The 144,179-nt window shown below is 35.7% G+C and overlaps 4 protein-coding genes, 1 long non-coding RNA gene and 1 pseudogene across 5 annotated transcripts; 2 read left to right on the forward strand and 4 right to left on the reverse strand.

The window, feature by feature from the left end:
- Positions 1 to 14,060: 14,060 nt before the first annotated feature.
- LOC148959066 (uncharacterized) lies at positions 14,061 to 19,986 on the forward strand. The gene is made up of 3 exons (XR_016144324.1): positions 14,061 to 16,105; positions 18,767 to 18,823; positions 19,847 to 19,986. It is a non-coding gene; the product is annotated as an uncharacterized LOC148959066 (long non-coding RNA).
- LOC135693823 (tubulin delta chain) lies at positions 19,977 to 25,071 on the reverse strand. Its single transcript, XM_065212405.2, has 4 exons — positions 23,728 to 25,071; positions 21,984 to 22,661; positions 21,536 to 21,686; positions 19,977 to 21,175 (listed from the first exon to the last, which is right to left on the reverse strand). Exons 1-4 carry the CDS (start codon positions 23,993 to 23,995, stop codon positions 20,911 to 20,913), a joined length of 1,362 nt encoding a protein of 453 aa, XP_065068477.2. The 5' UTR covers positions 23,996 to 25,071; the 3' UTR covers positions 19,977 to 20,910.
- Positions 24,235 to 33,072, forward strand: LOC135694208 (uncharacterized). The gene is made up of 9 exons (XM_065212906.2): positions 24,235 to 24,336; positions 26,061 to 26,168; positions 26,964 to 27,161; positions 27,737 to 27,842; positions 28,480 to 28,532; positions 28,999 to 29,109; positions 29,224 to 29,424; positions 31,313 to 31,384; positions 31,838 to 33,072. The coding sequence occupies exons 1-9, from the start codon at positions 24,334 to 24,336 to the stop codon at positions 31,982 to 31,984; spliced, it is 999 nt and encodes a 332-aa protein (XP_065068978.2). The 5' UTR covers positions 24,235 to 24,333; the 3' UTR covers positions 31,985 to 33,072.
- A 6-nt stretch (positions 33,073 to 33,078) lies between these two features.
- On the reverse strand, positions 33,079 to 42,424 carry LOC148959067 (uncharacterized; annotated as a pseudogene).
- Positions 42,425 to 45,963: 3,539 nt separating this feature from the next.
- LOC135694205 (uncharacterized) lies at positions 45,964 to 102,407 on the reverse strand. The gene is made up of 13 exons (XM_065212903.2): positions 102,248 to 102,407; positions 89,676 to 89,816; positions 76,644 to 76,759; positions 74,876 to 74,971; positions 74,256 to 74,378; positions 72,663 to 72,724; positions 72,233 to 72,289; positions 71,154 to 71,210; positions 70,844 to 70,876; positions 69,771 to 69,932; positions 68,834 to 68,905; positions 48,428 to 48,497; positions 45,964 to 47,481 (listed from the first exon to the last, which is right to left on the reverse strand). The coding sequence occupies exons 1-13, from the start codon at positions 102,358 to 102,360 to the stop codon at positions 47,159 to 47,161; spliced, it is 1,425 nt and encodes a 474-aa protein (XP_065068975.2). The 5' UTR covers positions 102,361 to 102,407; the 3' UTR covers positions 45,964 to 47,158.
- Positions 48,504 to 60,549, reverse strand: LOC135694204 (uncharacterized). The gene is made up of 2 exons (XM_065212902.2): positions 57,208 to 60,549; positions 48,504 to 55,734 (listed from the first exon to the last, which is right to left on the reverse strand). Exon 2 carries the CDS (start codon positions 55,488 to 55,490, stop codon positions 53,841 to 53,843), a length of 1,650 nt encoding a protein of 549 aa, XP_065068974.2. The 5' UTR covers positions 55,491 to 55,734; positions 57,208 to 60,549; the 3' UTR covers positions 48,504 to 53,840.
- Positions 102,408 to 144,179: the final 41,772 nt, after the last annotated feature.

The following is a 144,179-nucleotide window of genomic DNA, read 5'->3' on the forward strand; positions in this document are numbered from 1 at the left end:
TGCAAATGTTTTCCTTACCTTGCTGCTTCTTTGGATGGAATTGTGAAATTTAAAGAAAATTCTTGGGGACTTGAGATCAAATGTCCCTTCTCTAAGTACAATTCAACACTTGCTGAAGCTTTGGATGACAATAAATTTTTTTTAATAAAAAAGAAAGTTATTCAGTTGAAGAGAAGCCATCCTTATTATTATCAAATTCAAACCCAAATGTTCTGTTCAGGATTGAAGAAAACGGACCTTGTTGTTTGGTTTGGAGATATAAAGATCTTATCCAAGGGGCAAGGAGAAGCAGAAGACTTCATTCAGCGAATCATTGTTGTAATTTGCTGATATGAAGGAGGCTTCGACGGAAAAAGGGTGATCAGGCTCTTGAAAAGTGATGAGAATGTGAGACAATTGCACATGTTTTGACAGAATGCAAACAACTTGCTCGAAATGAATACAAAAAGTGAGGCATGACTCTGCAGCAATACACTTGCACCTGTGCAAGAAGCACGGTTTCCAGTGTGGGGGAAAGAGCTACCAGCATTTTGTTAGTAAAGATAGTAGTGTCCTTGAGAATGATGAAGTGAAAATTTTGTAGGACTTCAGCATCCAAACGGAACAGAAAATTGAGCACAACAGGCCTGACATAACTGTCTTTGACAAAAAAGAAAAGCTGAGCTATGTAATAGCGGTTGCGTGTCCATTTGAATCGAGAATACAGGAAAAGGAAAGGAAAAAGTTGATGCCTACACAGATCTCAAATACGAAATTGTAAAAGTTTGAAGAGAGGAAATGAAGAAAGTCGTTATATTGCCAGTTATAATTAGTGCATTAGGCTTGGTGGCAGGAAGACCCCAGAAGGAACTGGAAAAACATGATTACAGAAATGGACTTGAAATCATCCAGAAAGCATGTTTACTTGGGTCTGCAAAGTCAGGAAAGTGTTGAACACTCCAGGAAAGACTGAAAAGAAGCAAGGAAGAAACTCAGATGGAGCAGTTACTATCTCAGGATCTGAGACAGAACTTGATAGTGTTTTTATCCGGTATTTAATGCTGTGTACAATTACAATAATAATAATAAATTCTTTGTTAAAGGTTGGCGTAGCTGATGGCAAAAGACTAGTCAAGGCCAACCATAATTTATACAACAGCATGAATAACTAACATGAATTAATATCATAGAATTGATGTTAACTCTGCCACCGCCCTAGCGTGCCGAGAGCCCCCTCCTCACAAAAGCCACCACCCAGCCCGCCGAAAAGCGGCAACTTAATATCCTTTTTAAAACTTTTTATAGATAGTGACTCCTTTATATGAAATGGTAAATGTCTCCAAAGATTTTGTCCTAGGAAGCTTACATTTCCTAATCCATAGGCTGTAGCCCTAGTTTTACGTGCATATATGTTGTTCGTAACTCTTAAGTTATAATGCATTTCTCTCTGCACGAAAAGGGGGATTTAGATTCCTCATTGTTCAGTGAATTTCGGTGACAAGCAACTGCAGATTTCGTTGATGAGTGGAGACTGAATTATTTGTAATTAACAATTCTTCAAAACTGGAGGTCTGATCTTGATACGCTATTCGTAGTGCTCTTTCGTGAATGTGGTTGATTATTGCGTTAACACGTCTATCGTGAAACAACCATATCAACGGACAGTTGCTAAACTGAGACATCATAAAGGCTCTCATGACCATCTAGTTTTTTCTTTGGGCATATACAGTGAGGCCCTTGCAAGAGCATGTAGTTTCTGGCTTGCCGTCATATAAACCATGTTTAAATGTTGCTTAAATTTGAGCTTTTGGTCGATTACAACGCCTAACAATTTTTCTTCTTTGCTTTCTTTAATCACGGAGGGGCCAAAATTAATCGAGATTTCATGTTATTTTCACCAAATGCTAGAAGATGGCATTTTTCTTCATTAAATTTCATTCAATTTTCTGCAAACCAATTGCTTAGTTTAACAGTGTCATTTTCTAGCCTTAAGGTAACCTCCTGTAACGAGTAAAAATAGTAATTGTGAAACGAGTCACTATTTCGAAAAAGCGCGCTAACATCGCCGTCTTACATTTCATCCGGGAAAAAGTTTCCATCCACACTTTTATTGAAGAGGTGTAGCAGTTGGGAGGCAACTATCTCAACATTATCTTTAATAATCTTAGCGGGAATACTACCAATAGGTGAGGCCTCCTTAGTAACGAGGACAAAAACCTCTAAAACTGAGGCCTCCCTGAAGTTGCAAACCTCAACATGTTTATAATGGCTTTTTATCAAAACTATACTAGGATGAGAGCGGTATTTTTTGATGGCAGCAGTAACTGGATTTGAAATCTCATCACCAGATGATACATTTTCATTATTGTCTGCAATATTCAAAGATTTTGTGCTATTACTGAAATATTCATTCAATATATCAACAACAGCTCGGTCTTCCGAAACAATCTCATCGTTTTCCACCTACCTTGATACCTAGCAAAAAGTTTATTTGGTTGATGAGTCAAGAAGATACGGATTGTCTGATATCGATAGCCAATTTTATATCGCTGGCTTTTGAGTCACGGGAATCTTTTGGGAAGTCCTCTACGTGCATATCCTCGTAACGTAAACTTTCCAGCTCGTCATCATTTTTTATCTGTTTATCTTTGTATTAGCTGTTTGCTGTTTTCTGAGATTTATTGTTAATTTGTACTTATGTTCTGAGATTTATTATTAATTTGTAATTATGTCAACTTGTATGTATGGTAATTGTGTTGGCGATGGGCCATTTCGGCCTACAAGCCTTATATAAAAAAAAAAAGTAATACATATTCCTAAGTCGGGTTCTATTTATAATTGCCTTACTGGGTGCTTTGGTTATAAATGGGCCATCATCCGCTCTAACAGATTTTTTCGTTATCAGTGCATGAATATCCAGCACACCCGTAACTATAACGCTGAAAGCTTTCTCACAGCGAGAGCTATTCTTAACTATTTCTTCTTTAAGATCCTCTTTAATTTTTAGCGGTCAAATTTGCTGTAGTCACGATAGGAAAATATTCTAGGGCCTCTCCTAATGAAACCACTTTTAACTACAGTCATGGAGTGGAAATAAAACAGTCCAGTCTCGATTGTTCTTGTCTTCATAAAATTTCCGGTTGTATCGCCCAACACGTTGTTAGACAAAATATTGGGTGAAATGTTGAATCGTTTGACAGGGGCTTTTAAAGGCCATGTACAAGATCGTAATTTTTGGCAGCCATGACACAGTAGAGCTCAAAGTTGCGAAGCCATTACAATAAATCTAGCGTACTGTTGTCGATACATTTCTCAAACATGAATAAAACAATGTTGAGTGCGAAGATTTTATGGTGGATATATAAATTATGCAGTTATTTAAAGGGGATAACACATGTGAACACTTTCAAATGTGTTTGGTCTCTTATCTTATGCAACTTTTCGTACTTCAGCCTATCAAATTGGATTGCTTTAGTTTTACCAAGGTATTCGAATCGCATTTCGAGTGTTTAACGGATGCAAAGTTTTGGATAATTCACCGCTAATTCATTTTCATTTCATTCCTTTCATTAACAGTATCTATACAGCTCAAATTTCATCAATATGTTTTTTAAACTGACCCTTGTTTTAACAAAAAATAATAACGTGCTTCAATAAATGCCCAATTCACAATCAAATATGATATTAGGCCTATGAAAAGTCAAAATGGAATTAAGGTTGCACCCAGTCCGAATTGTTCTTTAAAACTTTTTCAGGAAGAGTGCCAAGTTTGTTCTACCTTTCCAGACCGTTCAAGACTTTCGCACCACGATGAAAAACGGCTTTTTGGTCATTGGCCGTTTTTCAGAAAAAACTTCTGTCTCTGCAGAATCAAAAGGGTGGTCGGTATAAAGCCCGTTTTCCAGTAAACAAGAAAAGATATTCAACTGATTTTGTTGTAAATAGTAGCTACTAGTATGGTACTATCTGTAATAGGAATGATATTTTTTCAGTTAAATTTGAGATGGGGTTGAGCGTCGATCAGTTTTTCCATTTTACACAGAGCGTTAAGCGGTCGGTATATATAGGGCCGGGAAAACGTATTTGAAAGTGGAGGAGCCAAAAAATTAAGGTTATGAAAGGTTAAAGGAAAGGCCACCATGGTTGGTGGCAAGAACAATTATAGAAATATGATAATAATTTCTACATGTAATACATGTAATAAGAAAGTTTTTGCAAATTTTTGGAATAACCTTCTGATTGTAGCTCGTAATCAAGCTTTTTAGATTTAAAAAGGAGCCAAAATGAAATGGAGGGGAAAATAAATGAATCCAGCTTTAACAAATCCATAAACATTGAAATATCAAAAGAATCACTGTCAACTCAAAATGAAAGATTATGCGACAAAAATTCTTCATTTCTCATATTTTAAAAATTTTCTTTCCAGCAGTTTCTTTACCTTCAACAGTTTTTAAGAAACTTCCCGTCAAGAAATAGACCTTGGGAGCGAAGTTTAGGCTATAGAAAAAACAAGACTTCATCATTTGGTGCAGGCAACAAAGTCTTTCTGAATCAGTTTTCTCGATCTATTCCCTGTTACTCGTTGAACCACTTGGACAATGACCGACTTTTTTGACCAAGTTCCCATTTTCAGTTTGTCTTCTTTGGTAAATACATAGCTACCAAGCTTAATCTAAGGTCATTTTTGAAATATTACTAAGTACACTTACTTACAGAATGGTAGACTAGATTTCTTTCCACTTTGCCAAAAAAATTATTTTGCTCTGCAGAAAAGTGGAGGGGCCACGGCCCACCGCCCCCCCCCCCCCTCCCTGTTTCGCCGGCCCTGATAAACCCCACTTTTCCAGAAAAACGATAAGAGATATTCAACCGACTTTTCTTGCATATGGTAGCTACTAGTATGGTAATGTCTGTAATTGGAATGATATTCTGTTTTCAGTTATATTTGAGACGACTGAGCAGTTTCTTGAATTTCGGTTTACTCGCGAACCCGAACCCGTATCTGAATCTGATTTTGATTCTGCAGAAACAGAAATTTCAGAATCTGCATCCTGTGCTTTGTCGCTGATATGCACAGAAACAGTTCTTTATCACATTTTATGAATACTTTTCCGAAGATATCTGCAGCAAGGTTATGATTTACAGGTTGGCGTGGCTGTCTTTATTCTTATGAAATCACCAAGATTCTGAATATGTCGACTAACCAATATTCTTCGAAGGCTGAGTGTCGTATGGGCTTCTTGATCGCGGCTTTGTCGTTGCTTGGTCACTGCTTGGCCGCTGCTTCTTGGTCTCTGCATGGGCGCTGCTTGGCCGCTGCTTGGGTGCTGCTTGATCGCTGCATGATCGCTGCATGATCGCTGCTTTGTCGCTGCTTGGTCATTGCTTGTTGCAAACCTTGATTTTCGATGATCTACCACAGCTCTAAACGGAGCAAATTTTGGTTTTAGGTACGAAGAGATAACTGACAATGGATCTGAAATTTTAATTGTGAATTAAACTAAACATGCTAATCTTATCCTAATATGTACAGCTGGTGTTGGGGTTGAGGGGTTGAGGTAAGAAACCATTTTGTTTTTCATTGGCAACCAAACCTTACTGTCGTTTATCAAACAAATGATTGTCTAAGGTCGGACCCTTGTGGAGCCAAAAAAGGACACATAGGTCGCACTTTGAAAGTAAATTTTAGCAAAAATTGCCTTGTGATAAAGTGCATTGTCGTGCTAGCAAAGGAATTAATCCGCCGTTTCTCCAAGCCTTGACTGAGCTCCATCGAAAAGACTGTCTTGCAGTGTTTTGTAATACTCATCTGCATTATAATCGATCATAAATAAACAGTGTACGGAACCTTGAATCCAAAAATTACCATAAGGTGAAGTTTAAGCTCCATCATTTCCCTATCATTTTAAAAAAGATTCAAGATTTCTTTCGAAGAAAAATATTTCTATTTTATTTTATCACAACTTGAAAATATTTCCTAGCGTACAGTTTTCGGTCTATGTTCTGACGTTTAAAACTCTGAAGAGTGTCAAATGAAGAGCCTAAGGCCCCGTTTACACGGGAACGGATCCGCATAGATCCGTACCCAAACTGGCTACGATAGGCCTTGCGTTTACACGGGCACGGTAGGATCCGTATCTTTTCTGGGAGAGATCCGTATCTTTTTGGGTACGATTCGAAAGCGAATCCATTTGGATCCGTACCTTCGTCGGCGCCATGTAAACGGGAAGATACGGATCCGCAAAGGCACGGCAGTAAAACGAGACTGTTGCTGGGGTCAATGGAGGCTATTTCAATTGTACGCAGCACTCATCATACAACAAAGAAACTACTTTCCCACCCCCACTCTTTTTTACACAGTCGACAGCCTTTCTGAACCCTTTCTTCATCTTGTTTATTTTCTTTTTACTTTTTTTTAATTTTTTCTTTATCCTAGCTATTTGGAAAGTCCTCTGTTGTTGTTTCTGGATAGGTCTCGATAAATTTAAGTAGAATGTCTTCGTATTTCGACAAAACAGTCCCCCAGTCTTCTCCATTTCGCATTTTGGCAGCATTGTAATCCATAACTATTTTCATCAACAAAGCTGTCTTCTCGTTTGTCAATGTAAAAATGAACGCTTATCGTTGCTTGCAAATGACGCCATCTTAGATACTCTCCCGCCAAAATTAACAATTACCTTGTCATTGCGCATGCAAAAAAAGGGATTCGATTTTGGTCCGTTCCCGTGTAAACGCTTTATAATTTAGGATCCGATCTCGTGTAAACGCTTGTGGATCGTACCCATATCGTACTCAAAAGGTTCGGATCTTTTGGATCCGTTCCTTTTTCTCTCGTGTAAACAGGGCCTTAGTTTACTCGAATGTTTGCTATTTTCAAAGCCATATTCAAGTTTTTTACCACCAAAATATTGTTTATCACAACTGCATGCTTTTCGTCCCGTGATGATCTTGTACTTTTGTATTGTCGCTGCCATTGTTTTTTTGACGGCATCACTTCTAACGCTAACTTGATGTTTTAGCAATGGAATCTTTCTTCATACTCCAAACTCTTGTTTTTAGCCAAGGGGCTGCTCTCTCCTCGATTAGCTTACCTATGGAGAGAGCTCCTCCTTTAAGAAATTCCCTGCATATAAAGTTGCCTGATACTTTGTTATTTTTCTTGTTTTCATCTACCTATTGCATTTTAATTTTAGGGTATTTTCCACATCTTTCTCATTTCATTGTTAACATTAATGTTTATGTTTAAATTGCTTGTATGTAGTGGAATTTCAAAATAATAACTGAACTGAACTGAAATGAACTTATTGTTTTTAACTTTTAAAAGTACCTAGTAAGTTTCAGGAGTTTTATTATGAATACATTACTTTTAGGGAGTATTGTGTCGTTAAGTTGTAAGCTTCTTAAACTTCAGACCTTTCGCAAGACATTACAATTAGGTTATTGCAATACTTTTCTCCTGGTATTCAAATACAGCAGATGTGACTTTTAAAGCATTTGAAAGGGGTTCAAGACCCGTTAGCTGAATACATAAAAGATGCGTTGTTTGACACTGTCCTTATTGGGTTCAGATTTTTGCATAATGATGCGTCAAAATGGCTGCAACAACTGCAACAAAAATTGTTTGATCTACCAGCACGAAAGGTGTTTATTATAGCCGTAAAAGCCTCATGTGTTCACACGAATCTTTTTAATATTTTATAGATTTTTGGATGTCACTTCTTCTTTTGCAAGCAGATTGCTGAAACAAGTCAGACATCGATTACAACGGCGCAAGTGCATAAAAAGCAAACTTTGAAAGCCAACGGATCTTCGGAAAAATGCTAGTTGGTCTCGCCAACAAAGGTCAAAGATAAAAATAGGTCAAAGATAAAAATAGGTCAAAGGTCGAACTATTGCAAGTGATTTTATTCCAGTAACTTGTAAATTTGATATAGTAATATTTTTACACCAATAACCTTTAGGTATCCGCACCATCACTTTTTCGAGAATTATCTCTTGATACATAATCTTTGGTTTAGCTTTTGAAACATGCTCAGGGTACCTCATATCATTCTTAATAGCTATTTTTTCAAAAAAGTTAATTATTTTATTTTTGGATGGGAACTTAAAAAAATATTTGCTGATCACGCCCATTATTTAAACTATTGATGTGTGCAATTCAACTATCCGCTAGAACGCAGTAGAAGGAAATTTCACTTTTCATGATATCACAGTTGACGTGTCAACTGGGTCAAATGGTGACACGGGAGATCATTCATTGAAAAGTCATTCAAAATATCAACAAATATTTCTAAAAATCATAGCTAACTATAAAGCATTGTACGAACTTTGAAATGCGTGCTTCGCTTAAGATAAATTTGGAGAAACCTCATCCAGAATAACTACCCAAGACAAAGGATAGGGCTTCTGTTTATGGTTTAAAACCTCGTTTGCAAGGCCTATTTTTAAGCGACAACCTATAACGTTACACAAAGACGTATATCAGCTATTGAGCGAATGGAAGCCGCTAGGTAGAAAATTTTTGAGAAAATGAGAAACCAAGAATGGGCAGATTTGTTCTTGAAAGTATCGTCAAGAAAACTTAAAGTCTGAATATATCAAAGATCGTGTAATATAAGGAAGAAGAAGAAGAACTAGGTGAAACTGCAAACTAATATCTTGTTGTAGAAAGAGATTAAAGTCATAATATCTTACCTCGTCAAAAGAACACTATCAAGCTATCTATTATAAAATACTAGATGTAAAGATTAATTCTATCAAAAATCTTCTCGGCCAGCCCGGTTTGAAAATCTTCTAATCCAAAGTCATTTTTCAAAAGACCCTTGATTTCAGATACTTTTACAATCACATCTTCAGAAATTATACCTTAACTTTAAAAACATTGCACTATATTTAAATTTTATTGCTAAACTGTCTTTGGATTTTTTCTTTCTCCATCTAATTTTTGCTCCTTAGTAAATGTTAAAAAATGATTACCCGTTGCTCCAAAAAGGTTGTTTTTAAACTTTGCAAACCTTTCTTTCTTCATGTCAACATAAGAATGGAAAAACTCTGGCACATAATGATAAAAAAGCTTGAACATATAGCCTAGAATACTTATTTGGTCAAATTCTACTTTAGATGCATTTTCCGACCAAACGTAGAATACCATATTTCTAAAATTATTCTTGCCGCCAACCGTTGAGGCGGCCTTTACTAACCCAACAGACAAATTGAAAAAGCACGAAGAAAGATCACAACAGTGGCCAAATGAAGGAAACTTGTCAGATCTTTAGAGGGGGAGGAGGCAAACGCCCCCCCCCCTATGCACCCCGTGCGCCGGCTTCCCTGAGTATACTTTTTCACACTAGGTCCTGTCTCAAGATCATTTTAAAATATCATCGCAGGCAAGAATTGCAGAGAGAGTAGCCGCACTCAGCAAGATTTAGCTTCAATGCCTTACAGATGTTTTTGTAATCTTCTTTTTTGTAATCTTCTTTTCACCGCTTACACACAACCATTTCTTCACGCATACACCCTTTAAAATCTCCTACTGTGATTATCTTCTTCGTGACCTCAAAATCACAAGTAAGATTACTGTTGCAAAAGCTACTGCTGTTTCTTAGATAGTTTCATCATCGGTGTTGTGTTAATGTAATAAATAATATGAAAACATTCACATACAGTCTCATGTACAGAAGCGGACTGGCCCACCGGGGCACCGGGATATTTCCTGATGCGCCCTCTGCCCCAAGTTATTTTTTTCAAAAACTTGAAAACTTTCAAAAGGCAAATAATCTTCGCACAGAGCTAAAATTGATTACAATCATCAATTGACCTTCTATCCAAAGTACGTTTGCATAAAAAGTTTAGCTTTACCTTTAAGTTGAGCAATATTAAGGTCAATTGCAAAGTTTCCTAATCTTTGCTATTGTTAATTAATATTGAAAAGACAAAATGGTGGTCAGCAAATTCTGCAAGATTTTCTGAAAACCTTGTAAAAACATGTAAAAAAACATTTTGTTATGAAAATTACTTTGAAAAAATGAAGCATTTTAAACATACAGCTTTGTTGTCTGAAGCTCTTCAGAGTGTAAAATGTCAAAAAATGTTCCAAAAGAACAAGATGAAAAATTCAATCCACAAATGGGTATTCATTCTCCATCTTGTTCTTTCAGACCCTAATTCTGACATTCTATACTCTGAAGAGGTTCAGAAGTTTTTAGCATAGTCATATTGTTTGATTTTTTCAAAGCAATTTTCAAATGTGGTAGCGCCAAAAAATTGTTCATATCTTGTTTTATTGACAGCAGTAAATGTTTTAGCAGTCTAAGCCTACTTTCACAACAAACCTGATTAACTAACTGAGCAAGTACGCCATACATTAATTCGGTATCTGTTGAGGGGGTAGTAAGGGATTTCACTAGCTAACTAGCAGACTGTTTGCCAACTGACTAATGACTAATAATTTTGTGAAATCAATGACTTATGACCATATTTTTTTCGACTTATGACTAATGCAAATTATTCCTAGTGCCTGATATCCAATAACCGAGGGCTCAAAATTTGGAAAAATTAACTGAGCACTACCCTGTGCTCCTTCCAATCACAAAGGTTGTAACTGGATAAAATTATCGATGTGTTGGGTATGGGAAGAATATTGGGTATGGGAACGTTGATATATTACGTTATCAAAGATGAGGAGAAGAAGGGGGACTTACATAAATGTTATGGCTATTACGATCATTATGGCTCTTTGTTGAAGTTTGTTAAAATAGCTGTTTAGGGAGAAGGGGATTTTTCAAATATTGTTGATTTTTGATTGCGTAGTTTGTGCACATTCCTTGTGTTGTCTCTCTTGAATAATAGTCCTTTTTCTTTGGGCCATCATCTATCCCTTGATAGTGAAAACTGCTCTAGGTATGATAGAGACTAATACTTTCTGTACAAGATTTCGGTGGCAAGCTATTTCATTTCCATTCTCTTTTATTCAACCAACAACTCATAGTCATCTTGCTTGTGTACGTTAAAACCAGGAGTTTCGTGCCAAAAAGAAATTATGACTAGCTGAAAAAAAATTTTGTACAATTTTTAAAAAACTCTATACAGAATTTGTTGAGGATTGATGTCCTCTTGTAAGAAATTTCTGAAAAATTTAAATGAAAATCAAACCGGCTGTTTGGAAAAAACTGGTTTCAAATTTACAACTAGCTATTAAAGTATTCAATTATTTCTTCGAATTTAAAAAATTTCTGTCCCGGAATAAAGACTGTAATTTTTCTTAAGAAAATTCTTTATCCTTTTGACCATGTCTACGCACAATTTCTCATACAGAAAGAGCCTATCAATGTACAAAATCATCAATTTGCACGAAACGGATGGCACAGTTTTAAGCACATGTTCAATACCTTATCATAATTCTGGACGCTGATGTCTATCATTTGCAAATGATTTGTAACTGCAGCGTAGAGCAACACAGTCATAGGCGTAAACTTAGGGGGGGGGGGCTCTGGGGCTTCAGCCCCTCCTGACGAAAAGCGAGGGTCCTGGAAAATAAGTAAGTGCTTTACCAAGTAAGTGCTATTTGTTGCATTAGATAATTGCGTTGACAGCAAATTAAAGTATGAAATTATGGTGGACATTAGGTCAGATCCAACTCGAGGCAAATCCTTCAGAGAGGCTGGAAGCATCAGAGGAAAGCAACGTGTGATCTTTGCTGACGTGATAATAGCTATGGACAAATTTGTGATAAGATCTGTCAAAATGGTAAAATTTTTCAAAGATATGCTGCAAAACTTTGTATATAACTGTTTGATGAGCTAAGGCAAAGTTTTTCCTGGCCCGTTTTACAAGCCCAAAAGTTAATAAACTTTAGCACCTATTGGCGCTCTTTTTGCTTGCTTTTCCCGGTAGGTCAAATGGTAGCCAGTCCGTCACTGCTCATGTACACATGGGAAAAGAGTCATTCGTAAACAAGTACTAAACAAACCGGAAACAACCTGTTTATAAAAGGGGCTCAGTGGAGCTTAAACCTGTAAGTAGCGCGTTTTATACCATTATTTCTTCAAATGATTTGCGTTAACCGAAGAAATTGACAAACATCTTTGGGTGCTGTAGAAAAAGACCTCTTCGTTTGCACGAAATGTCATGTATCCAGCTGTGCAGATAACGAGACAGGTTGGTCACTTGCTGTTCAAAATGCGTGGGTTCTTCTTTCAAGCTGAAAGGTTTTAACGTGAAGAGATTCTGGAGTGTGCATTTTGCAATGAGAAGATTCTAAAGGTAAGGGACACAATCAGCTTGGTCGCAAAGTTAGCAGTTCTGATAGCAAAGGAGCCATAATATTAAAGGCTCTTGAGCAACCGGCATGCTTTGCAACTATATATTCAAAACCGGCCTAATATCGTACTGCAAGAAAATACAAAACACAATCAATTTCTCAAGACAGCTACCGCTAAGCGAACTTTTTGCAATAACATTGAAAATATTCGAAGATGATTTCCAAATTGGTGATGATAGCGGAATAGCCCCCTCCTCAAACAATAGATAAAGCCATGAAGAAGCAAGAAGGAGAAAAACATTTTATTAGCATACATTTATCTAGTTTCATTGAAATTAGTTTAGATGCTGCAACAGAACTAGATGAAAGTAGAAAAAGGTGTAGTATTAACTGAAAATATATACAAGTAGGCTGTTTTCACTTTAAGCGGATAATTTCATGACAATCGTAGACAAGTGTGTATCACAAGTCCAAAGTTTTGCATTAAAGGAAATATAAATGAATTTGAAATTGGCTTTGAGAAAAGTAAACATTTTGCAACTTATTGGCTAAAAGCTTTCTCGTCTGACACTCCTCGGAGCATAAAACGTCAGAATAAATGTCCGAAAGAACACGATGAAAAAAATATACACAGTTTTAACATTGGTAGGAACGCAATCCTTTCGATTGGATGGAAGGGCTCTCCTAGTGCTGTAAACAATACAAGGATTGACAGCAAAGAAACATCTTGTTATGGCTTGCCTAATCTGGCTCTCGAATCGCAATGAAGTGTTACCAATCCGCGGTAGTTTCAAATAAACTGGACACTTTTGCGGACCGAACTTTAGAACAGCCGATATTTCTTCTTAGTATAAGACAAAATAACATCTTCTGGATAGCCGTTGTCGTGAAAAATCGTTTTAAGTTTGTACTGGGTATATATTTTTCATCGTGTTCTTTTGGACCCTTATTCTGAATTTTTATGCTCGAAGGAGTGTCAGACGGAAAAGCTTTTCGCCAATATGTTGTAAAATGTTTACTTTTTTTCAAAGCCATTTTTAAGTTCTGTACCGCCAAAAAATTGTTCACATTAATGAATTTCTTCCAAGTATAAATCCAATTTCAAGCGACAAGTAGTACTTAAAAAAAGCTAGAAAGTTGTTTTTTTGTGGCTGAAAGATCCACAGTGAGGAAAATCAGTGAGGAAATTGAGTCTAAAGTTACTTAAAAAAACAGAAGTAAAGCAGTTTTTTGAAAAAAACAGCTCAATATGAGTACTGGTTAAATTAGAAACCGTATGTCACTCACTGACCTTAGATAAAAAAGAGTAGAAAGACAGCAAATTTGACAAAAATGCTGTTCATTGTGGCTCTGTTGGATATCCAAGCAGTGAAGGATGCTCGTTGTTTTGTCCTGAAACAAGCTGCACAAGAAGTGCGCCAAGAAGCTAATGAATGATCAAGTTAATTTGTTGCTGACTAAAATTTCATTTGATCTGCGCTACTAAATGCAAACAAATTTGGAATTGAAGTACATCAAATGGACGTGACCTCCTCGCTCGTGTCATCCCGGTAGCTATTGCACTCATTTGGATTTGCGAACGTTTCAAATCCTGTCCTTTTATAGATTCTTTTTACGGTTACAAAAAATTGCCATATAAAGTAAAAAAATTCATTCTGAAACCTACTATTTTAAGAACGGAACGCTTTGAATGATAATATTACTATTTTTATTAAATATTCCTAAATCTTGTGCTTACTCACTTATTTGTAAATTTCTATATAGATACTTCTTTCCCTTTTTTTGTTAACATTTATTATGTGTACGTGTAGCGTTCGTATTTATTTGTCTAGTTGCATGTAATAGCCATGAGGTTGTCACTATCCTTTGCTCCCCATGGTATCGTACCTGTAGTATCGTAGAGTAATTAGCAAGTATAGTAGAACGTAGTTTGCATCGTAATATTTCATCTGGATATAAAAAAATGGATGCGAGGAAGGCATTTCTTAATAGCAGTATGGATAATGGAATTTACGTAAAACAAATGGTTAGGACGATGTTAGGCGCTAGACAAAATTTGTAAGACTAACACAGCGTATTTTGCAAGCAGATCCGTGAATTTTCAGTAGAATTGAATATGAACATGGAAAGAACTGGTGGATCATTGTTGCAGTCTATGTGACAGATAATTTCTGAGCTTCAAACAGCTTAGAAATGCTAAAGGCAAACGTGACCAAGATGATTGGAAGATTAGAAACTGCCCATGCTGGATTGCAGTTAATGAAAATATCACAATGCACAACAGTTATGTTGGTTTCTGTATATTTTATGTTGATATTAAATCTAGTCATGATAAATATCTCCCATCTTTGTGCCTTCCTGTTCATCATTCTTCGAAGTGTTAAAAAGTTCATCTTTGTTCTTAAAAAAAGGTTCATCTTTGTGTAATGAAGACAATCGCAAAAGCCTTGCCACCTATTGTTCTATAATCAGTGATCAACCTGACTTTTGGAGACTTCAGGACTTGAACAGCACAAAAAAGACTTGTTTTCAAAATGGTAACAATAACTGATTTCTGACAACTATACAGGTCTTTTGCTTGCACTTTTCTGATTGGCCTATTTCGATCCACAACATCGAATATATTTTTCATCGTGTTCTTTCGGGCCCTTATTCTGAAGTTTTATGCTCTGAGGGATGTCAGAGGAAAAAGCTCTTATACCAATATGTTATAAAAGGTTTTCTTTCTTCAAAGCCATTTTTAAGTTCTGTACCGCCTAAAATACGTTCATAACTAATTTCAGTGTCTTCCGGTAATTATACTAACGGGCTATTTTGGAAAGTTGCTAATTAATGATTATTTATAAAAAATTAATTAATTTAGGCAAGCAACTGAAATGCCAGCGATGCTGCTGGAATACAATGAACAAATTAGCAGAAGGTGCACAGAAAAATCAGGATGAAAGACAGAAGCCCCATATTGTTAAGTAAATGATTTTTGTAAAAATGATTCAGAAAATTCGCGATCATTAAATGCAAGACAAAGGGAAGTAATTAAAAGAAAAGCACCACCAGCAGGTCATACTGTCTGTGGGACTATGACAATCAATTGCATTATTGGCATTACATTGGTATTATTGGTATCAACATCATATTCAGATCACTTTGCGTAGTTTTACATGTAAAGCAGCAAGATACCTGAAAGAAGATCCTGTACAAAGCGGTTTGTATGCCCATCAAAGTAGCAATAAAAGCCGATGGCGAGTACATTAAAGGGTAAATGTTTTTGTTGAACCCTTTAACAAAAAAGCCTCTTGTCTGTTGAGATTACCTCGAACCAAGAGGGTGTTACAAAATAAGAAAAGTTAAGAAGGCTAACTTTTAACAAATACGAAAGTACAACGTATTTTTTTTAATGATCTAGAAGATTCTTAAGTCTAGAAGTGCGTTGCAAAGTTTCTAGGGTTATACAGATTCTTTTATGGTCATATTTTCAAAATTAAGAAAATATAAGACTAATCAAGGAAATTTTTAGATTACGAGCGGGTAGTACTTTATGAATCAATACTGTTTTATATACGCATTAGTTGATATAAACAAAAGCCAAGGCAATGGCTGCATAAAAAGGGTGAGTGATTGATTTATTATTCGAAGAGAAGAATTCACGAAAGGATGAACTGACAGCATAACTGAACATAACTGAGCAATGGATGGATGGGTGAAGTGGCGTATATCGAAAGTTGTGGTGGTAGAATGTTCTACTCTTCGTTCTGTTTGAAGCTTAAGCTTGATCCAGTCAACGAAGATTGGATAGCTCTTGGAAAAGACAGGATCGCCAGAGAAACAATTAAGGCAGTAGAGGATGATAACATGTCAATCTTAACATGGGTATGTATTCTTATAAGTATACACAATAATGTCACACTAAGATATGAAGCTGATTATATTTGCTAAGGAAAAAAAAATGAAAAAATAAAATGCCTGTTCATCGGAAAGGTTTTCACCTAGCCTATCGGTGTAGTGAGTTTAGCCGAGGTCTTGTTCGATCCCCTATTGCGTATAACTTTCTTCAATACACACGAGTAGAAGACCTGACCGGCCAACTTGGTTCCCGTTTAGCCAAATGAGTGCCTAGCCAAATCACGGCTGAATCAGATGAGATCTTGGTAGCTAGGATTAAAATTTTCTACGTAAGACGTTATCCCACATAATGGGAAGGGTAACAGAGCAGTCAGAAACAAGACATTTAAGATGGGAATCACTGCTCCGACCAAAGTCAGTACTGGACCTGCTTAAATTTGATCTGGTTTAGTTCTGTTTAGGACCAATTTGTTCCCGTGTCGAAATTGCTTTTCGGTACAAATAGAAGCCAGAGTCCAATCGATGTTGATATTTTCGGTAACACTGTGCTAGATCTGATTTGCGCTTTGATTCAAGTCTGATTAAACTTGTCTTGCAATGTAATATTTTCAATATCAGTTACACATAATTTGCAAACGTTTTGCTTGGCTAATATTGATGATAACTTTCTTGAAAAGCCAATAAAGTTTATCGTACGTTGTCAGTGCCGTCGGAATTAAATACATATTTTGGGGCTGCCCATTGTATTCCTCCTCATTCAATGCACTGTTATAAAGGAAATATACTACAGTTTTACAATTATTCCGACGGGCCTGTTTGTAAATGCAAAAAACAACGGAGTTTACTGTCAATAATCAGCGTGTAGCCTTTGTGAGGATGTACGTAATGAGGGACTGGAACGAGAGTAATTGTTGTTGTAGTTAGTGAGTGAGACAGAGAGTGTTGAGCCGGGGATATAGGTTGGGTAGATAACAGATACAAAGTTGAATGGGGAAAAATCGGAGTTGAAAAGAAACTGAATCATCGTTTTTTTTGTTTTCGCTCTTGCATGCTTCATTACACCTTCACAAATCAAATACCAAAAGACGACTTTGTCAAACGTGGACAATTTCTGTACATTAAGGACTTTAAAATCACATCATTAAAAATCGCTTCCTATAAGAAAGTTGATTTAAGAAGGTACAAGATCATGAAAATGTTTTCCTAGCTTTCTGCTTATTGCTTCGTGTTTATCCCACAGCTCAGTTCTTCCTTCAGACGGCGAAACACGCGGTCTTTGCATTATGGAATGTAAATGCATGCGAATAAACGAGAATTTCATCTCATCTTTGAGCCAGTTCAGTGTTCATACGGGAGAACCGCACCACAAAAGGAATGTTGAAAATGGATTTCCCTTGTTTCAGATTAATCTTTGCCTCATATAAACACAAGATGGAAATTACAAAGCTTCGTAAAGGAAGATGGAATCCCACCGCTCGTCCCTTGGCCAGGAAGAGGGGATAATCTTTTTTGGTATATAAATAGGCCCTATAGAAGGTGATAATAGTTAAAGAAGAGATAATTTATGGGTGAAACATGGTGGAAAGACAAAAAAATGCAAATGTCGAAAACAGTTTTAGAAAAAAAGATGTCCAGTTTAAGTGGAAGTTGTACCTGGTTTGGGAAAATTAGACGAGTTATCGTGATAATGTGTTATATTACAAATGAAAATATTACTGCTAGAATTTGACAAAGAATAAACAATATTGAACAAAAGACCTATCTAGGAATCAGAGCTGTTGAAAAATATCTCATCTGTGGGCAAACCTTCTCGTTCTTTGATGCTTTTATCAAATACATTCAAACATACCTACCTGGTTACATTGTAACAAGGTCAAATGAATTAGGAAATGAGGGAACGGTTCATTCACAGAAAACACAAAGTTTTTCAAGCTTAAATAGAACTTACATAACCTGTAATTACAATTGAAGTCATCGCCAATTACAACTAGGTTGAATATATGAGGTTTCTAATGAGGCTGAAATTTTAACTAAAGCATACAATCCTTACCCTGGTATTCTATACAACCGGCTTTTGCGTTCAATTATGATTATGATTATGTCTGAATGTTCAGCGATTTATCTGCCTCAAAAACAAGCGAAATATGCCAATATTGTTAGGTGGACAAGAAATCCTTACAAAATGAAACCCGCTTGTGAAAACTTTGACCTTCAAATGCAAATAACTTTTCTTGTTGTGCAAAACTTTTACAAAAGAAATCAACAAAGCAAAATACCGGGAAAGGGCAATACACCTGCTATCTAAGAAAGTGATTTTTCTGTGTTTACGGTGCAAATAAAGCATTCGATGGTTTCAATGAGATATTCGTCTTAAACAGGTATTATCTTCTCGTTGAATTACGTTGAATTCGATGAAATTATTGAAAGGTTGTTGTAAAATTTCTAGAATTTAACAGTATATTCTTGCGTAGTATTTGTGTTTACTTTTGTTTTATAATGAAGGCCTAAAGCCAGGTTTGCCGAAGCCGTGCAATGATGCTGAATGTGTTTATAAAGCTTTACAGTATGACAAAAACTTTTATGAAGTCTATAACAGAAATATGAAATAAAATGGCCTGATGCAAAAATGAGCAAGTTAATATGCTTAATTTCCTTGGCGGCGATCCATAAAACCAATTTTTATCATAGGTTATCGAGTTGATGATGCAGCGAAACTACTCCAGTATAATCGAATAGTGAATCAAGGTATTCTTCTAACCTTTCCTCTTTTACAATTTTCTAACCCTGTTGGACACACTTTAAAATACTAAAAGATATCTATAGATGCTTCATTATGACATAATTTTCTGGCGCAAAGGCTGTGGAAAACAAATTCTTACCGCTAAAGGAAACAAAAATCTTCCTTTACGAATTTTCTGCGAGAATTCGATTTTTTAAAGCATAAACAAAAGTAAATACTCTTTAGATACTCGAATACTGTGTCATTTGTGTTGGTTAATTTCTTCAATGTATAAATTGTTTACTGCCAGAGGAGCAATTAATTTTGTAGAAAAGTGTACAAGAAGGAAGAAACGCAGGATAGGCTGTCCGCCGGATTCTGTGAATCTTGCAATGAGTAATAATATGGAGGTAATAGTCAGTCAGGAAAACAATCCAAACTAACAAACATTAAATTTAATTAATGTTTCAATCATATTAGAACAACATTGGATTCTCGTCGTCGTTTTATTTGGTTCCTGACTATTACCTTTGTAGAAAGAAGAGCATGTTTACGGGTATCAGCCAGTCGTACCAGGAATAGCTAAGAAATACTCAATTGCAGCAAAAATGCTATTCAATTCGTCGAGCCCCTTTCTCAAACGCTTTTGATACGAAATTTTGTTCACCTGACAAACAAAGATGCTTTTCTAATAACGATGTACATAACTATATAATCATACATGCTGGACGCCAAGACTGGCCTAATTTGACGTACTGAATTGGTACTTGTCGCCTTTGGGTCACTATTATTAATAACAACAACAGTATTTATCAGGTATAACTAGTACAGAAAACTACGTTCTAACTATCTCGCTAATCGTTATAAACAACGGGATTCACTTCAAACCATTTCAGATTTTGTTCTTTTATGGATGTACAGAAAAAAATAAGACTGTGTTGGTACTCGTGCAACAGCATGGTGTTCCACATAGACAGGGAAGTCCTAATTAATTTGGTCAAAATACATATAATATCTTTGTAAGAATTTTCTCTTTTTTCTTTTTGTAGAGACCATTCCATCTCAATTTATATACACGATTTGAGACCATTCCATCACATGCAATGGAACCAAACGAATTCTCTAATACTCTTCACGGTAATTACAAACAGAATCATGAAAAGCAGGAAAACTCCAATGCAAAGCTCATATATCTAAAACGAAGTCCACACTGGGAAATTGTACCAAAAGACAACTTCAACGACAATGCAACATCTTGCTTAAAAAGTGAATTGCTGGTATCTTTAAAGAAACCAGGGCACTTTCAGCAAAATATCGAATCTAAAAATACAAAGACAACATACAATGAAAAGCCCCAACAGGAATTTCCATCCGATCAAATCGCTGAGATAGCCAACGAAATATTGAAAAATCGACTCCAAAATGTTGAATACGACGAGATGAAGTGCAAGGAGATATCAAAAGATCTTTGCAATGAAATTCAGAACAAAATCAGAAAGTTAAATTTACCACAATATAAGCTACTATGTTATGTCCACCTTGCTGAGGTGCGTGGACAGGAAATGACAGCAGCAAGCAGGTGCATGTGGGATACAAATACTGGCGATTTTGCAATAGCAAAATACGAAAGCAAGTCTCTTTCTGCAACTGCATCTATATTTGGTTCGTTAGCCTAGTAAATATTTGCAATGTTTGTTTAGGCCACAAGCAACAAACTATCAACAAACTATCAAACAGAATTTAATGTTTTTAAAATACGTCTAATCAGATAATGGTATTATTGATACAGTGGAGAAAAAAGAACTGAGCGATAAAAGAGGAGGGGATAATATTATTTAGTTTCTGAAATATTCGTGATTTGCATTGCCTTTTCTTACCAAAGGGTAATGTATTATATCTCGAAACAATTTAGAACTGCCATGTCCTATTAACTAAAAGTATGAGATAATGCCAAGTAATTTTTGAAAAATAATGTTGAACAATAATAGCCATTTAAGCCTTGCTTGGCCCATATAAGGACTTCAAATTGGAGGACCCCTTGAACAACAGACAATTTAATTAAATAAATATTTTTAAACAAGCAATAAAATAAATAAAAAAATAGACATAAAAATCAAAGATTTTGATAGTCTGATACAATTTGCTCAAGGCAACCAAAACTATCAATAAAATCATCATCAGTTAAACCATATTTTTCATATTGGTGTACATATGCGTGTGAAGCAAACATATCCCATGCCTTCTGTATTACTGAATTAATTGGCTTTACAAACCCCTGGCTGTTGCTGATTAAGGTAGCAGACTTTTCATACTTGCTGAATGCTTTCTCTTGATACCAGACTGATGATGCCTCATCCTTTGGTATCCAGGAAGCATATCTAAATGAACAAATACATAGTATATATACACATTTTCTGATTTTCATTTCTTAAAAATAGATCTATTTAACCAAAAAGAGGCAAGAAAAATATCAAAAATATAGTAGCTTTATCAACTTGAATTTAAGTGCAATAAAGTACACAAATGTGGCATGGGTCTCAACCAGCCAAGATTAGAAAGTACAATAAAAAGAGTAGAAATAATCAAGTAGAACAATAGATCTTGTGCTTTGAGGATATAAACTTAGATATTTTCCATTGACAATCTCTTGCACCACAGTTTATAGCGTTTACTGGTGAAATGATAAAAGTAGGGAAAACATAATAATAAATATACAGGTATTCCTGCATTGAACTCACAAACTCTTGTGTTGAAAATCTTCTACTCTTGCATCACTGCAATCTTTTCCTCTTAGAATCAATGCATTTGCCAAAGATTGATTGAAAAGAAGCCTATCAATTTTCTGTTTTACCTTTGTAAATGATGGAACTCTTACATTCCAATCAATTCCTGCAATTTAAGATGTAAATTCTGAATATGGCATGACAGTTTTAAAAAAAGATAATTTACCAGTTTGATATATTTTGATTGCAAAATTGTATCTAAAGAAGCAATCTCTAAACCATTCCCCTAGATACAGTTATCAAAATGTTCTACAGATGTTTAAAATTGCCTGAGATTAACAATGTGATTAACAGAGCTGCCTCACAATTAAGCTGAATGACTAATAGCATTAGGTTAGAATTAGGGCAAACAAATTCAAAATGCTTGAGAAACATAAACTAAAATAAATTCTTAAAAACATACCTTCTTCCATTGCTGCATCTGCAACTAGCATTTGCCTTAAGTGTTTCAGCATGGCTGGCCAAACAAATGTTGTGTATTCAATTGACTTTTCACTAATTTGTGGTATGTTCTTTAATGATAAAAGTTTACACCCTGGAAAGGGGCATAATCCACTTATTAGGTCTTGTAAAATATTTGATCTACGTAAGCTGGTTCCAGAAAATGCTGGCTGTAAAGCACTTGCAATTTTGTGACTAATTACTTTGTTAATGTCATCAAAAGAAACATTTTTCAAATTCATAAGTTTTGTACAGATTTTATTCAAGTTGTCATTTTGCATGACAATTATGGCATCTGAGCTTTCATACAGATGTGCAAGTGAGAGAACAGTGTTGTAATTTTGCAAAATAACTTCCCCTGAAGAGTAAGGCCATATGACGTTATTAACAACACAGGAATCTTCAAATTCATCTTTTAAACAATGTGTAAAATATGTGCCCAATCCTGAACCTGTTCCTCCTGCCAAGCTCATGATCACTAGAAAACCACCAAGTAGATCACACTTTTCGACTTCTTTTCTTGTCAAATCGATGATTTCATGAGCCACCTCCTTTCCATATCTTTCATATCCTTGCGCCCAGTTGTTTCCTGACCCCTGTTTTTTGTGGAATGTATTGTTTCTTGAGAAACTCCATCCACCTAGCACAAAATGCAACAAAAGAGGAAAATTCTAAAAGATGATCAATATTTCAATCAAATCTAGAAAAATTATGATATGTTAAAACCATCAATACCAAACCGTCATGAAACATTTAGTGAATTTGATTTATTGTTTCTGGACAGTATGCAAAGTTGACCCACTCAATATGCATTCATGTTATTATGAGAGCCACACATGAAAGCTAGATGTATTAAATTTAAATCTGGAAAATTTGATATTGTTCTGGCACACTTCGCATTCTGGGCCATTTTCGTGCACCTGCTCATGCAATGTGGCACACCACAAATGTTGTCAAAAATGGCCATACTCTGCTAACTTGGCTTCTAGTAAATTTGATTAAATAAAATAACGACTTTGTACAAGAAATGAATTTTGTACAACGTTTCAAGCATAACTCTTCATATTTTGTTCATTTCCGACATACAACATGCAAAACTTCATTGGTTTCTAGTAGATCTAATATCTGTAAAATTATTCTGTGCTAATCATAATGTCAACCATGCCATATAACCCTAGGTTTAAAACAACATGTTATAAATCATGTTGCTGTAAGCATTGGCTCACAGAAGAGTGATGTTGCAAAATACATATGATTTTGCGTGAAGACATGAAACTGCAAGGACTTTGATACTTGGTTGTATGCTGAGGTGATCAACATAGGCTGCTGGCAGAGTGCAATAGAGCCTGACTGCTGGAAAACCTGACAACGAAAAAAGCCAATTTGATATATTTACTGATATTCCTATGGTCACAGTATGATTGTTCATGTCTGGTCTTTTTTGCTTGTTCTTGGCGACCCCAAACTTAATTTACAATGGTAAAGGGATCACACAGAAATTATGCTTCAGATCCACCATTTACCTCAGACAAATTGTTTCAAAAAGTTGGGAGGGGGCTATAGTCCGTGCTAGCCCAAGGGCTTCGCGGTGCCTGTTGGGTGCATCATTCTTCTACTCAAGTCAGAGTAGCGGTAGACATTGAGACCTTTTTCTTAGCTAGTCGAATTTCGATACGGTTTAAAGAATGGAAAAGAAAATATCATACCATATTTCTCAGATCCTAATATACACTGATTTATAACTTTCGGTTCAGTGTCGACAAGGACTGCCCTAGCGGTCAAATCTGCCTTCTGGTTTTTATTATCCGACTCTTCAAAAAACCGTTCGACGACTTCGTCTTGGTAGTCATCGTTACTAGTCACCAAAAGACCTGACTTCCTAGATGTTAAAGAAGCATCAAATGCAATCAATTTGAACAAATCGAACCCAATTTGATTTCCACACTGTCCAAGTTGAATTGTAACAACTGACATTTCACCAAATAAATCAATCTTTTGTTGACCAGGCCAACAACTATTTCAAAATGTGGTGCTCCAACAATTCCAAGAAGTCTGTGCTCAAACGAGGCTGTTTAAAGAGTAGGGAGGGATATTGGCGTTTTAGACTGAAAAAAGGTGAAATGAGAAGTACACAAAGTTCAACTTGGTTGGTAGTGACTGCCCAATTCGTATAAAGTAGTTACACAACTGAAGTTAAAGATAAATTGTAGAATTTTAGTCCATGTTTTATATGCTGTGATTTGCTTTTCCTTGTTAGATGCATCCCGTCACTGGTTAGACCTGAAAGTTCAACGCCTCCCTGGTTCATCAAAATGGTTTGACTTTCTTTGTTTTAATGCCAATATTAAGCATTTCTTTGCATTTTGCTCAATGAAAAGATAAGTAAATGATACAAAATTAATTAACGCGAAACTAATTTGGCGATTGCAAACTGGGAGGAAAAGGAAAGGAAACAATGGTCTCATATGGAAACATAAAAATTCTATCGTTTGGTATATAGTTTACCTGTGTAGGACCTATAGATCCTGAGAGGTACATTACTGCATTAGCGCCCATAGACACTAAAATTTACCAAAAATCTTCAAAACAGTAAAAGCTCTATAAGCCCTACAGGAGGAGGGGGCTTCTTTGATCAGTCCTATCCTAGTAGGTGGGTTAAAAATAGAGGAGCCTTATCAAAGAAGGGGGGGCGGGGGGGCTTATAAATTATTCAAGGAGTAAAAGTTTTTTAAATGTTCTTATGCATCTTTTGCTATAAAAATTTCCTAAAAATGTTCTCAAAACACTTTGCTTACAGCGTCAAAAGTTTATAAAAATTAATCAATTACAATGTCCCCATCTTCATCAGAATCACCAGGATCAATTGATCACTCTATGACATCTTCAAAGAAAATTTTGTCCTCTGGGACTCCATCGAAAGGATCAACATCAATATCCTCTTGACTTTCAAAGCACACAAGTAAAATCTACATGGGCCGTATTTTATGCACACAATTTTAAAATGATCACACCCATCAAGATACCCACTCAACGTGCATGTTTTTTTTGCCACCAGGGGCTAAATAAGGGGAGTTAATAAAAAGGGAGCTTATTTTTAATTTTCACTTAGTTGGGGGGGGGAGGTTTAAATAGAGAGGGGACTACAAAGAGAAAGGGTGCTTACTAGAAATTTTATGACAACTCCAGATGGCTTGAAGCATTCAAATATTGAGTTTGTTCTTCAATGGATTCAGTTTGTCAGCAAACAGTTAAAAAACCTGCTGAGGAATATGAATATTTCACAATAATCACGAGCAGTTAGGGGTTATTGATGGGAGATCACTGTTGGTTACCCAATTACCATGTTATTATGCAGTTCGTGCTTGGAACCTATTCATCCAGGTGCTAGGATTTGCACAAACATCTGTGGCACATGCGACTCTCACCCAAATAGTGACCTGTCAAGCAATCATCCACTTGAAACAAAAAGTCTGCCCTTGTTCATCAAACTTGATGATTTTAACTTCTATTCTGTTCTGTTCTGTTCGTCTTCTGTTCGGATATTTAAGATTCCATTGAAAATATGAGCCTCATATCAGCAAAGATATATGTTGCTTCTAAATCTTGTCAGTTATTGTAACTTCAAAAAGTGAAGTTGATAATAGGGTAAAAGCAATAGAAGGATATTTAATTGCCTTTAGCCATCTGTTAATAAGCCTGGCCAGTCAATAATTTTTATTCTACCCAGGTGCTTGTTGATTGGCCAATAATTTGCAGATTGACAAATTTGGAATTTGACCTCTTTGGATCCATCAATTGTCTTTAAGTCTGCCAATAATTTACCCTTCATATGGCATACCCAGAAGTATGGCTGGATCTGTGATGCAACACTGGTCATTTATGTTTTGCTTTCTGTTTGGCTTTTCAAAAGCAAACATTTCTTAGCATACTTAAGTATGTTTCAAAATTTTTCTTTGATATTTTTAATTTTTGTACCACCAAAAAATTGTTTGAAATAAACTTTTTGTCTGCATTAAGTCTGGAAAACATTTTGTTACAGGGAACCCCTGTTAAAGATATAAAGATACCAGATGATGCCCCAACAGAATTCTTGGCTGAGAAGCACTCTGCTTTTATTCACAGCTATGAATCAGAGAAGAATCAATATGTAAGGGAATTTGTGATCTACATATGATTTGATATACATGTTTTAATTGGACAATTTGTGTGCATACTCTAATCTTTTAAATCTTAATAAAACATTGGCCCTACTTCTTACTTACACAATTTTCAAAGTATTAGCAGTTCTTTAAGTAGTATTTATATTGTTTCTTCCTTATATCCACTATCCACTATATATTGATGTTCCTACTTTCCATATAACCAAAGATGTACCAACTTGGCCAAACTGCAATTATTCCTATGCCTTTTGTTCAAAAAAGGAAATAAAGTGAATGAAATCATTTTCCTTCAAGCTCTACATAGGTTATAATCATCTAAAATTGGTCAAGTAACTGGATGCCCAGGTTATGACTATTTCTTTTATCAAAGGCTCTCACTAGATCAAAGACCTGGCTTTCAGGCCACCTGCAATGAAACATCAATCCTTAGAAGCAATATTTCTGTAAGAAGATATTGTAGTCTAGTAGTCTAGTCTAGTCTACTGTAGTCTGTAAGAAGATATTTTAACTATCTTTGAGATTTATGTTAAATAGTAATTTTATAATTGCAAAAAACAGTACCATACAAGTCATAAATAAAGGTTTTGCTGTTAAACAAAAAACCTTTATTAGCATTTTGTCTTTGAAAATTTAATATGAGCGTTTTTTTCTACTATTTTTATTTCATTATTTCAATTCATTTTTCTTTTTTTGTGCACCTTCTTTTCGCCATATGAATCTTTTTCATTCTCGCTAATGTTTTGAAACTTCGTTTCTAAGTGTTCTCATTTATGTTTGTGCAGGAGTATGTCATGACAGAGTATTTGCGCATGGGTGGTGTTTACTGGTGTCTCACCTCAATGGCCTTGCTTCAGAAGCTAGACGAAATGGCAAAGGAAGAAATCCTTGATTTTGTAAAATCTTGTCAACATTCATGTGGTGGATTTGGAGCAAGTATCAATCATGACCCCCATCTTCTTTATACGCTGAGTGCTGTGCAGGTTATCTCAGTATTTGCTTTTTAATTGATGTTTCGCTGATGCTTGAGTTTGTATTTCCAAATCGTTATGCCTAGATCGTGATGGTTTGGTTTAGCGAGATTAAAAAAGACATGTTTATAAATGACGTTGTGTCTTTACCGTTTTTGGTTTTGAATATAATTATCTAAAGGTATTTTTGAAAAGTAATAAGCTAAGGAAAATTGGTGAATCCTGTAATGGAAGCAAGCTGAAGTTTTTTCTCTTCCTTTTCGATATTGAGAAAACTTCATCAGTTATTTTAGTTGTTCGTTGCCAACGACGATGTAGCGTCTTAAACCAAGAGCCCACGTTTCGCCTTATATCTCACCTCTATCTTTATCTGAAGTTATAAAGTAATTGAATCATACAAGGATGCTTCCTTATGAATTCTTGTACAATAAAGACGATGTTATTGCACTGTGAATTTCAGACTTGTTTGATTAACGCTCAGAATCATTTTCTCTTGTGATATTGAGTCAAAGATACATTCCTGTTCTAATATTCAGCGTTTACTTTATATAGGCCGTTCTCGTATAAATTTGATGCCTTCATTTTAGATATTGGCTTTGTATGAAGAAATAGAAACAATTGATATTTCTAAAACTGTTTCTTTTATTGGAGAATTGCAGCAAGAAGACGGCTCTTTTGTCGGAGACAAGTGGGGTCAGTGCAGCGCGTACTATGCCAAACAATATTTTCTTTCATAGTGCTTCATTAGCGATATTTTTGCTTCTCAGGCTTTCTACTATAAATATCTTGGATATTATTTTTTGATTAAAACAAGTGGAAGGAATGCTATGATTATTTATTTGTGGATTTGAAATACCGCTCTTTGTAAATGCCGTCAAAGTGTAATTACCGGCAAAGGAAAAGCGGAAGATTGTTCCTTTGGTTAGAAAGCAAATCCAACGTTGTTGAGTGGAAAGATTTTGTGGCAATATATTGCTGTTTTGATTTTTTGCACTCATAATCATTAGGCCATACGTATCTTTATTTAGATCAATATCAAATTTTGTTTATCGTTGTCAAACTCAAACTACTCTTCCATATCGCTTCACCCTTCTTAGTCCTCTGCTTCTCCATAGCTATAAAAAGGTGAATTTTTCAAGATATAGAATTAAGATAACATAATTGATTCACCGAGAATAAATTTGTGAATATAATGTGTATTTTGTAACGGAAAATTTAGAGGTCGCACACAAAGATGGAAACATGGTTAATGCTTAATGCCCGAAAAGTTTTAAAAAGTGACGGTTTAAAGATTGACTGCCAATATAATGTGATCTTTGTTCATTCTTAGGTGAAAAGGATTCTCGGTTTTCATTTTGTGCCTTAGCTTGCCTGGCCTTGCTTGTACGTACTTTATGCCTCTATTATCAAATATTTAGCTGAAAATTATCGCCAATCTTTTTTAATCAGGGAAGCTCCATTGATACTATAATTAATCATATTTCAGCATGTTACCATTAGTTAAACACCACTACTTTTTATACAAAGCGTTAAAGCTGCAAACCACTTATTTCATAAACTAACCACGAGCTCTCACATACACAAAACTGCAGTTTTTGTAATTATCTTTTTTTACTGACAGCACCATCCTGCTCACAGTAACTCTCATAAAGTACTGTGTGAGATGCACGGATTCATTGTTTATGACTTTACCCCAAAATTTTTGTAAGGTTTAGCTCTGAAATTGTTATGAATGAGATTCAATATAATTATGTGGTAAACAAAATTTCACGAACATTTGAGTTGACTACATTGCATATCTCTGAATCTTGCCAGTCTTTTGTAGTTTTGATCATGTTTTGACTTCTAGGGAAGGCTTGATGCTATAAATTTGGAGAAAGCTGTTGATTTTGTTGTTTCGTGTATGAATTTCGATGGTGGCTTTGGTTGTGTTCCTGGTTCTGAATCACATGCCGGTCAGGTGACGTTCATTAAAGATTTCATATTACCAAATTCTTCACCTAACACTTTGATATATACTTGAAATTCTATTCATTGAAACGTAGTATCTATGTTCTTACTTATCGCGTTGTAGGTTTACTGTTGTGTTGGTGCACTAGCTATAGCCAATTGTTTACATCACGTTAATGCAGACCTCCTCGGTTGGTGGCTTTGTGAACGTCAGCTGCCTTCAGGGGGCCTGAATGGAAGGCCTGAGAAACTTCCAGATGTTTGTTACTCTTGGTGGGTGTTGTCTGCTCTCAAAGTGATCGGAAAACTTCACTGGATTGACAAGGTAATGTCTTCTAATTGTTCCTTAACCTTTGCACTAGCAATTTTTCTACCCAAAATCCAACTTAATCATTCCCCACGCTCGTGCATCCGGCAGGGATTGTGCAGCAGCTGTGCTGTTGGAACCTTGAGAATTGATGGATTTGCCAAGAATTGATCTCCTTGCTGTCCATGTCGTTAGTCAATTTTTGTAGAAAAGCTAATCTGTATTGTTGACTTCTTGGGTCTTGTGTTGTTGAGATAATTTATAATAAAAGATACATGTTACAATCTATGAAATTATTTTGTTTAGAAATAGGATTTTTAAACCATCACACCAGTTTAAAAACTGTTAACGGCTGTAGATTTGTTTTTCTATGAGTTTTTTTGTTTTTCTTTTTTTTTAGTAAGAGAATAGTTTTTTGTTTCAGTACTTCAAATCATTGTTTTCTGGTCACTTTGATATCATTTCTCGAGAAAAGACAGGAACATAGTGCCGTTTTTCGCAATCATAATCAAACAGAACATCAAGATATAGATGAGTAAGAAGTTTTTCGTAAAAATGATTTAAATCGAGTTCTGGTCACGAGCTAAAAAACGTAAATGTCATGGGTCTTTGCAGGACGAGAATTTTCCTGCTGTCTTTAAATGATTTGTTGTTAGCATACATTGCTAGCCATACATATACCTTATCTGTAAGAGGGTTTCTCCTTCCATCTGCTGTTGTGTTGAGAATCTCTTAGTTAGGGTGCAAATACGACATGGCAGGTGCACGGGTCAGTATTTCTAGCAGGACCCTTTTTTCTGCTTAAGCACGTCAAAGGCATTCCGATTTTCCTGAATTTCTGGTAAAATGAGTATTTTCTGTCAGTGCACACAAGGGTTCCCAACCCATGGCGTCATTCGGAATATAGTAACCTCCCTTGCTAAGAAAAACCTAACTCTTTGCGTACCTTTAAAGGAATCAAGGCATTTTGTAAATCTTCAACACGTTCAGTGTCTAACCTTATTCCTGTTCTCAAGGCCTTAAAAGTTGTTCTGCATTGAGTGTAAGGCCGTCCTTGGAGAGGCAATTGAAACATGTTAGGATTCATCCATCAAATTGGTATTATCAATTTCGCAAAAGATTACCACCAAAAGCCCCAATTGAATGGTACTTTATGAATAGAAAGTGTTTAAATAGACAGGACTATGCAAAATATACTGCAAAATGATTTCATGATGTAATTTGGAAAGAGGTGCATTACATAACCACCTTATTACTTTCAGATCAGATTGGTTGACCTAGTTATAGATATATCTGCATGATATTTGGAAAAAATGAAGAAAAAATATCTTCTTCCGTGAAATTTGTGTTTATCTAATATACCGATCGATATGGTTTAATATTGTCATTAATATCGATGATATCCTTCAGAAGTGCTGTAATATAAGCGCTATCAGAATTTAAGCTTCCTTTACTACTGTAATGTCTAACATACCGCCCTACAATCGAGTAGAAAAATCGATCACTTCATGAAATCACTTTAGATTTGTTCGTTTGACCTCACAGCCTAAGAAAGTATCGTATTTTTTTCTTAAAAATCAGTTATGCATGTGACAAAGCGACTGATATATGGCCAGTAAACAATATCTTTTACGTGGTTAAATCAAATGTAAGATAGATTAAACTGTTCTATATGCTAGGGTATTTCATGATATTTACTTAAGACTATATGGTCCAATCTAAAAAACGAACGGATTTTAATAATGGTTTTCGTCCTCTCAGTGTTCAGTCTAAGAGATTTTGCTAAATTTGATAGCCTATTCGTTAAAGATATTTTATTTTTTAACGTCAATGCAGTAAAAAGCTATGTTTTTTTCTTTCTTCTTGTTTTCTCTACAAAAACAGCAATATTTTTTTCTACACCTAGAAAAAGCTTTGCCGCTTTATTTTGGCATCACAAGACGAAGATGGAGGCATTGCTGATAGACCCGGTGATATGGTGAATAGTTTACTCAATCTTTAAATTTTGTCACTTTCTTTAATTGTTATTTCCCTCCAATTTACAAAAAATTGGTGTTATGTTTATAACCTTCAAGTTGTTGGCATAACATTGATTGCATATGTGAAAATCCACGATGAAGATGTTGTATTGCGCTTAGAGTTAAGTTAAAAACCTGTCTGTTGAGTTAAAAGCAGTATCATCCTAATTTACCCATAGATTCGGAGGTAAGACAAAGATTCTGAATTCTATTGTATGTCAACAAGTGTTGTTTATAATTCTTCCAAAATGAATTTTTAGATAAAAAAAAATGAAAATGAATCTGCGAGTGCGTCATGTGATTTTAAAACTTCCAATGCTTAATAAAGGTTTTGAGCAACGAAATTGGGCTTTTTGTGTTTTAACAATAATTTTTCTTGTCAATAACTTGAGTAATGTGCTCTTTTTTTGCAGGTCGACCCATTTCATACACTTTTTGGTATCAGCGGACTTTCGTTGCTAGGGTATGATAAGAACAAAATTCTCGATGTAGACCCTGTTTTCTGTCTTCCAGTCCAAACTGTTCGGAAACTAGGAATAAATTTGCAGATTTTATTTTAAGTTAATCCTTAATGAATATTTACATAAACTTCAATAATGAATATATATAATGGATATATTTTTTAAATTTTTGTCTTTTCTTTGACATGTTTCAATCTTATGTATGTTGGCAGTTAACCATTGAAAATGCAACTGGACTAATTATATTGTTTAAAAGGTCAGGAGCTGTTGGTATTCATCTGAACGGCTCACTCCAACTTTTACATTACTGAGACATTTTCCAAGCCAATCACCATTGCCTTTAGTTGGTGTCGTATTTCATTGGAGGAATTTGGATTTATCGACGCAAATAGGGGAACGACCGATTTATGATATCACGACATATGTTTAACATTTTATATGGCAGAAGCAATTTAAAAGATTTTGTGAGAACTCGGTAGGTGGAAAAGGGTCTGCTGTGAAGATTTTTTGTCAATCTAAGACGTGTTAGTAGAGATGGTGTTGGTTTCAAAAAATCAATTTTTTGTCATCCTGAAAGATTTCTTTTTCTTACATTTTCATAGAAGCTCTCAATGGTGGACAGGTAGAAAATGTAACAATATATTATAACGTTCAATATGTTCTGAAATCTTCTCTAAAACCCTCATAAAATACATTCCATAGAAGGAAGAAAATATTTGTGTTACTGTTGAAAGAAAAATACCAAGTAAACTAATTAATAACTAGTTGAAATTAGATATAATGATGTCTCAAATGTCTTTCATCGATGTACTTTTTCCGAAACAGAGGTATCCTGTACTGTAGAATGTGGCATTCCTTTGCCACCCTTTGATTCACTTATCTTTCGTCAGGTGACCGAAAAACACTGCTTTGATAGGCTGATCATCAAATGTTCTCGAGCAATCTTGTTTCTTTAGGATCGTGTGATTGCAAGCATTCCCGTGAAGAAAGGTTTTTAAAGTCTCGATTTAAGTAGACTGTTGTTTTGCTCCACCAATATGAATTATTCATTTTGGAAATTTGGTTCCTTTTCCAACGTGTCCGCCTGTTTTGGTACCATGTTTTCACTTGTTCTGAACTTAAGCAAATTTCTTTTGCTAATTTGTTTCTTTGCTTAACACTCAGATACTTTTGAGTTTTGAATGACTCTTCGAGTGAGATTCTTTGTAGGTTAGTAAACTTTTTCCGCCAAACCTTCGAAGTCTTTTGACAAATTGTGCTATCACTTGTCTCTTCGGGTGTCTGTTTAATCGAAGATATGTCTTCATGTTCTGTTCAAAAGATAACTTTCTGTAAAATGCTCTTCAAAACGAGAAATTTTTTTATCGCAGAAAATTAAGGTAGAGGTTTTTGCTCTACGGAACAAGCCCTGTTTTTTTTATTTTATTAAATATCCTGTGAAAATTATGTTTTTTTTAAAAACAATTCGTACCTTGTAACGGTAAAAATTTCTTGGAATATATGTGTATGTTGGTCCGTCAACTTCAGATTGCGCAGAAACAAGATATTTAAAACTCATCCCTTTACAATGCTACAAAGATGTATTTAGCAAATGAAGATAAATCCTTAATTTGCTAAAAGGGCCAAACAACAGCCAGTTCAAATGAAATAAATGGAGAGGCTGTATCAAAATTATTAATGATTTTTAGAATTTTGACATATTTGATTGTATGATGTTTTATTTCTGTTGCTTCATTGCATCTTTAAGTGTTCTGGCTGCAAATAAACCTTATTTCATTATGTTCCTGCTTATCTCATATACGATTTCCTTCAAAGTGCCTCTAAAACGTAGCATTCAAACCAGTCTGTTACATGGGATAATTCCACTTTTAAGATCCTTTTGCTACTGCTCCATTGCAGCTGGATCTTGTCAGATGTCATGCTTGTTAGTGCGTTTATTTCCGTAAAGGGTGGCCAGTCAACATTAGTTTTTATATCATTTCAAAATTGTTACTTACCAATAGTTAAATCAAGCTTTTGCTGCACACATGCTTTTTCCTGTCTTTCAGAATCAGAAATTTCCTTTGAGTTAAGATCTAAAATGTCTTTAATCAAGAATGATTTCATTCTGCTCAAGTCTTGATTCGCAACGCTCAAAGCAGGCGACTGTTCCTTTCAACAGACATTTAGGCTTCCAGGTCATACCTACCATGAGAAGTTGATGATAATTTGATATCCCGCCGATGGACCTTATATCATATAGAATTGCAAGCTTGACCCAAACAATCCACCTTAAATTTTGAAGCGCAAAATGCGCTGCACTATTGAGTTGTAGCCTCACTTTGAACAAAAGGCTCCGATCTTAGTCAGTAAACATGTGAAGACTTTGCATGTGATAATCTGAAATATTTTGCTGGCTGTTGTGTTTCATTAGCTGGAAATCTTTGATACTTTGGTAACTTGCCTGTCGACTTCCATGTTTTTGTGCAGTTTATTTCGTTATGTTCTTGCAATGACTAGCATTCTTCAGATCCTGCACATGCTGTCTTTCTGTTCAAAATGAAATAATGGATTACTTTTATTCATTGTAGATTTATAAAGATTCTGTCTAACTAAGAAAAAATGGTTTTTTCGCTTTTGACAGATTTCAATAAAATACGACTGAGGACAATCTATTGTTACCGTATTGTAAGTTTAAACAATTTTATGATACACATCTTAATCGAAATTTTACATTTCTAGTTCTAAATATGGTGAAAATTAATTATAAGAAAGATCATAGCTATATGCAACTCGTTCAGAATTTTTTTCAGTCTTGTATTTGTAATAAGTTTGTGGAAAAAAAGCGGTATGCAGAATTGGCTTTTCAAATGCTTGAACATGCTTTTGCACAAAAGCCAAATTTACAAAGATGGTAATCATGTCAAGTTTCAAATTTTTCATGGAAAATGAAACGTTTTCTATACAGTTAGCCATGCAGAAACTATACTTGTATCAACTTTTTATGCACTCATTGATAGAAAATATTTCACTTTCTCATTTTGTTTCGCAAATCATTATTAACTAAGACAAGCAGTTGTTACAAAAAGTTCTTTCGCCCTTTTCACTGCGTTTTTTCTGATAATCAATGTGCAAGAAACTGCAACCAAGTTATTTATGTATTTGCCAAGCATATCTCAGTTTTATAACAAAAGTAATATTTGTAATGCAAAATAAAGCAAGTAATGTTTAGTACTGCATTATTTGTATACCTGTACAAGTTTGCTACAGACAAATTCATTACTTAAAAATATGTAAATATAGGACCATTAGAATGGTTCCTGCCCATGAAAGACTTTTTCCAAATAGGTGTCAGGAAGGTCAGCCATCTTCAAGTGCCATCCCAATTTTTTTGTCTATGCTTGTAAAACATTCATTACCCATTCCTTTGATAACAGAAACTATTATCAATAATGGCACGAAACACCTTTACATTTGAGTAAATTAATGATTTGAATCAATACTAACATATATTGTCCCGATAGCAACAGTCTCTGTGTCTAATATAAGCGTCGATCTAATTTGTGTTGAAGTTGTGATAGGGTGTACACTGAATATGATACGTAATGCTCAATGCCCATATTTCAGACTTGCAAATTCAGGGCGTGTTTTAAAATGTAGGTTTGCTGTTGTCAATATGATGGAATGGTCGTCAGTTAGGGCCATGTCACGCCTGTGTTAAAAACGACTTAATACGTGGTTTGAATCTTGACGTTCTAAATCTTTTCTGGGTTAATATCCATTATCAAATGCTTACGGCACTGAAAGATATTAACGACATATGATCGGTATCCTAGAATACGATAACATCCTTCTACATATATGTCTATGCCAATCTTGACCATACGATTGGTCTTTTCAAGTATCAGTCCTCTGACCTGGTATCTCTTGTCGCCAAAAGCCGAGGCTTCTCTTAAGTGCTATCTGTGAATATAATCATGTATTTTGGTTTCAGATTTGGGTTGTGTTACACCCACGTTTCGATATTTTAAGAATCAATTCGCATGACAATCCACCAATGAAACATGAAACAAAACCTCTTGAATAACGCTAAATTTTTAACAGTTAAATGAAGATTTGTAGAAAATTCACGTGCTGTGGCTCAATATCTATTTAGTCGAAAAGAATACTATCTTCTCTATTTCATATCAAGTCGAAAAAGATTAATTTTTACAAAATTCCATTTTTTCAAGCCTATTAGTAATTTTGTTAATTAGTTTAGTTTAGTTTAGTTTAGTGTAGTTAGTTAAGTACCATTTTCTCCCAATTTTTCTTACCGTGGTTTTCTGTTTGTTTGTCTGCAAGCTTTCTATCAAAGCCAAGATGCATCTTTAACTTTAATTTGAATTATTAGTCAAACAGAGAGAGCGCTAATCGGATCAACCTGCCAATTTGGAAAAAACCCAAAATACCGTTCTTTATTTTTATGTGCACAACACAAGCTTTCCACTACGATAAGCTGTGAAAATATTGTTGCTGCCAAAATATGGTTGCAAGCAGATGTTCTCATATAGTTTCAAAGCAGATTTCATTTTCGTGTAAGTTCCATTCAGTTAGGTAAATGTACATAAAAAGTACAGTAAAGTATTGCCATTTTACATCGGACTTCAGTTCAGTACTACCGTTGAAAATTTGGTGTTCTTTGATTTGAAAGCACCAACTTAGAGTGGTCCAATTATGTCAGGGTCTAGCTGGCTCTACAGATTATATTGCGACAAGAGAAAGATTATTAGGTGTCTCAAGGACCGATGATGAAATATTTTTATTGAGATTTGTATTGTAGCGAGATTTGCAGAATAAATCTTGAAGCTAAATTGGTGCTGGGTAGAAATGTGTTCAGATTCAGAAGGTTGAAGATTCGAAAAACTGCCTAGTCATCTCAGGTATGACTGGAAACAGAATCTAATCTCCATTACAAATATCACCATATTAGTAGCTACAATTTATGACAAAAGTCAGTTGAAATCTTTTCTCGTTTTACTGGAAAAACGGTGTTTATACCGACCGTTAGCTGCTTTGCGTAAAGAGGGAAAACAGATCGGTGCTCTTCCACGTCCAAAATTTGAAAATAGATCTAATATTTTGCCCCAAATCATCAGCTGCTTATTATGATATTGATATATATTTAGAACAATACAAAATTACATTGCATGTGGCCTGAGCAAAATAAAATAAGAACAGTAATAATGTATAAATACAACAAAATGATGTTTTTGTGGTGGTTTATGACAACATACTCGGTCTTGACGTGTTTTCACGGGCAGACATCTTGGGTATCATACTTATCATACAGTGTTTTTGTTCTGAGTTCAGCTGCTTGTTGCAAGAATTTTGCAAATTTTTTCTGCTTGCTAATGTCTTGGCAGGACAATAGCTTGATTAAATGAAATTTAATCACGTTTACTATGTGACAGGGTACGCATTTTAGGCGACCCTGCCCACCCAACCCATGTCTAGATATCTTTAGGGGTTCTTCCTTACATGCATGTTGACTTTCTACTTCTTTTTTTTCGTGCATTAGTTAATGGCCGTATGGCTTGTGACTTTTTTGCATGAACAAGGTGCTGCTAGTCGGCGGAAGAAGGCCATTGTTCTTCTTCTCAACCCCCTCAAAAACGGTTGGGGTTTTATTTATGGCCGTCTTTGCGATTGGCGCACCGACAGCCCAAAAATAAATGGTTCAAATGATGAGAGAACACCACCTCCAGTCTTATGATTGACAATGGTAAAACCTTCTGAGGACCATCTTACCCTTATTGCTAATGGTTTATGTTTAGTAACCTGGAACAAATACTGAATGTCAATATATGTGTGTTCAATAGGCTTCGGCGTTAGTACACTATTAGGTTAACTCAAGTGGGATCCGTGCTTTCTATACATTCCTTTGTTCTCTGTATTTGTGTTTACATGGCGAGTGGGCCAGCCCGCTCAGGTGAGATCCGTAGCTCAGGTGATTGCAGCGCATGCGTAGCAATAGTCATCTTTTGAAGGCTGATCCATACTAGAATATATGGTTGGGTTACGAACATGAGGATGAGATTTTCAAAAATAGTCTCCTCGATGGGAGGGCAAGTAATCTCTTGCTGCTGTGACATGGAGGTAAAATTCCCATCAAACATCACCTACAGGTGATCGTTAAATGATTGAATTCTACCTCAAGGTCGCATCTTTGAGATCACGTGAGATTTCAAAGTAAAGATATCATGCAAAGAGAAAATGGATCAGCAAAGAGATCACTGAAGGAGAATTGTATTTGAGAAAAATTTAGCTAACCAAAAAAGGACACCAAATATAACTTTTATCAAGAAAAAAACAAATAATTTCAAAAAGAATTAATGTTGAAAGCAATGAAAATGCAAATTGCAAACGTTGATTGTTCATCCAGAAACTCCTTTTTATAATATTTGGCAAAAGTATTTCCGAGGACTAGCCAGCAGTTTGTAAAATGACATCTATGTTAACTCCATTATTTAGTGCAGCTGAGGTTGATGCAGCTCTGGTGCTACGAGCCTTACACAATTCAATATCAATCCCTGCTTCTTACATGACTGTTCTTATCCACCTAAATATAGTACTGGTCTGTACTGGCTGGTATTGATATGCAAAACTGATAAAAAGTTGTCGAATCGAAAGGAATGTGCCCTTTGTAAATATACCTCCGTGTATGGTCATTTGGAAATGATGGGAAATTAGGTAATTGTTGCTTTACCCCAGGTCTTGACTGCTTAATTAGATCATTTAAGGTAATCTGAAACTTGTGTTTGTTCTCATCATATAGTCTAGATTTAGCATTTCATTGTCTGGCATCGCTGTCTAGTGACTAAAACACAGAGCATGACTAAGTTCAAAGTCAGCTTTCTTAAATCTATTAAATTTGGTGGGCTCCACTCCTTCAAATATGACGAAACATCTGATACATTCCGTGTGGATGAATAACGAGGCCTTTGTGGTCTCGTTTGGTATACTGCTTTAAGCATTCTCCTAACCAGGGGATCCTCCCCAACAGGGACAGTATGGTCATTCAAGGTAAAAACAGCTGATAAAGCAGACCTTGCAGTGTTGATTGTTGAATAACTGCTGCCTGAAAAATGTAAACTTGTTAGAAAATCAAGAACATCTTTGACACAAGGGTTTATGAAGTTGATATTATTGCATATTGCAAACTTGATCCATTTCTTGATATAAACCATATATTATTTTCACGAAATCTTTCACCATGACTGCATTATTAGCTCAGATACTTGGTGTGATACGTTGAGGTTATTACGTCTTTCCCTGATAAGAGGCATGCCATCATCTTTAGTTTTGGCCACAAGGTGTGTACTTTGTCCTGTTGGTGAGGCAGTAAAAGCAAATCTTTTCTATTAGAAAAATAGATTAAAGTACTAATTAGCATATCATTAAGGACTGGATACCACACTTGTGAGGTCCAACATGGAGCAATCAGAATTGCTTTGCAGGTATCTGTTTTCACCTTTTGCAATACTTAGAAATCATAGAAAATGGCAAAAAAGATAGACAAATTTATGTTCCCAACTAAAAGATATTACATCGACTGAAAATGCCTCTGGGTCTAGATACCATGACACAAAAGGCTTAAGTTGATGATTATGCCTAGAAGCAAACAAATCAATATCTGGTTTGCCCCATGTTTTACAGATCATGTGGTCTTTTTGTAGACAACTGAGTTTGCTGACTTCTATCAAGTCTTTGACAGATTGCTGCCCAAACTCAGTACCAAATAATAAGCCCTCGATAGGAGTCTGCTCACTGCACAAGGATGCATAATCATCTTTGATATATGGCTTGAAAGGGGCACTTCTCCTGAGGTCAATTTTATGCGAAGTACTAGTTAGCAAAGAAATGGCATCTTTGAGTGAAGCTACAATCTCCTGCTTAGAGACCTCCTGTGCATCTTCCTCATTCATGAGAGAACTCAATAATGAAGACACAGCAATCATGCCTTTGAGGAGTGGTTTTTGGATATTTTGAGAATGCACATCTTCCAGCTTAGCCTCCTTCTTTACTTTGTTAAATATCTTGGATTGACACTTGACTCTTACCACTTCTAGCCTGGGGTAATTTTTTGGTGTCAAATAATTATTCAATATTTTATCGTCAGCATCTTTATCCATACCATAACATAACTGTTTTGTGATAATTTCTGATAAATCAGAATGCAATTCTGGCCCCATTTCATTAGCCTTTTTAATTGATCTTGCCATATCAGCAATTAACTCTGAGACTCCAATTGGATTTGTCCCATTTTCCTTGAGTCTCTTATTTGGGGGCTTTGATGCCTATTGAGACTGATAAGAGATATCTATTTCTGATTGATGTTGATGTTCAAGCATTTCTGCCTGATGCTCGTCAAAAACAGATTTCATTTCAACGATCACTGGCAAAATCTGTTTCATTGAATTTGCCAAGAAGATTAGCTGCTCCTTTATATCTGATTATTCCTGAGATTGCTCAGAATTATCATTAAATGTTTGGGATTGCTCATTCAGTGTTGGGATTGCCCAATTATTTCCAGCCATTGGGATTGCCGAGAGCTGAGATTCTATGTAGATTTTTGCTTGCCTTTCTTAGACATATCCTTTGAAAGTTTTGGCTTTGTTATCCTTTCTTTCCGTCATTTTCCTTGCTGTCCTTGGCTAGTCTTTTCTGCGAGGTCGCTACATTCCACTTCATTTGTTTCGCCATGCGGTCGGCCTAAACTGGAAATCGGCTGTGACTGTTGAGTGAAATTTCCATCGATGTCACTCATATTTTCCATGGTGGCAACTGAGATGTAGATTTTTCCAGGTTTATACCAATGATGCGCTTGTTTTACTCCTTATTCCTTCAGTTTAAAACAAAAAGCATGCAACGATGACAGTTTGCAACGAAATAACGCTATGAATGACTATTGCTACGCATGCGCAGCTTCTCGTGTGATCTCGAAGATTCGACATGGAGGTAGAATTTAACGGTCAGAAAAGGAATCCAATTGTTATTCCCCATTGCTATGGAAAATTGATATTCAATACTGTAGCGCCCTAAACTAAAAAGCCTCATTTACAATATTCAAATAAGAGGCCATCTCACATAAGTGGGATAAAACGCATCACTTGGGAATACGATCTCACCTGCAGAAACTAGCCCACCCAAGTGGGCTAGCCCACTTCATGTATACAATCCCTAAGAAGTCATTTACATGAAAAGCTATTCATAATGTTTGATATGAGTGTTAATTGATATGATTCTGGCATACTTTCAGTTCAAACTTTGATGATCAAGGATCGCAACCTTTCCATTTCCCCCTTTTCCGGCATGGACTTTACAGCTCATCAACTTTGTTTTATATTACAATCTCCCTTCTAATTTGCCTTCTTTCTCCAAAATGGTGAACAAGTCTGACCTAGCCAACAGTTGTTCGATCCCGTTCAATTTCATTCACTTCACCAAATAGGATCTTACCTTCCTTGAAACCAAATATTTTCTCTTGATAACTTGTATGGTTTTCAACAAGAGAGACCTGGCGGGATCGTTTAGCTTATGTTGTTTATTTTTGTTCAATACTGTAAACTTTGTTTATTTTTGTTCTTTTGCGCTCAAATCCTTTGATAAGAGCAAAGTGATCTATCTCCATACCTCCAGGGTCCTTTATCGTTTTTGGCCCAAATGATTTTATTTCTGAACTTCCATACTGTCGGCACCACACTCTCATCAAGATTATTGATAGACTTCTCCCTAATAGGTCCTCTGGAGCTCATAGCTTCATGCCAAGTCTTTACTCAATTAATTCTGCTGCTCCACAGGGTTTGTTGTATTTCATTTTTCATTAATCCTTGATTCTCTTTCTTCCATTTCTATAAGCATTCATTTTATTCGCTGATGACACTCAATGTTTTTCTTGGTCCTTTTCCTAGCATTAACCCCAAAGTCTTCTTCTATAAATCGATCGCGCGCGAGTTAAGGGCTTACAGTCTGCCTCGCGTATAAGTAGCATATGGAAGCTTCAGTTCATGTTGTCAGCACTTTGTCAGCAGATTTTGTCACTTTTCTGCTGCCATGACAACTGTCAATCAATTTCATTGTCAATCAATCGGCTTTGTCGAGGAGGTCGTTCTAGCTCGCTGATCACCTCTTTGTGCGTAAAGCAATTATCTTCGGAGCGTTGCTCTGCCAAGACTCTGCTAAAGGCCTTCGGTTTTTTGGCACGAAAACGGTGCTGCATCACAGCTCGGTTCTCCGCAATGAATGGAAATTTTGATTTAAAGTTTTGGGAATCAAAACCAGTCGAATGCCACACCTTTCTCCCAAAAACTCGAGACCGTACGAGCAAAAGTTATGATTGTCATGATTATCGTCTGTACATTGCTGTACGAATCCTTTATCGCAATCGATTTCAGCTGTACCCGTTCTATCACGTGTCCATTTTCATACGTCTTTGTTTACTTCACGAAAATGGAAAATAAATGTCAAACCCTCGAAAAACTTCATTATTTTCAAAAGGGCGTTGGACATAAATCAAAAGCAAACTGAACACCAGAAATTCTTTATAAAATAAATAGTTTAGCATCAACTAGAGCAGCTGTTTTTATAGAATTGTGAAAACCCAAGATGGTGTCTTCTTCGAATGTCTTCTTCAAATTAAATTTTCAAAACAATCATTATCAAGGAACTTATTGTTTGCGGGCAGTACTAGCAAGAGCTATTTCTAGTTATATATATATATGATATTAAAAGAAATTACAATACAATAACCTGAGCCAATCATAGCGGGAAAAGACACATGGTCATCTAGTCCCCACTATGAATGGCTCTTACATTGAATTTTGACATTAATCTCTAGATCAACTAACAAAAGAAGGAACATAACACTAGACCACGCCTTACCGATAAGAATTTCTTATCCCCTCGTTCCGGTTGGCGATCATAAGCAGGGCCGCGGAGAGGATTTATGGGCCCCGGGTCAGGACGAAAGATAAATAGAAAGTCACACTAGACACTGAATTCACACTAGACGCGTCGCGGCGCGGCGCATTGCGGCATGTAGCGTTTCGATGAAAAACGCATTGATGTGTTCACATCTGATGCGTCACATTGCTCTGCGTTTTCATGACAGAATTAAAATGGCGTCCAGCCAGAATGACGTGCTGCTTGCTTTAGCATTACAGACTCAAGCTATTGCCGCAACTTTGCTGAAAAGAAAGGAAAAGAAAACGCGCTCAGTTTGGGTAAGAAAACTATGGAAAAATCGAGAGCAGCAAGGTCATTACAACAATCTGATAGCTGAGATGAGACTGCAGGACCACAGTATGCACTTTGATTATTTCCGAATGCTGCCGTCTACATTTGACGATCTTCTACACCTTGCGGGGCCTTCGTTGGTAAGACAAAGGACCCGTTTTCGAGAGCCATTGCCCCCTGCTTTGAGGCTAGCTGTTGCTGTAAGATACCTGGCAACTGGTGAGTCACAGGCATCTCTTTCGTACAACTATAGGATTGGGAGGTCTACAGTATGTGACATTTTAAACGAAGTGCCAGAGAAATATGGTGTGCATTGAGCCCCATTGCAGTGGCTGCACCAAGATCTCAAGATGACTGGAGAAAACTTGCAAATGATTTTTGGAATTTATGGGGGTTTCCTTTGTGTCTTGGAGCCATCGATGGAAAGCACTGTGTCATCAATTGCCCCCCAAATTCAGGCAGCTCCTTTTACAATTATAAAGGAACTTTCAGCATCGTTTTGATGGCAGTATCTGATGCCAGCTACATGTTTACTTACGTTGATATTGGAGACTACGGGAGGCAAAACGACTCTAGTGTTTTTAATAATTCTTCGTTTGGTGATGCACTGAATATTTGGCGATGCTCTCCAGGAATTTTTGAAATTGGCTAATGATAAAATTGCTCTGGTGGCTAGTTTGGTTGCTAAAATTGCTATGGTGTCTAAACTGCCCTAGTGGCAGTGGTGTAGATAGAGGGAGGTCAGAGGGGACAATCCCCCTCTGTAGAGCTAAACTGCTATTTTGTCGGAAAGCGTCTGGACTTGTCGGAAATTTAACACAGTTGTCTATGTTTTTCTTATTGCCATGGTTTGATAGGAATGACTTTAAAGCTACATAAACACAAAAATATCTGAATAAATCAAAAGATTTATTGATTTCAGCTCTGATGTCATTATGTTATGTTAAAATTTATGAAAAAATATTTGATAGATTTTTGTCGAAAAATTTCTCACCCTTCCTATGAATGTTCCTATCTAGGCCATTGTCTGGTGGCTATTTCTTTCTGTTTGCTAATTGGTATAATTTAAACACAACTGATATCTTGACACCATAATGCATAAAAATGAAAATTTCTTAGAAATTAGAAAAGTCTTAGAAAATGGAAAACGTTTAATTTGTTAACCAAATTCGATCACAACCAATTCACTGTTGCAAACAGATACACATGCCATGGTGTAAATCTGTATGATTTACATATTGTTGTATGTTGCCTTGTTGCAATCACATTTTTTGTTAATATTCAGAAGCTTTTCAACTTCTTTAGCCCAAGCCCACAAAGATGAGAAATTTTTAACAAAAATATCTTTAACATTCAGACAGTCAAAGACTCAAACTGCTTCTACCTTACTTCACTTATAGACCTTAGTCATTATTGCCTCTATTAATGACAGTTTGTGATAATGCAGAGGCTGGATTATTACTAAGAAAGTTTTTATAACTGAGTTATTATTTATGGGCCCCTATAGCCAAGGGCCCCCGGGTCAGTGACCCCCCCTGACCCCCATCTCCTCAGCACTGATCATAAGTATTGCAATCTATTAGCACTTTCAATTATTCTTTCTCCATGTGATACAAAAAAGGAAATAAATATGACTTAATAAGAGTTTATGAAATTCTTGCCTACTCTTCAGGTCCATTCATTGCTGACATCAAATTATAATATTTTTATAACTTTCATGACTGAGTTCCAGACCACTTTTTGTTGAAGATAGAAATGACTTACAGACAAGGTTTCATTTCTTTCCTCACTGAAATTTCGTTTTTCTAGGAAATGTTCACCCAACGTTTTCACCGAAATTTACACCGAAACTTCAAAAATATGACCGAAATTCTTCCACAGAAATTTATTCACCGAAATTTTTGACACCGGAATTGTTGGTATTTATCGTCATAAAATATGTCTTTCTTTAAATAAATTATTAAGAATTAAAATAAATGCTTCAATTTCAGTGAAAAATCTTTTTTCCACTTGACGTCGTGAAGTCTCAAGCACCTGTTCTCCAAATAACTTCCTTCCTTAAATGAGATTGTGTAACAAAACAAACATGAAGTGGCATCAGTTTCGCAGACAATCAATTTATTCGTTTTTTCGTTTTCAACAACCAAAGTTGAAGTTGAAGTTTTCATCAAAAGAGCTGTTTGTGTCTATGCATGTAGATCGATTTAGTATTATCTTCTTGCTCGATTTAGTTTAATTTTTTTTTGTATAATTGTATCTTCTTGAATGTCAACTTAAAAACAAAGGAAAGAGACCAAATATTAGCATTCAAATACTCAAAATTTCTTTGGTTTCAATTTGGTCGATTAGCCAATAAGATAAAGATTGCAGTTTCAGTTTTTGTTGAAGTTCAGTTGCAAAAAAAAAATCCATTAACCAGTAAAAGAAATGCAGTCTTCTTGTCTCCTCTGGCACTTGAGTAACTAGGCTTTTGATCATAGAGAGATTTATAATGCTCTGAAAATGTGAGTCAGAGACTCGATTAAAATTCCGGAGCATAATCGAAAAAGAAAAGTAGAAGCGATTTGAACACCTTCTTGTCTCTACACTTCTCTTCTTTCTCATAATGGGTCTGCTTTTTTCTCTGTTATGATTAAGATAAATCTCACACATATGGTAAATAGCAGAAGTAGTCTGCTAGTCGTCTGCTCTCTCCCAACATTGCGTCTGTATCTTTTGGTCATATTTCCCTTGATCAAAGGCAGGAAACATTTGAAATGCAAGAACACTTTTAATCAAAACATCACAAACATAGAGGGAAAATACGCAGAAAATTGTAAAACTTTGATCAAAACACAATTCTCTCAGCAGCAAACATTCCTACAATTACAAGAATAGCATTAGAGTAACAACAACAACTATAATTGTTAAAAAATAACAGACGAAAGATGTCTATAGACACAGTATGTGACGTAAGCTTTAAGTAATGAAATATACAAAATCCACAACGGAAAATAAATATTAAGGATGAAATATATGAATTGGAGAAAGACGTCAAACACGACTTAAAAATTTCCAAATACAGGAACTAGTCAAACTTTATTCGTACAATAGGAAATAAAATGGAATGCCATACAAAAGGTCTTAATTCCGAGAGTCTAAACATACAAATGGCACTGAATGCTTTCTTCCTGAATAAATGCATTTTTACTGCATGGAATTTCTTTTTTCCAATCTTTAAACATATCTTCTTTTGCAACAACAAAAGCGGTTACTGGCAATCTCGACTAACTTTTTATTTAAAGCAATGTTCAAAATTTCTGTAAATTAGACGATAGGTTCATGCTTCATTTAAACATTGCATTTGATGTTCCAAAGCCGTTAGTCGTGGAACTAATACAATGTTACACCTCTTGTACACAGCATTCAAAATCATGTATTTAAACAAATTTAGCTCTAAAAACTAGCAATTAAAATATTTTAATTTTCAGTTATACAACTACTTAGAAAAATTTTTCTACACAACTATGATATAAAACGCTGTATGCTTTGAAAACGAAAACCTATTACGGAATTTCAAAAACAAATACTTTATTCTTTCTTATAGTTTCTCTAGCTTAAGTAATCGTAAGGACTTTCCATATGATTTATGTAAAAATTGGAAAGCTAACAATTGGAAAGTTTATATAGCATCTATCTGTGGGATGGAAACGATGAAAAGAAATAATGCAAAGAGCATAATTAAAGAGCAAAATGCCACAAAAAATTTCGAATGGAAAATGAAAATTCAGAATAAGAAAAACACCTTCAAAACAAGTCTTTCAAATTAGCTATCATTAACAAACAAAACGAAGGCCTCCAACTTTGCTAGGAAAGTATTGTATTGTAGGAGCATAAAAGGTCTAAGTTTTCAGATGTTTCTTTATGAAAAGTATCTTTCAAAAAAGCATAATGCAGTTAACAAAACTGTCTAAATAAATATGCCTTCCAAACTATCTTAATGTCAACTAAACTAAGTGGTTTTCCATGCAACAGAATCTAGTTATCCACTTTAGAATCTGCCTTCTGTCCTTTAAAATGGTCAATGGTATTACTTTCAGTGCTCATAGGTATTTCGACGTTTTTAGTGGTTACCATTTTTCCAATTTTCCTGGTTGGACGCGCAGTAATTGTTCCTTTTATAGCTGGAACGTCAGTTTTAATACTCTTCATTTCATCAACAATTTGTTGCTCGCCCTTTAGTTTTTTCTTTGACATCACATTCTTATTTATTTTGGTTGAGACATTCACAGTTTTTGTAGCTCCTTTGTTCTTTAAACTTTTTAAGAATATACTGTCAGCTGTCATAGACTCGCATCCACCTAAAAATTGGTCAGAAAATTTCGATTAGTACACAGAAAATAATCGCAAATTTTTTAAAACACTACCAACTATCGTGTGGCACTCGTAAAAGTGCCGCAGACTCCGTGGTTGCTAATTCGTGTATGATTCACTAATTTCAGAAGAATGAAATCTGCCAACTTGTCCGCTCTTCATTGAGTAAAAATCATTTTTGCAAAATTTATAGCCATCGGTGCGTCGATGCTAGCCAGAGCTTGTCCAAAGAAAAGTAACAGGAAATATGTGGTATTCTGGTCATTTGCTTTCTTCTCTAACCCTAAATTTTTACAGTGACATAATCAAATTTATGACATCATAGCTAAAATAGAAATCACAAAATGCCATTTTTGAAGATACTTTGATTTTGATATTTTTTTCTAGAAGGTTTGATCTAAATTGTGATTTTTGTCCTAAGAGTGTCGAAAATTATTAAAGGTATTGTTTCCTAGTACTGTTTTACTCTCAGTTTTACTTGTGCAGTAGATGTGCTGTTTGCAAAAAAAATTGTAAATGATGTATTGGCCCTAAATCAATGCTTTAGAACGAAAAATGACGTAAATGTGCTTACAAACAGAAAAAACGTGCCCCGGTACACAATGTGCCTCCCCCCGTACAAAAGACTAACAAACCCGCTATAAGCAGGAAAGCCTGCACTCAAAGAGGGCAACGGGGGCAAAGCGCCAAGAAAAGGGCAAAGAAATAGGAACACGAAAATAAATACTCAATTTCGCGAGAACAAGGGGACCACTACCCTTGCTGTCCCCTGATGGATAGCGCAAAAAAATTGCGGAAGTAATTCTAATTTGAATTTTGCCTTTTACCATGATTTGCTAATGTATTAAATTGTGAAATGAAACATAGCTATTCCAACTTAAGAAATTGAAATAATCTAAATTATATTTCTTTTAAATAAAATGTGCAACTTACAGCGTAACAATGATGCTTCCAGCAGCGCAACTCTTTCCACTAATGTTTTCATTGCAACTTTGGATAATCCCTACAATAGAAAAGTAATGAAATTATGTTCCTTGTTAGACATCATCTCAGAAATAAACGAAATAAAAAACCCGATCTAAAGACCCAGGTACCATTGGGCCAATGTTGCTCTTTGCCTTTGAAACTTAGATTTACTCCAGGTGTATATCTTAGGTTCAACTAATTCAGAAGATATGAGATGTGAAAGAACGATGCCAGATGAAAACAAAATTTGGGAAGAAAATTTCGAAAACAAAAACAGGGAAATTTTCGGTAAATTGGCAAATAAACTAAAACTAAGAGGAAAAGTTAGGATAACAGGAGAAGGAGAAGTGAAATTGCTTGAAATTTGAAAAGAAACACGGAAGATTGCCACAGGGAAACTTTTTGCGGGAAGAGGTGCCTTTTGTTGCATGATACAATCATCACTGTAATTCTTCAGCAAATTTTCATTAAAGTGCACGTCATACATTCTTGTTTTTGAGTTGTGTACAAAAATGCATCGAAAATGCCGAAGGTTAATGCCGGAGCAAACAAAATAATTACAAGCAATTTAAAAAAAATCTATGGAGAAAACCAAAGAAAATTGCAGTGATGTACACCGCAAACTTGAATTCTTTCAATTTGAAATAGCAATCTAAATTCTTTTGGCATGCTTCATTATCAGACAAATCATTAAGGAAATTGATCGCATGTGGGTGCGTAATTGCTTTTGATTCAAAGAAAGGTTTCGAAGGGGCAGGACCTTGGTCTCTGTTCTGAAAGGAATCGAAAACAAATTCAAGAACGTGCAAGCAGAAAACCTTGAAAGAAAAACTTAATCGATATCGTCATTCGTCACAGTTTGCAAGAAATTAATTGCAAAGATATACAAGGATGGGTGATGCTATATTTAGCTGTTTAGATTCCTGATTAATTAGAGGCAAAACATTATTTTTCTGATTGCTTAACGAGACATGAAATTACAATTTTTCATAAGTGTAATGGCAATGATGGCGAAGAATGAGCCAAGTTACAAATTGACCACGTTACCAATGAACCGGCTTGCAAATTGCAAATGGGACTAGGTCATGTGGTTCTAGGCCACTGGATTCTTTAGCGCTGCCGTTGTAGAATCAAAATTCGCAATTTTAAGAAGACATGAAATCGATGTCTTTTCATCATGAATATCTACCCAAAATGTAAAACTGTCCGTGTAAATTTATCGGTAAAGTTGCAAAACAGCAACGACTGAGCGTCAATTATTTGAGGATATTTAAGGGGAGGAACGTCTGCCGAGAGCATTTTTGTTGCTTTACCTCACTGGTGGCATTTTGTTAGGTTTTGGAATTTGGATAGCGCTACCATCTTCCTGTGTTAAACAGGTAAGCAAAAGGACTGGGATTAGAAGGATCCAGGAACAAGAACTGAAAACAGTGCTGCTAAGCGCGAACGCAATACCAAAATTTTAGAATCAGTATGACACATTTTGACATATTAATAGTAGGCAGTTTTGTAGTGTAGATGGTTTACAGCCAAGCTTTGCTACTCGTTCTATGCTATTTGGAGCGGACAATGTGCTAATATTATCAGGTTAAATTTTAGGGAACTATAAATTTAAATTTCTATTATGAGTAAGACTTTGTAGATCATACAAGGTCCGTAATGGATATAAACCACCATTAAGAGCCATGATAGGGGCCACCCACAAAAGCCCGCTAGAAAGGATTGCCACCCCCTTTACTTGTGACTTGTCTAAGGTTGGGGCCAGAGATGCTAAAAGATAAGAGGGGTCATATTAAAGTAAAGATTTAATCAATAGGAAAATTTCCATTAAAGGGGAGGACAACCTTTTCTGAAGCAAATTAGGTTAGAAGCGAATGTAAGGAAATTTTGAATTCAATTTCTAGTCGAAAATTTTCACCTATAGAAACGGGGGTTGGAAAAAGGAGATTTTTTCGATAATCTCGAAGAAATAAATGGGGGTAGGGGGTTGTCTGGTTCTGTCCTTAGGGGATCTAAAACAAGAACGATGACCTACTGTCACAATTATCCGAAAAGGCTTCAGGTTGAAGTTCCAATATAAAGTTAAACAAAAAGACAGCAACCAAATATTTTTTCAAAGAAAATGCAATCCAGTCAATTTGAATAAAAAAACAAAACAACCATCTCATCACTTGGCTTTTAATTACTTGGAGAGATAAACATCAAACATTGATTCGCAAAAAAAGAAACAAACAATTATAATAATTTAAGCCAGGATGTAATTAGGTAAATTAAATATTTTGGGAAGGGCCATCTATCAGATAAATTGCAAAAAGATAAAGACTGAACGATTAGCTCAAGAGAGTTTATTTGCCCATATAAGTGTTAAAAAGATTGCGCTAAAAGGTGTAATAAAGTCAAATATTTTCAAAGCTCGCAAATCAAAGCTTCCGCCTACAAAATATTCTTCTTTTTAAAATTTTTCACCTTTATAAACTCTTCAAGATGATGGAACAGCCTTTGGCTAGAGTAAGCTGGATTTGCAATTTTCATGCTTTTAGTCAAATGGTGCTGCCCTTATTGGAAGGGGCAATACGTAGTTTGTTTGTGTTATCAAGAGCAACTATATGCACAAATGATATCGCTCGCATCCCCTTATACCGTTTTCAAAATGGTAACTTTTGCTTGACTAGGACAAAATTCAATAGATAATGGAGTTGAGAGAGTACAGACACATCCACTGTTTCGCCATTTATTGGAGCACTTCAGCTCCAAGCCTCACCCTTCCACATCCCTGCGTTTGATGATACAGTGAGAAAATGGCCGTATAAAACACCCCCTTTTGATTTCTCTAATTAGTCTTTCTTTTATTTTTTTGTTATCGTTAGTCACTGTTTTTGTCGTTTTATTGTTGGCTGCAGGAGAGATGCGCTTGATCACACCTCTTGTTGTATCGTCTTGTAAATTGTCTTGTAAATTGCCTAGTTCCATGTGTAAACGTATTGCTAACGCAATTCTTACCGCCAATGATTTGGCAGAAAAAGCGAAAATATGACTGAAGAGTCAGCAGTACCTTGTCTAAACAGTTGTCAAGACATTCCGACGACCCTGTTTGATAATTCACTTCTTATTTGACCTCCATTCTCTTCTGGAGTTCCCTAATTTTTTGGAGAAGGTCTCTAAAGTCTTTTACCTGCTTGTTTTTTTAAAGAATTAGTTTAGTTTTCGTTTAATGCTTAAAGTAGGTATAAAAAAGCTCCTGACACAACCGGTTAGCAACCAAAAACGCTTAAAGTAGGGAGAGCAAAAACCCGACACCTCTCTCGATGACATTCATGTCAGTTTTGGAAACGCATTTATTTACACAACAGACTTTTACATCAGAGCAAACCAAATTAAATTTTTTATCGACCACATCAAACGACCCTAAAATCTCTTCAATTTACCGAAAATTTAAAACATTCACCAGTGGCATGCCGATTTCGTTTTTCCCGCCCAAGTATTATCAATTAAGGATGTGATGACCAGTTGCCTTTTCCTGTCAATCTTTTTTATCAGCTTAGTCATAAATAAATTATATTATGATGGTTTTCAGCATTTTCATACTTCGATAAATGTGGTATGAGAAATAAGGGGTACTCCACTCAAGATCGCCATTTATAGTAAAAAAATATCGAAATTCCGTCTAGAAATTAGCTAGGCTGAAAATGAAAAACTTTTATAAATGTGGTATGAGAAATAAGGGATACTCCACTCAAGATCATCATTTATAGTAAAAAAATATCGAAATTCCGTCTAGAAATTAGCTAGGCTGAAAATGAAAAACTTTTATAAATGTGGTATGAGAAATAAGGGATACTCCACTCAAGATCATCATTTATAGTAAAAAATAACGAAATTCCGTCTAGAAATTAGCTAGGCTGAAAATGAAAAACTTTTAACGAAATCATGCAGCAATCACCCTAAACGAGACAGCTTTATGAATTTTCAAGCTAAGTTTCTTATTTTGGTCCTCACGCTTAACACGAGTGTTAATACGGAAAGGAACCTAGATGTAGAAGAAAGAAAAAAAATCAGAGAACCGTTAGTACTATTGAAAAAATTCTTAAGGAACTTGTTAATTTTTAATATTTCTATAATTGCAAACAATCATGAAGTGGAAAGCCGGTTTAATACATTTGGAATTTAAATTCCCACAGATTGTGTGTTACGAAGATAGCTATTGAGTGTTTCAGTGTTTTATTTTCTATGTTGAGTGAATTTCCACTTTTGCATATACCAAATGTCTTTCTAGTCTTCTTTCTGTTTTCATCTTGTTTTTTAGCTACAGTTAAGAATCTAGCGACATCTATAGAGACTTTTAATTTACTATATTCAATTTCCATGGAATCAAATGTCCAGTTGAATTAAGAAACTTTTAAAGAACCTCTAGTACTTTGAATTTATCAAAACAGGTCCAAAAATAAGGAACTTGAAGAACTAGGCAACACGCTAGGTTCCTGATAAAAAAGCGTGTATCAGTTCAGTTTAACAGACCCCAGCCATTGAACTTTGGTCCGTTGACTATTGCTGAATTGAAGTGCAAAATGTCTTACTTGATGGCTTCAGATGATATAATTTATTGTGCTTTGGTATACTTGAGGACTGTGGTCATATACGTGCTGGCTTTAGCCATTCATTCAAAAAGTTGTTTTATAAGAAGAGTTTTTACAAAGAGCCTCGAATCATGATAATTGATAAAATTCATGTATCTACAAACAATTTGTACAATGATTTGCTTGCTTAAAAACAAACAAACAGAGTTACTTGGTCCTATTATTAAAGACCTCAACGAGTATGCAACTTGCGTGGATGAAAAGACCACACTGATGCTATCGGATTGCAAAAAGTAGAACATCTTTCTTGCTGGGTATGATTCTTAACAACATCCAAGTAACGTTTAACAACATTAACAACTTTGGAGTATCTCTCCCAAAGATTGTGTTCTAGGGAAACCGATTATGCATTGTATTATATGGTTTTTCAACTATAGTCTTCATTTATTTTATCTATATTTTTCAATAAATGAGTCGATGATTTTAGAAACAGATCCTTCATCAAATCGAGCACCTTATCCAGTTATTTGGAATATACAGCTTACATAATTTTCATTTCTTCGATACATGTTTATGAATAAAGTGACTGTGATTACGTTGAGTTTAAATTCAAAACAAATGCTAAATGCTAAGATTCAAATTAATGCTAAATTTATTCAAAAGTGAAGCACACTTCTTAACAAATCTAATCTATGACTAAACTAGATAAGAAGTCGAATAAACAAGATTCGACCAATGTTCATAAATGTAAGATAGTTCAATTGTAAATAGATGAATCGAAATAGAATCGATATTGGTCAATAAAATCAGTTTATTCCAGCAATTGCTTTGATTTCTCTCATTATTCTTCCGATAGAATTCTTGCCCATTGGAACCTTGTTGAACCAAATGTTTCCTTTCGGATTCTGCTTGGGTGTCAGATAAAATGAGCCAATGGAAGGTGGGCGGTGTGCCTTGTAAGTCTCAAATGCTCTTACTGGATCTCGTTCGCTGCCATCAGTCTCAAAAATCCTTCCTTTGCCACGTCTCTTGCCTCTTGATGCCTCTGTTTTTGGACTGTTTAACCGATCGATCCCTTTTATGTACTCCACGCACAGCTTTCCATCGGGACTCCTTGTCAATCTGAAATCCTCTATGGAAAGGTCGTGATGTGCCATTCTCCCTCTGATCCCATGGAAAACCGTATTTAGCCACCACTGAAGTCGAAGCAGTGGCCTAGGTGCGTGAATTCCGATGGCTCCAGAAGCCCACATTTTGTCAAGTTGCTCTGGTGTTATGCTCTCTATTGCATTGGGATGGTTACCTTTACCTTTTCGTTTTAGATCATCTCGCTTAGTCATGAGCCGTCTGTTGACGATATCGAAGGTTTTGTCCGTTAGATCGAAGTTGTCTGGTGCAGGCGGTACTTTTCGGTACAAAAAATATCGCCTCAGTCCGTTACGATATGTCGTAAGCGTCACAGGCTCATAATCATTACCAACTCGTCCTGGCCGTGTATCCCTAATTTCAGTGAAGAAATCTTTCAGAAGCTCTGGGGCAGTAAACTTGTTTATGGTATTCATATCGATATTTTTCCCATACTTTTCACGATACCATTTCTTGAACCTTCGGACAGAAGTCTTTGTTCCTTCAATCGTGTTCTTGCATTTATGCGTCTCGTCGACTTGTTCCACGTCTGAATCCTTTGACAGTGTTCCAGTTGGTGTAATTGAGTTTCTAGAGAGTACATTGCCTTGTAACTTTGACGAAATTCCAAGAGAAGAACTATGTTGCAACCCCGTTGGCAACGAAGTATTTATGTTGTTCACTGTACTATGTGTGTTTGTTATCGTAGAATCTGACGATGCATAATAGCTGTTAGAATTGTAGCCATTTGAAGGACCGAATCTATGTGAATGAAAAGACGAAGCATGTCCATAAGGGCCAAATTTCCCAAAATCATGAGCGAGTTGGTTTGCTATTGTCTCTGGGTTGAATTTGATGTCTGGTGGGTACATGGGTGCAGTAGATGAACGAATCGAATGAGGAAAATGCTCAATACTTCCATTCATCATTGAACCAAAAGAATCAATGCCTCCAGTTTGTTGGTACATATCTCCAGATTGCTGGATGAACCTTGAGTCTTGCGTCGATATTCTCAAGTAACCATGTCCGTTGTGGCCGGTAAAGTCGGTGTTATTGTTTGCATGTAGATAATGTTCCCCAGAGTAGTGACACTTCTCTTCAGAAGTAGATTCACCGTGTCCAAATGAAAAATTTCCTTCAGACAGATCGTGGGGCTGTTCGTTTGTTAGCGTTGCTTTTCCAAATGTAACCGGAGAACTGTATCCCTTCGTATGGTTGTACGGAATACTGCGATAATAACTGCCTGCATTTGACGAGTACTTTGAAGACAGATCACTGTAAACTCCTTCGTTCGTATCATAAGGAAATACCGTACTTCTTGTGCAATCCATTCTGTAACTTGCTTCGTATAAGTGTATCGATATTCTGTACTAATTTCCGTTGCAGAATTGCAGCTGTTTCATCTAAAGATTATGCCGAGAAATTCAAGGATCGTAGATCAAAACCAGAGCCTCTAACAAAATGTGTCCGATGCTCAGTCAACTTTCTCTTCCAATTCTTCCGCTGCGCAGTTTATCGTTGCCCAGCCTGAATACTGAAGATCCAATATTCCACAAATGATAAGATGTATTAACCCTACGATTAAAGCATTAAGATTTATTGAATTGATATGTCTTATAATTGTCTCATCCTATTTGTTTTGCTAAAGGAGGCGGAATCATCTTATCAACGATACAGCTGATCTGATGAAGTCAATTCGGAACGTCCTATGACACAAGTCTAGTTCGCCTCTAACCTATGTCCTCTCCTTTCCTCGCTTTAGTAGCCTATGAAAGAATGAATTAGAGCAATTCGGCTATTAACAAAATTAAGTCTTGGCTTCCAGAGCCTGACCTTAATGCCCAAGCAAACAATAGGCAAATGCATTTATCATCTCGGTGTTGTATTTTCTATCAAAAATATTGACAGCAAAAACAAAAGAAAAAACGATTAAAGGCGGGGCAGCCAGCCTAATGGTGGCTGCACATGACAGGAAGACAAAGGACAAAGGACAATCCTTTCTTACGAGATCTTTAGGAAGCATTTGGACACTGAGTTTTAGCGCATTCTGAAATACAACACATTTTTTGTTTTAAAGAAAACAAATTTTAATAGGCAAAAACAGAATAAGTCTTATATCCCTACACTGTCATTAGATTTGGTAAGTGCAAAGTTAATTTACACTTTGCTGCTAAGTAAATGCGTTGAAAATCACATTAGAAGCCCAAATCGGGGTTGCATACTGTAAACACACCACTTTGAGATACGGAGATTTATTTTACAAAAATAATAGCGAGTCTGCTGGGAAATTCATGTTTGCAGCAATGTTTGTTAATAGCCAGACAGGTTGACTTGCAAAAATGTATATATTTGTCTCATTTGTCAACAACTCCTAGATATGCTATGCTAGGAAATGCATTTGCAGGAAACTCAACACTGAGATTGTTGGATTGGGATATTTTAAATGTAGGTTTGTTTAGCAAAAGGGGCTCTATAAAGACTGCACTTCTCAGGAAAAGTTTACTGTATAAAGGAACACTGTGCTGATGCCGCTGCAATTTTAAATGTAAGTCAATATTGGGCCTTTTAGTGGTGTTTCATTTATTTGCGAGGTCGCTTCGTAAGTCAGCATTCTGTGTTTTGGACTTTTAAGTGAACATTCTGTGTCGGGGCAAAATTGATACATTTGCAAAGCGAAAAAAGATATGGTCGGGTGACACAGCGGCCAAATATAGTAGGGATCTCCTCAAAGCCAGGATTACAAAATTACAAAATTTTTAAGAGGGCAACCTGATCCTAAGATTCCTAATCCTATACCAAAGGTTTAGATCCGGGTATTTACAGAACTGCAATATATAAGAAGCATAACTGAGCAATATCTGCCTGGAATATTGTCAAATCAACTTCGAATTTGATTTATAGCATCTGTTTAATACTTATTAAAGGACCTATCTATCCATATCGTTAAAACTCTGGGAAAAATACACGACCGATACCCATATTTATAGTGAAAAATTAGAAACATATTAATTATCTGAAAACGTGAATATCTGGAAATGAAATACTCACCTTGAAGGGAATTCTTTACTAATCAACTCAGGTGAAGGCAGTTTTCAAAAACTTGTGTGATGCACTTTGACGCTTGCCTCCTGACATGACCTTTGCTACTATCACGGCTCGATGATAAATATTTATTGCTTGCAGCTGAAACACCGGTTACAATTGCCGCAGAGCTGCGCTGGAAAAACTGCAGTCGTTGTATCATTCACCGCACTTCAAAAAATGTTGCAAGTTAACCCGCAGGACTATTTCGAAAAATCTGTAAACGCCGTGAAAGGAAAACATCACAATAAGAATAATCTTTCCGCCTACTTCACGCTTGTTGAAAGTTCTGGGCAGGGATTATTAGACAGAGTCACCTCAATGTGTCATTGACGAAAGATTTTTGATGATATCGCACAGATGAGTGAGAGCCCCACCAGAGAATGGGACAGTAGAAGGAGGATTCCAAGTATCCAGCGCAACCTCGTTAAAGGAAATGCTTCTCTTGTTCGCATAATAAGTGCGGATGTTTAGGTCCCTCCCATATTATTAAATGACTAATGGTGCAATTTAACAACGTTTCAAAACACAACATTTGACTTTGAGTAGCCAAGAAAAGGAAATTGCGAAAAATTGAATAATAGTATTAAGTTAGCTGTTAAACAAGGAACGTTTGATGATATAACCAAACTATAAACTTCCTCGATTGACATGTGAACAAATAGTTCCCAGTTTAGAAGGTGCCATTAGTAAAATCTTGTTAACAGGAAATGTGATTCAAACAAGAGACGTGGGAGTTTGCACCTTTTAACAAACCAATCCTGGCCATAGTTGCAAAGTCTCAAGTTAAACAATTGTCCCTAATCGCTCTGCTTGTCAATTAGGATTCGATGTATAGGTGTGAACAAGGAATGATTTGGCAATGGCTGAAAACGTGTCATTTTTCAATTCTACTGTGCTAAAGTTACTTATAAGATGGGTTCTGAAATTCTTGCAGTTGAAAAATCAATGACGCCAACGGATGTCGAAACATAAACATTGGCATGGATGTCTGTATCTAAATTTGAGCTGAAGCAGAGCCTTTGCGACTGAATTTCACTAGAGGGTTTAAAAGTTTAGAAGGCAAGATGAACGTGTTTTCTCAAGGCCAGTGGCGGTTTAAAGAGGGGTTCAGGGGGCCATGGCCCCAGGCCCCGCGCTTATGGTAGCCAAAAGGGGCTCCACATCTAAGAAAAAAGACAGGAATTGTAAAGGACAAGGGCCCCCTGGTGTTTTTGGCCCCACAGTCCCGCTGCTGCTCAGGGCAGACCCTTTTCTGAGAGGTGATACCCAAAGGAGAGGGAGGTTGGGGGGGGGGGGATTAATAGACCATTTTTGAGTTCTCGCCGTGATGGAATTCTATTTTTAGCTAGTTCCAATCCCTTGGGTGGGGCAAACCAGCAAAAAATTTATGGTGGATAGAGGCTGTTCTATATTTCTTTCGGTGACATAGGCCGACATTGTATTTATTGCGATTTTGCACCAACTTTTGCACCAACTTGTATTTATTGCGATTTTGCACCACCTTTTTCATGGCATCGCAAAATCTAAGTTGGTCTATACATGCGATGCAATTGCATTTCAGGTTTCCTGCAATCGTTACTACATCTGATTAATCACATTTTTAAGCATGGAATTCATTACTTTATGAGGCCCCCTAGACCTCGAGGCCCTTGGGCAATTTGCCCCCCTCTCGGCAGCCCTGTACCATTGCTATAACATATGTTCTCTGATGTAGGTCTATATGGTATTTGAGGGCCAGGAAATTATCGACCTTTTTATATACGAAACTATGAAAGTGTCGTATGTCTTTATGCGTGCAGAGCTGTTGGGTGAAGTTTCGATGGTATGAGATTATCAATTAATATGCAATTTAATACAGTCTTCCTTGCAACGATATTCATATAAGAACAGGGGCCTCAAAATTGGCCAGAAAAAAACAAACTGAGGCTGAGGTACTATTAAATTTGAGAATGCCATATCAAAGAAATATCTTTGATGACAGGGTATGGTTTTGGAGCCTAAACTTTATGGTCTCTGTGTAAAAAGAGTTTATATGGAAATGATTTTTGTAACTTTTGAAAAGATATCGGATAATTCTTGTATTTGGTTCTTCTTAGTTATGGTATTTTTGAAAATAACTTAGACACAAAAAATGGCAGGTGGTCTACGTACTTTAAAAAGTGTATCTATGTATATTCCGTATTTTATAGTTTTACAGTGGAACCGCAACATTAGGGCAGAAATGCAATTTCAATAAGAACGAATTGGAATATTTTCATCTAAAAACAGAAGTTCAAAAAATTTGCGCTGCTAGCAAAATTTCTTTGGGGACCCTTGTGTCAGGTCGATATCTTAATTTATGCAGACCACAAGGTTAGCAAAGTTTGAATTTACGTAAACTGAATCTGCCTTGTAAAAAGCCAATTCTTCCTTCTTTGGGGGTGTCACACCCCCAAAAATTCCACGTAGCACCGCCCCTTTTAAGAAGTTGAAGAGAACGGCATTCAGTTGCCAGGTGCATGGCTCCTTTCCAAAACATGGGCCCAAAAACGATAATTGAAAATCACATAATTGCTCTAAATACAGCGTCAATTGTTGGGCTTATAATGTTATCAGCATCAAATGTCTAATCAAATGCTATTACCCTTATTAACTTTGAAGATGGAAAGTTCTTTGATGCCCATGTTATTATGCCTGTTTGCAGAGTGTTGAGGCCCGTCTGTAAGTCTTCAGATGTGTTTGTCGTGTTGTAAAAAATTGGCGAGGTAGAGCAGGGAAATGGAGGAGTGTATAGTATTAAGAATGTTACTCTATAAAAGGACAGCGTCTAGATGTTGAGGGGCCATATACTAGAAAGTGGTTTTAAAAATATATCTACCCGAAACGTATGCCCCCATTCCCGAAGCAACTTAAGTAAAAAACAACTAAGAAGGTACTCTCTAGTGTCTCTAATAGAAGGGGGAGGTAATAGAAGGGGGTGCTCATTCCGGCCAATTTTCAATAGAAGGGGGTGTTCATGTCGACCAGTTTTCATAAGAAGGGGGTGCTAATAGAAGGGGTGTTCATGTCAGCAATCCTTTTTTGAAATCGAAGTACCTTTTAGAATATACTTTCAAAATTTGATTTCATTTTTTGCATAGTTTTAGAGAGAATTGCAATCATACAAAGATAAATCAAATTTGCAGCTTTTAACTTCCAAGTCAAAAATCATTGGTTTCCTTTGTACGCTTGAGATTTTACAATAAACTATGAAAAACAAGGAATAATGAAAATCAAACGACTTGACTTGTTAAATTTAATAGAATGGGAGTGCTAATAAGCGACGGGGGAGGGCAAATTCTTCTGAAATTTATACACGGGGGGGGGGGGGGACCGTCTATTAGAGACACTAGAGTAAGAAAAAGCTTTCGACAAATCTTTTTGGATGACTAAAGGGAAAACTTGAAACCCATTTTTTTTTTACAATTAAAAACTTTAACATATTAGAAAACACAAAAAGGGCTGTATGACTTGGCGCGAAAACTTTCCGTAAACTGGTTATGAATGAAACATGAAAATCAAACAAACTATTTTGGAAAATGCTTAAAAAGAAAGGAAATTCAAAAGAATTTTGCGAGAGTTTTGGTGTTCAACCTGCCACTTGTCTCTCGTGTCAGAATACACATGCGAAATCCACACGTTTTCGATTAAAGTGCCTTTTAGCATGCCAGTTAATATCTTTGTAATGACCTGTACAGTGAACGAGAACACCGCTGCAGCTGGCAAGATTCCTTATTCAAAAGATAGAATTCTTCGCATAAAAGCAATTACATGGAAGACAATTCACTTTACACGACTTAATGGGTATCCAAGAAATAGGAAAGAGGTAATTTCCTTACACATACTGAAACAAACAAAGAGAGAAGAACGCACATTAATTGAGTTCAATTTGAGATCGTTAATTCTTGTATCAAATTAGTTTCGCGACATTAGGGCCCTAATTGCCGCACATTGAATATTTCTCGTCTCAAAGTGCGAAAACATTCCATGAATGGCAGTTACAATGTAAGGCCATCAATTTTATGACTTTTTGTTTTGGATTTACGTTAACGTTCTTCTTTTGCTATGTGAATTCTGTTATTCTAGCAGTAAGATGGCCTTGAAATGGATATACCCAGAGAACAGTAAACCAACAAGTAACTATGAAAAAAATGATTCTAGAAAGCCAAAAGCTACAAGAAAGGCTTTGATACTAACATTAAAAGAAACCAAACTAGAAACCACAGAGTTCTTTATCAAAATTGACCCGATAGGCCACATCGATGTTGCAGTTCACATTTGCAAAAAGTGTACGAGATTTTCACCAAACGAAAAATGAATTCTGGGATTTTTAGAGACAGAACCGAGGCCCAGACCTCTCCACGCCAATCCTGTACGCTTTTTGTTTGCAAAGTCTGAAATGTTCTTCTTGTACGCGAAATTCTGAAATAAATATCCCTAAAAACCACTAAAAAGTTTATTGTTTCGAAAAAACTGGTATGCTGTTTGGAAAGATTGATACAGCCCTGGGATAAAATTTAAGGTTTTTTCGTTATAGTTGTAGTCGTTCTCGCTTTTTTGTAAAACGACTACTTTTGTAACACATTGTTAATAGTTTTGCTAATGTTTTGAAAAAGGGCCTAAAAACGAGATTAAATGGAAAAAGAATATCAATTGAAGACGCAAATATGAAGCGACTTTTTGCAAAACTAAGGCATATTGCTACTTGCGAATGCAGATAAGATGTAAGTTTAAAAAAACAACATTTAGATGTTATTTGATGAACCATTGGCACCAGCGTAGTTGCAAACTTGTTTGAATGGAATTGTCTAGTTTCCATACTACTTGACCTGATAGTCATAAATAAGCATGATTAATAGTAATAAATTAGTATGATTAATTATTTCAAGCATAGGGTTAGGGTTAGGGTTAGGGTTAGGGTTAGGGTTAGGGTTAGGGTTAGGGTTAGGGTTAGGGTTAGGGTTAGGGTTGGGTTAGGTTAAGGGTAAACTAATTACGTCATCAGGTCGAGCAGTATGGAAACTAGACAGCTCCTGTTTGCATACGTACAAGGTGGGCTAAAATAAATTCAGTCTTGAAATGAGAACTCTTGTCCGGGTATCCTCGTTTTCACAAATTGATTCAATGGATCAAGTGAAAATCTTGCTGTCTCAATCATTGGTTTCAATCCATATTGAGTGAGCAATTATTTGTTAAAATAAATGCACCAGTAGATGGTACTTAGCCCAGTTCAATGTGGAACTTCAAATGAATTTTCAAACGTGGGTGTCTTTTGCAAACAATACTGTTTGGCGACAATGGGAGGCACGCTAAACCCACGCAATTTGTAATGTGTGTATTTATAGCAGTGCTACGAAGGACTTTACCATGCGATACTTGGAAAGGGCTTCTTTAGTAAAACACGTTACGTTATCAGTAATAATTTCCGGTTGCCGCGATCTACTGCTTCAATTACATGTGTGTCTAAAAACAAGGGAGAAAGGGCAATGTTCATCTGAAGGAGGAAAATATTTTCTTTGACTTCTAAACGGGATGATTAATTGATGAACGGTATATCTCGCGACATCCTGCCAATTCATTCCCTTCTGAATTTTGAGCAAAATATTTCCCAACAGGAATAAAGTTAATTAACACGCTTTTAGAACTGATACCAGAGACGGCAAAGGGCTTCAAGGTATAGGGAGGGGGGGGCAACGAACCAATCCACAATCAAGGGGCATCAAGATAAAGGGTCAAAACAACAACAAAATACGGAATATTGCTAAATTTCAAGAGGCTAGGGAGGCAACCGTTCCCATGCACCCCACCCTCCATCGTCCCTGACTGAAACAACCCTGACTATTAAAGATATTTTTCTGATGATGAAAGATATTTCTCCCCCCTCCCCCCCAAAATACTCATGTACGCCCCCTGAAATACAAAATAAACTCCAGTAGAAAAAAGAAACTCCATCAAGAAACTCTAGTAGAAAAAAGAAAGGGAAACTTCTTCCATTTTTTCTTGAGAAAATCCTAATTTTCTTGAAAATATTCACGAATAAACACACTGGGTTATCATCTTTTGATTGGGCAGTACCCATACTCTAAATTCTAGAACATGGGATGTGCCTTGATAAACAATTCCTAATAGATTGATGAAGAAATTAGGATACTTAAGTGTTCGACAAGTTTGGTTAAACTTTTGTACAACAGAGTTTGTTTTTCTTTGTGATTATTATTTTGTGAAGTCTGGAAATCAAAAATAGCAAACACGGTGATGTGCTGTCTACTTAGCAGGCTTTGGTAACAAGAATGAAAAATTATGGAAAATCGATTCACAAATTATTACAAACAGGCTGCAAAAGATTTTTGCAGCAAAAGCTGTTCCGAAACATACGAAACCGTTCTAAAAAGTTCAGAGAAAAACAAGACATGTCTTATCGAAAAATGAGTGCATAACATTCATCTGTAAAGTAACCCAAAATTCTACTGTCAGCTGTCGCAAATTGGGGTAAAAGGTACCGATTCTTGGTTTGGTTATCTACATAAAGATAACCAAATGCAAGCTATAGAATGTTGGAAGGTTAATTACAAGAAGACAGAGATTGATGGATTAGGCGACTGAGGTCACTCACGCTGAAAAGAAGGATGGCGTTAACATTGTCGAAACAATCCACCTTAATGGTATCATAGCCGTCACTTGTCACCGCTAAATGCGTTTAGTTTGGACCGTGGAAACCACTTTCCTTGGCGCCACTGAAGACGCCATTTTCATACCTGATTTTTTAAATATTTTCATCATTCCGGGCACACCTTGTCGATCAATGACGTATGATTTTTTTAAGTCACTGCAAGAATTCGCCAGGAGATCGCATTTGGCCTCGTAGCCATGTAAAATAGAAAACGGTGCGAGCGAATCAAAAGGACCTCATCCGCAAATTCCAGGAGCTTGGCTGTTTATGAATTTTGAATCTCGTGAACAAAATACGGGGGCAAGTTTGTGAAACATTACCTCAATAATTTCATATGCAATACAATTAATGAATGCCTCCTTTCTAGAATGAAAATTTGGAACAGAAATTCCAGGAGTTTGGCTGTTTATGAATTTTGAATCTCATGTACCAAATACGGGGGCAAGTTTGTGAAACATTACCTCAATAATTTCATATGCAATACAATCAATGAATGCCTCCTTTCTAGAATGAAAATTTGGAACAGAAAATTCCAGGAGCTTGGCTGTTTATGAATTTTGAATCTCATGTACCAAATACGGGGGCAAGTTTGTGAAACATTACCTCAATAATTTCATATGCAATACAATCAATGAATGCCTCCTTTCTAGAATGAAAATTTGGAACAGAAAATTCCAGGAGCTTGGCTGTTTATGAATTTTGAATCTCATGTACCAAATACGGGGGCAAGTTTGTGAAACATTACCTCAATAATTTCATACATTTTTTGTGAAAGATCATTGCTATTTATAATAAGCTGGAATTGAAAACGTACAGCAAAAATCACTTTTAGAATAAAACGCTCATAGTTTGCCTGATGACTCAAGGTTCTATGTTGAGTGCCTGGGAACTACGGAAAACGATTTCCTTCAATATTGGTTATTGACTTTTGATGACACTGTAGGGCTACAAAATAGACAAAAATCCTCGAAAAACCAACGATTACTTTTAATCTCATGCCGTTTAAGTCAAGAAAATGCTGAGATGACGACATGGCATTTTTCCAAAAGAGCGAAGACTCAGTGAAATGGGCATGTTTTTGTGAAAAGCTCGGATGATACATAAACAAAAGATGGATAAACTCGAGGCAAAGCCAGCATCACAAAGACATCAACGGATGGCCTGCCAGTTATCCAGCTAAATCCCATTGGCTAAACTTCTAACTGGCTACACTTCGATTGGCTAAACTTTATTCTTTACTGTTTTTCAAATTATTTCGGAGTTCTATTGTTAATTTTTGACCATTTCCCATGGTAATGTTGCATATGAGTGGATTCTACTCATATGTGACAGACTAGCTAGTTAATACAAAAGAATCTTCAAAATTATAAGTTATTAAACGATTAAGATCGTGACAAAGCCACGAAACCTGACACCAGTCATCCACGGCCACCGGGAGGGAGGGGGCGGGGGATGGGAGCGAATTGTCCAAGGGCCTCAAGGTCTAGGGGGGTAATGAATTTCTTTTGAAAATGAATTAATTAGAAGTAACAAAATTATACTTAAAAAAGTAAAAGATGTTTGAACAAATGAATGGATTCAAGCTTCTCTAAAGGGCAAGGTCGCAAAAAGTTTCTGCTCGCAAGGGGCCTCGTCTATGGCTTTTGCCCTAGGGCCTCTAAAACCTCTCGGCGGTCCAGCAGACATCTAGAGATGCGTGACATCTGATATGCCGTGAATTGGACCAATTTGGATAGCAATACACAAACATGAATCATGAAAAAATACAGCATGAATTCCTGCTTAAAAAAGATAAAGAAACTTTCCATAAGCCGGCCAATATACCTTTTGCCTGGTAGAGTTTATCAAAATTTTCTGGTCACGTTTCAAAGAAGCATTCAGATGCTTGGATAGCAATACACAAACATGAATCAATTTGGATACACAGAATTGGACCGATTTGGATAGCAATACACAAACATGATTCATGAAAAAATACATCATGAATTCCTGCTTAAAAGAGATAAAGAAACTCTCCATAAGCCGGCCAATATACCTTTTGCCTGGTAGAGTTTATCAAAATTTTCTGGTCACGTTTCAAAGAAGCATTCAGGTGCTTGATTAAACATAAACTAACAAATTGACATTAACATAGCATAACGTAATGTAACATAACATAACATAACATAAAATAACAGAACATAGCATAATGTAACGTAACGTAACGTAACGTAACATAACATAACATAACCTTACATAAGATAACATAACATAACTGAATCAAATTGAATTTATAGAGAAAACAGTTTTTACTGAGCAAAGGGGATAGTCATTTCTATGAAGTGTTTGATTTCATCTTTAATCTGAATACATCTATATTACAACAGGGTTCCTTATTCCTCTGTCTCGCTTTGAAATTGTCATTTTCGTATAAGAAATCTTCTGATATTGAGTTGCTTGGCCACCCAAAATTCCTCTTAAGTGCTTTAAATAGTATTAAGTGTGGATATGGCTTCCTAAAAAAGGTTTTCATTCTGCATAATCTCAAAACGCATCCCAGTGAAGCAACAGTTGCAGCTTAGTATTTGCTAAAAGTGTCTGCTGTAACTCAAATCTATCGCAATAATGCCGTCATTCCACACCGAACTTGAAGTAATCCACGACTAAAGAGCGCAAATGCCCTCGCACCAGTTACAGAAAACTCGAGAAAACTCTGCACCAAGCAGTGTAAAATAGCGTGTACCCATCACTGTGACTAAGAATTTCGATTATTCCGGCTAAAGCAAACGGTCGTCAAAGAAAAAAGACAATCTATTTCAGTACGAAAGTACACCTGCAACCTATTGCAAAAACAAGGACGTTTTGAAGATGCTGACTCATAAATATCTTAATTTACACGAGGAACCTTTTTTACCTTGAGCAGATGAAATTATGAAAGTACACTGCAATGCCCCTCACATTTAGACAGTCATTGAAAACAGAATCGTGTTTATGACTGAGCCACTTAGAGAACAACATTAAGCACATCCTCTCTGGTAAAGGCCCATCTTATAAAATTTCGACAGCAATTTGTAAGAAACGGCCCATCAGGGTCCCAGGTACTAAGTTTCAAAACATAAAGCATATTCAATAAAATTTAATTACAAGATTTATTCAAGTTCTTATAATAACGATTCTGTTGGAATTTTCAAATTCCAGCCTAAACCATGAACCTAACCATAAATCTAACCCTATTTAAGCCCAGCCCTTTTTTTAAAAAGCTCTTTGTTCAAGAAACAAGCAATTTATGGCATTTCATATATATTTTATCAGGTAATTTTACTCCCTTCCCAATTCTTAGAAAGACGATTGTCGGAAGATGGCAATTGTTTTTGACTTGCCATAAGTCTTCGAGGACTGCATTTCTAACAGTGTACTGTGAAGGAGCAGCAACGAGAGGGAACCAGAAGAAGAAAAATAATTATTAGCTTTGTAAGGCTTTGGGGTTTCCCGTTTTTTAGGCGTTTAATGAAAAGGACAAGTGTGAAAAATCAAGACGCCTTATTGGACCATATATCTCAGCTGCAACAAGCTCAACCGGTTTCAGCATTGATATAGTCATGAGAAATTTTGCATTTCGCATGGGAGAATGGCAGTGTGTGCTTTGAAAAAACAGACAATATACGGGTACAATCTCCGCAGATAAAATATTCACACCGGCGAGAACCATCCACAAACACATTTGCATACCCATTCTGAACTGAATATCAAAAATGCGATATGCAACAATCTCCAACATTGTAAACCAATATTTCCAAATGTACAACTAGAGGGAATTGCCTTTGTTTTTGGTTCTCCCTCCTTTTAAAGCGGTGATGCTTTATCGTCTGGAATTTAGTATTCATTCGAGCAGGCCTAGATATTGGTTTTTACTGATGAGGGCAGAGATCAGGGCTAATACATCGCATAGCATATCTCGGTAAAGTAGGTATTTTGTAAGGATCTAAAAATCCGAATAGTGTAGAAGTGCCGTATACGGCTTGTAAAAACACGGCATCGGTCTTTCATTTTTGTTTGTGCCAAATTATGCAACGCGACGGGTATTGGTAGTTAGACGCCCAGACCCTATGCACGTGACATAGCCGAATTTGTGTCCTTATCTCACGATTAGGTTTAAAGTAACTATGGAAGAGGAATTGCATTTACTCAGGTTTCAAGACTCGATAAACATGGAATGACTATAAGCATAACTAGAAGGAGGCTGCAACTTGTTACATTAATCACGGACTCATTTGAGGAGTATAGAAGGGTCAACTTTTTAAAGTGACAGAGCTTGAAAATTTTTGTGGCCACGAAAACACGACGGCCTCTTTTAATCATTATAAAAATGATAACAACAATAACGATGATCCATTTATAAACCGTATAAAGCCATTGACATTCATGATATTATGAGGTTTTATTGATTCATAAATACAGCCAATCTTTTACTATTATTAATTCCTTTATTCACCCATCTCCTATACTTACAAATATTTCAATTTTTCTGAGGAAAGTGCCGACGATTCTTTGATTGTTTTATGATTGCTTTGATTAGCTTTATAATCAACGAATATTCCCTCGTTCTGATCAGTTTGATTAGCTATTGATATTTAATCGCTATAGAGAATAGCTTTGTAATAGTCAAAGAACAAGAACACGTTTGAGCTGATAGCTATTGATGGTTTATCATACCCTCAAATCAAATCGAATTGATATTTAAAGATAAATAGGGAGCTAAAAGTTATACGGGTGGAATTCTAAAACGTCAAAAAAATGAACCAAGAACTGGTCTCGAAAGTCCTTGGTTTCCAAACCTCACTGCCTTTAAAAAAGTCGCTTAAATTCATGGTTGCAGTAAAACATAGATTGGGAAGCTAGTAAAGTCAGTAATGAGAAACTTACCGCTGTCTCACTCACTTCGCTATCACCCTTTTCACCTTTCAAGCCAATTAATCCTGGTGGACCTTTCTCCCCCTAAAATATTGAAAAGTGTACTGAACGATCACTTCAACGAAATGGAAATGGCTTTAACACCAGGGACAATTTACTAAAGTGTGACGTCACACCAACGAAGATGGGATTCGATATGGAGAGTACGACCATTTATTTGAAATGTACAGATCGCTTTTAAAGCTCCTAACGTGGCTTTTTAAACTTAACACGTTAGGAATGCATAATCAACATCTTAAATCATATATATTAGCAAAGATGTTAATTTGGTGCATCCTCATGGTATATTTTTGCAGAAGCAGTTGGAAGAAAACACGAAGAAGACAAAAAACCTCCAGACAAGGGCGAGGTTAATAGAATTTCTGACTGTCTCCCCAGAACACTCTTATGTAGGAACTACGAACTAGATTTGAATTGCGAGTCCGTAAAAATCTTTGTACGCATCACTATCTAAGGATGTCTAAGGCTTAGAAATTCGGCTTACTAGATATAAAATCAACTTTCAGAAATTAGAATTTTCCAGCTTACTGACGATTAATTTCATCCTTCATGGTCGTGTACGGAGAAATAGTTTCTTGTCAAGGAGTTCAACTTTTTGATAATGCATAAAATTTCAAACCGTTCAAGAAAATTAAATTTTTTAATGTTAAAGACAACATGAATAAAAATTCATGCTCTTGCTAAAGTCTTGTCACCGTGAAAATAAAAGTTTTTATCTAAATTTCAAAATAGTAAAAGCCTGAATAAGATAATTCATTTCTTTATTCTTGAGCTACACAGTAGAAATTATTATTGACACTTTCCTTTTCGCAACTTTATTAATTTTTGGCTCACAGGGCAATATAATTTTTCAAGGAAGGTATTGTTTTTGAAAGAGTAAGAAACAGACCTTTAGTCCTGGCTCCCCAGGTCTTCCATCAAATCCTTGTGGGCCACGTGATCCGTCCTTTCCTGGAGACCCTGGCGGTCCTGGCTTTCCTGGTGGTCCTTGGGGACCAGTTTGCCCAACTTCCCCAACGGCACCCTTTTCTCCCTTAATTCCAGGCTTTCCCTATAAAGAGAGAAACAATGGAACAGTTCATCAAAGGTGATAGCTAAATTAGCAAAGAAAAACTATAATTGGCTGCCTAAGCCCCAGTCCACAGTGCTGCCAATTTTTGGACTGGTGCGAAGGCTATGTACAAGGTTAATACAATAAATATAACTCTGCAACTTAGCAACAAATATATAAATAAAATTGGCAAATGGTCAGTCGGTTTTCTCAGAGGTGACCCACAGAAGATTACTAAAGGGAAGTCTAGCGGTTCCTTTAAGAAACCATTTCCAGTGCAAAATCAAGAGATAAACCTTGTGGGATATGTATAGGAACTGCCTACATAGGAAAACCCTTGTCTACTAAACGGCTAAACGCAAGACCTAAGCATCCTTGAGCTGAAACCAATGCATTTATCTCTTTATCTGTCAAATGTACAAAGCTCCAAACCAGTTTAGAAACACTCATTTTTTTAGTTTGCTAATATTAAAAGTATATGACCGAAATAATCAACAACGCAACATCACGATCAAATACTTAGGTTATGTAATAAGTTGATGACTGTATTAGAATACGCAGATATGTTGACTTAATTGGAGCCTTAATGTTTATAGCTGCAATTCAATGTGGAATCATTTAATCTGGAAGATTTAGATAAAAAAGAATTGTATAAATTGGAGTATCGTTCCATTTGATACCTATATTTTAAAATTTAAACATATAAACATTACATTCAGCAAAATATTAGCAAAATAGCGATAGTTTCAATGAATTAAGAAGTGTCTAATTGCAAAAAACTCCCATTTGAAAAACTGAGTACTGAAATGTAAAAAGATGAAGAATTTTTCGTCTGTTTGCAAATAGATACATATCAAAACGCTCAGTTATTCCAATTCATTTTCTATAGTGAAGAAAAACATCAACTTTACCTTTTCTCCCTTTGCTCCTCTAAGCTCTTTAACCTGAAAAATTTATATGAAAATTAATTGCATAGAAAACGTAATATACTAAAATTTAACCGAAGGATAATTTCATACAAAAATCCTAAAAAAGTCAAAACATAAAATGTATCAGGATAAAATCAGTTTGGAAGTTCCCCACGTGAAACTTCTTACAAATAATCTTAAAAAGATCTTGACTATAAAAATATCAAAAGAGGTAAACTGATTCAGTAGATTGAGTCAACTGAACCAGGAACGCTGCTCAGTAGACGAGGTAAACCTATTGTGAAAAACATACCTCTAGGTCTTGGGAGGATTCATCGTGAGCCAAGGAGACGACTCGACGTAGCTCTGCCTGTTGTGAGATGGAAATTGTATAATCAATCTTAAGATCAGGTGTTAACGCAAACTTAAGAACGGAATTTGTGTCAATTATATTAACATTTATCAAATTATTTTCAGTTTTGTCAGAAGTAATGGTTATATGTAACCGCGGTGAATGTTGATGTCACTTCTACAGTTTACATCCATTGAGTCGAAGGCTCAACACTGCACAATTTATAACCATGATTGAAAAATAACAATAATAAACCACGATTAAAGGGCTAGTGCTGCTTAGAAATGCTGAAATAACATTCTTTTCTGCAAAGAAAGGGCAAGCATTGAAATACATATGAAGCATTTCTTTAACCAAATGTCCTGCTATGAATATCAGATAATGTAAACCTTTCATTTTGTATTCCAGTTAAAACTACAATTATAAATCTTACTATTATATAGGTAATTTTTAACTCGCTAGCCTGCTTTTACAAAATAAAACTATTACAATCTTAGTAACGCAAAAAAACGTTTAAATGGGAGTAGAGCTGGGTTAGTCCAAGTTTTGCTTCTACAGCTGAATATTTTATATATGGTACTAATGGAGATGCTAGAAAGTTTGGAGATGCGATAGCGTTTCTGTTGATGATCAATGGACAAAGAGTTACACATGTCGATGAGAGAGTTGTAGCAGTTGCCAAAAATACCAAGTGAACTGATGGAAAGATTGAAAAATGAAAGTGATTTGAACTGACGTTTTAAGTCAGATAGGAGGGTGGCACATTTTTCTGACTTTCAGTTAGCATTGCAACTGAAATTTGTTTCGAAGCCTATGGTTAGCTCTAAAACGTACAGACAGTTTTCTTTAGTTTTGTGAAGTAAGTCAGGGCGTAGTTGGTCTTCAGTTATATTAGAAGGAGAAAGAAAGCCTGCTGAATATCTGTCCCTCACTCTTTGCCAAGGCCAAGAAACACTGTGGGGAAATCGCATCTTTGTTATATCACTATTCACGAAGAATGTAGTTGTTCTGAATGTTGGAAATACGTAACGAAAAATTACCGTTTCAACTCGATTGGTGCGATTTTTGTGAATAAGGGATGAGAGCCCTGCGACAACCTACAATACATAGAGAAAATTACATAAAGAAACGGCTCGAGAACAAAAGAAACATAATTGCATAAAAAAGTTTCTTATATTCATAAGTATCAAACAATTAGAAAAATGCCAACAAAAATTGTTATTAAAAAAAAAAATTTCAAGAGATGCAAATTTTGGTCAGTATGGTGACATCGCTACGATCGTCACCCTCCAAAATCGAGTTCACAAAGTCATCCTCCATAAAAGCAACATACCTCAAAATATCCAAAAAAATTATAGATGACATGTAGATAAAAATTGAGACACGAAATAATCACGAATCAACAAATTTATCTTGTTCCTGCTTTTTGGTATGGAAATTGTAAAATCCTTAAAATCAAGGGGAACCAACCTTTTCCATTGCTTCTATTTTCAACGTGAGGTATTTCCATGATGAACTACATTCAAGACAAGCTAAAAGAAAACAGAAAAAATCGTGGAAGAAATGATGAACTAAATCCAAGGCAAGCAAAAAGAAAACATAAAAAAATCGTGAAAGAAATGTTTGACATCGTTGTTTCAACAATGATAAGTATTGTGAAGTTGGATGAATGAAACATTGTACCTAAAAATGTGACAGCTTGATCTCTAATGTTAAGAAATATGTTCGAGAGTTTTCAAAGATTGAGAAGTCCAACGGTATTAAACTTATACTCTGAGGTATTGATGAGCTCTTTAGCAGCCATGGATTTTTGGACTTTCTCATTTAAGTCATTAAAAACTGTTAAAATTTGGGCCTAAATTTCAGGATTAGTCAGTTCAGTTACGTAGGTATTTTGGTCAAAAGTGTGCCAGTAAATGGGCATACCCTCCTGTCTAGTCTGTAGACATGGGAAGGCATCACAGACTGTTTGAGTATGAGAGGAAAATGTACTGCACACGCAGTATACTGGTTCTGTTTCTTTGGACAATTTCGCAGAAAAGGTAATTTGACACAAACCTATTTTTTATCGTTTCTAGGAGCATACAAGGATTGCTTGAGAGATATCCGTGATTTTAGTTACCTAGATTTTAGCATATTTTTGATGTAATATGTAGTTCATATCTATTAGGATTATGTGATTTTGCAATATTTTGCTACTGCAATGGGATTACAAAGTTGTATGATCAATTGACATTGGATTATCGCAGTCGGTAGTTATTGCGATACCTATATGAATGATGCGGTAGACACTGGTTGTTGATAGTTACAATATGTGATTATTGTGGTTAGCGATTATAGCGGACTGTGAGAATTGCACTATGATACTACTGTAGTGTGATTACTGCGGTGCATAATCAATTGCAGATAGATTATTGCGGGGGCTATTAATTACTTCCATATCTATCGCAAAGGTGCACAGAAAACAACAGTATTTCTATAGCCATAGTTAAAATATGTTGCAATCGATGCTAGAGAGGGTGTATAGTCGAGAGGAAGAATTCTCGAGTGGGGGCGTATTTGAGAAGGAGGCTTATTCAAAAGTATTTTCAGAAGAGCGTTTATATCCAAGTAAAAAATATTTTAAAAAAAATAAGACTTGTGACCTAGTATAAATTGGATAGGAGATATCTGATTGAAAAATAAACTAAAAAAAAAGCATACAAGTGTACTCTGATAATTACATTCTAATATGATGGTTAAGAATTAACTGCTTTTATAGAAAAAGACAAGCATAATAAAGGAGGCCTATTATAGAGAAGAGGGGTTTTCAAACTACGAGGCTAAACAGAGAGCTTACTCGAGACACTGATGGTCATGGTGCATAAGTAACTGCAATTTGATTATTACGGGTAATGGTTTATTGACTATTGCAGGAAGTCAGCAAGCGAGATGTAATCGCTACGATATGCGAATATTATGGCATAGGAGTGTTACCATTGTTGTTATTGTGTTATAAATGCTGAGGCTGAGTTACTGGAAAGGCAGAAGGTTATATTCTTCTTGTGTCAGTAAGCTACCTACCGATGCACTTTTTTCCATCTTCTGCCAATTTGTATCCATCACTGCATTCACACTTATAAGATCCGACAGAATTAATGCATGTTTGAGAGCATCCTCCATTTTCTACTTGGCACTCGTTCGTATCTGTAAAAGAAGGTCACAGATTTTCAAGTTCGCAATACTTCTACCTCAAATCATACCAACATGTAACGTTAACATTTTAATGGCAATCAAACCCTTTTCCTATTAATTATTCTCTGAATAAATAAAGATTAACACGATTGTACAGCGATTCGTACTATCCTATCAACAGATCATTATTATCTATCATATATATAGTATAATATAAAGGTTTTAATCAAGGGAAAGATATAATATCATTGTTTTCATAAACCATCAACTATCAACCATAGCCAATTGAGTCGGATTCTAAGTAATGAAATGTGTACACTGGTAGTCTGCAACGCAGAAACTGGATAAGTCGTTCAATTTATGAGGGAAGAATGAGCAAAGAATGCTTTCTTGAGGAAAGCTCAAGCTTACATAGTCTATTTTCAAAATATCTCTTTGGCAAAGCATTAATGATGCATTTATTGCAAAGAGAAAAGTAACATAATTACAAAAAAAATTGTGATACCTACCATCCGAGCAAGTTCTGCCAGAAAAGCCCTTGGGGCATTTACATCGATTCGGCAATGTGCAAGTTCCGCCATTTTGGCAATCTTCTTCACAAACAGCTATGAGAAAAAATTTCAAGGCCGTTAATATCGTCCAAAAATCGAAAGTAAAGCGATTATTTGTTGATTTCTCTACTTGAACGTGTGATAAACGACTACATTAAAATCGCCACTTTTCAAATCGACTTTGTCTTAGACACGAGATTATTTTCAAAAAAGACCTATATCATCTAAAAACAACTTCAAAGATACCTTATTTTGAAATTATTGCATCAAGAAAAGGCAGTCTCGTAATATTTGTCACTTAAAACGTTATCCTTTTCTAGGGGCTTTATCTCGCACACATGCTGTTATATATACAATTAGAACTCAAATCTTTTCTATCATTACCACGTATATTTTGTCTTTTTATTTGCTTGAAGACTAAACAAATAAAAGTGTGAACTTTCTCTTTCAGAAAGATTTTCTCAAAGCAGTGACGCATGACATTGCTTGACAAATGAATTGAAGGTGGTAAGAAGAAACAGATGCTTCGAGAGGTAATTGTGACGCTTGCAGGTCGAACAGATACCCATGTGGTACTTGAAAGCCATTAAAAGCTAATGACCAGCATTCCAGAAAGCCCTGTCTCCGTAATAAAAATACCACAAATGCTGCTGCGTCTAGAAATGCCTGCAGTCCAATACCCGCATTTGATAGGTATCAGTTGGATTCGTATCTTTGTTTATCGGTAGAGTTAGCGGTTGGGTAAAATTTTAAATCTTCTGGTTATGATAATGAAGTTATGTAGTGACAAAACTGTTGATTCGCCCAATTGCAAGCCACAGGCTACGATGAATCATGACATTAACAACTTTAATGGAGAAAAATATGCCTTAAGTATTGAAATTAATCCAAACAATTGGCATTGAGTGTATTTTAATCATGCTTAGCTGTATAGCTTTAAAAACGATCTCTTAAGTTCTTCAGTGTGCAAATTTGTCCCTTTGAAGTCTAACCACAGGATTGGTTATTCGCTTAGGTATCAACAAACGATTGCGCAAAGATGAACGAAATGCGGCATCGTTTACAAAGAATGATGGAAACAAACAATGGAAATTAAAATGTGATACTAGTTGATACTGAGGCAATCAAAATCGCATAATACAATCCAGAAGAACACATGACGAGAAGAATGGGAGGATGAACTAATCTTATGTCTTGGGACAACAAATAGCCTCTTAAAAATTAGAATCTCGTTTTATACTGAATCCACTTAGCCTGAAAAAGGACAACTTTAGGGAAGCAGCAATGATGATTTGAATCAGAAATTATCGAAAATGATGCAGAAATTAAAAATGCCATGATCCCAATTGAAACCTTTAATTTTAGTACCCGTGGATAAAGGAAGATAAAGGAGAGAAAATAAACTCAATAAGCAGTAGGGAGAACGTTTTATGACGAGAAAGACTATTTGTAAATAAGGTCCAATGCCATCGTTAGAATATCAAATATAGCAAAAAGATACAACTTTTTGCCAGAAAGAAGATTATATCGAGGCTTTCAACACACATTGTATCAATTAACTGATCGCGAGTTGAAACGTGAGGTAATCTGCTACAGACATAGTGTTAAGCTCAAATGACAATTTCTCCGTCGAGGGTCTCGTGCAAATTCAAAATACAAAGTGCAAATTACAGCCACGACTTTCAAATTTTACCACTTTCACATGCAAGCAAAAGAAAATTCTTACGTTTTAAACATCCAAAAGAGGCTGGCTCCTTTTTCCATCCAGGGCAACACATGAAGTGCATTTTTGAGCTGCGTGCTCTGCGATAAACAGTTTTGTAAACTGTCCTGTATATCGTCCTAGAAAATCAATATATATAAATAAAAGACTCATAAAAATGCAACATAAAGTCTTTAAAGACCACAGTTTAATTAATGTTGCTGGGCAAATTATTGTAGACATACCTAGCTCAAAATTGAGCTGATGTAAATCCATGATCATTTTGCAGACTACCTGTACTACACATTTTAAGTTAATTCGATCGTTAGCTATTTAAAAATTAAGGTAATATATTCTCTGCTAGGTTACTAAAGCCATTCAAATATGTTAAATAACCGAAAACTGAGTAACTGAGTAATAATTTCTTTCTATGTAAGTCAGCTAACACGAAAATTTGATCAAGCAGCAAATTCTGTTTCTGCCAATGTCGCCTTGCTCGCGAACTGCTTGATGCAACTTTAGATGGGCAGTTTTGATAGACAGTGCACGCAGACTGAATGTAATCTAAGATTCAATTCAACTTTTTCTGCTAAATGAAAAGAGGAAGACGTATCAACAACGGTATCTATGCCATAGACTTTAGCTTGTTACTTCATGATTATTTCATGTTTTTTCAGAGTGAAGAATGACAAAGAGAAGTGAAGGTTGCCATACGTCGTGGGAAAGAATTAGACCTACAGACAGAAGGGCTTAGAGCAAATCACCATGTTCCTTAAGGATCACTGGCACTTATGCCTCTTTCCTGGTTCACTTTGGACAAAGGAACAATGTACTAGGTACTGTGGTAGCCCAAGCGAAATTTACTTGTGTTCCTGTACTGGCCTTGGGTTTGGTCGTAAATTGTCTACCCAGATACAAACATCTCAAAAAATCGGCCAGTCTCTCCTTTTTACTTTTAAAGGCATTTGAATTTGCATGGAAATTTGAACAATAACGCTAAAAGTCGGAGGGTCAAGGCATGGAAAATTATCGCTACTTGATAAGCATGTGCTTTCTGCGAGTTTAGAAAAAGCAACATCTGCATTCATTTTAGGGTGCATAAAGAAACATTATATATCATATATGATTATTCTAATGAAAAAGACAGCAAATAACTGAGCATATTAAAGACTAGAATTATAATACCAAAGGTCTGGGAAACATAGCTGAATTTACTAGCTTAGTAGCTACTAGCACATCGACTTATTTTGCTGTAAACATCTCACAAAATCTCGTTGAGGCATCTTTAAACATACAGATGCAAAGACAGAATAAATATGCTGCAACATTGCTGAAAAATATAGTCTTTTGCCCACCACTGGTGGGCCTCTTCCGTCTAGCATCTAATTTTTATTTAAAATATATTCAAAGAAATAGGTTCATTTGTATACTAAAAGTATCTTATGCTTTTTTCCGAGTACAAATACACTTTTTAAAAATCATACCAAGTGTACGTAGAAAAGAAACCATTCCTTCTGAAAAAGAGGGCATCAAAAAGGTTTTAATGAGGCTGAAGAAACAGCCATCCGCTGACTACTGCAAGGTTTAACAGTATAGCTAGATTGGTTTAACGATACCCCTTTTCAATACCTTTTTCAAAACATGTCTGCATAGTTTCTGGGACATGACAGTATAAAAAAGTAGGATATGAAATTGTTTAGGTTACCAGTGAAAGCAAGATGATAACGCTTTTAATGTATGTTTCATACACAATTGAGTAACTGGCCGAAGATGTTCACTGTTATTAAAGGCAATAACGAAAATCAAACGAGCATCACTTACAAAAACATTTGCTGTTTTTTCCAAAAATTTGCCCTTTTCTCAAATGTTTAATTTGAACATGGAAATTTTTATAGGTGTTTTAGAGGATGCAAGAAAGCTTTTAACCGGCCCCTTCAAACAAATTGGAGACTTTAAAATTAAATGAATATAAACAATTCCAAATAGAAAAAATGCGAATTGAAATAACTGAAAATTCAATAGACCAGCTTTTTCAAATTATCGTCGAAAGTTTAACTGGCAAAAATTAACTCTTAAATTCCCTCTATTTCTCAGTTCAACACCTCTTCATTTACCTTCTGTGCTATTCCTGGTGGCCCAACTTTTGGGAATGAAAACTTTTACAAACGAAAATGACCATTTAAGATAGCAAAGAATTAGTTTTGATAGCTGAATTCTGCTCATCAGCGAAATATAAAGGAAAATCATAGAAAAAATCAATTACAATTAAAACAAGTGTGGATAACATTACACTAAACTTGTTCCATCCCTAATTTGTTTTTTGCATGTCTCCATTCAATGGAGTCCATTGTCTCAGACCGACATTCGTATAAGTGAAATATTTAATTTGATGGCTAAAAATTAGCTTGAAGCTTACAGCGTAACGTTAAATATGTTATATAAATTAAATCGATATATACAAATCAATTGTTAGAAACAGAGTTGAATATTAAATTCTTGATATCTCTAAAGATGATGGCTTGGGTAAACTAAACTAGGGAAAGTTTTCACTGGCTTACGTAACATAAAATTTTACAGCTATCTTGAAAACCATAGTTGGACAAGCCGGTTAATGGAAAAGATTCTCGACAATAGACCATATATTTAGCTTGCACTGTAAAAAACGTTCCTCAATCAGTAACAATGAAAAATTTAAATTTTACGTTAGTGGATTTTGATAAAAGCATTCGAAATCGTTTGTAGAAACAGTCTCTGGCAAAACTTATTAAGCACAGTATCAAGGGTCACTGTTTCAATTTAATTTCAAATACGATTAATGACATAATGTCCTTCTATTAGATTTATTTCTTCTTGTGTGCATGCACTTTACAAGGGTCAGTCAGAAATAAATATAATTTGCGAATTCGCTAGCTGGATGAGTGAAGTATTCTTAGTCCAATAGGCTAAATTATAGGATTTAAGTTTCCAGAAGTTTCTTTACAAATCAGCAGTTTAAACTGAACAAAAGAGTTGAATGGAACAATAAGGAAAAACCTGAAAATGACAAATGTATCAATGAAAAACTGTATTGACAATACGACGGTTTCTGCATGGACGTGCAACAAATCCAGAAGCCTCCTACTTTGTAAAAGGATGGAGGCTTTGCGTTTTGATGTCTTTGAGAGATTATAGGAAAGAATCTATCATCGAAAGGTAATCCCCTCTCATTAATCTTTGGTACAACATTAATCGACTTGAATTCACATAAGAAATCGGTGTTAATGGAACACTTTTGACGAGTTGTCGACACCGGCATAACAGAGTGTTTCTTTATGTTTTGGATAAGGAAAGTGATTCTGTCGGGAATTAACAGGAATTTAGTCCGACGAAACAAGAGAAGGTTAAGGTCACATGAGCATATTTCTTAATTTCATCAACAGTTAACAATTGTTATAAAAGAGCCATATCGGGGCTGGAATAATCTTTCAAGTCCAGTGTTGTCTCAACCACACTTATTTCTTTTATTTCTTTCTTAAGGGTCATTACATTGCATGATTTTGATTCATAAATGTGCCAGAATCTTCAACATTTCTTATTTCAAAGGCCGGTTATGTCGATAAATGAATGCATACAATTCCAATAGTATATAAGCATGTCTCTTGAGTCTTAGCCATACTATGAATCAGGTTAACTTTTCTTCGTAGAACCGATCTGCCAGTGACTTTTCTCAGTGGAACCGTTTTACCAAATACTGTTGTGAGGCAGCAACAAATTAAAGTCAGCAAATATTTTTCAAAATTTTCGTAGTCGGAGTTATGCGTCGCCAAAGGTATTAAATTTTATGGTTTTTTCAGCGCAAAGAAACTTTGTTTCCTTTATTTAATCTATTAACAACACTTTGTGGAACTTTGTTCATCTACAGCTGTATAAGCTCCAACATTTTCATAGAAATGAATCTAGTAGTATCTTGTAGATTATAGATATAAATATACTTTGATGATCAGGTTTTGATGATCATCACTTTGATGAGCATTTGCAGTATCAGTACTTGCAGTATCAGCATTTGCAGTATCAGTATTTGCAGTATCAGCATTTGCAGTATCAGCATTTGCATTATCAGAATTTGCAGTATCAGTATTTGCAGTATCAGTACTTGCATTATCAGTATTTGCAGTATCAGCATTTGCAGTATCAGTATTTGCAGTATCAGTACTTGCAGTATCAGTACTTGCAGTATCGGCATTTGCAGTATCAGTACTTGCAGTATCAGCATTTGCAGTATCAGTATTTGCAGTATCAGTACTTGCAGTATCGGCATTTAAAGTATCAGTACTTGCAGTATCAGTACTTGCAGTATCAGCATTTGCAGTATCAGTACTTGCAGTATCAGTACTTGCAGTATCAGTACTTGCAGTATCGGCATTTGCAGTATCAGTATTTGCAGTATCAGTACTTGCAGTATCAGTACTTGCAGTATCAGTATTTGCAGTATCAGCATTTGCAGTATCAGCATTTGCAGTATCAGTACTTGCAGTATCGGCATTTGCAGTATCAGTACTTGCAGTATCAGTATTTGCAGTATCAGTACTTGCAGTATCGGCATTTGCAGTATCAGTATTTGCAGTATCAGTACTTGCAGTATCAGTACTTGCAGTATCAGTACTTGCAGTATCAGTATTTGCAGCATCAGTATTTGCAGTATCGGCATTTGCAGTATCAGTATTTGCAGTATCAGTACTTGCAGTATCAGTATTTGCAGCATCAGTATTTGCAGTATCGGCATTTGCAGTATCAGTATTTGCAGTATCAGTATTTGCAGCATCAGTATTTGCAGTATCGGCATTTGCAGTATCAGTATTTGCAGTATCAGTACTTGCAGTATCAGTACTTGCAGTATCGGCATTTGCAGTATCAGTATTTGCAGTATCAGTACTTGCAGAATCGGCATTTGCAGTATCAGTACTTGCAGTATCAGCATTTGCAGTATCAGTATTTGCAGTATCAGTACTTGCAGTATCGGCATTTGCAGTATCAGTACTTGCAGTATCAGTACTTGCAGTATCAGCATTTGCAGTATCAGTACTTGCAGTATCAGTACTTGCAGTATCAGTACTTGCAGTATCGGCATTTGCAGTATCAGTATTTGCAGTATCAGTACTTGCAGTATCAGTACTTGCAGTATCAGTATTTGCAGCATCAGTATTTGCAGTATCGGCATTTGCAGTATCAGTATTTGCAGTATCAGTACTTGCAGTATCAGTATTTGCAGCATCAGTATTTGCAGTATCGGCATTTGCAGTATCAGTATTTGCAGTATCAGTACTTGCAGTATCAGTATTTGCAGCATCAGTATTTGCAGTATCGGCATTTGCAGTATCAGTATTTGCAGTATCAGTACTTGCAGTATCAGCATTTGCAGTATCAGCATTTGCAGTATCAGTACTTGCAGTATCGGCATTTGCAGTATCAGTATTTGCAGTATCAGTATTTGCAGTATCAGTACTTGCATTATCAGTATTTGCAGTATAAATACTTGCAGTATCGGCATTTGCAGTATCAGTATTTGCAGTATCAATACTTGCAGTATCAGTACTTGCAGTATCAGTACTTGCAGTATCAGTATTTGCAGCATCAGTATTTGCAGTATCGGCATTTGCAGTATCAGTATTTGCAGTATCAGTACTTGCAGTATCAGTATTTGCAGCATCAGTATTTGCAGTATCGGCATTTGCAGTATCAGTATTTGCAGTATCAGTATTTGCAGCATCAGTATTTGCAGTATCGGCATTTGCAGTATCAGTATTTGCAGTATCAGTACTTGCAGTATCAGCATTTGCAGTATCAGCATTTGCAGTATCAGTATTCGCAGTATCAGTATTTGCAGTATCAGTACTTGCAGTATCAGCATTTGCAGTATCAGCATTTGCAGTATCAGTACTTGCAGTATCAGTACTTGCAGTATCGGCATTTGCAGTATCAGTACTTGCAGTATCAGCATTTGCAGTATCAGTATTTGCAGTATCAGTACTTGCAGTATCGGCATTTGCAGTATCAGTACTTGCAGTATCAGTACTTGCAGTATCAGCATTTGCAGTATCAGTACTTGCAGTATCAGTACTTGCAGTATCAGTACTTGCAGTATCGGCATTTGCAGTATCAGTATTTGCAGTATCAGTACTTGCAGTATCAGTACTTGCAGTATCAGCATTTGCAGTATCAGTATTTGCAGTATCAGTACTTGCAGTATCAGTATTTGCAGCATCAGTATTTGCAGTATCAGTACTTGCAGTATCGGCATTTGCAGTATCAGTACTTGCAGTATCAGTACTTGCAGTATCAGCATTTGCAGTATCAGTACTTGCAGTATCAGTATTTGCAGTATCAGTACTTGCAGTATCAGTACTTGCAGTATCAGCATTTGCAGTATCAGTACTTGCAGTATCAGTACTTGCAGTATCAGTACTTGCAGTATCGGCATTTGCAGTATCAGTATTTGCAGTATCAGTACTTGCAGTATCAGTACTTGCAGTATCAGCATTTGCAGTATCAGTATTTGCAGTATCAGTACTTGCAGTATCAGTATTTGCAGCATCAGTATTTGCAGTATCAGTACTTGCAGTATCGGCATTTGCAGTATCAGTACTTGCAGTATCAGTACTTGCAGTATCAGTACTTGCAGTATCAGTACTTGCAGTATCAGCATTTGCAGTATCAGTATTTGCAGTATCGGCATTTGCAGTATCAGTATTTGCAGTATCAGTACTTGCAGTATCAGTACTTGCAGTATCAGCATTTGCAGTATCAGTACTTGCAGTATCAGTACTTGCAGTATCAGTACTTGCAGTATCGGCATTTGCAGTATCAGTATTTGCAGTATCAGTACTTGCAGTATCAGTACTTGCAGTATCAGTATTTGCAGCATCAGTATTTGCAGTATCGGCATTTGCAGTATCAGTATTTGCAGTATCAGTACTTGCAGTATCAGTATTTGCAGCATCAGTATTTGCAGTATCGGCATTTGCAGTATCAGTATTTGCAGTATCAGTACTTGCAGTATCAGTATTTGCAGCATCAGTATTTGCAGTATCGGCATTTGCAGTATCAGTATTTGCAGTATCAGTACTTGCAGTATCAGCATTTGCAGTATCAGCATTTGCAGTATCAGTACTTGCAGTATCGGCATTTGCAGTATCAGTATTTGCAGTATCAGTATTTGCAGTATCAGTACTTGCATTATCAGTATTTGCAGTATAAATACTTGCAGTATCGGCATTTGCAGTATCAGTATTTGCAGTATCAATACTTGCAGTATCAGTACTTGCAGTATCAGTACTTGCAGTATCAGTATTTGCAGCATCAGTATTTGCAGTATCGGCATTTGCAGTATCAGTATTTGCAGTATCAGTACTTGCAGTATCAGTATTTGCAGCATCAGTATTTGCAGTATCGGCATTTGCAGTATCAGTATTTGCAGTATCAGTATTTGCAGCATCAGTATTTGCAGTATCGGCATTTGCAGTATCAGTATTTGCAGTATCAGTACTTGCAGTATCAGCATTTGCAGTATCAGCATTTGCAGTATCAGTATTCGCAGTATCAGTATTTGCAGTATCAGTACTTGCAGTATCAGCATTTGCAGTATCAGCATTTGCAGTATCAGTACTTGCAGTATCAGTACTTGCAGTATCGGCATTTGCAGTATCAGTACTTGCAGTATCAGCATTTGCAGTATCAGTATTTGCAGTATCAGTACTTGCAGTATCGGCATTTGCAGTATCAGTACTTGCAGTATCAGTACTTGCAGTATCAGCATTTGCAGTATCAGTACTTGCAGTATCAGTACTTGCAGTATCAGTACTTGCAGTATCGGCATTTGCAGTATCAGTATTTGCAGTATCAGTACTTGCAGTATCAGTACTTGCAGTATCAGCATTTGCAGTATCAGTATTTGCAGTATCAGTACTTGCAGTATCAGTATTTGCAGCATCAGTATTTGCAGTATCAGTACTTGCAGTATCGGCATTTGCAGTATCAGTACTTGCAGTATCAGTACTTGCAGTATCAGCATTTGCAGTATCAGTACTTGCAGTATCAGTATTTGCAGTATCAGTACTTGCAGTATCAGTACTTGCAGTATCAGCATTTGCAGTATCAGTACTTGCAGTATCAGTACTTGCAGTATCGGCATTTGCAGTATCAGTATTTGCAGTATCAGTACTTGCAGTATCAGTACTTGCAGTATCAGCATTTGCAGTATCAGTATTTGCAGTATCAGTACTTGCAGTATCAGTATTTGCAGCATCAGTATTTGCAGTATCAGTACTTGCAGTATCGGCATTTGCAGTATCAGTACTTGCAGTATCAGTACTTGCAGTATCAGTACTTGCAGTATCAGTACTTGCAGTATCAGCATTTGCAGTATCAGTATTTGCAGTATCGGCATTTGCAGTATCAGTATTTGCAGTATCAGTACTTGCAGTATCAGTACTTGCAGTATCGGTATTTGCAGTATCAGTATTTGCAGTATCAGTATTTGCAGTATCAATATTTGCAGTATCAGCATTTGCAGTATCATTAATCGTTTCCAGTCAGTGCTGTAGCGGCAAAATATCCGGGCCAGAGCAACTTTTAGGAGCTGCAGAAGGCCACAAAAAATACAATGTATTTTATATTAAAATAAATCAATTGAAAGATCCTTAAGTAGGATGATGTATAATGATTAAAAAATAGCTATCGACGAATAACTTTCTTCTTTCATTTTGGTTATTACTAAAATTTAAAAGCTAAAGCACTGCTAGAAAATTTTTGCATATTATTATTTAAATATTCTATTCGAGGAAGACTATTAAAAAATATCTTTAAGATACCTTCTCTTTAATCAAATTATCTGTTCGATTTATAAATCGTATTGAGATCAGATTTTTAAAACCAGGGGCAGCTCGACAAATTCTTCTTAGGGGCCCAAGACGGATTTGGCACACCTCTCTTAAAAACATAACTTTTAGGAAAACTTATAACGGGATTAGTTCCAATTTTCTCCATCTTTGCAGACATAAGTGCTAATTGTCATTAAAAAATTAGATGATTTTGCTAAAAATTCGTAGAAATCGATCATGTTTGTATAGTCTGGTGACAATAGGAAACAAAAACACTGTTGCTTGTGGCAGGTACAACAATGCCAAGGAGGACGTGCAGTGAAAATTGTGAATTTTCAGCTCACATCCGCTCATTATCCGACGTTATACTATCAAGTGTGTCGGACAAATATACTTCAGTATGCCAAGTTTCCGTCATTTCGTGCCATCTTCAAAATTCGCGATACCAAAACAAAACATAGATACCTTGACGAGAAAGATATAAGAAAACATCTTTGTTCAGTTAATGTTATTTAGGGACATCGTCTCGGCTGATTTTTTAATCATTAAAAAGAGACAAATTCATATAGCATTCGCATTCAAGAATTAATTGACAAGATAATGACACTGCTTCAACTGCAGATCTAGATAATAACATTCCTGTCACGATCCACAAAAGTTCTTTTATGATGCAGTCAGATAAAATTTATTAATTTTGACACTTGATGGCTAAAGAAGACGGCGTTTAAAATTGCAATTCCTTTTGCAAGGAGACCATCAACTTTGGGTGAAGCTAATACGGAATCAAGATATTTTGCAACGGTCTTAGCGATAAATCGTGATAAATGGACAGTTATGGGGAGCTTTAAGCTGTTAAAGATTTTAAATTCAACTTCCCAGATTCGAAACGTCAGATATGATTCACTAAAAACGCATTTGAGTGCCACGAACAGATGTAGAATGTTGAATAAAGTTTGGAAAATACCTGTTTACGAGAATATGATTGCTTGAAAATGTAGCTGGAATAAAGGATTGGTTATCCCCTCGCGCATTTCAGGAAATCGTAAGACAGTTTTTGACGAAATGATTTTCAAAAGCTTTGAAAAGTAACTACAAATGAAGTGCTTGAAACAGAATATACATCTAGAAACAGCTTTCTGAAAGGTGAAAAGTTTGTCTCTTCAGAAAAGCTTGCATGCATAACTATTGCATCTAGCATCTGTTACAATTTAAACAAAGCGACAATCATAGTAATTGATGAACGCTAAATTTCACAGATCCATTGATGTGGTATTATGTTTTGAAATTACATACACTCCCCTAACAAAAGTATTCCACCACCTCGAAGGAGGAAAAATGGCGCAAGAATTATCTAAAGCTATTGTTGCGCGAATTGATTGCTTTTAAGTGGCGAATGGGAGTTTGTCGGAAGTGAAACAACCACCAATTAAAACTTCAATCTTTTAAGAGCAGTTTTTTTAAAATAACAGTTTCAAAACGTCTTTTAACAGTTTCAAGTTTGAAACAGCTTTATGCCTTCTTGAATTGGTTGCATATAATTGAGCAATGTATTATTGTGGAATTTCATAACCAAACCTGAAAAATTTTTATAATTAACGATTCTTTGGTTCTTCAAGAACCTTTTAAAGTATGGTTCGTAATGTTTTTCATACGAAGCCAACCATTTTTAACGATGTACAAATCTGGACTTGAACGACGCCACGGAAAAACTTGAATTCTTCTTCAAAAATGGTTTCCCTTTAATCAGGTGAATTTTTATTCTATATTTTTGTAAGACACTCATTATTTTTTATTTGGAAGAATTTTGAGCTGCAAAACATTGCTCAGCGTCGAGTTTCAGGTCTTTTCCTGTCTCTTGGTGTAAAAATGGTGAAGTAAAACAGACAAAATCGCTACCCCTCTAACGTCAATTTTTTTTGTTCACCCACTTCTTGGTTTATTACTACTGAAGCACTCTCGAGAAACTTTTTCGATTTATTGAAGCTGTTGTGTGGCTGCATCTAACATGGTCAACAATTTTTCAAAAATTAAAGACGCATCTCATTTGACAAATTTTCTCCCTCAGGCGTGGTCTACATTTTATAAAACATTAATGTTTTTGCGTAAAATTTACATTTCTAACCAGGTATTCTATGGCGTCAGCAAAATTTGCCAACTTTTCCCGCCGAAATTTGCTATAAAATTTGCCTATTTGCCCCAATTCATGCATTCAAATGTTTTGTATTGTAAAAATATTGACAAAAAGTGCCGCCATTTTGAACAAGGTGGTGCAATACTTTTGTGAGGGGAGTGTATATCATTAAGTCTATTACTTTTATCTTTCTGGCATCTGCAAAAACCGAAAGAACAGAACAAAGTTATATTTGGTTCGGATGATCAAGAAATTTCGTATTATTTCCAATGAAACATTTACTATGTTATACATAATGATTTGAAGGTTAGCTTAGAGAAAGCAGATTGCATTTCTTTACCACAACTGGATCCCCTTTACCATTAAAATGTTGGTTATTAAGATGTTGAGAGCAGAAGTAGTAGAGTGATTGATAAAACCGATACACTAGAGAGGAGTAGAGAAAGGAGAAACAGTTGCAAAATTAGAGCAGTGGCCAGAGGTGTAGTCGTAAATTCTTAGGAAGTATAACGCTAAAGTCATAAAACAAAAACAGCGTTTCACTAGCGGTTTTCAGAAAAATATCATACTTTGTGCATTTCTAAACATCCCTGCATTGAAATTTTAACTTTTTGCGCTCTACTTCATGCGTCTCATCAGAGTGATGTATGCGATGTTCTGCAGATAACCTTTTCGTACATTTTCAAGGCATCCTCTTTAATGAGATTGGTATCTTCTCTGTTCAACTTTTTGTGTCAATTTGGTTACATGGCTTGCCCATTCGCTACTCATATAAACGTCATGCATTGGTTTGTGGTCTTAAGCTTTCATTTGTCAACTTGTTCAGGCATGCGATGTTAAACAGTGCTCTTTCTATGCTTCTCTATGCCACTGCCAATTTATGCCAGCGGCCATGTTTTAACACCATATGTTGTTGCTAGTATCACAACTCCATCCGTTACTCTTTTCTTCAAATTTAAAGCATTGACTTTTTCTCATGAATCGTCATATTTACCATATCTTTGCCTTCCTGCAGCTATTCCTCTCTCAATTTTCGTATTTTTTTCATTTTTGGATAATAGTAGTCGACCTAGGTAACCATATACAATCACTTCTTCTATGATCTTTCTCTCTCTTTTGACCAATGAGCTATTTTCTTCCTATGGTACTGGACACAATCACGAAGAAAGGACCTCTGAACTACACATGCCCAGTCTACATTAGCAAATTTCAAAAATGCAATTGTGATATCTTCATGCGACTTAAATCACTTTCATACTCACTCGAACCTTGGTTGAGACAAGTGTTTAAAGCCTAAACAATACATTTGCTAAATGGTCCTATAAAAAATTGGCTACTGTTTGGTCTGATCTGATATCACTTATATCTAGTATGATACTGATATTCAAGAAGCATAACGCTACTGTTTGCTTGTTTAGGTAGTATAACGCTGCAGCCCAAAACACCACTCCACTACACAACTGCCAGTGGCAAAGAGAAAAAGAAGGACAATGTCAGTAAAAACACATGTCGACAGTGGCAAGTTTTTCAATGTATTTTCGTATGTCATTGGAAGGAAAGGCTTTAAGTATGCATCGCATATAATGAGTAAAATGCGACTCTAGATTTGTTTCTATCTGACTTCATTGCGACTATGTTCAGACCTTTCAAGTCCCATGTATTTAGGCGAGACACAGACATTTCGCTCTCTTCTCACGCTGACACGGGTCAAAACTGAATTCTCATGCATTCTACAATATACTTCTTGGTTCATTAAAATTCTTCGGAATTGTATATAATCCCTAGCACAAATCCTCTTCCCTAACAAGGTCAGCTATAGAAGATAATATGACTACATAAGAGGCAAATCCGCCATTTGAAGTGACGATATAGTTACCGTATAGCTCGTTCAGTATAATTGCTTTTTGCATACATAAACTGAAAAAGTACGCTTCTTTAAACAGCGTGAAAGAAGATTTTGAAGTAAGTTAGAAATAATTCGATAATTAATAGAAAGAAAGAAAGTAAGCCAGGAAGTTTGACTAGCAGTTACAAAATTTTCTAACAAGTGAACACGTTTGGACATCATACCTGTATCCTGTGCAAAAGCCACCCCTGTCTCCCATATGTCCACCACAGTTTCGCATATACGTTTGCAGCTGCGGAGCACAATAGGAACGATAAGCTGGCTGGCCGTTATTCTCTGTCTTTTGCATCGCACAAATATGCCTCCTACGAATGGAAATATAACAAATCATTGATAAAATACTAAATAGTACATTAAGCCGAAGCTAGATTTTGCTGTTTATTCTATTGAATTGTCAGTTTGTGCGTTTACTGTCATTCTGAAGATGACATTTGCCGTATTTGATTCCAATTGACGTATTTGAATTTGAAGAAACATTCAAATATCATATTATATGCTTGGGGTATGTCGGAACTTGCCATATACTGTTTGTTAGAAAGGACGTGATGAACGGAATGCAGCAACACCATGATTTAAGAAGAGATGCGGAAAGGAAGGCGAAGATAAAATTTGCTTAATCTAGAGTGGATACCGCAGATCTAAGTTAATGTTTTTGTCATTGCTAGGTACACATTTCTTTGAAAAAATTGGATTCTTGAGAATGTGCAAAAATTACTCAATCAAGATTAAAGATAATAAATTTGTCAAAGTGATGAACAGAGACAGTATATGATTGCCTCTGGCGTGCAAGTTGAGAGCTGATGTTATGCCTCAAGGTCTGTTGAAGTGACAATTAAATGCAAAACCCTGATCTAACCACAATAAAAATTGTTTTATTCATTTTCTGGGTAAAGACTACGCTAATAGGAAATAATTCATAGTTGGGAGGATGACGTCTGGCAAAATACACAAATCACGAGGTTGTTATAACCACCTTATCTAAATTTGGTCGGGATAGAGCCAACCATGCCAGTATTTATGACCAAAAATGAAGAAATTTCAGGAAACAACTTAAAAGTGGTTTACTGATATAAAGAATTGTTAATATCTTTATTAATTTTCTTTCATTCATTGGATTATTTTTCACCAATTACTTTGAAATTCTTCATTATACTTCGTGCAATAAGTGCGCTATTTTTGGAAGAAAGAATTATCGATGTCTGTAATCTCATATTGAAGAGCTGAACGGGGCACTTAACAAGCAAGCCTCGAGGGAATGGAAAACAAAATTAAAGAATGAATGAAATATGTCAATATCGACATAAAATGAGACAATAATTGTCTAGCTTCAGGGTTGTTATGTTTCGTGTCAGATCAAACGATATTTACTTAAAATACTGCTGACAATGGACACAAATTGTTTCCTTATCTTCTTTCCTCAAAGTCAAAATAACAGAATGCAAATTATAAAACAGAACTTGACTAAAACTTTTCCTCGCTATTTTTTTGTAATTTCATGGATTAGGGAAAGGCTTTCGGTTCACTAGAAGCTCAATTTAATAAAACAGAAGACGATGAAAGATTTGGTTTAACAAAGAATTGTGACCAAAACCGTGGCCAATGTGAATTGAAGATCTTCATAATCCTACAAAAACACTGACGCCTAAAAGACGGGAGGTCCTTTTTGACTGTTCAAATGTGCTGTGCAAATGTTCAAAAGTCTCAGACGAAATTTGCCATATCACCGTCTGCTACATTTCCTCTCTTTTGTTCAAATTCTAAATAAATTTCAATAGCACACATCTTGACAAAAATTTAAGAGTGCACAATAAATATTCAGATACAAACAAATGTATCGCACAAAATGATTTGGAATCAAAGTTTCACGTGTTTAAAAGATTTATACCGAATTTCATACATTTCACAATCCAAAATCATCAGTTTGATTGGCAATCACAAAGCGTACATATTTCTCAGAAAACAGTGCTCCTTTTAAACAAAGAAAAGTCACAACTGGGGTCAAGCTTTTGCAAAACTTGATTTTTGAACCTCGTCAAAGCTTCCCTTGTTCTTAGCAATCGTTGTCTGTCCATTGTCCATGCATAGTCATCAAGGAAAATTTTTTTTAAATAATGCTGAGCCAATGAAATTGATGCTTAAATAATGCTTAAATAATTTCTCCTCTTGCGTTTTCAGCCACACACTGAAGGTTTCGGATATTGGTTTAGTCATAAACCAAATAAATTGTGATGCATTAATCCTTTACAAAGACAACTTAAACTGCATATCTTCTAGAATTAAATTTCAACTGTGGCATCAAAAATTACACAATTCAATGTTTGTAACTATAATATTGGATAAGGTGCCTCAAAAAATCATATCCGGAAAATAAAATTTGTTTTTTTTTTCGAATTCAAAACTTTTTCGGCGGGAAGAAGATTTCTTAGTTGCCTTTCAGAATTACTGCCTGTTTAATAGCAAGTCAAGCAAAAATAATAGCATCTGGATGAAAAAATTGATTACAAAAATGAAAAAAAGTTTCTTACGAATTAAAGACCCACACTGAGATAGCCTTTGATTAAAGTTAACATTGGAAACAAATTCAATCGGAAAACTAAAGGCTCTTATAACTATAAAAAAGAATGCAGTGAGCACGAGGCAGATTTCAAAGTAAGCCTGTCCTAGGTGTTTTGAGGTTTCAAACTTAAGTGTTACGCATTAACTGGATTACAGAATAAAGTTACCGTTTAATAACACATAATGGATAATCGACCGCTTTAACGCTGAATCCTTATTGCTTCAGGGTAAGTCTTTTATCTACGTCTTGGTGAATAAACAATTCATTTCCAGTAATATTGAAATTTATTGCAGAGATTAAAGTAGAACCTTTTAAAGAAATTTATCATCAAATTTTCCCACAATCTAACAAGAAACCATTTATTTCACATTGAAGGAGGCGGTTCCCGACCGAGGCTGTTATGGGAAAGCAAATTTTTCCCCGTTGCTGAACAGAAAGAGCTTCTGAGTGCCGAGTGTTTTGCAACATTTAAGTAAAAATAGTAAAACTTGATTCGGTTCATACACGTTTTTCGTTGACCTTAACTCTGACGTAATGAAAACGTTTTCTAATTGCGCAAAATTATCCGGCCTTCTTAAAAGAAAAAACAATATTTAATGTCTTAAATAGCGTGAAAAGCATCTTCTAACCGATGAAACCTTAAAGATAACAACAATTTTCAAATTGAAAAACAAACAGGCCTAAAGTAAATGCTGCAGCAGCGAAAAGGTAGTGAAGAAGTTACCTTAAGGTCATCGAATCGCTTTTTCAATGAGAATAGGACTTCTGATCAGATTACGATAGTTAACCCTTGTATTATCTTTTTAAATGCTCTTTAAAATAATACGTTTAATCATCAGGTTACCTAAGCAAAATTCTAAAAATCCAGCATTCTCTTTAAAGGACTTTGTTATCACAATGACCGTGTCGAAAATTCTTTTTCTTGATAGATTTTGCCCAAAAAATGACGAAGAAAGGGTTCTTTCTACTAGGATGCAATGCTAAGCATGCCTTCAAACAAAACCCTTTCTCGACTTTTCATTGCGAAAACCTTGCTTTAAACAAGATATACAGCATACTAAACCAATGAACATTCCTCTCAAGTTCTTTAAAAATCCTAAACGAACTACGCATCTAGAGAGGCACCCGTTGGTGCAAAAATGCTTCCGTGATCAAGTTATATCGATGAAAGAATACTGTTATGCAGATTGATGCTAGCAGTATCTCCTTATCAACACTGGTGGTAGGAGGTACTAGACAAATAGTTACGGCCTTGGGCATTGTTTGTGCTTTAGCCAAACACCTCATTTCAATCTAATACCTTCGATTTTTTCTAGTTAAATAAAAGTGCTAACAAGACTTGTTTTGGAGATTTAGAGAGCTTACAGCACTCTAACCAAAACCAGCCTTCATTAACTTCCGCAATGTCTTGGTCCTCCGATGCTTTTGCAAAACAATAGTCTTTTCAAAATCTGTTAGATATAAATTATGACTGTAGTGCAGGTATGGTGAGGTTATAAAAAGCAATTTACTCTCACGCAAGGAAGTGCAGTGTTAGATCAAGTAAGCTTAGGGATATCGATTTATATATTTCTTCTATTAAATGTAATGGCTTATATTTTGCTTAGATTTACTGTAATGGAGAAATGACGTCATCCTGGAAAAATATTACATTTTGCTAAACTTTTCCTATGGTTTTCGCGACAACGAGGCTCTTATGGTTGCTGGTCTAAGACTATGCACAAACTGCAAAGACCGCTTGTCAAAAACCAAGACCAAATTGATAGGCATTGCACAGCTTTACAAATGTTAGCTACAAGCCAGATTCAATCATTTTCGCTTCAATAATATTGGGCAGTGGCGGAAATTCATTTTTCAATTAGGGAGAGGGGCAATGCCCACAAAAGCAAGCAAATTTGCCGACAAATGACATAACCGAAAATTTAGCGAGAAAACCGACAATTTAGCAAAACCTGGGGGTGGTTGCTCCACAAACACACCTCCCCCCGCACCCCCGCATTTTCCGCCACTTTTATTGGGATGGTAATCCATCAACTACTCGCCGTTTGTGCAAAGTTGCCATTGTATGTTAAGGTAGATAAAGCGTACCAAAAAATGTCATCTTTTGTGACGATGACGTCATTTCTGAGATTTTCATGACAGTAAATATCAGTAAAATATACACTTCATTTGATATCACTGATGTAGTAAAAATTTCTCGGTTTTGAGGTTATGCGCAGCAAAATATACTAAAAGAACACGGTTAGAGGTGCATTTCTGTGCTGTATGACGTCATCGTATCTACGAATTTCGGGAAAACAACAAAAATTATCCATGCTCGATTTAAAATGTACAAGAATGTTTTGTAAAGTCAGCGAATATTCCAGGATTGATTCAAATTTCATCTACTTGTCAGCTTTTTTGTAAAAACATTGATAACGCTGTAATGACGATTTTCGGGGCATTAGGCTTTGGAATTAAGTTCGCTCCAACGAGATATTTTATTCTATAAAAATTTTAAAAGTACATTGAAAATTGCACACCGATATTTCCGGTAGTTGATTCTTAAACAGTTTGCGTCTGCCAGTATGGTATCGCGGCTTACCTACCAATTAAATTCTCTAGAAGATCGCTCTATCGCCTAGGCCAAGGTAGACATTGGCATCTGCACCTAATTTTAAAACTCATACTGTTTTATCCTTTAGATCGTTTATCGTTTAAAACAGATTGAATATAAAGACATAAGGTTGGGATAAAATTGTTAAACGAGAACATCGGAAAAAAGCAATGAAGTGATTTAGGTTCTATTGGGTGTGTGATCATGTTGGGACCTTGAACGAAGACACTGTCTCACAGTTAAACTGACATTGTCAAGAGTAACGACTGCTTTTTGATAGTGGCCTCTCTCGTCCAATCATAATTTGTTTGGGAGATATTTGTGAGATTCAGACCATTTATACTAATGTATATTAACATATTGTCAATTTGTTTTTTTCATTTCTTATGCAAAGCCGAGATTGGTTTGATGCAAAGAAAAAGAAAAATGGTGCGAAAGGTCTATATGTTCCTAAACCAAGTGGGAATGGACTCATGGGAAGATATCGTTGCGCCAGCAGATGAAAGAGGGCTGTCATCGTCTGAAGTGGTTCTTGCGGTCTTTGAAATTCCCAAGAGCCTATGGTTGAAAATTTGATATATCGACCACCAATACGCCAAGAGGGAAATATTTGCTAGTTGTATTGAATAAATTAATTAAAAAGAGCAATATCTGGTTTTCATACAACAAAGATTTCGGTGTTTGAAGTCGTCAGACCAAGAAAGAGCATAAGCCATTTTCTGCAAAGCGCACAACTGCAGTAAGTTAAAAGCTTTCGTTAGCAGATCCAATTGAAAGATCAAATATTTAAAACATTTATGAAAAGGTTCAATTGCTTCTAGGTAAAATGGGTCATTTCAGTTGCCCCTAATTTGATCTTGAAGTGCCCTGAACGAGTGCCTGTTTGTAAATGAAGTGGGATGGTGGTGATTCTGAATAGCTATTTGCTGTTAAAAGATTATTTTTATACCGGTTATGCCATTCTATTATATTGGCAATTAAAACATCAGCTAGTTCTATCAATAGCTGTTTAACAATACATATTGTAAGTAGGTTAGGTTGTTGATAAATAATGGAACTGAAACTAGCAAATTAAACTTGTGACAGCTGCATTGGCTGTGTCTAAACCTGATACTCAACCGTGCTTTGCATTTCTATATCCCTTTTAGAAAGCATCAGATTTAAACAACTAACCCAGTTAAAATGACCAGTGGACATACCGATTGCAAATCAACAAGACCCAACTGACGGTCCTTTAGTTCAGGGGTCGGCAACCTTTTTAAACCAAGGGGCCAAATTTGATTCTTGAAATGCAAACAAGGGCCACAACTCAAATTACAGTATGATTATAACATATACTAATTCTACCCAACTACTAATCTAATCAATCAAAGTGTATTTATCGGTAAATGTACTGTAATATAGAAGCTGTATGTAAATACAAATATAGATGTAAATTACGTGTTCACTGGTCAGTATATTACAAGAAGCTAATGCGCAAGTTGGTGCTGCATCAGTATCGTCGGAACGAAATTCATATTTGGGGGGCTGTCCTATGTCTTCCATCTCATTCAGTGCACTGTTATAAAATGAAACATACTACATAATTTGACAATTATTGGGGGAGCTCCAGCCCCCCAGCCACCCCACCCCCCACCCCCCCCGGTTCCGACGGGCCTGTCCATGCCCTTGGCCAACTTCTCAATATTTGGCAGAATTGTTGATGTTGACAGCCGCAAGTTGCCTTCAAGGTGCTGACCAGTCATTCAAGATCGCAGTCGACTCTTTGCATACTTCATCTTTGAGAAGAGACTTTCGCAAAGGTAAGTACTTCCAGACATGCAACACATCTTCTTGGCATGCTGCACCAGACCTGGATATGAACCATCATCCACCATGCAGATACTCCATATAAAACTGGATGATATGAGTTTCCTTGTAATTCTGTTTCAATTCATTGGTACCCTGCAGGTCGATCAACTCCATTTGAAGATGGAAAGTGAACCAAGTTCCCTTGATTCAGCTGAGTTTTCCAAAGATTTATAGGAACGTGACAGAAGCAGGAACGTGACAACATCTTCATACATGACATTCACAAATTGACCATGGCCTTGAAGCTTCTTGTTCAGCATGTTCGAGTGACTTGTAATATTAACGAGGAATGCTAATCTAGACAAGAATTTAGGATCACTGAATCAATGTCGAGCCGACACTCGTGCATTGAGCCACATTATTTAAAGGTTAACAGGGGCCTTCCGGGCCACACAAAAGTACCTTGCGGGCCGCGGGTTGCCGACCCCTGCTTTAGATCCTTCTCAGACTCACGGTTCAAGCAACGCATTTCTCGCATTTGAAGTGGATTACGGCGTAATGCGCCTTTTACACTATCAGCCATTGCGTCAAGAAATGACTGTATGTTGCAACTTATGGCAATGGGATCTAGTATAATTAGCAGACATGATTAAAGACTTTGGGTACTTGTGGTAAAGCTTAGAGGGATTCTTAATCAATCACGCAATGTTCTTCATATTAATGATGAATTGCGCATTGTTTATGTTTGCTGGGATCGTTATATATGGAGTATTTCCTGCCATGTTTTCATTGGGATATTGTATTGAGTCATACCACAACTAACGTAACGAGAAAAGCACTTGTAGTCCATTCAAACATTAAGCAATCTCTTTGAATTTTTCCTTCGGCATTCATTAGTAAGTCAATAGCTTAACGAGTCTGTGTTTGACTATTTGGATGGCACAATGGTTAATCAATGAAGTGCACACTTCCCTTTGGTATGGTGGGCAAGGGATGTGGTGATGCAGCACAACCACGCCTTGCAGCATTACAAGAAGCCGATAATTAAAAAAGAACCGAGCGTTTATTGTATAATGCTTGGGACTCAGTTTATAACCACTTATTTGCAAATTCACCTGCGATCCGACGTTGAATCCGTATCAAATTGACATAGACAGGACATCAACCCAGAAATCTCGTCAACACTATTGTCTTTTGTGCTTTTGCCGCCTGAAGCATTTTTGCCATTTTCCTTCTTTTTTTCAAACAAGCCTTAGAATTTTTCCATATCCTCCTTCGTTATTTAGGTGAAAAAGTTGAGATTGTATAAAACACGCAAAAAAGTTGAAATTGTGTAATACACACAAATTACATGTTGTGTTGTAATAGCCATGGAATTAAATCGTATAACGAAAATGCATTTTTATAACTTATCCATGTTAAAACTATGAAAATGCAAAGTATTTGTGTCTAGAAATTGCTTAAGGATAGAAAAACGATCTAATCCAGAGATTATAGCACCAATTACTTTGATCCGATACAGAATATCGACGTAACACTAACATCAGCACTCAAATGCATTATGAACCGATGTAGTGGAAAATGTGATTTTCGATCATGTCTCCTAAACCGATCACTTTGTCGATGTTCTAAAAGCTACGAGCCCCTGAAAACAAGACGTTCCATGCTGCTGTGATCGGTTTAACTGTGGCATCCTAGCGAAGTGTTTTATAAAGAACAATTGCAAATTAAAAACACAGCTAAGAAAGTCAGCTTATGTATGGACCTTTCCAAGGGCTTTATCAGAAGAAGAGATAACGATACTAAAGTTAAATCCTTATTTCTTTTTATGGCTTGCGGATAAAGCGATAAAACTTGAATGGGGCTTTATTTTGAGCCATATTCCTCGATAAAACTAATAATCGAAGGCAATTTAGCGAAACGTATCTTTAGTCAAGGCAAACCATACAATGACAAGGCTGGTATTGTTTTCATTATACCAATGAGCGCAGCTGAGATACAACCAGTAGGGCTTGGCTAGTAACTTGAAAACGTCAGACTTTTTTAACAAGAATAGAAAGAAAAAAGGTGAAATGGATTTGCCTATCTGTAACTATAGTATTGTCTTACGCTACCAGGAAAATAAATTGAATTGTCGCGGCTACAAATGGTATCAAGTAGTTTATTTGCGAGACTGACATATGTCAGCCTTGTATCTATTCTCTGCCAATGTTAATACACATGAATACGAATTCGATTATAATGAATCCTAGGGTAATCGTTGATAAAATTTACAGCCCAGGACAACATTACGAGGCTGGTTTCTTTACTGAGAAAAACCATATTGCAAACTACGAGTGCATGAAACGAGAAGCATCCTACTGCTTCAAACAGCTTTTACTTAATTCTCAATTTGTTGTTAACTACAAACAAAGTTGTTCCAAGTAAACTTTTGCTATTTTGTTTAGAGGTAATTGATTCAATTCAATACTTTATACTTTCTATGAATAATCATATCATGATGCGACCTTTGTAAGCAACTTCAGCGCTAAAACTAAAAGTGAAATACTTTTAACAGTCTCAGTAAGTTACACAACAAACTTCCTTAGGGAAAAAGCCGTAATTAACATCACTTAGATATAAGCCCAACTGGCAATGCAGCTCTATTAGAAATTGTTCGGTTTCCGCAGGTGGAGGAAGGCTTTTAGTCCTCTACCAACATGAACCTCTCTTTACTCAAATCCCAAATTCCTTGATAAATTGTCATGCGACAATTCAATAAGCCTGGCTCAGAATTGCATTTATGAATAATCTTTTACACAAAACTAACATTATGTTATTCGCTACAAAGATCAAAGGAACGTAATCGATACCATTATCGACATTGCTTTCTTGAAAACCAGCACTGAATTCTGCTTTCTAATCGACATAACATTGGAAGAAATCGTGAAAATCCATCAAATTGTGTAGTGTACAAAGGATTCAGTTTCACCTAGGAACGATGTTTTTGTATAATCTGGATAGCTTTACCCAACATAGCTTTAAGGGCAGCCCAATTTGCACTGCTAAAACCCAGTCCAGCTTAATTCTACCTCACAAGAGAGTAAGAAGATACTAACAGGCTACAAGATACTAACAATTTCGATGGGATAAATTTTCGGTGAAGCAGGGCAACCAAAAAAAACCCTGCAGAATTTTGTTTGAAATCAAAATTTTTTTTTACCGAACTTATCGAACGCTAAAAAAATCTCGTTTACATTTTCAATAATGGATTTTCAAAAAGGTAAATTTTTGGTACTTTGGTACGGAGTTTTTGGGCACCGTAATTTATTGGCACCAGATTCAAACAACAGAATCAAATGCTTGCGCGCATGCGTTGAATAATAGGAACTAAGGAAAAGGGTTTTTGCGCAATAAGTAGCTTTGCGATTGCTGTTTCTTTTGCGCGAGGAGAAAGTGGCTGTTTTTGGTATTTTTATGTAAAACAATATTGGGCCGGTTTCGAAAAAATATTCGCAAAACATGCGGGTTGCGCAAGAGCCTTTATCAATGGCTCAGATTTGCACTATACATTGAAAATCATTTGCCCCATTCAACCCCGATAGTTTGTCTTTCTAAAGTTTTATCTATCTTAGTTCATTCAAACGGGGGTTAACTAGAAGAGCGTAAACAGGGCTTTATTGGGTTTCAAAGATTAATTCCGCTTCATGACATTACAATGAAATTAAACCTTTTATAAATAGGAAGGGAGGCCCTTAGGGAGCCCCGACTGTCATTGAAAGCACGACCAGCGCTTAGTCGAATGATCAACACCTAGAGGCTCAATAACAGCATAACACTTTTTAACGGTCTGAAATGTCTAGCAACATCTTAACATGTCATTGATTATAACTACCCCTGATACACATTGCAAGGACTACTTGTGGTGGTCAACGGATCCCGGAATTTTTACAAACTACTAGGCCTAACAATACTTTGCTTGTTTTGTGCAACTTTTGTGGTGCTCATATTACTGAACAGAATACGTCACAATCGTGTTTTTGTGTCATTTAACTTTTGTCAAAAATGTAAAATGACTGACAAAGAAAGGCAAAAAAACTGCTGATTTCCATAAAAGTGTAAACAGGCTTTGAGCATGTTTAGAACAAGGACGAATTTCGGTATTCTTCCAAACAGCAATTCAAGCTAGTGGTACTTTATTTTCTTGATGAAAGAAAGCTTGCAATGCCCCCCTGTGTCCTTTGCAGAATGGAGCTTTTCTCGATGCTGAACAGAGGAAATTTCATTTCAGTTTGAATGAAACAAAATACGAATTAAACTTATTGTTCGCGTTTAGCCACCATCCAATATGAAAACCGTATTCTTAATTGAAATTAAATGGAATCTCGAGAAGTCCTTTTGTCTTTACATCCCGAGCAAATTGTAAGTTCGAAGTAGAAAATCAAAAGTTTACAAACTTATGAGGTCAAAACGTCAGGATACATTTGTTTCTTTGGTGTGTCATACAGTTAATTTTATTCTCCAGGTACGAGCGAGCATGTGTTCAGGGTAGTAGAAAGCAGCTGGTATGACTTTGGACTTCATGTGTTTCATGTGAGTGCATAGGTCTCTTAGCCATCGGAATTTTCGAGAGGAAATGTGGAGATAAAAGATTCTTATCTTTGATTATTTTCAAAAGTAGGGGGTTTGATGTCCTAAAGCCTTTGATAAACACACGGCCTTTGGAAAGTAAAAGACCGTAGAAAAAGGAGACGACCACAAAAACTCCTTAAAATCAGTGCCATCCTTTCAAATGTCAAAGGATAATGAATGGCTAAAGAAACATTTGAGATAAAAGGAAATTCCTTGCAAGGGAAAGAATCTACTTTCGTGCTAATGTTCGGCTATCGGAAACTGCATTTCAGGGGAAGGGGATGAAGGACAGATTTAGAAAGGTCGGCCGATTCGTGTAGGCGTTGCTGCTTTTTCAAGCATCAAAATAAATTTTTTTTAAGAATAACGGTATAAGCATAAAACATAGCAAACGACATGACGCTAATACAGTAAAAACTGAGACGCTTTGGGATAGAGAGACAAGCGAAAAGGACTCAGTTTGCTCAAGATAAAAGAACATAATAATGTGGTTAGGGTGAGCTTAGTTTTTCGTTAGGGCTTGACAGTGTATCATATGGTAATAAAGAGCATCTCAAATGTTCTACTTTAATAAGCATTTCTTTCTATCAGGCCAGGATTCTGTGAATAGTTCAATTTACAGAATACTCAGGTCACCCAAAAGGGCGCAATCTCGATAACATTTATAGAGTTGTTCAGATCGGTGAATCTAAACTATTTCTTGATTTAGAAAGCTAAAAAAGCTGCTTTTCGGCCTCTTTGTTGAATATTTGTTGAAAGCATTGAACAGGAAATAACGTAATGAAAATTTTGTCTCGAGACAATCTCGGCATCTTGTACAGAAACGGCGACATAAGGTTATAATGGAGTGCTATTGAGTAGTGGGGAACGGGAAAGACGTGCTCGACCACAGACTTTATACATTGTTTTTTATCTAAATGGATGGCACAAAGGAAACAAGGATGCTTATTTGCAACTAGGCAAATTCAGAATCTTGAAAGGTCAGCAAAACATTGAGTGTTTAGAAAATATTGCAAAATTCAAGGTTGTTGAACAGCCTTGCACCAATCGTAGGATAATAACATTAAAATTTTGAAACTCTGTAGCTCTACCGAGTTTTTGAACTGTATCAGGCTAACCCCACAGAACTCTTTTCTAAATCGTGCACGTCAATCGTGATGAAAAATGCAGCATAGACTTACCCGGGAAGATACACGAATGGCTGGCTGTTGGCACAGTCTGCTATCTTGGTGAACACAAAAACAACAAGAAGCAATAACAGTGTAAGCATCCGCGCACATCCGTGTCCATCCATGGCTCTAATCGAATGTGGGTTGGCCAGATGTCAACTGGTGTTTGAAACTCTCTTGCATGCCACCGCAGCTATCAGCAACCAGGCATCGTCTCGAGGCTGGGAATGCGACCAAGAATCAATCTACTGTATTCCGGCTATGCTGGTTGCAATAGGTTTTTTATTTCATTTTTATTAAAGAAAAATTGAAACTTCTATCATGATACTGATTATAATGGCCATCGCACTTATGAAGAAAATGGTGAAATGACAGGGCCTTGCACGAAAGGGGTACCGATGGTCATGGTTCCCCATCTTTATCAAAAACAATAGAGCCTTTCTCAAAACCTTTTGTTATGGGTGTCAAGTTTTCACATGCAACACCTCCCCCCCCCTATTTTTCAACCTGTAAAAGACGTTTTGATTATCAAAATTAACTAGACGATCGATTGATGATTCATTATTATCACGATTGTTCTGATGGTTGCAATGATTATGACGCTGAACGTGCTAGAAATCAGATATTTGGGTGCTCAGAAATCCTATTTTTGGCATGGCCGTCTCTTTTGTAGTTCTCTTAGGAAAAAATTTATTGTTTCTTTGACAGGCTGTCAATAGATTTCGCAAAAAAAGTGTTGTTGGTTTATGATGATTGATTGCGATAAGAAATTTTATTATGATTATGATTACGAATACAATGATCATGGGGTGTGTTATGGATACTTAAAATATCATTGAAGAAATGAACGCAGTTTTCTCTCATTCTATAACTATAACTATAACTGTGCAAAAGGCTAAGAGCCTGTCACAAATCTTTGGAATGACTTCACCCTGCATAGACCATTATACTGAGAGACCACTCATTTGCCCAAAGAATGCGCCCAACGATTAATCAACGTCAAGTATTTTATAAAACATCGTTAATAGAAATCAGGTAATCTTTTAATTTATGCTTCTTCATTCAAACGTTACTCGTTTCCATGGTTTTTTTGCGAAATGATCATAATAAGCATCATGATTATTTACATGACGTTACGCATTTTGAACACGACAGTCGTGATAAACATGATTGTTATAATGATCTGTTGATAATTGTTATTATGATGATTATGACCACAGTGGCCATGACTTGATATTATAAACACAGTAACCATACAAATAATCATGATTGTGAGGTCTCTATGGTGAACATGATGCCGTTTATGATAGTTCTCTCGTGTTTGTGTGTTACAGGAACCTGCTTTTGAGTTGTAAATCTGTTGTGTAGTTCTATCGTGACAGGATTTTGATCCTTCTCTGATGAACCTGCCAGATTTCGTTGTCTATAAATAGTTCTTTTGTATAGCACTGACTTCCTCTTCTGTGCATGAAAGATTAGCCAAAATTTATTCAACAGCAAATAGTTGCCTTGTTAATAACAACAGATTACAATTTGCTTCTATCTATTTTTTACACTTGTAAATCAGTAATTCCATTTACATTCGGAGATAAAACTATTTTGATCCATTTTTATTCCTGTATTTAATACTGCTATTTCCTTTTCATTTCACTCAGCATTCCTTTTTCCATTGATGTGATCATCGAGATTTGAAACTCAATTCTAAAACGCTTCCATTCACATTCTATCAACCACATCACTAATTAGTTACCTCATTCATTCCTTTCCCCTGTTCATAGAAGGGCTGCTGATAGGGGCGGGTCAAAGAACATTGCTTTTTATTTGAGTTGAGATTTTCATATACCCCCGCATACAATTTCAGTTTCTATAGAAAATTTCAGTCGTTTCACCGAAAAACATTTGAGCTACCCATACTGTACAGTGAGCAAATCTGTATATTATAATAATAATAACAATAAAAAATAACAATGTTTAGACAGGGTAGCCTCTTCGACACACGAGTGCTGATATCAACGAGGGGCCTGTATCTAACTGCTATATACTACCATAAAATGTTACAATCAATGAAAAATATAATAAATACTTAGACTGTTTAGAATTAATTTTAACTGTTCATATAAAATTGTTTCAGTTTACTTTAAAAAAGATTCGTTTTTAATTTGAAACTTTTGAACTTGTTTTCAATTCTTCCTTACAACTTTCACAAGTTTGTTGTCTATAAGTAGGGCACAGAACGTTTAATATATTTTTTACAGTGCCAGAAACTTTCGCTTATTATAAAAATGCATCATATGTCTCCCATATGAGACCAGAATGCCAAATGAGTTGATCAAAGGACACTTCCTTTCATTGCGACAAATTTTAAAAATTAAAACTTCAAAACTTTCTGGAAATTTATTTGCCTTCAAAAAGCACCACATTTTTTAGAAAATTATGGAAACTCGTTACTTTTTCAGAAATTTTCTGAAAATTATATATCTATCACGATTAATCTCTCCAAAAATAACTTCACACTGCGTACCTTGTGAAATTTCATCACACCCGTTGATCTTCTTGTTTTCATTTTTCGCATTTAAATTCACTGTGTTTAATGCTTTACTTGAATATGAGACTAGAGAAAAGGAAATTAATCGTATTCGATTTACGTTGGTTTACTTGGGCTAACATAATCATGTTTTGTTTCTCTTGTCCCCAGAGAAGCTGTAGTCAAGCTTTGCCTTCTCGTTTAACCAAACTTAAACAAGGAAAACTTTCAGTGTTTTTCCATGCCCGAGAGCCACAAACAATGCTTTTGAACAGTATACTCAATTTTCACTAAATTTCTTCAAAAGCGAGTGAACTAAAACATCCTTCAAAATTGCCTTTCATGAAGCCCGGTTCTTTGCTCCTGGCTGACATCTTATTTGTCAAATGTCTATCATTTTCACAATGTATGTTTATCCAACATAAACATTTTTTGAAGCAAGAAGACTGCAGCTAGTCATGATTTATAGGTCTACTTAGAACAGAAAAAAATCTTTCAGTCTGAAGTTCTAAAATAACTGCAGACACGCGTTCCTAGTTGACTTTAGAAAGTTATTGGTCCGAATGTTAGAATTTTAGGTAGTTCTTCTTTTTTATAAATTAAGATTTTAGAGTTTAGTTAATATGGATTTTGACCCCGCCTATCCCGTCCTGTCCTGTCCTATATAAGCTGATCCTGTAGAAAGGCCCATAGGCTTGTACCTGTGTAGAGATTAACTGGGACTTCTCCTCATTTACATACGAAGATGTATTAAAGCGTAAAAGATGTTAATTTCGACTTCAAAAATGATCCATAATTTTTTCTCTATAGACATTATCTTTGACTATACATTTTGTTATTTTAATGTCTATAACACGTTCATCGTCTAGAATAATAGAGTTGCATAATGGAGTTTAGCAAAAGTTCCATTTTTTTCTAGCTTTGCCATCAACTTTGTTTTAAGAAAATTTCTCTGGTACAATTTTGCGAACCTGGTCTCCTTTGTACTCCTTACTCCTTGCCCCTTCCCTTTACCCCCTGTCTCTGTCTGCTAATGACGAAAACATGCTTGTTTTTTTATGAAGCTACACTACTTCATATAAGAACCAGTAAACTTAAGTTCATGCTGACTGTTCTTAGTTTTTTTCGAAAATCTGAGGCTAGACTGTTCTTAATTCATTCTTATGTTAATAGGATGTAAGCAGTGGAAATGCTAGCTTTTTCGCTCCAGAGAGGTGTTCAGGCCTCATTTGCTAAGAAAGTGATTGAGACAACCTTCATTCAGTGGCGGACTGGCCCACCGGCCAACGAATTCCCTTTAAAATCTGACAAAGAGGCCCCTTCATTGCAGAAAAAGGGTCCCGTTTTAGGAATATGAGGCCCTTATGATGTCCCATAACAAATGATAAACGTCATGGATTACATCAAAACTGAGGTTGAATATAGCGTCATTCCACGTGGCTGTAAAAGGGTCGGGTTGAAATCAAAACAAGTACGACTTGTGTAGGTCATGGAAAGTAAATAGGGATTTGGAACTTTTAATATTATGGAATTCTATGGAAGCTTTATTTTTCCTCGACCCACGTTCAGTTTATATCCACAGAATTAGTTGTAAAGTTGTGATGCAGTAGTGAATTTACAAAACAAACTCTGGCAGTAACTATTTCTTTTTACTCAAGCCATGGCTTTAAGATAATGCGATGATACTTCAACGGAGACTGCTGCATCTTCTTAAAGATTCGTCTACCGAATAATCTAGTCTTTTTCTTGTGCTTGACTGTTTAGTGTGAAACACGAATGGGTAAAGGTATTGCCTCATGGAATGAAAAATTGACGTAAAAAAGATGTCAAAAATGACAAGAATTAGCGAAAATTTCACATAAAGGACGAACAAACGGTTCTCAGAAAAGAAGTCAAGAAGAAAAGAAGAAAAAAAGTTATCCCAAAAAGGAGACGGAACTGATCACTGGTTTTTTGGAATGTGATGGAAAGAACTGCAACTTCTGGTAGTATTTGATCGAAATGGTTTTCGAGATGATAAACCTGAAAGTTTTGTAAAAAATATCGAATTTAAGTACGCATTAAGTCTAAAATACAGACAGCAAACCATTTTAGGGGATGATTACTAAAAATGGAACTGAACCTTCTTGTTATGATAATTTAGCTATGATCTTATGATTAAGATATGAAATTTTCGTACAGCTGTATAGAAAACTAATTCGATGAAAATATCTGCAAGCTGGCCACAATTGTTACCATCGAATACCTGAGAATGATAATAAGAAAGTTAAATCTTAATTTCGAAACAATTATCCAGCAACTGTGTTCAACAAGCTTGGTGCTACGTGTAAGCAAGGAACCACACCTTCTGCCAAAATAATCAGTATACTTTCCTTTGTAGTTTGTTATTAGGTTTGCCAACTTTAGTTCAAGTTTCAGTAAGGACGACACTTCCTCACAACTCAGATATTCATTCATTTTCAACTCGGTAATTCTTATGAGTTTGAGGCTAGTTTTCTTAACTTTTTCAACTTTTTTTCTAGAAGAAGGTTGCTGGCGCAAAATTACTGAAATCCAAATCAGACCGAATTTTCATTAATTGATGTTCAATTTCAATTATAGTACTCTGCACCCATTTGTAATCAACCGTAACTTTGCTATTCCAGCTACATAAGTTATGTTGCTTAGAAATTGACCGATTTTGATGAAGTATTCACTTACCCACGCTCCAATTTTTAGACCACACTCACCTTGGCCCTCCTCAGTTCTTCATGGCCGGTTAAAAATTCTGAGCCAGTCCACCATTTACTTCATCAGGAAAGCACCCACACATGGCAAAAAATCTTTATTAACGAGACGAAAAGTTGCTTATAATTACATTTTACAGTAGCTCAGCCTCAGCTTGCTCTTAATTTGTTCTTAACTGTTGACCAATTTTGCGGCTCGTGTTCTTATAAAATTGTTCTTCTATAAAAAAGAGTGTAATACCTTTTCTGATATCCAGATTCAATCCAAGTATTCATTAGATCAAACAAGGGTATATTTTTTGCTTTTTATCACTTTAAAATAAATCAACGATTGGCAGCTTAGGCATAGAAATTGGCTCTTTCTTGATTTAATCTACAGGAAACGTACGTTAGATTGCATTGACTAAATCAAATTTGCCTTGCCATTAAAATTGTAAGCTGAACAGATTGGCTGTTCTCTGGAGATTTTGGATGTTCAGACTTTTCAAAAAGCAGTACAATTTTTTGTAATTTACCGTATCAATTGCGTATTATTTTTGTAACTTATAAACGCAATACTTTGTATATAGTTGCCTTTTCCACTGGCAATCTGTCATGTTCTTAGAAGGTCATTTTGTAGCCTAAAAAAATCCTGAAACTGGATACCAGTTGCCACTGTATGCTAAAGTAGACCCTGCTTGTAAACGAGCACCCTATTTAAGTCTATCAGAAAGAAATTTATGCACAGCAAATGATCGAAAATTACACATTGGCACGTACCTACACCTTTTGAAGCTCCGAAATTAACCGTTACATTTCTTTAAAGGATATAGGAAACAAACATTGATCACATCCTTATCCTTTCGGTTCAATTAAAGATTATTCGACCAGGATTTGGAGGATCAAACGTAAACACCAATAAGACCTTAGCTTATTTTTCACTTGCAAATTTCTTTCACTGACATTATCCTTTATCAAAATACTGATTAACTGAAGAAACAATATTAACTTCTTCATTCATTTATCTAGAAACAACATCCCTACCTTGAAAGCCAAGATTACTGGACATAAATTTTAACTATTGTACTAACGATGTCTTAGATACAGAACTTCCTGTTCAAACTGCATATTCTTTGCATGATGTATGACAAAAATTTTTACAGTGCACTCACTTTTATTAGAACACATTTCATAAGAATTATCAGGATTGAAATTGGTGAAACTTGAGAATTGATTAAGAAAAATGACCCAGGCTCAAATTTCATCCTCATTTCAACTGTTTAAGAGCTTTGAGCAAGCAAGACAAGCGTAACATTCACGCAAAGAGAGTTTGAGACATGCTTCCTTTCCTAAATTGTTTTAATTATGAAGAAAGACACTAGCAAAGAATTGAAATTTCTACCTCCATCCTTACAAAATTTACATTTCGTGTTGTCAAAGAATAATATGGAGGCTTGCAAAAAAAGTGTTCTTATAATAATCAAGAAGATAAAGAAGGCAATTGACTTTTTGAAAAAAATAAAATCAAAATGTGCCAGTCACCTTGCAAAACGTAACTGAGAAAAGTCTTGATATGGCCCATTCAAAAGGCTGTAAAATCCTACACAACAGATTTAATTTACACAAAGGAAAGCTGAAGGGAAGCTGAAGAAATTCATGTCGGTGGAAGAACTCGAGATTATAGCGGAAATAGATTCATACAAAGGCAGACTTTCTGTCCAGTAAAATACACCTGAGGCAAGTGTCTGTCCCTTTGACAATCCCAGGAAACACTTATTTGATAAAGCTGTCATTTTATGACTGGATGACCGAGCCAACAGTCTTGATGGTTTTCTAGCTTGAATCAAATAAACAAATCGATTGTCTCTTTTGCATGGTTGGGACATGGTTCAGCTTGCAAGCGAAGAAGCAGAAGCTTGTACTCAAATTAAGCAGCACGACCACAAATAACATTTTGCTACTGGTTTCAATGGCTGTTTTTAATGTCAATAGAGCTTTTGATTGAAGTTGAAAACTGATTCCCAATAAAATTATGGAAGCAGACAGAAATATCAAGACTCGGTTTTTGGCCACCGGTAGTGGTTTCCACGCGCGAAAAGCTTGGTTTTGATACACTGTTTGATCATCGCAAGCATTGAACCCAATAAGTTTTCCATAATTTCTGATTATTTGGTTACCTCGTTTTTTGAAGTTATTATTTTTATACTTCCCTTAACATGGGCGGCGCCAGATGGGGGCTGGAGGACTCCATCCTCTCTCACTTTGTGGCAAAAAAGTGTTTTTAAAAGAATAAAAAAAGAGAAAAAATAGAAATAAAAAGAAAGAATAGTGCGATGAATCCTTTTACAGTATTCCTTGATTTCCAAGAAATAAGCCGGGGTGTATGGTGCCTCATAAAGTAACGAATCCCATAAATTGTGAGATTTTGCTTCACTTTTTAGATAGAAAGCTGTCAAGAAATTTCACTATAAAGTAGGATTCTAATAATGACAAGAGTACAACGAAACATCCACTCTTCTACCTGAAACAGAATGAACATTACAAGAACTGATCCCTAGATCATATAGATTACAATTTAAGGCCGATGGAAATTCAATTTGAATATCTGTTTAAGATAGAAATTTTGTTCATGACATTCAACATGGAAGATGACCAAAACAACTGTTAGAAGCATTACGAATTTTGGTTTCATTCCTTGTTAATGAAAGAAAACTTTATTTCTAAAAGGATTTATTTGCAAGTACGACGCTCTTGTATACCTTGTCTGGCGCATACGACGCCTCTTCATGCATGCTCATTTTTAGGGAAAATGAATGCTGATCAAATTAAATTTTATCAGAGTTAATTTCACGAGGAATGTTGTAGAATTTGAACTTGATAGGGTTCCTATTTTAGCTTATTTTTATTATTCTCATTTGTTTGGCAATTGTCATGCTTCAGTTTGGCATTTAAGTCCTTATGTGCTTCTTTGATGCCATTGGGAATAATAGAGAAGAAGGAGTTCTGTAGTTGGGGCTTCTGCACGAATGTGTGGGTCGCTTGACTCAGATGGGTGTATTTAGTTTCTTTGGGTCGGGATTATCGTGCTTACTCTTCTTGTTGTTTCCACGCTGTTCTTGTATACCTGGGTTGGATGCCTCTTCATGCTCAGTTTTAGGGAAAAAATGAAAAAAATTGTTTTTATCTATTATCAGCATATTGTATATCAACTGTATATTGTATATCAATTGTATATTGTATATCAATTGTATATCAATTGTATATCAATTATATATCAATTGTATATCAATTGTATATCCTGTATATCAGGTGTTCAATCGTATATCAGCATATTGCAATACACCTAATCAATCCAAGCCTTAAACAGAAGCAATTCTGTGATGAGCATCGATCTTCCTTTCGATAAAGGATCGACAAAAATTTTGTAAAATATGGCTGATGTTTACTTATTTATCAGGGCTGTCCCCCCCCCAAAAAAAAAAGTTGTATCTCGGACTTTGCTTTCGATATCAGTTACTGGAAATCCTCGGATAAGCCTCCGGGGGCTTCTTTGCAAAAATGTATTTTTGAGTGGGAAAGTTTAGTATTTAACTCAAAGGTCGACATCATTAAAGGCGATCATTAAAAACATTACAAAGTGCTGTGTGAAGATCTAACAAATATTACAATTTTCTATCATCACAAAAGTCGCTTTTTGCTTTTTTATCTCCAGTCAAAGGAAGTAATACTGTAAAGCTATTATCATGTGGGGCTTTTTTGAAATAAGATATTATTTTGCAATTATGGTTCCCTAAAATAGGCCCCCGTGGGGGCTTATTCGAAAGGGGTGCTTATTCAAGCGTGGAGGCTTATTCGAGGATTTACGGCAAGTCTGTTATGTCAAAGGACCGGGTCCATTTCAGGCTATCAGAAACTTATCCTGCAAGTTTCTTAAAGTTCACTTTTGATGCACGTCTGAAATGGCTTATCTGATCTCAATTAGAAAAGGTTCATGCTCTAACTCTTTAGCCATCAACATGTATCGATATTTTTCAACGTTAATGATAATGAAACAGGGAAACGTTAATGATTAAATACATTTCGGAGCATCATTATCAAAATAGGAAGCCAGAAGTTCATATTTACCGTTTCTTTGTCACCTTCATTTGGGATCGTCGGAAAATCAAATGTGATTAAAGGCGGTGGTTTCCAAAAATTGGGTTGACATTGAATCACGATACGGCTAGGCCTCTATTCAAAAGAAACAAGCAAAAGAGATTTTAGACTGTAGGATAATAACCCCTTTCACCCCTTTTGCCAACCACCCCTTTCCAACCCCACATCTAATTACAAGAAACGAAATTAAAAATACAGCATATTCTTTTGATTTAGGCTATTGAAACAGAGCTGGAACAAATCTTTTAACGAGTACATCTTCTTCAATCATTTAAAACTTTTAATTACTTAGTAAAATTCGCTAATTTCGATATAAATTTAACTTTTGTTTTATGTTTAACATTTCATTCCATGATATTTTAATACCAAAATTAGGCTGTGAATTATTTGAAGATGAAAGCTGCAGTATTACTGAATTACTTTTAAAAAAAAGATGAAAGCTGCAGTACAGATGTTCAAATCTCATCAAGGAACTTGCATACCAGCCCTCAGAAATTACGCAGACAATGTTGACCATCAAATCAACACAAAACAAGAAACAATAAATCATTGCTTAGACTGCCTTTGGTTACAACAGAAACTGCGAAAAGATCCCTTTACTTTCAAGGACCGTACTGTTTTCACGAACTTCCACGAGACATGCGTTCCCTGAAATCGCTTGTTATTTTTAAATCCAAGTTGAGAGAATATTTTTATCGTAAGAGAGATTGTAAAGTAGAGAATGATTTTAAAGCTTTAATTTCAGATTCTGATTGTAAGTAACTCCTTTTTAAAGTTTAGGTTTTTCTAATATTGTATATGTTTAAAACAGGGCCCTTATTGATAACAGCACCTGTGTTGCTGAAAAGGCAACCCTGTATAAATTATTATGTTATTATTATCATTATTAGTTTTTTGACTTTGACCTTTTACAAATCTAAACTGTATCTTGTTTAACTTTATTTCTAAATAGATATATATATTTATTATATATAAATTTTCATTGAGATCACTCCCTTCAATCAACAACCATCTTGTATGCTAATTTATTTTTTTAACCTTATAATTTCTAAAAAACTACCAAAACTTTCCCAAATCTTCTTCTTTATTAGGCTCGTTCGAAGGAAAAATCACTCCATGGAAGTCTTGTACACTATTGAAGAAATCCTATTGTTTTATCGTACGAAATTTCACCTAGAAATCGTTCGTTTTGGTAGAATCTCGTACGCTGCTACATGAGTGAATTGTCCCTCGGGTTTGTCTCTCTTTGTTCTATTCCTTTTTGTTACAGGATAATTAAATAATACCGAAAAAGTATTCATAAAAGTTTCACTTGGCCAAAACCAACCTAAAGAGCAAACCTTTTCGTACCTTTCGTCTTAGAAAAACTTCAAATATATTCAGTGTGGATGATAAGCCAGTAGATCATTTATTGCGCGCGGGGTTTATCCGTAGGCCAATTGTAATTTCTATTATTCTGCCATACCCAGCAAATATGCATGAAAATAATTTGCAGGAAATTGAAAAAAAGCAAAAAATTACTTCTAGTACCAGGTATTTTTCCAAGCAAAGACAACAGAAAAAGCTGCTTGACTCGCAACATTTTTTATACATGCCCACATTATTCAAATGCTCAAAATTCGATACTGCAGGTAAACAAAAAATGGAGCGGAAGATATTTATTTTCAAGAGACATCAATTGCAGCAAGTACACCAAGACATTCACGATATTCTGTGTCCCAGAAGCTATGTTGTGTTTGTAGTATCCTATGGAAATATGCTGATCGACATTGATATACATTTCAGGGGCGTTGCAAAAGGAAGGTACGGAGGGAGAGCACGATACCCCCAACATTTTATCCGTTGGCACAAAGAGGATTATTGCCGGGCTAAAGAAGATTTTTTTTCTCACCCTGTTACATTCTTGTAACGATTGCAACGTATCAACTTTTCTGTACCATTTAACTTCAAAGTATGGCACTTAAGTATTAACTTTGACATAAAAACGCATAAAAGCAGCATATCATGTCATTTATCTTTGGACTGCACCTTTGAAGGTGAGACACCCCCTTTCTTGTCTGTTAAAATGAATTCTGTACCCCTCCGAAAACTTTTTTTGGCTTCGCCCTTAAAATACTTAATTTCATTATAAGCTTTGATGTAATATAACTCTGTTTTGATATCTTAAGCTGGCCCCAGATGCAGGTACAGACAACAAGGGCATGTTGTCAGCGTTGACGCTATCTATGGGAAGAAAACACAACGGAGTTGTCCTTTTGGAATGGAAAATTGACAATAAATTGGAATCAAGGAGAGACGCCTGTTTGATGAAAGGCACCATTCAAGACTTCTTATCACTGCAAGATATTGTTTATTGTTCATTTCTACGAAAATCAACCAGACTTTCCGACTCAAATGGACCATTTGTTCAGTTATGTATGACATACGAAGCCAAGACAAAAATAAAATAGTTTGAAACACAATTTACCTTGTAAAAGCCAACTCACAATCGCAATGTTTCCATTGATCATCTGCACTTTCTAAACTTACCTTTATTTCGACTCAGTTACCTCCCTCTAGAAACATATTGGAAATTGTTTACTTTTTTACTTCAAAAAGCATGATATCGCAAGCTTCAATACGATCTAATCAAGAAGCTCCCTCGTCGCGGACGAAGAAAAGTACAACAAAGATTGGTTCTTTTAGGAGATGTAAGGCACACCTAGCAACGATTGCAAACATACCTAAGAGCTTATTGATATTGCAAAAATTTTAATTCATTTCATTTTCTCTTTTTCTAGCATTTCGATTTTTTCATTGAAATGTCTGAAAACCTAACGTACAATACACTGTGTTACTTGGGATATTTGAAAATAACTCAATTGAGCTTTCAAGCCACCAAACCCTTGCTTAATCTAAATAGTTTGAGTTGGTGAAAAGGAAGAAATCTTACAACAGGAACAGTAAGAACAGTTCATAGAAGTATTAACGAGAACTGAAGAGAGTATAAAAAACTAAGAAAACAAACTCAAAATTGATGAACAATATATGATAAACAATATATGATAAAATGCCAATTTTATTGGAAATGTTTGCATCAAACAGTTTGCACATATGGTAATCGAAATTCAATCAAAGGCCCTAAAACGCAATTTTTATGAATCATGCTTTATGCATTCAGTGCATGCCAGAGAGAAAATTCGTACTTGGCATTGACTTGGTGTCCCTTTTTATGATTACAATGCCGTTTATACCAAAGCCATAAAATACAAGCACGGAGGCAGAAGCGGCGAGTGGAGAAGTGTCTAGCTTCATTCTTCCCAGCTTTTCAACGTGGCCCTGTTTCCATGGTATGACTATATTTACTTAGCCATTTTCTGATGGATGTCATTTTGATACAAACTATTTGTGGGACAGTTAATTTGGTACAGTTATTATCCTATCTGCTTGGACACAAGACGAATTGCACACAACGAATTCCATTGTGATTCAATAATGGTCTTATCAATGTTGGTGTACACAAAAAATTTCAAGGTCGATCCGAAAAAAGTTTTAAAGTTATGTCTCCATTGCAAGGAAACGAACAAATATTTTATTTTTGAGGAATTTCCAGTCCGTCTCACTGCTCAGCCTAAGTTGAATAAAATTATCTGTTATCCTACAACAGCCGTAGCCCTCTTTGGCAAATTCATCTAACCCTCTAAACATAATAGCTAAGCTATAAACCTCACTTTTCTGCAGGCTCCCTTTTTTCTCTTGGGACTTGTGACGTGGTCTCTTTGTTAAAAAAAGCAACCCTTGATTCCTCTGGGTATTCTCAAAAGAGCTTCCACGAAAATGGCAAACAGAACATGGGCTCCGACAAAGGTTGAAAAGTGGGGGGGGCGCCAAGGGAAATTTTAACACCCACAATAAAAGATTTTGAAAAAAACTCTATTGTTTTCCAAAAAAGTGGAGGGGGCCCCCCGCCCCCCCCCCTTCGTCGGAGGCCCTGCAGAAGCAAGGCAAGCAAAAATCTCGATACTGTGTTCTATCAAACACACTTTATAAGAACACTGAGGCTAGATTTGCCCAAAAAAATAAGAACAAGGCTAAAACATGCTAAGCTTCATTCAGATGAGAAATTCAAGAAAAAAACAATTCGCATTTTGAAATTTATGTCATGTCAACAAAACAAAACTATACAATTTATAAACACAAAAACAATTTATTTTTAAACTTTATCCAGTAAAACGTCTTAGAAATTATATAGAGTATGTAACTTCTCAAATATTTGGAAAAAATCACTCTTAAAATAAGAACAATTTTAAGAACACTTGAGCTTACTAGAAAGTTAAAAACTTCAAGGCTCGGCAAAATATATCTGGTTCCTATAAAAAAAATGTAGCCTACAACTTCTTTAAAGTGTGTTTGTGGCTCTCAAACAGTGATTAACGTCTGTCTATTCTTGTAAAGCCCTGTTTTGCGAGGCCCACCTTCATACTGCAATATGGATGTTCTTTTGATATAGAATTTTTCCTTGTACAAAACTGTGTCATTTTTTTTATTTTTTAGTTGTATATGTTAGGGAAAGGCTCATGGCCTATAGCTAGGCCCTAACAAGGGAAGGGGAGAAAAAATCAGGAGGCGAGGGAGGAAAGATGGAGTTTGTTTGCTTTTGTTTTGATTAAAGACAGGTTTTAAGAGTCCGGGAAACAGGGAGGGGGGAGAACATTCCAGAGTTTACCAGATCTAGGGAGGAGGGAAGAGCTGTGAGATTGAGTTCGTGTGTTTGGCAAAGAGACTAGTATTTTGTGTATGTCTCAGGAGACCCGGAATCATGTCCCTGATCTCCTGAGATGAGGGCAATGGGCGTGGTAAAATCTGTAGAATATGGCGAGACCAGCGCCATAGCGCCTAAGGGAAGAAGGAGATAGTGTAATTGCACGAAATGGCGATAATGTGGCTGTGTGATAGATAATAAATATGCACAAAACATGGCTTTATCAACCTGCCTTAAAAGCTGCATTGATCTTTATGTCAAATAGACTTTGTTTCATCACATAAAATAACAATACTATCCAAGGTTCAAAGGAACATGCTTCAAAATGTTTTCTCTTTTATAAAGTCATTTTTAAATTTTGTACTACGAAAAAATCTCAAAAAGTAAATCTGGCAATCTGGGAAAGTAAATCTGGCAATTTCAAAAATTTTAAGGTCTTCTGTTACATCCTCCTGTTTTCTTTGGAACAACAAGCAAAAATGGATTACAGCTAAGGTATAATGTTTTCAAATAATATTACACGTAGTAGGTTTCTTCGATAAATATAAAAGTTGTAAGCGTGACGAAAGCCTAACCATTTAGGTAAGATATTCACAAAGGGGCCAACGAGAAAATGTTGACCGCATACGTCCTTCCAGTGGCATTTCTTTCCATTTTATTTTGTTTGTTTTGGTTTGCCATACTTCAATTGCTGGGATCATTAAGTTTGTGCTAAAGATCTTAATCTTCTTTTCTAGATTCCTGTTTGAGATCGTATCACTTACCGTGTTGAATGTTTTCCGTATACCTTTGGTTTCCTAAGGAAGTGAAATTAAAACAAGAACAAGGACCTTCCTTAATAATATCAGGGTAGCGATTCCCTTTGTTTACATGATAATCCTAAAACACAAAAATGTATTGTAGCATTAATTGAATCGAAAAGTATCGATTTGATTTTCATCTCAAAGGTTTACATCAAGCCTAGAATACCATCCCAAATTTGAAAATGTAAAGCTCTATTGTAACTAGGTGAAGTAGGAAAATCCTTACTTCCATGATTTTTTAAAACGATTTTATCAAATAGGCTTTTCAACGAAATCAACATGAAAAGTTTTGTTTTGATTGTATGGAGATGTAAGAATGGTTTGAATACAACTGGAAAACAACTGTAGTGTTGATTCCACCTCAAGTAAATAATGTATCTGTGTTGCGAAATGCTGCATTCAAATCAATAGCAAGCAACAAATTACTATCGCTGCCTTGTAATGCGGCAACATAATATAGGATCCCTGCAAAAACTAGTTTTTGCCACAGTTATGTGGTCTCGAGATTACGTTTGATTATAGCTGCTAAACACAAACGAAAAAATACAGTCAAAGCATTTTTCATACAGTCATTATTCATCCCGTTCTAGTTGGGTGCAAGGTAGCAAATATTGTTTCATTTATCATCTGTTAGAGCTGTTACGGAAATTCCCCTTGGCAAAATATTTTGTCAAGATTTAGTTGTTGTCTGCAATTAAACTTTGAAGGCTCATTTAAGACCACAATCCTTTCCTGTGGATATTCAAGTAAAAAGCTGTTATAAATCAAACTGAATATATTGTGACAATGTAGTTTTATCTCCATAATTGATGGACGGTCATTCCCGTAGGAGAATTCACAGCAACTTTAGAAGCGTAATCATGCAAAGAAGCTTCTCATCATCAGCCATAAGTATCACATTAGCCAAGCAATATCATGGTGGCTAATCGTCTTTTTAAACCCAAAAAATTTTATGCTGGTTTAGCTTACAAAGATATCAGAGAAAATGCCTAAAACCTTGAATTGGAACGAGTGATAGACTATAAAATGAGAACTGCTAATTTTCATCCTTACTACATACAAAACTACTAGCATCGTGTTTGAAATGTCCTTTGCGGAAATGCTTTATTTAGCGAATAGAATCTTCGTTCGTAAAACAATAATTTCTTTCCACTGCAACCGTAATCACTTCATACTTTTTTTAACAAAATACGACAAAGCTTGTAGAAGAAACTGTCACAAAATCTCACCAAGACAGCGACGTAAAGCCTGGTTGACAGTAAATTTGAGATTAATGTAACCCTACAGAAAACCAGGAATTAACCTCAAAATACATAGGACAACTTTTCTGTTCCATGGTGAATTGGATACAAATTATTTTAATTAATTTAGTCCAAACTATGGTTCACATTTCTGGATCTATGAAACGTATCTTAGAAAGTCATATGTAAATATTTAATTAGGAAGAAAGATATAACGCTTTATTAAATCTGCAAATGAATGCAATCTCAGTTTAAAACTAGATCAACAACGTCCATCCTATATTCTGTTGGTAACTAAAAACCTTTAAATTATAATTTGAACACAGGTAGGTCTCCTCCCCACATTGGAAGAAAAATCTCATTCAACGTCCATAAAACCAGCACAAAAAAACAATAGAAATAGCGCCTTTTTATATTTCCAGTCCTTTTTGATTTGATGGGGCTTGAAAAAGTAAATCTGATGTCTGAATGGAAAGATTCTTAAGGATTTTTTTGGCTTGCCAAGTAGTCTAGGTCTAAAACGATTTGCGATGTTTCTTGATTTAAATACCAGATAATGCTTGAGGGAAATGCACAAATTAACAAGATTTATGTAATCCATTCAAAAATGTGATTTTTTTTCATAGAACTATGCTAAATAACGAGGTCAGAAAAATGTATAGAATTAAAAGTAAATGAAGGTTTACGAGCTGCAAAATTATTTAAAGAATACTTAATGACAAAACCAAAACAAAACACGGGCGTTTATTTCTTTGAATAAAGGAGGGATTGCGAAATTTAATCTTTTTACCTGGATTGTAATTATCATTGCGGTACACCCATAATAAGCTGAAAGAAATACAATAAAGTCACTGTAATAAATAGCGCGAAAAAGTCACATGTAACTTTATATAACCACAGGATTGGCTTTAAGCTGTCTAGGCGGGAGTTAATTTTATAGTAAGAAATCAAGAGCGCTGCCTTAAATGAAAAAGGACATTCGCAATTGCTGACAACATTCATTTTATGGTTTGGTTAATAACTAATGCAAAGGTAATTAAAGTCAATGAATGTCAAAATACGAACTTATGAAACAGAGAGAAAATGAGAAGAAATAAAGATAATAAAGTCACTAAATATAAGAGCCAGTCACTCTAAATTTTGAGGAACAAGAATTGCTCATTTGAAATACTTTTTTGCTTTCATTTTGTTTTGTAAGTCATAGAACACAACGATTGGTCGAACGACCCGTAAAAATCGTTTGCTTGTGAGTTTAAATGATATATGGACGTACAGAGTAGCTTTGCAATGGCTTAATTGTTGGAGGCAGGCACCGTGAAGCGTTGAGAAATGTGGGGGGGGGGGCTAAAACCGAATAAAAGGGGCTTGACTGGCTGTTTATTTCTTGAATATTTACATTTTTGCGGGGATGGTTTTTATAATGTTGTTCAACACTTGCTGGAAAAATCACATTACAAAGTTTAGTCTGTAATATACTTAGCTTTGAAAAGGGATCTTATCTTCAATTTTGCGTTTTACTGGGTTTTCAAACAAATGCCCTCATCTCCTGCGCTGCTATCCCACTGATTGTGCAACACCGTCGGGTATGGGTGCAATGCGTATTAAATTGCAAATATTGAATTGAATTAAATTTCAATATTTTGTTGATATTTTACCAAACGACACTTTTTCAATTTTTTAGCCTCACTGAAGAATCTTTGTGTAATTTTGCTGATAACAGCACAATATCTGTCCCTGCAACTTATTCTGATGAACTATTGCAACTTATAAAAATCAACACTTAAAAATATCTTGATTGGTTTAGATCAAACAAATTGATTGCAAATCCCTCTAAAATTTCACGCTATAACAATCGGCAGCAAAGATAAATGCATATGTGAGTTTGGATTCAACAAAGAGGTTGCAATTAGAATAGAGAAACAATTTTACTTTGCTTGGTGTTTAGATCGATGAAAATTAAAAATTTGATGCTCATATCGATAAGGCAGCTAAACAGTTAAATTTTCTGAAAAGATTGGCAAGATTTATGGGCATAAGAGAGAAGATAATTATGTGTTCATTTATGCTATGCCACCTTGATTGTTTCCCATTGAATTTATACGGATGTAATGTGGTAAGGAAGTCAGGAGAAGCTAGAGAAAATTAACAAAAGAACATTGCGACTAGCCTATTCCGATTTTTTTATTTGTACAAAGAATTATTTGCTAGCTCAAAAGAAACTACCAAACTTCAAAACAGTTAGAATTTTTTGCAGTTGAAGTTTATAAAACTTAACAACCTTAATCCTGTTTTCATGAAAGACTATTTTGTACCTAAAGACAGGTCATAACCTTCGACTCAAAAACCCTCTTGACATTCCTAAAGCCAGAACTACCAACCATGCAATTAGATTATTACGTTTTCAAGGGCATAAAATCTGGAATTCACTTCCAGCAACAACAAAGAAAGCCTAAAATTCGACAAAGTTAAAACATCTGATCAAAACTTGTTTTATTAAAAACAAGTGCTTGTGTTCGTCTTGCAGTAAGTAATTTGCCGTATGCAATCCTTGGAATTGTTTTATGTTAGTATCAAATAGTCATTGACAAATCTATAAAGTCAATCAAACAGATTTAAACGAACAGCAACAGGGGAGGACTTGAAGAATATTAATTACTGATTTTCCAATAGCGAATGCGAATTTTTGGAACCACACAATAGAGGTGAGCGATTGATCGCTATCTTTTTCAACGTCTTACTTCATTCTTGATAAAACCAACCTGGCCAAACTTTTGTGGACCATAGGACTCTGGTTAATCGTCTCGTACGGCCTTGGTAAATTGAAATTAACTAATCTAAGCAGGTTTTCTTAGATTATTTCTCTTTTGCTAATAATTTGTGCTCGTCCAAATAGAATGAATTCCTTGATCCCTCTTGCATTTCAGTTTGCTAAATCCACTGGCCAAAATGTACATGTACTTAGACGATGATATCATTGATCCTGATTTTTTCAAATTTTCAAAATGTCCTCTTGATACTGTTGACCTAACATCATACTGACACGTCAGTTCTTGAGTTTCAATTTTTGAAAGGGGAGCACTTAAATGAAAATGCTTAACATATTCATGCTTAACATACTCAATATGCTATACTCTAGATTGTAAACTGAGAAGAGAATTGTTCTCAAACTTATGTGGTGATGGGACCGCCCTAATGTGAAAAGCATTAAAAAATCGACGCGAAACTTTGACGACAACGTTCCAGAAATCTATTTGGGTGTAACCATTAGTGCTCTTGGTTAGAATGCTTTCGCTTCACCACAAAACAACCTTTGTGAATCACTTCAAGCGATGAACTTTGAAATCCTATTACAAAGAAAACCAGGTTTGAAAGGGGTCCTGCCTCTATAGTGGCTTAAATTTGCCGGTAAGCCTAATGCATATTGATCTTCAAATCCTATTACTCTGCGTCCCACATTGCACTGTTGAACTACGCAGCGTTACCTCGGATTTCTACGTCCTTATTAGTTGGTATGCTCTGTCTCTCTTGTGCCCAGTAGTTTAATTCTAAAACCGTTTAGTCGACGATAAGACCGTTTAGTCAATGTTGAAAACGTTCATTACCTACTATTTACTGATCGAGTGTGTTTGAGAAGGAAGAAAGCAACTTAATTTCAGTGGATTTGAAATACAGACGTGCCGAAATGGCAAAACTGTGGATCAACTCAAGACAGTCCTTCACGCTGAGGAAATCTTTCTAGCTACTATAATAAACAATCGAGGTCTTTCTCTTGAAACTAACCTCCACCGTTCTTTAGAGAGGTTCATCTGAACTTATGTCAGGTCTCTATTGAAAGTTCTTCAGTGTGTCACAACCCGTCTTTAGTTGAATCTAGATCATGATACTGAATGAAGGCTATTGAAAGCGGGTAAAGCGGGAAAAGCGGGCTGTTGAGGCTGCAACCATAAATTAGACATAAAAACTTCACAGGCCGGAAATACGTTTTTTCATTCATACCAGGCATGTTCTATCATGTTTCACTATTTTTAAGTACATATTAAATTTGAGGTTTTGGTACAAATAAATCAGCTAACATGCAATGTAAATCAATTAAGATTTAAGATACTTAAATGTAAGCTCGACTTACGCTTTGCCAAATTAGTCTCTCCTAAATTACAACAGCTTTCTAGTTTTAATGAAACTTGCAAAGTAGAAAGTGGTTGAACTAAGGTTGAATAATTGCTATGAATTAATATGGCAGTTTGTGATAATGATGGGAAATGATCTCTGAATTGCCGAGATACGAAGTTAATATTGTCTAAACCAGTAACAATGCTTTTAGTTTACGAAAACAAGCTCTCAAAAAACTTGTTTTGCTTGTTGAGATCTCAAAAAAAGTTGACTGAGAATTTTTTACTATATACATTTCAGAACAAGAACTGTTCTGCATTGCAACGCACTGCGAAACGTTGCTTAGATGATGCAAGAAGGATTGCACCTAAGACATATGGCCTTTCATTTATGACGTGTATTTCGACGACAAATAAGTTCAAGTTTAAGAGATCAATTTAAGAAAGTCTTGAGAACTGAAAGTTGAATGAGTGCTCAATTCCAAAACAACTTGAATTTGCTTAAAACATATGTTTTGGTGCATTGTTAGAGAATAGCTGAAGTTAAAGAACTTATAAAACTCACATTTGTCCGAAGAGGAGAATATCAAAGTAAAAATGGGTTTCTGAGATTTCCGTGTTTTATCAGAACTTTCTTGTTTCACTAGTGCCTAATCGCTCTTCAAATATCGTTTTTGTCATTTCTAAACAAGCGCAGTTCAACTTGGTAAAACGACTAGTTGCTTTAATCAGTGTTATTTCGTAACAAGTAAAACATAATCATACATGGATTATATATGGAGTCAATTAAGAAGAGAAATAAATTTTTGATTTCTACCTTGGTTTTTAGCATCAGCTGAGATAAAAGTTTTCTGTTGAGAAAATTCCATTGTTATTGTCAGATGGCAACGAAAGAGATGAAAAGATCTTCTAGACGGACAAACATCATAACTAGTAATGGATCTGTGTGAAATACTAACAAGTTATGGTGTTGTGTTTAAAATTTAGCGGCAATGTCGTAGAACTGCAAAAAACGGATTTCAGCATCCGAATACTATGGTTCAGATATAATCCTGCAAGAAAAACGGTGGTGTACGCTAAAGAGAAATCAAGTCGATTTTGAATTCATAAGAAATTGATGTGGTATCAAAATGATGCAGATGAGAAAAACTGGAAATTGGAATTTAATATAAAAAATTCTATAATCAGTTTAAACTTCTTATCAAGAAGATGACAGGGATATTCCATTGTAGCTTTCACTCACCCAACAACCATTCTAAATTCATTATGAATTGCTCAAAATACCATCATCAGCATTTGCAATTAATGATTTAAGATCTAAGTCCATTTGCATTAAGCATAACCAAACTGAATTATCAATAAGATTCCCTTCTGCTGAAGCTGGATTAATTCTTTACAGCGTAGATCTGACAACTTTCCAATGTTAATCGTTAGATAACTAAAAAGATCTAGCATAAGCCATCCTTAATGATAATTCTGTAAGTTTTTTGTCGTAAAGGATAATATATAGAATCGCATTTCTTATGTGTTTTTAATCTTTCTGTTAAATTACATAATCCAACGTTATTAAACAGCCTGGACTTTTACCTTTTTACACTTTTAATATCAAATAGACAATTTTTGCCATAAGGAAATTATCTTCCAATATTGATGGACAGGTACGACAAAATGAAAATCGCTTTTGACATAATGCATTAGAAACATTAAAATTGTAGGATCCTTTTATCTACTCTGCAAGCTTTTATTCACTTTCGATAACCAAACCATCACCATAGATTTACTTCACAAGGACATTTTACCACTTGACAATCTTTGCCAGGCTGGAAACATTAACAAAGATCTTTGGCGTACAGCAGCGGTACTTACGCAATAGTTGCCTAGGATGCTGAGAGAATTGAGACGATTTTCGAGCCTATCACCCTATTAAGTTAACAAAAATAATGGAATGGGCACAATTTAAGTAGCAAAATCACATAGAATAGGGTTATACAGTATGATATAATAACAAGTTATATATAATAATACTAAATATTATTAATCAGGATACAATAACGAGAATATTTAGTTTTAATCAGCAATAGAGAATTTGAAAATTTATAAAATTAATTAACAAAATAAAAGTTAAAACAATTCAGGCTAAATAGGATGGGAAGGTTTAGTGTACGAATGAAAGAAGATTGTTAGGCCTATAGAGATCGGTATGGCCTATTCTCAGAATTTCAAATCAAATACTTTTCTAAAATTATCCTAACAACCATTTGCGGAGATGTTTGCAAAACAGGGTTTTATTTTTTAATTCTCTTATTACAAGGGGTATGTTATTCAAAATTTCAACACCGTGATACGTTATAAATCTTTTTTGTAGTTTGTTCTTATTGTTGGAGTGGCAAGATGCTTTTTGTTGCTTGGCAGGTTAGATATCCATGTCGAGATGTTGTCTTTTCAACAAATTGACTAAATATAGAGTTGTGATTATTATTGTTAATATCATACATAATTTTGGCACATTCAAGAATGAAACTGCTTTCAAAATTGAGAATACCTAATAGTTTGAAAATTGATTTGGCGCTAGTTGTGTTTTCCTAAAAACTGATTATTTATAATGCTTCAATAAGATTTTGCTGAATCGTTTTGGTTAATGTCGAAGCTGCGCAGCCCCAGTTTATCAGGGCATAATTGATACGAGGAGCGACAAAAGCAAAATAAAGAACAATTGGAACTTTCTAGCTTGGAATTAGAGAATTGGAATTCATTCGAATATTGCTAAAGGTCTTTGAAATCTGATTATATAAAGAAATCTTCACAACATTAACTAATATCTTTTCAGCTTTGTTTTCTACCACCAGATGACTTTAATCAACATTGCTGTATAAAGAACACCTAAATTATGACATGTTTAAAACTTTTTTTTCAAGCTTCATCTCAATTACTGGCAAATTACCTCTTATTCAAACCAAAGTTCATATTAAGCAAGTGCGTAGGCAAATTTATAGCTTGTGGGCTCAAGCAGCATAGTTTTCTAAAGAAGTCATTGTAGATAGATACAGAAATGCAGTTGAAAATATGTCAAAGCAAAAAATTGTAATATTAGCTAACTGGAAAGTGAATTAAAAGTAAGACTAACAGCAAATTAGTCTTAAAATTTTTGCAACCACTCACCCTTGATAATTTATGCTAAACAAATGTATATGCAACACTGATTAGGGGTAGTGCCAAGAAATTGAAAGTGGGGGAAGGGGCTCGAGCTGATAGCATTATTAGGCTAAAAATCAACTTTTGAAAAACGCACTAAAATACTTCACGATATTTTATGGCTATGATTTTATATGACACTCGATATGCTAGCAGTACATAAAATGAGGCCGACGAAAGGTTGTCGTAGGCCCTAGGTATACCTAAAAGTGAAGCTTCTCTGCGGACGAGGCGAGCAGAAAATGTTTGCGACCACGCCTTTCAGATTAGCTTAACATCTTTTTCAGAATATTTCTTGCAGTCATTTTCTTGCAAACACTCAAAACGTTTTGCTATTTTGAAGGAATGCTTTTATTTAACTCCAGTCGTTACTTTATAGACCACGAAATTTAAGCAAGAGAAGGAATAATTGCACTATTTTTTTCTTTTATCTCCTTAATTTCATTTTTTCTTTTTTCTCAAAAAGATTCTTTTGCTAAAAAGTGAGGGGGTTAAAGCCCCCAGCCCTCCATCTGGCGCCGCCCATGCTGGTCATAGAAAGCTCATTTTTAAAAAATAATAAAACGGATGAAAGTATTTCTGAAAACCTACTTTAAAAAAAATCAAATCTGCCCAGAAAAATAAAATGATATTTGAAGCATTATCTTTTTTCTCCCTTAAACGAGCTGAGTGATTATCAAATGTGTCTTAGAAATCTTTTATTTTTGCCGTAGTGACTGATTTTGACAACAGTCAACAGTAGAGTAGGTGTTGTGAAGTATAAGCACTATAGAAATCCCCTCATGAGCAATTAGGAAAATATTATAGCATGTGATATGTGCAAGGTCACAGGCCAGTCTCGTATAGTGCCAACATATTAACGGTTAAATTTCAAAGATGACTTCATTATCTTTGCCCTAAGAATCGATAAAGAGAAATGCAATTTTTCAACAGTAGGAGCCCACATACCAGGGTGCCAGAGCCTAGAAAATCGGGAGGAGAATCAAGACCAAGGTTTACCTTTTAAAAATTCTTTACCAGTCCCAATTTCTTATTTAGCCAGGGTAGAGCCTACAAAGATGCGAAAACAATCTCCTCATTGCGAAATTCTTATTTCAAATCCAGAAAACTTGAATGCGGCCAGTGACTTTGCAAACAGGGGCGGGGCTCAGGAGATTTAGTCACCCAATAATTCTCAAAGCGTGTTTAAACAACACTTAATCATTATGCGTCGACCCACAGGAAGGAGACTTTACCTGAAGTCATGGATTGCTGGGGAGCCGATTCTAAATGTGTATTGTTTATCGTCACTTTTCTATCAACTCGTCTGAACGAAAGAAAGTGCATCATATAAGTATGCGCATTAGGATGAAGACCAAATTATTTCGCTTCACAGCATTTAATCAAAACTATTAGATATCATGGTTGCATATGTAAAACATAGTTTCTTTCTCACTCTTCTCATAACACCATATTCTTTAGATTTCCTTCGTTTTTTTTCATTTTCCTATCACAAAATATATTATGCAGGGTGAAAATAGCGACATTTACTTTAACTGCGCATGCGAATATGATGCAAAACTTTGAAAAGCCAACGGTCCTTCAGATAAATGCTGCTTCGTTTCTACAACAATGGATGGCATACCTATATCATATAGCCTGGGTCCTTCATCTACTCCTTGACACTCTGAATTTGTTCTCTACTGACGACTTTACTCAGATCTCATGCAGTTTTCAAACTTGAGATGCACTCATCTTAAGTTGTATAAAATCCTAAGGTTCTTAAAGCTTGCAGGACTCTTTTCTTTCTAGCCCTACTAGGAATGTAACTCAATTCAGAACCTCAATACCATAATTTGAATTTTTAAAAAATTGCATCACATCTTTACACTTTTTACTGTTCGAAACCTTGCAAATCGGGCAAAAAATTCAGAAGATTACTTAAAAGGCCAAATGAGTACCAGGAAAACGTCCTTCTTTGCTTATTTGACTTTCTACCTTAAACAATGCCTTGGTAATGATCCTGTCGTGTAGTAGAAATTCCGTACAAAGTCCCCCATTGAAGCTGCTATAGAAATATTTTAGACCAAGTAATCAAAACAGTAGGACGTTATGTCTTATATGATTTGATTGTCTGATCTTATATGATCAGACAATCATCGGTTGACGTTATGTCTTTCAGTGGGCGCTCATCGGTTGGCATTACATTTTTTCAATTCAGCTTCAGCTTCAAATGCGGACACCGTCGGGGCCAGAGCAAGGTGTCCGCTAATTGGAAATGTCCGGCTTTTGGAATTTTTTGCAATATAAGTCCCAAAGTTGAAAATCGACCCTAGTTTTGTATTTAAACGATGTAATCAGTGGTGGCGCCAGGGGAGGGCTATGGGGGCTACAACTCTGTCAAAGCACCTAGCCCCTCCTCCCCCCCCCCTATCGGAGGAAATTTTAGGCTATTGTCGGAGCAAATTTGACAAAATAAGGTACGAAAACTGCATTTCTTATTCATTTTAGCCCCCTATAGAAAGCTCCAACCCCTCTGTTGGAAGATTTCTGGCGCCACCTCTGGGCGTAGTCTGGGTAATTAGTGGCTGTCGGGTTGAACTTAGACACTAAAAAAAGAAAAAATAAGCAAGTTGAGCGTAACACAACACTTTCATGGACAAAAAGTTAGTAAACTGGGCTGTAAAGAAGCTCGAAGCTATGAAAAGCCAACTAGATTGTCAAGTGTCAAAGTGTTTGAAATAAACTTAAATGAAATTTGAACAAATATTCATTCGTCTCAGTTTTTTGTTCGCTGACTCATAACTTTTTTGCAATGTCCACTAATTGAAGAAAAATAGCCAAATTGACTATTTAGTGCAAATAATATTGTCCGCTAATTAGAGTGTCTGCTAAATAAGTGTCCGCTTTTTAAAAAGTTTTTTATGAGACTTTGACCAGAGTACGATCGGGGGAAAAAATTTGTCTGCTAATCAGAGGTGTCCGCTTTTTGGAGTGTCCTTTAATTGGAGAAAATACTGTATTTTAAAATTCTTATACATACAATATCTTATTACTCTAAATTATAAATAATTACATACAATGTTAAAATATTACACAAAAATTCTTTAATTGCATTTAATAACGATTCAACAAAATGTTGTTTGTAGGGGAATTTCTTTAGGAGGAGCTTTCTCAGTAGATAGAGGAGAGAGCAACCCCTTTTCTAAGGTGGTTTTCAAATGTAATTAATCGCTTACAAGAGTGACAAAACAATAAATTTTCCTACAGAATCAAATTTGACAGTTCTTGTTGGATTAAAAGGTTTCAAGCTTTTGAGAAAAAGTGACAACATAAAATGATCTTTTTATATCTACTGGGATATTGTTCCAAAATTTAGTACCAGGGAAACGCACAGACCTGATGCCACATTGCGAAGCATTTTTTGTATTAAGAAAATGTCATTTTTATGGCTTGCCATGTATCATATTGGTTAGCATTTGACACAGATTCAAAAATTATGTGAAAGCAGCTCGGTGAGTTTAATGACAGAATCATAAGCAAAGCAAAGCAATTTGACTGGAAGAAGTCTTCCAGCTTCAAAATCTTCAAGTTTGACAAATAGGAGGGAGGGTGCATTGAAATGTTGAAAGGCAATTGCTTTTACCACTCTCTTTTGCAGCAGAAAGATAGGTTTGATAATATGAACATCATGTTAAACGCCCCAAGCTATGATACCATACTGGAGAAAAGAAGAGAAAAATGAAGTGCAGAGACAGATCAAACATCAAGTGGAAGAAAATATCTTACCTTGAAAAACATGCCACATGTCTTAGCAAATATTTTTGGAAATTCAGATAAATCATATTTCCAGCCAAGCTTTTCATCGAAAAGAACGCCAAGAAATTGTAAATACCTAGATTGCTGTATCAGTGCATGTACTGTATCAGCGAGTCCTGGTTAACGTACTAAGAAGAACGAAGAAAGAGACATGGGTAGAACGTGGCTGAAATAAAACTGTGGATTAAAATGTAACGTCTAGATTCACTGCAGGCCTGCTTTAGCAAGAAGACACAACACATAATACATTACGGTGTTACAGAAAGAACACCAACAAAAATACTATGATATGCGACGAGGAAAGACCTTGGATATAGCTCATCCGCTATTCTAAAAGCTATTCCAAGTTCTAAAATCTTAGGATGACAACACTGTGATCAATGTATTTCATTTAAATTTGATTAATCTTTGTCATTTTCTCGTAACTGCTTATCGTTTGTGAAAAATGAAACTTAAATCGTATCACAGGAACAGTTAGTTAACGGGATATGCTTTAAAAGTATTGGTGGCTTGTAGCATCTTCGCCAATGTCAGTATGCCATATCTTTCTGTTGGAAATGTTGTTTCTTCAAATTGCATTTTCTTATCAACAAATTATGAAGGTAACTTTATGAAAATTAAAAACTGAACAGAACTACATTGTATTGACCGCCGTAGATAGACATAGGTAAAATTAATGTCTTAACCTTAATTTTTCTTTAGAGCGTACGTAGCAAAGAGAAGGACAGCCGCAGAGTTAGACAAAAGGAGGCATTGGTTGAGGAGTGTGATTCTGGATTGAATGAAAGATCCATAGCAGATTTGGTTACCAGTTGGCATTGTCATACCCTGGGTACCAGACTTGCAAATGTACAATTAAATCAGTATGTTGCAAGATTGGATATTTTTGCAAGAACAAATAACAGTCAAGGTCATTGAAGCCAAACTCCAAATGCCCTTGCATCATTACGACAATGCATGGATAAAACTGATAAGATGATGGACGATTACCTCTACAGAATTGTTAACGAAAGAACATACTGTCTCGGTATTTCCGCTGTGTGAAAAAAAGTTAAGCTAGCTTTTCTGGGTGTGGTCGTTAAATCCTATATGAGAGCGATTTCCGAAACTCATACCCTTTAATGAAATTGTCTTGGTTATTTGTTGTATCCTATCATTAGGGTCCTGTGGTTCTAATGCCTTTGCAAAGAAGAAAGAATGCATTTTGAAAGCCAATCAAAGCAGTAACTTTGGTAGCTTAAAGCGAGGTCACTGGTCTCTTTGTATTCAGGATAACCGGTAGCGTAGTTTGAGGCCTGAGGACTCACTGTCGTGAAATTATTCATTGGAGCCACGTTTAATTGAATACCATATGCATGATCGCCGAAAAGGGGGGGGCGAGTGGGGCAAATCGTCCAAGGGCCTTGAAGTCTAAGGGGCCTCATAAAGTAACAAGTTTTAAGAATGAAATTGATCGGATGTAGCATATGTTGTCTAGAAATACTTGAACGTTTTAAACCATTGCAACAAATGACTGTAAGAAAAGGGCATGGAAAAAATGTTTAACTCTCTCCACTTGCAGGGGGCCTCATCTTTCTTGGTTTTACCCCAGGGCCTCCGAAACCACTCGGCGAAACCACTTGACCACAAAAGACGTCAGAAGGAAGCATCCTTTCTATCATACAGTCCCTCTCATTACCTGTAATACCTGTTATTGGATTGATCTCTTTGAGTGGCAAGTTGAATTCACAGTAGTGTCAAGATAAAACTGTTAAAAGGCCAGTAAATAGTAGTACTTTTTGTCAGTGAGCCAAGAATGCTTCTTCTTTTTACAATTAAAAGCTTTTCACAGAAACGTTTTTCAGCAAATTAACTGACACTAGTTCCCTTCAATATATCTAAAAAACTTTGCACTGAGTAATAGTTAGTTACACACAGATTGAACATGGAGTATATGGAATATTTAATGATCTTTAAAGTGCTCGTTATGTTGCTACTGTGTAGGATAAGCTATTGGCTGTATCTACAACGATGGGCTGTATCTACAAGCTATGGTTGGAAGCTATGGGTTGAATCTACCTTACTGTCACTGAGTGATAAACTCATGATACATTTTTGCTAATCCACTTTCACATAATACTGTAATTAGAAAGACATAAAGGAAGAGTAAGAAATCGCTGTTTTCTCATGGGAAAAACCCCTGGCCTCCGATGCCGTGGGGGTAGGGGGGGAGGGAGCATGCCACTTTTTGCAAAACAATAGAGGAGTTTTTTGCAAAATCTTTTGTAATGGGTCTTAAAGCAATTTGTACAGAGTTTCTTACACCAAAACGTAATGATTATATCAAAACTTTTATATCAAGAAAGAGCAATTAAAAAATTTCAAATCGATTCCCAATGAAATCACTGCCCGCTCAGTCTAACACCAATAAGCCACAATTAGAGAGGGTAAAAAGTATTTGGGTCAAAATTTCATTCTCAGCCAAAAGACACCAGCACAATCAAAAGCTCACGCTATTAAGTCCATTAGAAGAACTTCTCAGTAGCGGGAGACAAGTATGTCAATATAGAATATAAGTTTGGTATTTTGATGTTTGTGATCACTTCAATTCATCAATATAGTTGCATAGGATTCTATTAATTCGTTTGTAAGATTACACCTACCAAAGCCTTTAACAGGATCAGTTTATATTTCAAAGTAGCATCAGGTTGAGAGAAATCGAATACTGACGGCATCCGATAATCTATTAAATGCAAGCCGTTGGCATATCTCCAATTTGTCAAGAATCAGTAGATTTCTACAAAACATCATCAAAGGTCTCCTTGCAATAACTACCAAAAATGTGAATTATTCGACACGCTTTTTCAAAGAGGATAACTTGAGTGGGATATCAACTACATCAAATTGGGGAGACAAATCCGTATTGTCATAAACTATAGATAGGCCGGTAAGTCCGAGCTAGCGAAGTCAGCGATGCCAAACAAGGGGGCAGGGGACAGATGGGGGACAGAAAGTGTCTTTTTGGCCCCCGGTAAGTAGCAAATGCTCTATGACCATCGCTCACATAGGTTTCCTACATTTCATACATGCCTGTCAGAGCTTTGGATTTCATGAAATTTCTACTTTACGAAAAATCTTTCTCGCAACAAATAAGCAAAATACACAACGTAGTGGTGTAGTACTATCAAAATAACAAAGCGGGCCTATAGCTCAAAATTTACTAGAAGCAATAATCTAGGCACTGAGAAGGGGGAGACTCTACCATTAGCAAAACTTTACCATTAGCGCATTAAAAAGATGTGCACATAACAAAAATTTACGCTAGTGGATCAACATTATTCCCCTGCCATCGTTGCTGTCACTTTGAAGATTTTTTCTCGTGTAGACATTTTACGTGACAAGTGGTTTTTCGGGTAATATATGATAAGTAGGATATTTCAGTTCAGTTAAGTTCAGTTCAGTTCTGTATACATACAATTGTTACAAATTAGCATTAATTCAAGCTTAAAAAGTAATGTAAAAGGAAGCTAAATAACATAAACATTACAGAACAAATACAGGGTAAAGGAGAAAGAACAAATAGAAGCTTGTAGTAGTATTGTAGACAGAGAACTATTTAAAGAAGGAAACCTTATCAGTAGTTTATAAACTAATCGAGGAGAGAGTACTCCCTAGTCAATTAGATGCGTTTTGCTAAATTGATAGTGGCAAAAGCAAAATACTGTACGTGAGTTTTGAGTCTTCCACAAAAAAATACCATCTATGTATAGACTATGTTAAAAGATTGTCATTTTTTACTATGTTGTTTTGTAAAAATAATTAGGGATTTTTTAATAAAAAAATTGAAGGAGAATTTCTAATTTCTCCTTGTAAAGCATTCCACATTTTTGCCCTGTCGTTCCATACAGAAAACTGTCTTTATGAGTAAAAAAAAATCACCGCATTTAGATTTCTTAGTAGAGTGTTGGTGATTATTTGAATTGAAAGAGAAGTAATTATGAAAGCAAGAGGGATTTTTCTTGTTGATCGTTAATAAACAAATGTTGAAATCTGAGATATTTGAGTTTTATAAAAATATGTTGATATCATAAAAATAGGAAGAGAAGGAGAACAAAAAGTTGATGTGAAATAGCACTGACAGCCTTTTTTGCAGCTTAAATATCGGTTCCAGGTATGAGTCTTAGTTTGTCTCCAGAAAGTGATGCCATTTTGTAGAAATGACATTAAAAAAGCATTGTAGATACATATCAGTGGATCAGATGTAAAAAGATTTCGAATTCTGAAGATAATGCCACATGTTTCCAGCTCAGGTTTTCATCAAGCAGAAGACCTAGAAACTTAACATGTTTGACTCCGGTGATGTGTTTTTTCCTATTTTAATTACAGTGTCTGGAGCTATTGATGATGAGTTACAATGGAATATAACATTATTTTTTGTCTTTTTTCAATGACAGCTTATTGGCACCAAGCCACCTTTTTATGAATTCAAGCTCAATATTAACTGTTTTAACAAGTTTGTAAAGAATTGCAGTATCATAGTTAATGTTGGTATCATCGGCAAAGAGATGAAATTTAAATTTTCTTGAGACATAAGGCAAGTCATTAATGAAAATTAGAAGGAGAAAAGGCCCAAGTACAGATCCCTGAAGTACACCACAAGTAACATTCATACAATCAGAGTTGGTTCCATTATTTGAAACATATTGGGCTATATCTGATAGATGAATCAAACCATCTAAGGGCATTTCCTCTGATACTATAGCATTCAAGTTTAGAGAGCAAAGTATTGTGATTAACAGTATCAAAGGCTTTTTGTAAATCAAGATATATACCGCAGCCATACTTTTTTATCTAGAGTTGACCTCACAACTTCTGTTATACTAAGAAGTGTATGTTCAACTGAATGATTTTCCTAGAATCCAAACTGCAATGTATATGTCATTTTGTGGTAGATAAGAAAGACGTAAAGTCTTTTGTACTTTAATTGCTCAGATAATACCTGAATTGAGGTAAGAGAGAGATAAGTCCGTAATTAGAGGCTATTTCAGGATCATCTTTTTGGTAAGGAGAGATCACTTTAGCGAGTTTAAGTTACTTTCTGTGACTTCTAAGACAGAGGATGTGAGTGTAGCACCAGATGATTTCGCTTTTCTTGGTTTCGTCGTAGTTTTAAATCGCTAACCTTAGACAGATTTTAACAAACAAATATTCACTCAAAGCAAAATAGAACCATTAAGCATTGTTTTTTATGCCGATGACAAGAGCAATCTGTAGCACGCCTGCTGTGAACGGCAGCGACAGCGATCTGGTTTCGAAGAGACAAGCAATTGGTTTCATGGAGTTTTGCAGATATTTACCATGCAAATATAGATACATTATGTTTATCCATTTTCAATTATTTCAAAAACAATAACAACACAAAAGCTATCAGCCCCTCAGCTTACCTTCCTCGTCAAGGAGGTCCCATTATGGCTATTGTTTGATGTAGAAACTTTACATGAGATCAATGCATCTTAAACAGTGTTTATATGCAAAAGTTTTGTTTACAGACCTTGACTCAAATTTATCTTGGTTTATGCCTAGAAAGAATTATGACTTTTCAAGATTATCAAGCTATTGTTGTCTCTTAAGGATTAAGAGACAAAAATGCTACCAAACATAAAATAGGGTGGCCGTAATATGAGGAAATAATTCTAACTTTCAAGAAAAAATATTTCAATACCCAAAGAGGCATAAAGTAGGCCTACAGTGCGACTATTGAAAACATCTCACTATTGTCAAACATGTCAAAACATGAATAATTCTGAATCATCTCTCTAAAACCGTGATAAAAACTTAGGGATTATGCTACTTTTTAAGAATGAAGAAGGAATGTTAAGCTTATTTCTTAAGACCCTTGCATATTCATTTTCTTTATTGGTCTGTTGCACTTGATATGTAATACTATCAATTCATGTCGATGTCAGGTATAAATAGGAATTAGATATTCTGGCATTTACAGTAAGTTTCAATTATTCTAAGACATTGCCCTCCACTTCCGTATCAGCAGAATAAGAATCAGATAAGAATTCAAATTTTAGGTTCGTGAGTGGCTTCGAAGATTGAAAAACTGCCAACTCGTTTCAAATGTTACTTGAAACAAAGTCTAATTCTTTTTAAAAGTATTACAACATTAAGCCCCGACAAAACGACTGGACATTTTCTGTACAACATCAGTGAACAAAAGAAATTTAATCCTGTCCACTGAACATTTTTGGCTGCCTTCAAAATCGACTGAACAACACTCAACAAGACTGGACAAGCTGGCAAAACGACGCAACATTTACGCTGAACATTTGTCCAGTGCTTGTTAAGTGAAAATGTCCAGTCGTTTTGCCGAGGCTTTAGTAGATTAGATTTACTATCACGCTCAGTCAAAAATAACTTCTCATTTTCCTGAGAAAGCGGGGTTCATACCGACCTTCTACTGTTGAGTGCGGAGGGGAAACTGATTGATGCTACTTTCTGTGTAGCGTTGCGAACACTCGTTGGCTTCAACGCACTCTCATTCCAACGCAAAGGAATTCCTGTAGTTTAATCAAAATTAGAATGAAGGAAATCCAATACGGAGATGGATCAATTCAAGATAGCAAGACCAGCCCTTTATTTAGTCATCGACCTAAATGTAGCGTATAGAACATTTAAAGGTATAACTTATATCAAAACAGATAGCAATTAATTTTCAAGATGATTGCAGGCATCACGCATTCCATTTTAGACTTTGCTGCTTTAGTAGCAATTAAGCAGGAGAAATTAAGAGAAATTCATGTTTCAATAAACAATTTGCAAACTTGCTTCGGAGACATTTCTGACGAGGATTATAGTTGATTTATCTACAAGTGAATTATTTTATCTACCATAGAATAATTTTATCAATTTCCAAGGACGAAGTCAGAATTTTTGCAGCTGAGGTGACAAAAGTTAAATTCGTTTGTATTTATCTCAGATTTGTGCCTTGGAAGGGTAGAGCTATGGTCAATTAAACTAATCGATACGTTGAGAAATACCCAACAACTTTTTTCATTCTGAATATGATTTTCATGGCAGGCCCTTTGGCCACACTTCTAATTTGCCTTTTGATTGATGATTGACGGACCCAAAGTATGTTGAAGACTGGTGGCGATGAAATCTTTTCAAATGCTCTCGATGTCAAAATTTCGAATTCATTTGGCAGCTTGCCACTCTGAGTACAGTAGAGAAAAAGTTCAATTAGGTCTGCCATGCCTTGAATAAACAAAGTGATCATTTGCTGCAATTTTGGATCGAATATCAAAAGGGTCTTTTCTTACTAGCTTAGCAAAATTCTCAGCCACTGAGTATTCTTTAACAAAAAGAGAGTACCTGACCTTTGATTATTTTTCTATCTAAGTAATGTTTAGTTGTATAGTTATGGGGTCGAATTGAATAAAATAAATGAAATTGGCTTTTAATTCAAGATCATTTACATGAAAAATTCAATCTGTTACTGTGCTTTGTTGGTTTCAAGGAACAATGAAAAAATTATGATGCCAGCACTTTTGAAAATAACTAGCTTCGCGTGAGAATCAATACTTTAGGGTCGTTTCAGCACAGACTGTCTTCATCTCAGTTAATGTGTTATTGTGACTTTGAATTTGAAGTGAAGATGAAAAACAACTGTCCGTTGACCTACGTTTGTGTCAGCTGGCCTTAAACGTAGCTGGATGCTACAATTGATGCTACAAGTCTTTTGCGATTCAATTGCCTTTAATGTATTTATCAAATTACTTGCAACAGTTTTGCTAGGATCAGCTCGTCTTAATTTGGATCCTCATCTTTCTGCTTGACTTTGTTAATAACTGTTAAACAATGTTGTAGGGCTTATCGAGCAAGATCCCAATAACTGATTGAGCTGATCCAAAACTATTACAGGGGCCTAAAAACAAGCTCAGCATATTATTAATTCAGTTAAAGTTTAGGTAACTTTTGATATCTTAAATTCATTGAGCTGTTAGCTCATATGAGATTGTTTATAGCATACATTTCTCATTGACAAACCACACGCATACGATAGTTTTTTACAATATAGAGTTGCCAATGATGACGTCACAAAATTCTATTTTTAGAATTTGTCTAATTTCTTTTCACATCTTCCAGGAGCATCATAAAATACCTCTAAATCTGTAAAATCAGATAAAGGTGTAACGAATTGGCCGAGACGAGCACAAGCTCTGGCCCCATCAATCCTCTGCAATTTGGTGAAAATATCAGTAATCCGTTAGCAAACTTCAAATCTTCTAATGACCATAGCTCATCCGATTTTTGACAAATTTAACTGATTTTAGATATATGGGAGTATTTCATAGTGTTCTCTTATGTTATGTGTTCAAAATTCAAAAATTCTAATAATTGTTGTTTGTGACGTCATAATGCGTGCTGTCACAAAATCAAATGTCTAGTTAGCACAGTCATGTAAAAATGGAAGTAACTTTCATCAGTTTAAGTTCTCTTAAAATGGAAGTAAGGTTTCAATTTTGATAATTATTGTCAATAGACAAAGAGATACACATTTTGTTAAATGGACTGCCAGAGTTGCAAGAATGCATGGTAAACTGATGGATTGACTAACAAAGGAAATTATTAAAACTTTCATTAAAATGATAATTATCAATGATAATCAAGTCTAGTTAACCTCCATGGGTTTTTCCAAAAATATTGAAGACAATCTAGAAGGGATAATGGGTCAACAAGCGAGTAATTAAATTTTTATGTTTCGTCACTAAATATTCTATTTTGGTGTAGATTTTATACTACTGTACGATGCCTTGGAAGCTTAAGAGTTCTTACTAAAAGAGGTTTAGAGAAAGGTCTTTGTGAACAAATGAGTCTTAATAGCTGCTTGTCTTGCATGATACATTTTTGAGAAAATGCCTTATTACTTCTTCCGTGTTGAGCAAAGTCAAGAACGAAACTTATTGATTTGCTACTAAAATGGATGGTTTTATCGAATGCTATCACAACTGCAATTGATCAGGCTGTTTTTGATCTACTAGCTAGTTTTACAATTCCTCTGATTAGACTTTTTTTGTAGCATATTTAGGCAATGATTGCTGGAAAGATTAGTTGAATCGCAGTTCCTTAGATGTAATGTTTTAGCATCTATATGTTTTTTATAAGAAACCGCTTTATAAGAAACTCACTGGTAAAAGGCCAAAAAATTAAAGAAACTTCCACTGGCAAATGAAAAATCACTAAAAAATTTTTCAATTTTTATTCTTGTTTGAAATACGGAAGATAACCACTGTGCATGGTTTTACGCTGCGCATGATTGTGCCAACTACATGACCATGACATCATCAAACGCAAAATATCTGCATTTCATGACAAATGGCACACTGGTGAAAAAAAGTGGTTCAATACGAAGTTTGGGGAATACAGAGTTTTGTTTCAAGACAAAAGTGAAGACTTTATTTTTCGTGCTAATATCAATGGAGTAGATATGATGCTACTTGATTAACTTTAGATATACAACTATATTGAATCGATTTTCCAGCCTAACTTTATTTTTCACTTGTTTTCCGCTGTTTTGATTCTATGCATGCCAGATCAGAAGTTTTTTTCAAATATCTAATTAAGAAACATTTTAGAATGTTTGCTCGTAAAATGTGTTCAAAAATGCCCTAAAATCAAGAAACTTTCACCGGTGAGGCTTTAGCTAGGTTTCTTATAAAAAACTTGTACATTTGTTTCTTCTTGGCATCTGAAGATAGTTTTTAGGCACTGAGAAGCTTTGCCTGATTCTGGCAGAGGGATTTCGACTCCCCTCACTCTTAATGAAATTTTGGACATGTCAGGAACTTGAACCAAAGACCATTCTTTCACTAGCTATAGATGTGATATAACTGACTGACGACCTATTTCGTTCCGCCCTTTTCTCCTTCAGTGTCAGCGCATCCAAAAGGTTGCATCTTGAATCAGTTAAAATGAAACTGAAAAAATGTGTGTTAACTTCTAACCAAAAATGTAGCAGTAATGTTGTCCTGAGAAAAGCTTATATTATAGCCTTGGATGAACAGCGGTTAGATTTAACTTTCCAACTTCAACAGATTGAATTCTCAACAAAAATATAAGTTTGTTAGTATACAAGCAAGAAACACCAGCTATAAATGTGAATGATTTATCAGTAGTAGAACCTTCGTACCAAGAGTCTAGTAGCTAAATATTATGGCCTTTGTAAGGTAGTGGTTGCTTGTCTTGCAAACCCTAGGCTGTTCAAGCAAAATTAATCTTACTTAAGCACGTCTCTTTGTGGTGGGTTAAAAGTTTTTTAAAGAGAAAATACAAGCGAAAGAAAACAACAACTTATTTTGATAGGCAACAGCTACCAAGACTAAGCTGACTTGCTTAAAATTCTGAGCTGACAAACTTTTTACATTCCCATAGACATTCCCATAGATGTTTTCATTATTTTGACTACATCGTCTATAGGCAACATTGTTATACATTTATTCTTACTATTAGATCGTCATATTGGATTAGAATTAACTTAGTTTCTCTTGATCTTGCCAACCTATAAGCAAGAATACAAAATATAAGAGAGCCACAGAATCCTTCGGCACCTTCGACGATTTCTTGCCTTTTGGCGGTTTCTTGCAACATAGTAATACTCTGTTACCTTCGACTCGAAAAAGGGTTATAGTGCTCTTAGATAAAACGAATTTGGTAGAGCTAGAGACTGATACTAGAGGATGCCTTTGGTACCCTCAAGCATTACCACAAGGAGAGTGGGGGTAATTGCAAGCTTATAACATGCTGAATGAAATAGAGGTAACAATAATTCTATCCTTATTCAAAAGGTGCAAACCTTAGAGCCGGCATCACTTGTCTACACCTGCAGAGATTCACAAACGTAGTTAACACATTTAATTAGCCACTTAGGCACAAAAAGGCTATTTTATTTCAACACGTGTTCTTTGTCAGCAATGCAGCTGTTTGATTTATCATCAATTTGCTGTTCGCACTTCAATGGAAATTTTTGCTAGTCTTGTCGTCTGCAAGCATCTATGCCAGCTTAAGGTGGCCGGTGGCCGCTATGCGGCAAGAGTTGCTAAGCGATTTGCTTCTATTTCAAATAAAATAAAATGGTTGCATGTTACCAGCTTGCATCACAATTTATTTAAAACGGTATTTACATTAGCTGTTTTCAGAAAAGAAAAAGAAGATTTCAGAAAAGAAAAAAAGGCTTTTTTTATAGTCAAGATAGTATAATGAAACTAAAAAATATTCTTACATTCATGTCGGCTTGTAGTTTTTCAAAAAACGTTCCAGAAATGTTGTTTGAATCGAGTATTTTAGCTACCAGCTAATAGAAAAAGAAGGCAAGATTAAATGGTGGAGTGCATAAGCTACGTGAAAATGGTTCTTAAAGAGAGGCTCTTAAAGCAACAAAAATGCTCCACCTCAAAAGTATGATACCCTTCATTTTGTTATTCATCTTGTAGTGGCAAACAAAACAATATCAGCTAGCAAACTTCATGAACAAAACACAATCTACAACCAGTAGCACTACAACGCAATGACAGGAGATTACAGGCCGTTGATTAACAAAAGTTCATCATCAGTAGCTGTCACCAAAAAATTCATCACAATATTGCATCTCAATTGCACATTATTTCGGGAAACCGCAACTACCGCCTTTGTCCACTTGCCACACTCCTTAGCTTAAAGAAATAGTTTCCAGAAAACTGGTGTAGTTATAGCAATTGTTAAATGTAACAGACCTTTCAAAAACGCCCTTGATACTTGATACTTCTTCGACGACAGAAGAAATGGATAGCTGAATATGAAAAACAACCATAGTCATAGCCAGGGACCGCACACCACTCTAAAAGTGGAGGGGCTGAAATGGGTGTGACCAAAAATTTTTGAGGCCACACCCTCTTGAACGCCGGAAAACGTCTGGTTCAGAGAAGATATCAAACACTATAAAAATAGATAGAATTTGCTCGAGGGAAAAAAAATCAAACTAACCGAGTTAGAAAATACATCATATCATTTAACAAGATGAAACACCTAGAAAAAGAACAAAAATGGTTCCCAATCATTAAGAACTGCTACTACATAGGGGTAAACTATCCCAAGTTGCGTTACAGTAAACCTTCAAAAAAAGTTTCTAACCTATTACTGCAAAAACGTGGGTGGGCTATAGCCCCTGCTAGCCCAATGGCTGCGCGGTGCCTGATCATAGCTCTAAGAAATGAGTCATTTCAAACGAAGTTGCATCAGTGGTGAGGCTATTCATCAAGAATAAGAAGTCATACCCAGAAGAATCAAGAAAAAACTTCTTTTCACATCAATGCCGGTAAGACTTTATATATGATATACATATATATGACATATAATTGACATGACATACATATAATTGACATGACTTATAGAGAAAGCAATATTGACCACATAAAATTGACACAAATTAGAGAAAAAAGAGCTTTGAATGAATAGAAATAAATGCATAGAAAAATAGGTGGAGATATACTAACCTGTCAATCAAAGCCTATAAAAAGCCTCTAGTGTAAAATTTGGTTAAAAAATGTATCTATTTTGTTCTCGAAATCATCTAATTTTGTTTAAATATTTGGAGAGTAAGAAGTATAACGAAAAATCATCCTTGGCAAAGTCTTGTTTGATATTGGGGATGTTTGAACGAAAATTTTTTATCCTCATCCTAAATTTCTCGTTGTTGATCATAAAAAATCTTGAAAGCCTGCACATAAATTTTTATTTGAACATTTTCTCACCAAACAAATAGCATGCTTATCCAGTTTCGGACATCATTGTTTATTGGGGAAACGAGGGGGACAGAAAATTTTCCGTAACCACGCCATCTACCCGCTTGGAAAACAAGAGTAACGCCCATTAGGAAGCTTCATCGTTACAATCTATTTAGTTATTTAAGCGAATTATTTTTATCAGCTCTTGGTAAAATACTCTCTAATAAAAGAAAATCAAGAAATACTTAAAAAATCCCTAGATTCAGATAAAGTACGACCGCCGTTTTTTCAAAATTAGAAAATTATCTTCTTTTATCAAATTTGCAACCTTGGACCGTCACTACAAATTCAAATAAAACGTTGCATGGTAAAATGCTATCTTCTATCATACTTTTAGCAATAAAATAGTTCCCTTTACATTACATGGGGGAACAGCCTTATATTGATGAAGAGATCGTTACAAGAAAGATACGTAGATTCCGTGATAAGCTCTTTGTTAATGTTTAAGTTCTCTTCCGTTCTCTTGCCAATATATTATCATGGCAGATATACCAGTTTCATCTGCAAACTGTACAACATTATTGTTATAAAGGCTTACTTCAGAGTCATTGAAAACAGGAAAAACAGGATGGAGCCTAAGTTAGAGCCCTGGTGAGGAGTTTTTGATAAGGAGATAATGCTGAGTTTTTGGTGAAGAGTTTATACAAGTATTGAGGAGCCAAATCATAGAGCGACTTGTAGACCATTGTTTTAGTCTTTTTAGTCTCATTGCCAATGAGCTCTTCAATGGTCTTCCAGCCCAACTATGCCATAAGTGGTCTGCTTGGGGTATCAAAGCTTTTTGTTATGATCCTAGCAGCACGATTTTGAGGCTTTTGTAACTGGTCGATGTCTGTAGACCCAGCACAACCCCAGACAAAATACCAGTGTAAAGAGTTTTCAAACTTGCCATAGGCAGAAAGAATCTAACATGTTTCAAAAAGCTGATCGCTCTGGAGACCTTTGTGGAAACTGCCCTAATTTGCTCTTTCCAATCTAATGAGCAATCGATTTGCACTCCAAGGTACTTTGTCTATTGAACTACTTCGAGCTCATTGTCGCGTATCTTCAGTTCTAAGGCTTCATTTCGACTTCTTAGGGAGCTGCCTTTCTGCCTAGTGAATATGAGCATTGAATGAGCTTTTGCCACACTCAATGAAATGTTTTGCCACGCTTATTGCCTCGCAACTAAGTCTCCAATCTCTTAAGATCGTTATTTATAGCCTCATTCAGCTGAGTCAAATCGTGAGACTGGTATCATCAGCATACATAGTCACAGAGGAATCTTGGATGGCCTGAGGAAGATCATTGATATAGATGAGAAATAGAAGAGGGCCGAGGCATGAACCCTGTGGGACTCCCGTTTCTATTTCGCTGACATTTGAATCAACACCATTAATCCTACAGAATTGTTTGCGATTGGGTAAGTAAGACCTAAACCAAGACAGCTCTTGCTACTGAGCTCCATAAAGTTCGAATTTTTACAGAGAATATCATGGTCGTCTGTATCAAATGCCTTTTTCAGGTCAATAAATACCAATCCCACGAGCTTACCGTTTGACCAGTCATCACTCATTTTAAGCAAAGAAGTTAGTGAGGAATGTAGCCGAAAAAAACCTGATTGGTCACATGTAAAGAGGCAATTTTCTTTCATATACTGGTACAGCTGGTTGAAAACAAGCTTTTCAAAGAGCTTTGAGATGACTGGCAAGACGGATATGGGACGATAATTAGATTTGTCAGTCCTATCTCCATCTTTGAAAATCGGAATAATTCGTGCTACTTTCCATGCATCTGGGAACTAGCTAGTTTCAATGGAAGAGTTAAAAATGAAAGCCAGAGAGTTCCCAATATAGGGAAAAGCAAGCTTCAAAAAGTAACTAGAGATATT

This window comes from Rhopilema esculentum, chromosome 11, assembly GCF_057945365.1.
Source record: "Rhopilema esculentum isolate cy_ngs chromosome 11, ASM5794536v1, whole genome shotgun sequence".
NCBI lineage: Eukaryota > Metazoa > Cnidaria > Scyphozoa > Rhizostomeae > Rhizostomatidae > Rhopilema > Rhopilema esculentum.

Coding starts and splice junctions, on each gene's coding strand:
- LOC135693823 (XM_065212405.2), bottom strand. CDS start 23,995: ATGTCAGTTGTTACAATTCAACTTGGACAGTGTGGAAATCAAATTGGG. Junction 22,662..23,727: donor ATTAGGATCTGAGAAATATG/GTATGATATTTT, acceptor ATTTTGTGCTAG/GTGGATGGAGTTTCTCAAGA. Junction 21,687..21,983: donor AGATGCAGCAATGGAAGAAG/GTATGTTTTTAA, acceptor CTTAAATTGCAG/GAATTGATTGGAATGTAAGA.
- LOC135694208 (XM_065212906.2), top strand. Junction 26,169..26,963: donor AATCAGAGAAGAATCAATAT/GTAAGGGAATTT, acceptor ATGTTTGTGCAG/GAGTATGTCATGACAGAGTA. Junction 31,385..31,837: donor CTGATAGACCCGGTGATATG/GTGAATAGTTTA, acceptor CTTTTTTTGCAG/GTCGACCCATTTCATACACT.
- LOC135694204 (XM_065212902.2), bottom strand. CDS start 55,490: ATGGATTGCACAAGAAGTACGGTATTTCCTTATGATACGAACGAAGGA.
- LOC135694205 (XM_065212903.2), bottom strand. CDS start 102,360: ATGGATGGACACGGATGTGCGCGGATGCTTACACTGTTATTGCTTCTT. Junction 89,817..102,247: donor CCATTCGTGTATCTTCCCGG/GTAAGTCTATGC, acceptor TTCCATTCGTAG/GAGGCATATTTGTGCGATGC. Junction 72,290..72,662: donor AAATAGAAGCAATGGAAAAG/GTTGGTTCCCCT, acceptor TATGTATTGTAG/GTTGTCGCAGGGCTCTCATC.